The sequence below is a fragment of the Medicago truncatula genome, chromosome 3 (assembly GCF_003473485.1).
Source record: "Medicago truncatula cultivar Jemalong A17 chromosome 3, MtrunA17r5.0-ANR, whole genome shotgun sequence".
NCBI classification, from domain to species: domain Eukaryota; kingdom Viridiplantae; phylum Streptophyta; class Magnoliopsida; order Fabales; family Fabaceae; genus Medicago; species Medicago truncatula.
Window position 1 is genome coordinate 20,698,490 of NC_053044.1, and position 144,179 is coordinate 20,842,668.

At 34.4% G+C, this 144,179-nt stretch overlaps 6 protein-coding genes and 1 long non-coding RNA gene across 10 annotated transcripts; 5 read left to right on the forward strand and 2 right to left on the reverse strand.

Moving 5' to 3' along the window:
- Positions 1 to 19,142: 19,142 nt before the first annotated feature.
- On the reverse strand, positions 19,143 to 22,086 carry LOC25490506 (putative F-box protein At3g29830). Its single transcript, XM_024778763.1, has 2 exons — positions 21,181 to 22,086; positions 19,143 to 19,448 (listed from the first exon to the last, which is right to left on the reverse strand). The coding sequence occupies exons 1-2, from the start codon at positions 22,084 to 22,086 to the stop codon at positions 19,143 to 19,145; spliced, it is 1,212 nt and encodes a 403-aa protein (XP_024634531.1).
- A 7,711-nt stretch (positions 22,087 to 29,797) lies between these two features.
- Positions 29,798 to 31,433, forward strand: LOC25490507 (GDSL esterase/lipase At5g45910). The gene is made up of 5 exons (XM_013604092.1): positions 29,798 to 30,032; positions 30,220 to 30,444; positions 30,541 to 30,683; positions 30,816 to 31,089; positions 31,195 to 31,433. The coding sequence occupies exons 1-5, from the start codon at positions 29,798 to 29,800 to the stop codon at positions 31,431 to 31,433; spliced, it is 1,116 nt and encodes a 371-aa protein (XP_013459546.1).
- Positions 31,434 to 32,170: 737 nt separating this feature from the next.
- LOC25490508 (protein MEI2-like 2) lies at positions 32,171 to 40,478 on the reverse strand. 3 transcript variants are annotated; one of them, XM_013604093.3, is made up of 13 exons: positions 40,173 to 40,478; positions 38,773 to 38,827; positions 38,554 to 38,697; positions 37,992 to 38,458; positions 36,425 to 36,583; positions 36,221 to 36,337; positions 35,961 to 36,112; positions 35,393 to 35,484; positions 34,353 to 35,295; positions 34,176 to 34,260; positions 34,011 to 34,079; positions 33,583 to 33,762; positions 32,171 to 32,893 (listed from the first exon to the last, which is right to left on the reverse strand). In XM_013604093.3, exons 2-13 carry the CDS (start codon positions 38,816 to 38,818, stop codon positions 32,777 to 32,779), a joined length of 2,571 nt encoding a protein of 856 aa, XP_013459547.1. In that variant the 5' UTR covers positions 38,819 to 38,827; positions 40,173 to 40,478; the 3' UTR covers positions 32,171 to 32,776. The 3 variants fall into 3 exon arrangements, with proteins under 3 accessions (XP_013459547.1, XP_024633478.1, XP_039688365.1); XM_024777710.2 differs by having other exon boundaries at positions 38,773 to 38,832; XM_039832431.1 differs by lacking the exon at positions 40,173 to 40,478 and adding an exon at positions 39,926 to 39,959 and having other exon boundaries at positions 38,773 to 38,832.
- A 1,168-nt stretch (positions 40,479 to 41,646) lies between these two features.
- On the forward strand, positions 41,647 to 43,240 carry LOC112420125 (uncharacterized). The gene is made up of 2 exons (XM_024778765.1): positions 41,647 to 41,801; positions 42,940 to 43,240. The coding sequence occupies exons 1-2, from the start codon at positions 41,647 to 41,649 to the stop codon at positions 43,238 to 43,240; spliced, it is 456 nt and encodes a 151-aa protein (XP_024634533.1).
- A 17,488-nt stretch (positions 43,241 to 60,728) lies between these two features.
- Positions 60,729 to 63,570, forward strand: LOC25490511 (glycerol-3-phosphate acyltransferase 1). Its single transcript, XM_013604100.3, has 2 exons — positions 60,729 to 61,534; positions 62,532 to 63,570. Exons 1-2 carry the CDS (start codon positions 60,806 to 60,808, stop codon positions 63,387 to 63,389), a joined length of 1,587 nt encoding a protein of 528 aa, XP_013459554.3. The 5' UTR covers positions 60,729 to 60,805; the 3' UTR covers positions 63,390 to 63,570.
- Positions 63,571 to 70,796: 7,226 nt separating this feature from the next.
- On the forward strand, positions 70,797 to 74,429 carry LOC25490512 (uncharacterized). Of its 2 annotated transcripts, none has more exons than XR_003009849.2 (4): positions 70,797 to 71,081; positions 72,574 to 72,785; positions 72,913 to 72,981; positions 74,105 to 74,429. It is a non-coding gene; the product is annotated as an uncharacterized lncRNA (long non-coding RNA). The 2 variants fall into 2 exon arrangements; XR_005645457.1 differs by lacking the exon at positions 70,797 to 71,081 and adding an exon at positions 71,100 to 71,800.
- Positions 74,430 to 136,379: 61,950 nt separating this feature from the next.
- LOC11433803 (mitogen-activated protein kinase 20) lies at positions 136,380 to 143,086 on the forward strand. The gene is made up of 10 exons (XM_003602063.4): positions 136,380 to 136,905; positions 138,206 to 138,614; positions 138,977 to 139,104; positions 139,232 to 139,291; positions 139,916 to 140,065; positions 140,165 to 140,320; positions 140,725 to 140,936; positions 141,051 to 141,149; positions 141,958 to 142,115; positions 142,194 to 143,086. Exons 1-10 carry the CDS (start codon positions 136,882 to 136,884, stop codon positions 142,640 to 142,642), a joined length of 1,845 nt encoding a protein of 614 aa, XP_003602111.1. The 5' UTR covers positions 136,380 to 136,881; the 3' UTR covers positions 142,643 to 143,086.
- The last annotated feature ends 1,093 nt before the right edge of the window (positions 143,087 to 144,179 follow it).

Here is a 144,179-nt window from a genome sequence, read left to right on the forward strand (position 1 = left end):
TTTCCAGGTTCAATCTCATTCTCCAATCTTTCCTAATCATTATTAGACATGTTCAAGCACTCAAAAACATCTAAGGATCAACTCAAAAGTCAAAATTACGAAATCTGGATAGCTCTCTAGTCATGCTCGCTATGGCGAGTTCATCTGTTCGCTATGGCGAGCTGCGAGTGCAACTCGCGAGGCGAGGGAAAAGTGCTCGCGAGGCGAGCAATGAACTTCATCACTCGCGAGGCGAGGATCATCGTTCGCGAGGGCGAGCGATGAATGTTGACTCGGGCAGAAGTGCAATTTTCACGAAAATTCATCTAAAATCATGGTTTTAAGCCTAACATTGATTCCATAATTCATCCTACACATTATCTAAGGTCTAGGAACAGTTTCTACATCAATCTAACAAGTTTCCACCATTTAAACAATAATTCTATAATTTTGACCTAGTTTTCAAATCCTCTAAAACTCATCCTACATCATGTAAAACCTAACCATTGAATCACATAGAATTGCAAAGTTAGTCTCACCTTTACCTTAAGATTAACGATTGGCAGCCTTTCCTCTTGGTTCTTCTCTTCTCTTGTTTTTCTCTGACTTCTCACTTTCTCCCTTTTTCTCCCAAAAGCAGTTTGCACGAAATCCTTATTTTCTAATTCTAACTCTCGCCTTTTATAAAAATCCTTAACCTACTTATTTTTCTCTTATATCTAAATCTCCCCAAAATCTCAATATTCTATTCTAATATATATATATATATATATATATAATATTTCTATAACGAATAACAAATATATCTCTATAACAAATATATTTCTATAACATATATATATTTCTACACCAGATAACATATATTTTCACACCAAATAACATATATTTTTACAACAAATAACATGTATTTCTACAACAAATCATATATATTTCTACAACAAATAACATATATTTCTACAACAAATCATATATATTTCTACAACAAACAACATATATATTTCACTAATAAATATCAACATATAACTTAACAAAATATCACTCATCTAATTTCCAAAACAGCCCCCACAACTTTAATCTTATTTTATTTTCAAATCCTATTCCATTAAATAATAAAATAAGCCACTTAATAAATCACATAATCATATAAATATATTCTAAACTTATTAAAACAATCAAATAAATCAAATAATTTAAAGAGGGCGTTACAACATTCAATGTTCTTGTCAAATTTTTTACATGCATGTTATTTATTTAAAAAGACGACCTTGCTTTATATTTTTTATTATACATATGCTATTTTGGCATTATGAATTTAAGTAGAAAATGTAATCAGTTGTATTTTTTTTTACTACAGATATATGCTTTCTCATTATATGCATTTCTTATTTTAATGTTTTATTTTTAATAAAATATCATTGATATACTCTACAAGAATAAAATATGCTAATAATCTTTTACAATTAAAAAAAAAAATCAAAAGAGCATTTTGAATGTGAATGAGGTTGTGGTGGGGATAACTTGACTTGTATCACACGTGTACTTTACAAAATATTTATTTATGTCAATAGGCGAAGTGATAAATACTATATAAATACACACACTCATTTTGAATTCGACTCGAGTAATCATAAAAATATTTAGTCTAACAATCTAATGTACAATAATTTTGTTTTTAATTGTATAATATAACTTTTTTAACAGTGAACCTTAGGTTTTCCTATTAAAAAAATTGTAAGTAATTTATCCAACAATCATAAAGAATCAATCATTTGAGTAAAATTGTAAGTGGAAGTATAAACTACTTGTTACTTCACTTTCAAATTTACTTACGTGGTTAATTTATGTTGATTGTTAGATAGATTATGATCGTACCTGACGGGAACGTGGTTGTCGGCGCTGGGTTGAATGCGGTGGTTCACGGTGGTAGTTTGTACTTTCGGTGAGCGTTGGACCGAATGGGGGGGGGGGGGGGGGTGTACCTGCAAACACTCTGACGCTCAAGTTAGTAGAGTTTCAAAATGGGGGTTTGAGAGTGTGAGAGATTCTACCTTGGAGGCTTCGAGGAGCCTCCTATTTATAGAGGTGGATGAATGCAGAGCCGTTGTAAGGCACACGTGTGGCCGGCGATTACAAAATCAGCAGAAGTGTAACCACCGGTGAGATATTCGCGAGAATGTAGGTAAAGAGACTTTACTATTCATTTGAACAAGTCTCAGTTGCTCCGAGCACCCCCTCGCGGAGAAGGGGTGTGTTGCGAGTAATTTGCCAAATGCAGCATTTGGGCTTGGTTTGTTATTGAACCTAAGTGATTAAGCCCAGGTCTTTGACCGGTCCAGAACAATAGCCTCCAAGTCGTTGCTCTGAAGAGTGATGACTTAAGTCGCGGCGGGGGAGCTGACCGCGGAGGTCATGAATGTGTTTTGAGATGTACTCATGATGGAACTAGGAAGTTCCCTTAGAGAAATGTTAATTGAAATTTGTTATGGGCGATCTTCTTACTCGGTGTAGGCGATCATATCATGGGACTTGGCACTTGTGGTTACTTTGTCATTAGGGTCAAGGGCGAAATGTATGTGGACATATGCACTGGATTATGTTCGCTTGGTTTTTGAAAGGTTGCGAAGGAAGTATAAATATGCTTCAAACGTATGTTTGGAACACTTTGCGTTTTTCCATTTTTCCGTAGTTTTTATGTGTAAAAACCGTGACCTTGCATGCTAGTAGTGTTACTCTGTTGCGGTGGTTTCCACCGTTGTTTGGTGGTTTCCACTGCGTTTTGAGGAGTGTTAGGATTTTGAATCTGTTTTGAGTTTTCTAGAGGGAGAAACCATTGGTGACTAGTCGTATCCTTTCTAAGGTTTGGACTTGTCACCGTTGAGTGGTGGTTGGTCACAACCTATCTCTTTTTCCCATTTTAGCTTTTAGGGTTTACTGTTGTCGAGGTGAAGCTGATATGTAAAGGAACAGTGGGCTTGATCGCTTTGGATTCACCCTTTATGTGCTTTCCTTTCATGTTTGATCCATGGTAGGTAACCCTAATAGGAACGAGGCTGTTTTGCATGACGTCTCCTGGGTTGGAAAGATCCTTTGGATGCGATATCCGTTTTTTCCTATAATGGCGCGACGGAAATCCCGCACCTTCCCGTGGGAAGGAAAGAAGACTGGGAAGTCAATCTTCCGAGCACCTCGGATCAGATATGCTCCAAATATACCGCTATTTGTATCCCCATGTATGGGACGATTTTTAAAGAGATGGGGTTCACACTACCGTTCTCGCCGTTGTTCGTTAATTTGCTCCAGTGGATGGAGTTATTCCCCTCGCAGTTGCACCCACACTCCTATCCTTATGTTAAAGCATTTGATCTAGTATGTCAAAATCTGCAAGTTTCGCCCTCTAAAGACCTATTTTTTAGTATCTTTTCTGTTCGAATGGAGACAGATAGGAAGGGCAGGAGAAAGTGGGTAACCCTTTGCCAAAGTAGGAGGCTGTTTGCAGACTTTGAGGGAGGATTTACCAATTTTAAGGAGAGATTTCTTCTGGTGCGACCGCGAACCAAAGTTGCACTGAGTAACGTATTGAAAACGATAGAGAGGCCCCATGCGAGGGGAGGCGTGGCTTCCACTCGGGTCCCTCACTTTAACTTCTTCTGGTATCTAGACCATTTTGACTATAAGCCCAAATTTTACGAGTGCAAGTATTCCTAGTTGTCGAGCCACGACAAACTAGGGTATGATGAGATCCGTCATTTGTAGAGTCTTTTCACCCTGATGGAGTGATTGACGAAGACGGTAATCGCAAGTTGGATTCGCTGGGGATTCCGATTAGTGTTCCCCGAGCGATTGACACCCGAAGTTTAGTGTTTTCTCTTAGCCCGATGGAATTACTCTATAGTTAACTCGTTTATTTGTTCTTCTGTCTCTACTTTGTTATCCTTTCTTTCTGCTGACGTGTTGTTTTGCTTTTTTGCAGGAAAGATGTCGAACATGTGCCCTGAAATGCACTCACTACTTCTTAAGGAAAACAAGAAAGTGGTTGGCCAGGGCAGCATTGACCATAATCGAGAGGCCCGACGAGAGCGGACTACTGAAGCTTGGTTCCCGATGAGGGTGACAGACGAACCTGCCGAGGAGGAGGAGGTTCCCTTGAAGAGGAAAAGGTCGGCTCCTTTGGACAAGGGCAAGCAAGTCCAAGCATCCTCGAGTGGTAAACCTACCGGTGAGGGGTAGCTAATTGAGCTTCCAAATATCTAGTCGAAACCTAACAAATTTGGGCCTCAATAGACACTCGATCTTGGAGACCGTGAGCTGAAGGTGATCAACGATTTGGGGGTTGCTGGTAGGAGCTAGGCGATGACTGAGGGGATCATCGGTGCGATGAAAGCTCTGGAGATCGCTGTGGTCCTGAACAATTCCTCGACCAAAGGGATGGTCCGTGCTGATGCGGTGGCGAAGGAGAGAGACGAGGTAGTGGCTAAGAAGTAGAAGCTTGATAAGGAGCTTGTTGATGTGAAAGCCAAACTTTCCACCATCGAGAAGAGGTCATCCGAAGATCGTAGGATTTTGGCTCAATTGAAAGAGGCTCGGAGGAAGCTGGCTGAGGAGAAGCTTCAACTTGAGGCCATGCTCCGTGATGCTACTGGTCCTGGAGCCAACGAGCCTGAAGATCTTCATGGTTTAAGTCGCTACGGCCTTGCAGACAAAATTGCGGAATTGGAGAAGGGTTTGGTAGGCTCAGCCCGTTAGAGAATTGAGAACGCCATTGATCAAATGAAGGTTGCGAATTCAAGAGTTGAGCTGAGCACTAAAGGAGTGCATTTCCTCAATTTCGTTCAAGGAGGGGGTGTGTTTGCTTGTTATTTTGGCAAACGGGGGCTAGTTCTGATTATTACAAGCTAGATCGAACTAGAAATCTCAAGATCATTGTGCAAATGCAAATGCATTGAAATAAAAGGGGTGGTCTACAAATTAGTTTACATACATTATATATAACTCGTTTCCCCGGACGCTAGTAGTTTGAGTGTTGTAGAATTCTGTATATGATTTGCGACCCACTTTTCGGCTTGGAAACTACTATTTATACTAATAAACTAGATGGTGAACCACTAACTCCATAATCAACACTTCTTCTATCTTGGACAACCACTTGCCCCACGTTTTCCACTAAGAGGTAATCGTTTCCTTTCTTGAAATCGTGCTTCCCGCCCTTTTGCTTATCTTCGACGTGCAACTGCCTTGTTTTGTCGAAACTCCAATGCGCATTAGGCTAAAAGCTTCGTCCATATCCTCCAATTGAAATGAGAAAGCTCTTCGAATCCTTCAAAGTTAATGGTCAAACAAATGTCGACCATATTACATGAGCTTGTGAAATTCATAGGCTAACAAATGCCCCCTCAAAATGCCATTTTCTACTTAATTACTCCACAGAGGAGAACATTCCCATTTTTGAGAATATTTTCCCTTTTGTTTAAAATGCCATTATAATCATCATGACTCTTGAATACCACCTTTCATATCCCCTTTAGGTTCCACTAGTTTACGACTCTAGCTGTAACGCCCACTTTCGTTTAATTGTTTAATTAATTGAGTTTAGGCGATTATATTATATTTATATAATATATGCATGATTTTGGTATGTTTTGATGATTTGCGATGATTTAGATGATTTGATTGAGAATGTGATAAGTTATGAGTTGAAGGTTTTGATAAGGATAAGAGACTTATTTTATTGTTAAATAAAATAAAGATTTGAAAATAATATAAAATATTTAGTTAAGGGTTGTTTTGAGATTTTAGATAGTTTTGGGGGAGAAAGTGAGATAAGATAAGTAATTAAGAGGAGATATAAAAGAGATAGACCTAGTTTTAGAAAAACATTGTTGTACGTACGTTTTGGAGAAAAAGGGAGAAAACCAAGAGAAGAGCAAGAGAGACCTTGGAGGGCTGCGATTTCTACACATTAAGGTAAGGGTGAGACTAATAATTCAATAATGTTAGTTGTTGTAATTCTGATGATTAATTGACAAAGTTAGGATTGATTTAGAAAAGTTTTGGAATTAGGTCAAAACCTAGAAATTGATGATCAAACGGTATAATGATGTTAGATTGAGGTAGAAACCGTCCTATAACCTTAGAATATGTTTAGGATGAATTCTGGATGTGAAATTAGGCTTAGAACCTTGTTAGATGATGAATTTCGTGTAGAAACTGCATTCTGCCCGTAGCGACATTCATCGCTCGCCTCCCGAGCAATGATCCTCGCCACGCGAGCCCTTCCCTTTCGCCTCGCGAGTCCTTTGGTACAGCTCGCCACGGCGAACAACCTTACTCGCCATAGCGAGCTAAGGCAGAGAGCATGTAAGATTTTGCAATTTCGACTCTTTAGTTGGACCTTGAGTGCCATTGAGTGCCTGAACATACCTAGTAATGATTAGGAATGAATGTAGGACGAGATTGAACCCATAACAACATTAGTTGGGGAGTTGGCTTGAACTCGCCATGGCGAGTAGATACTCTCGCCTCGCGAGCACTACCAGATTGGAGTGCATTGAGTGTTTGTGCGATCTGTGTCGCACGTTTTGATCAAGAGTGAATCCCTTTATGGTAATGAGACCTAATGATGACGTTTAATGCAGTCTGTAAAGCCGTTTAAGATATGTTGATATTAATTGAGCATGAATTGATGTATTATACATTATGTAAGATATGAATGAAATATTATGATGCTATTGAATTGCAATTGATATAATGATATCATCCTGTTGTTGTGTGACTTGACTATGCTGCTGCTGTTATTTAACTAAGTGCATAATGTCTATATATGATGAATAAGATGACGTTTAGCTCCAAATTATTGGATGCATATTGATATGATGATTACGGTGAATTGTTGATAAGAGTCCATGCATTAGCATTCATTGAGCTTAGTCCTCACCACGATTATTAGGAGCTTTGTCCTCCGCACGATTTATTAGGAGCTTTGTCCTCCGCACGTTTAAAGTATATTAATACTTATGATGACGATTGGTACCACATGCATATAAGAAGTCTAAGAGCATTGTTGCATTGTTGTGTCTAAGATGCTATGTTGTTGATGTGATTACGTGATAATTGTTTATCAACTATGCAAAGTTGTTTAAGATTGAATATGATGTTAATGTTAATTTATGATTCGAATTACATTGATTAATATTATTTTGTTATGAAATCTCACCCCTTCTGGTTGAAAATGTTGCCCTTCGTATGGGTAACTTGCAGGTGATCGTGCTTAGTGTGCAGTTTGCTGTTGTGAGTGGACTTGCCTCACTGTGTCGTCTAGGTCGCTCTGATACGTAACGGGATGGGGTTTTATGTTTTGCATGCTTCATTCTCTTACGTGACTAATATGTTATTTTTATAATATTATGGATTATGATTTGAAATATTTTGATGGGGCCTGCGTGCCAAAACGTTTTATGGATTATGATATAATTTCCGCTGCAATGTTTAAGTTATTTGGTTAAATTATTATTTAACTGTTTTGGATTATGTTATATGTGATATCCCGTTGTTTATGATGCTTACTCTGATAAATTTTTTAAGAAATTTTTATATTGGGAAAACGGGGTGTTACACTAGCTGCCACGTGTTCTCAATTTGCTCACGGATACCCACTTCTACCATTATGACGCCTCTTATCCATTAAAGCATACCTCTCATGACTCTTCACTTCCATTATCCCATGAACTTGACAGTTTAAACATTTCTCTAGAGAAATGGACGTTTCCCGTTAGCCCTCCTTGTTTATAAAGCCTTATTTAGTGTAGTTGCTGCCATCCGTCGTCCTTTTACATCTTCAACCAAGCTTTATTTTCACGAAACTTTTTTCTTGATGATGGACACTCTGCCAAAAGATATATTGTTCACAATCATCAAGAAAATAGCGGCGCTTCGGGCTGAAGAACTTATCAAATTTGAAACTTCTTTTCCTTTCTATCAAGAGTTTACCCGTAATCACGCAGTTCTTAAAGCCTTACCTCGTAAATGCTTGTGGTATCTAACTGATCATTCCCCTAGTGAAAGAAAACTCAAGCTCATGCGTGAAATATCTCACGGTGGATTTGGAATGTATAGGGTAGCCTCCGTAGCTCAGATACTCCGACGAGATAATCCTGACTTGGGAGAGATAAAACTCATCCTCAAAGAAGCAGTTATTCATAGGTCTGATTGTGCTAAATATTTCGACCTTATACTTAAGGTGTTAGCTGAAGACGATTTTTCTTTCGATGAAGTCTTCCCAGCCTTCATAGATCTCTTCAAACGGAAACAACACGCTGAATGCAGGCGGGCCTTGGTGAATGTTGGTGGTATCCCTTTTTACTGGGAGCCCTACTGGACAAGGCCTCTGCCTCTAGGTTTGAAGCATAGATTTGTCTGTACTTCCAAAGGGACCTGTAAGGGTTATGGTAGGAAGCCTAACATTTTTTGGCCTTTTCCCGGAGATGATGAACAATACTTGACGATGGAATTTTGTTCCTCCTGTCGTCTTGAGGTCGAAGTCGCTTGGTTCCTCGTTCATTTCCGTTTTCTTAAAGATGTAAGATTCTAGTTCTCAGAAACCCTCAAGATTTATTGGCATGCTGCACCATTAAAGGTTGTGAAGCCATTTATTACCTTGGATTTTGCTATGTATAGTCATTGTCCAAGGTATAAAAAGCCATTTTTCTATGCGTTGGGCGAGCGTGACTACGTTCGACCACATTTCGGTCTTTTCGACTCATTGTAATCTGACCCAATAGTTGGTATTATGTTGGAACAAAATGTGTTTAACATTACCCTTTGAGTTTTGATGATAACAAAGTATTAAAAATTGTCAATTGGATATGCTAATATTTGTTCAAGTGTGCAAGACCATAGACAAAATTTAGTGTCTTTAATTCAAGCATAGTTTCTGAAGAACAAATGAGAGCAGTGGAATCTACAAGAAGGAAGCTTTCTGAAGACAAGAGGTTGTAAAGACAAGAGGTTTTGAAGATCAGAAGCTGACATCATAAGAAGCACCCTCTTCAGAAGCTGGATATTAGAAGCTGACGTCATCAGAGGTTCTAAAGGTCTTTCAGAAGCTAAAGATTGGAAGCTTCAAAAGTGGTTAATTGTTGTTATTATCATGCCTATCATTGCACAAGAATAGAATCCTGGAGCAACGACTAATTTAGAGGAATTTTGAAGGCATTGGATACTTATTCTTTGGAGAACGTTGGAAAATGACAATAATACAAGTGTACAACCACTATCTCCACTACTCTGTTTTGTGTCTACAATAGTACAAGAGCAACAGTTGTGACTACGTTGGTGTTCCTCTATACTTGGAATTGATTTGAAATTGTTCCTTCATAGGACAATAACCAAATCAAGCAACAAATCATTGGCGATTTGATCAAGCTTCAAACGACTCTATTTTGATGTGCTGGCAATCAACAACGTCTCTTTCACACCTCTATATAAAGGAGTGAAGACCTGAAGAATAGGAAGATTCCCACAACAATTTTACAAGTGCCAAAACTCTGCTGGAATTGTTCCACATCAAAGTTCACATAGAATTTCTAAACAACTTTCATATCTTAGAAATTATAGAGTCTTAAAGAGTTTGTATCTGATTTATAATTGTGAACAACACTGATTGTATATCAAGTATTCAACCTCAAACAATTTTCTTTGTAATTCTGTTTGAATAGAAGTCTCTTGCAGTTGTACTTGAGCATATGAAGTCTCTTGATTTTGTTCTTGAGCATAGGAAATATCTTGCAGTTGTGCTTGAGTAGTTTGAAGGCTCTTGCTAGTTTTAGCAGTGAGCAGTTGTAATCAGATATTTGATTGTAGTGAACTCTCCTTGGAAGTTCAAGAGGGGACATGACTACTTCCGGTTTGTGGAAGGAACCTGTATAATTGCTTTGTGTCTTTCTTCTCTCTCTCTCTCTCTCTCTCTCTCTCTCTCTCTCTCTCTCTGTTTTATCCGCTGCATTTACATTCTGAACCTCACTTCAGAAGCTGAACTCTATCTGCTTCTGAATAGTGACTTCAGTAGGAGAAAACGAAAAAAAAGCTAACACAATTCAACCCCCCCAAAGTCGAAGAATCTTTTCTTTTGTCTAATTTCTACTTTGTGCTATTTTTATTTCACACAATTAGGCTCATATTTTCAATACATACCTTTTGTTCGACATACTTATCAAAGAAATTGACCCCTTTGACAGTTTGTAACATGGTAAATAACTTCAATTGTTTAAGATAAGAAATATTTACAACCCGAGTAAACATTTTCAAACAAACCGAAGTTGTAAGTAAAACTACAACAAACATAATTGCTTGCCCCCAAACTTTGATATTGACTAATTCGACACAAAGGTTTCAAACAAGAATTACATGTATTTTGGTTTCATCCACCACTTATGGTTTTCTTACTTAAACTTTTGAATCTTTAAGGAAATTAAATGCCAAATATACCATTTTATTTTCAATTCAGGAATCACATAAATTCCTTACTCAAAGATACAATCAAGTTGTATAGCCGATTGACTAAAATTTACTTAAGCCTAAACTTAAGCGTCTCGACAGTATCTTCATCAATGGTTTCATAACCATCTTTTAAGAAGTACTAGCCGTTAAGCCCTGTTTAATTTCATACTCCGGCTGCACAACCGTGATTTGATTCTAAGCATCTTGCTTAGATGTGATGATCAACTTCATCATTCCCTAAGGTTAGGTAATTCATATCCTCCATGTCTGATTATGTGTCGAACGTCTCCCTTTCCCACATGAAGCCATGAGTCGGATGGATTTTCACAGAACTTGCATTCTCTTGGTTATCAACATCAATTTTTGCAGATGAACATGGATCAATATTTGCTAAATTCTTTTCGAAGGTCTTCCTTGTGATTTGATTCACTTCAGCAAGAAAATTGCTTTGGTCAGCCTCGATGTTCTCAACTATACCATCATCTCTCCAAATCGAGATTCTTTGGAGCATGGATGAGGGAACATCACCTATCCCATGAATCTATTCTCTCCCTAACAACAAGTTGAATTAGCTTTCGATGGGACCACCATGAATAAAGTTGGTCTTATCACAGTTCCTACCCTTAGAATTACTTGGAGAGCACCAAGGGAATGTCCAACCTTTACTTCGTAATTCGACAGAATCACATTATGAGGCTTCAAATCTTTGTCGGTCTTTCCAATCCTTTTGAGTAAGGATTGAGGCATTATATTAACAGCAACACCACCGTCGACCAACACTTTGTTAATACCAATCTCATCCACTTTGGCTTGGATGAACAAAGGTTTGAGATGATTCCTCATCGAATCATCAGGCTGCTCAAATATGGCTTTCTGATTGTCTTCAGAGCCATCATTCACAAAATAACACATGTGTTTGTATTCCCCCATGTCTTTGAGATCGAACTCTTCCTCCGAATCATCAACTTCGGATATCATATCATATTCAGCTAGTAAAATGGAAACCAAATTACATATGACATCGAAGTCTGGTTCTGAGTCTGTAAATCTCGATCCTAACTCATTATCCTTATTAGGATTCTCTTCGACTATAGGAAGAGATAACCTCTCTTTTGCTGGTCTCCTTTTGGATTCGACCATTCTCTGATCATCCTTTGGGTCAACAGTTTCATCTTCAAGGCTTGTAGAAATGCCTTTCTTAGACCTCTGGTACCTTCTCCACTGAGTTCTTGTCATGGGATCGTTCCCCTTGTAGTTGTTACGATAAGCAAAAAAATTCGACACAAAGGTTGTACCATTTTTGTTGTTATTCACAACACTGGTGTTTCTTTTCATCACATTGTTCTTCCCATGTTGCACATTTTTGTGGGTCGACTGAACCCATATTTGGTTTGGTGCATAAGGGACCAAAGTTTTTCCTTGACCACTCTGATTGACATAATTGGTCGTCGAAGAGTTATTGGTGAAAGGAATATAACTCTTGGTGATGGAAAACCTAGGTCTATGATCACCATACCATTTCCCCCTTTTCTTAAGTTTTGGGATAGAACCTTCGAGGCCCTTAGTTGCCTCTTTGTCAAACAGATCACTATATATAGAGCAGAGCATTACCTCACAATTGTTCAGCTTGCATCGATTGAGGAAGTCAATCAATTCTTCTTCAGTTGTAGGATAGGTTGTCTTCAACTTTTTGTCGAACTGAGGCTCTGGAGCAGACTCCTCGGCGTGTTCTGCATCTTTCGTGATGTCCACCATTTGACATTCTGCAACTTCAGTTTCTGTTTCTACTTCTGCTTCGACAACAGGTTCTCGACATCATCAATGATTGCTTCGACCATATTGCAGCCTGCTATGTCAATGTACATCATGCTTGCTTCTTTCAAGGGATCAGAGTCTACTTGCATTTAAGGCTTTGGATTGTTTCCAAACTTCAATCTGCCTTCATTAAGACCCTTATGAACCAAATCCCTGAAAAGGGAACATTCAGAGGTGTTATATCCCAATAAGTTATGATATTTACAAAAACCTCTTTTCTGACGTTGTTCTAGTGGTGGGATTTTTACATCCTTAGGTGCTACCACTTAACCATCAAGAACTAAGAGATCATAAATCTCGTCACATTTGGTTACGTCGAATGTATATGTCTTGGGGACATATCTTTTATTGCTTGTTTCAACAGGGTTATTTCCATTCGAGGGCCTTAACAATTTACACATATAAGGGGGCCTTGGTTTTAATTAAGCAATATTAACCTCATTTGTTTCGACATCTCCAAAAGCTATGTCGAATTCTTGGTTGCTTTCTTCTGATGAGACAAAAGCAACCTTTTATTTCCTGAAATGTTTATGAGTTTTGGCCTTTTCAGCCTTTAGTCTTTCGACATGTCAAACTCTATCACCCAACTGAGCCATATCTCTCAAGTGTTAAGTGTAGAGTTTCTTCCTGATGGAATAATCTAGGCCACCAGCGGCCATTTCGACTAACTCATGTTCAGGAAGTTGAGTGAAACATATTTCCTTTAACAATCTGAATCTATTAAGATAATCATCAATAGACTCAATGGAACTTCTCTTAACACTCGTCAATTGCTATAGACTGATCTTTGATTGGCCCGTGTCGAATTATTCATGGAATAACCTTTCGAATTCAGTCCAATGTTGGATCGAATGCGGTGCAAGAGTAATGAACCATGTGAAGGCATTATTTGTTAGAGAATTGGGGAAGAACTTCAACCTCAAATTCTCACATCTGCTAGGTCTCCTGCCTCCGTCAAATATCTTGTGATATGTTCGGCAATGGACTCAATGGTATCCCCTACAAATTTAGTGAAATTAGGAATTTCGTAACCCTAGGAAGTTCATATTGTAATACCAATTCCGACAAAGGAGAATCAAAGTTTGTCCTATGAAGGTCAATGTTTAAATCATTTTGAGTCATTATGTTTTCGACCAAATTGGCTATATTGTTTTGTGCTCCTATGTTTTGTTGTCAGACATTCCGAACAACTTCATCGGCATTATCATTTTAATCTACCAAGATCACTTCAGGTTGACCCTGTATTACTGGTTCGACGGGTTAGGGTTTAGGCACAAGTTGTTGCCTCTGAACCATTTGCTCCACTAACCTCAACGGTAGTCGATTTTGTATTTGTGTAACCGGTTGATAAACCGGTTGTGGGGGTGCAAAGAAATCTGCTATTCTCCCCATTTGTGTGGTTAAGGCTTGGTAACTCCGATTTGTGTCCCTTATCAAAGGATTAAACACGGTACCAATTTGTTGTGTTAACAATTAACCATTTAATGATTACTCTCGTCCATTTGTTGTCTCAACAAATTCATCGAATATGTTGTTAATGGTAGAGTATTTCAACCAAAAATGCTAGAACTTGAGGGACTATGTACGTTGTGCATTTTGAACGGATTTTCTTGGTCGGCAATAACGGAAGCACTATTATGTACATTTGCCATCATTGAAGTTGGCATACCATACGGCTGTTCCCTCGAAACGTGTATATTTACATTTCGATCGTCAAGCCTAGGCCTATTTGAAGGAGGACTAGTACTTGGCATGCTGGTAGTCGAAGGAACACCAACGATGAATGGGGGTATAACGGTTCCCATTTTTGATCGTGTCATTTGAATGGATGTAGAAACGTTCGAAGGAGCGGTTACTCCCATGTCCGTCGAACCTGGCATGGCCATTGTTGCCCCCACAGGGGTCGACACGTTTAAATATCCTAAAGGAGAGGTCCCTTGTAAAGGTTGTGCTTGTGAAGATGATTGTGAAGAGGATGAACTATCACGAGGCATGGATTTAACACTTCTCAATCCATACACAAACAACTTGGTGTTTTTAGCAATAAAGTTACCCTAAAAACAGATCTCTTCAAAGAGATGGGTTTTGAAAAAGTTTTTGAAAATGGTTTTTGATTTTGATAAAAGGTTTTGAAAATCAATTACACAAACTGGGTCCCACTGGGCGTGCCAATTTGTTTGCCTGTGATTTTACCAAACGGGGGCTAGTTCTGATTATTACAAACGAGATCGAACTAGAAATCTCAAGACCGTTGTGCAAAGGTTTTCATCGAAAAAGAGTTTGAACAAAGGCCACGAAATGCACTCAGGTTGCTTAGAAAGCAGGAAAATTTGATATAAAAAAGGCATTGTCTCTCGACAGGTTTGAGAATGCGATAAAAAAGGCTTAAAATAAAGCAAGATAAAAGATAAAAGTAAGTTTACGCACGTAAACTCAAGGAAAAGGTAAAATGCAAATGCATTAAAATAAAAGGGGTGGTCTATAAATCAGTTTACATACATTCTGTAGAACTCGTTTCCCTAGACGCCGGTAGTTTGAGTGTTGTAGAATTCTCTATATGATTTGCGACCCACTTTCCGGCTTGGAAACTACTATTTATACTAATAAACTACATGGCGAACCACTAACTCCATGATCAGCACTTCTTCCATCTTGGACAACCACTTGCCCCACGTTTTCCACTAAGAGGAAATCGCTTCCTTGCTTGAAATCGTGATTCCCGCGCTTTTTCTTGTCTTCGACGTGCAACTTTCTTGTTTTGTCGAAACTCCAATGCGCCTTAGGCTTAAAGCTTCGTCGATATCCTCCAATTGAAATGAGAAAGCTCTTCGATTCCTGCAAAGTTAATGGTCAAACAAATGTCGACCATATTACATGAGCTTGTGAAATTCATAGGCTAACACGGTGATCATGGGTTCCCGTGATGACGATGACTATCATTCAGATGCACTTTGTGGTGCATGCCATAAGGGAAAGATTGTTAAATCATCTTTCAAAACAAAAGACATTGTTTCAACCTCCAGACCCTTAGAACTACATCATATTGATTTATTTGGACCAGTTAGCACTACATCTATTTATGGAAGTAGATATGGATTAGTCATTGTTGATGATTATAGTAGATGAACTTGGGTTAAATTCCTTAGAACTAAAGATGATGCATATGATGTGTTTAGTAACTTCTGCACTCAAATACAGTCTGAAAAAGAAATGAAAATTTTAAAAGTTAGAAGTGATCATGTTGGAGAATTTGAAAATGAGCCATTTGAAACTTTTTGTGAAAAATATGGCATTGTCCATGAATTCTCTTCTCATAGAACTCAACAGAAAAATGGGGTTGTAGAGAGAAAGAAATGATCTTTACAAGAAGAGGCTAGAACCATGATTTATGAAAACAATTTGGCTAAACATTTTTGGGCAGAAGTAGTAAACATAGCATGTTATGTTCAAAATAGAATCTATATCAGACCTATATATTGAATAAAACATATATGAACTCTTTAAAGGAAGAAGAGCTAATATCTCTTACTTTCATCAATTTGGATGTACATGTTACTTTCTAAATAATAAGGTCTACCTAAAGAAATTTGATGTCAAGGCCCAAAATGGAATCTTTTTAGTTTACTCTGAAAGGTTAAAGGCATACAAAATGTATAATTCAGAAACACAATGTGTTAAAGAATCAATGCACATAAAATTTGATGACAAGGATCCTGGAGGTGAAATTCCAGAGCTAGTTGAAAGTTTTGCAGATATACAGGCTTCTGAAGAGACTTCAGAACCTGATCAGATTCCTGATTCTGATGAGTGTCTAGAAGCTGAACCCACTCCCGAAGCTCAAAATGAAGAAGCTTCTAATGAAGCTCAAGATGGTTCTCAGCAAGATGTTCGTTGGTTGGAATTTACCACTTGGCGTACAATGAAAGGTAAAAGATAAAATGCCAGTTGTTCGTTGGTTGGAACTTGCCACTTGGCGTACAATGAAAGGTAAAAGATAAATGTCAGTTGTTTGTTGGTTAGAACTTGTCACTTGGCATATGATAAAAAGGATAAATGGATAATTGCAAGTTGTTCATTGGTTAGAACTTGCCACTTGACATATGATAGATTGGTGACATCTCTTGACCAGACACAATGGGGATGACACTTTTGATGAAAATAAGGATTACAAGTTCTTCGTTTATTGGAACTTGCACTTGAAATGATTGAGTAGTGACATCTCTTGACCAGACACACTGGGGATGACACTTTTGATGATAATAAGATAAGTGCAAGTTGTTCGTTTGTAGAACTTGCCGCTTGACATAATGATGAGTGAGGACCGAACTGAAAGGATACAGCCAAACAAGACTCTGGGTGACAGATGCAACCATGTATGAATTGATGTTGTGTATATGATGTGTATGCATGAATGTATGAATACGTTAAAGTAAGAATGGATGAATGCAAGACTGTATGGATGTATAAATGTATGAATGTAACTTGTATGACTTAATAATTATGTAACTGTATATGACACATGAACTCGATTTAACGAGACAAGACAGGTAAAATGGGAAGTGGACCGACATCGCAGTACAAACACTCCGCAAACTTCCTTGTGTAACATCCCGTTTTCCCAACATTATTTTATTTTCAAATCTTATTCTATTAAATAATATTATAAACCACTTAATAAAGCACATAATCATATAAATATATTCTAAACCTATTAAAAATAACCAAATAAAACAAATAATCAAAGAGGGTGTTACAACTCTACCCCCCTTAAAAGAATTTCGTCCTCGAAATTCAAAGCATGCAAGAAAAGAAATTCAATTATTACCTAACCATCTTAAACCATGTATAGCCAAATAGAAACTTCAACAAAACATGTAAACCAAATCAAAGTTAATCAATCAAACACGATCACATAATAAACATATCTATTAATCAGAAATACAACAACAACCAATCAAACATCATAAAGATAGTAATACAACTGTTACTCGACACAATTCGACTCAACTACTTTGTCGGACGGACCGACCTGCTCTGATACGAATTGTAACACCCCGCTTTCCCAACATTATTTTATTTTCAAATCTTATTCTATTAAATAATATTATAAACCACTTAATTAATAAAGCACATAATCATATAAATATATTTTAAACCTATTAAAAATAACCAAATAAAACAAATAATCAAAGAGGGTGTTACAACTTGGAGATGATACTATTGTGAACAAGGTGGAAACTGATGCCTCCTAGGGAGAAAACCCATTGTTTAAACAAAAGTCAAGAAGAAGTCGCCATTTTTAAAACGGCGCATAGTGCTCTTCCCCTGGCATGCTTCAACAATCATGTTTTTTTTTTTTATATATATATATTTGAAAATCCCTAAGCCATCTTTTCAGGTTTTCAGCTTAACGAGCTTTTTATTTTGTATATATTTTGTATTTCTGGATTATGACTGCATCTTGCTCAAAGCAGAGGTCCTCTCCATAATGCTTAGTCAAGTTTCTCTTCCAGAATGTAACCGTTCTCGAGGCGGATGCTGATGTATGCTTCACCTACTCACGAGTTCAAAGAGAGTGTGTTTGTTGTTCACACTTTTCAAAAGATGTAAAAAAAAGTTTTGAATTTTGAAATTTTTTGCTTCAAGTATTGCGGTAAGAAATAGAAGAAATTTTGTAAATTGAATAAATGAGGATTCAAATAAATGGGCATAGACTCAAATTTGATTAATTGAGTGGTGGCCTGCCAATGGCGTGGCTCCACGGATCTTTGTAAAGTTTGGAATATGGTAAATATAAGGGAAGGTACATTGAACACAATGACCGCTATTTTCCCTAACAACTTTGAATGCCCTCCGATTTCAATTTTGATGGTCTAGTTTGACTTCTTCAAAACAAAAATAATATTTCAAAAAAAAAATTAAACTAATTGAACTAAATTATTTTATAGATCAAATTTAAATTTAATTATGATGCTAAAAGATAAGTAGTGATAACTAATGAACATTATTTAAAAATTTGGATCCAAAGATAATTTGATGATATTTTTATACTAAATAGAAAATAGAAAATATGGTAAAATAAAATTAACAAGGGAGTTTTTTTTTTTTTTTTTTAAGCAAGGAGAAAGGACAGGTATCAAGATGCACAAGTTCTGATTCAAATTTACTGTTTTAAAATTCTTAATATAGGTAAAAAAAAAAATTATATAACAAAAGCCGAGTTCTATGATTTTAGAAATTTAGGTGTTTTATTATAAAAAAATAAAAAATAAAAAAATTTAGGTGTTTCAAAATATTATTTTTTTGACAAAAAAGTGTTTTAAATTCATTAATTGCACTTGTAAAAAAAAAAAATCATTAATTGCATAACGTTTAGACCAATATTTTATTTTTTTATTCTTATCAAAGAAAATAATTTTTAGACTAATATATTCATATCTCGGGAAAAAATAATGTCCAATCATCATGTCAAAAAACTAACGTTTAAACTAGTATTGATATATTAACACATGAGAATATACATTCTTTTTTTAGTACAAGAGAATACATAATCTAACTGTTTTTTTCGAAACACATAATCTAACTGTTGTAAAAGAAAATAACATTTATAATATTTTTTTAGATCTTTCTAGGGTAGAAAAATAATGGGTTTTGTGAATTTGTGAGAGAAGAACTAAGATTGAAAAAAAAATACTAAAACATAGTATAAAAAAATTTAAAGAAAAAAGAAGAGATGACACAAAAAACAGTAAAGAATAAAATATGCATAAACAATTGAATGAGGTAAATAAGTCAAACAATGTCTTAATATTCAAAAAGAAAATACAAAGTAAAATAACATAATAATAATTCCTTGTTCAATAACTGAACAAAATTTCTAAATCATTTGAAGCCCTTGGTTTTGTCATCATAAGTTCTTCTACTTTACGACATTTTTCCACCACCTCAGTCTCTTCATTTTGTACATTGATATTAACCCTTCTTAAAACAGTCCCATTGCAAATAAGAAAGTGAAGCATTAAAATCTCATTCACAAATCCAGTAAAGTTATTCATCTCTACCACCTTCAAGGTTGATGTCAAGCATTCACAACTATTTCCATTGTCTAACCAAGTTCTCTTATGATCATCATCATCTTCTTTGTAGTAGTATTCACCAGGAACCTTTTGTAATGAATACAACCATATAAGTACACATTATATCAATAAGACCAAATAGTCATTGCTAGAAAAAAAAACTGAATTTAAAACCAAAAAAACTCTAATATAATTGTCCGACATGACACATACACGACACATATTCTCAAAATATTATTGGTGTCGACATATCAGTGTCGTGTCCGGTGTTGCATTTCATATATAAAACTACAAAACAAACTAAAACAACTTCACCAAAAAATAATACACTTAAATATGCCAAGCTTTCAGTAGTAAGGTGTGAAATCCCATATTCCAAAAACATAGGTTATGAATAATGTATCACCAAAAAATAATACACTTATTCAGGGGCGTAGCCCTTCATATGGGAGGGGTAGCCTTGGCTACCCCAAAAAAAGTATTATTCTTGAATTAATCGGTATATATTTATATCCGGCTACCCCAAATAATAAACATTGAGCTACCCCAAATAAGTTTAGTTGCAAAAATTAGCATAAATAATAAAGTAAAAAACTACTACAAGATTGATAGATTTATTTGTATTGGTTTGATATTTTCGGTCTCAATAACAACAATAAAGAAACCTTTTTCAACAACAAAAATTATCAAGACAATAGTCGTAGACAAATTAAACAGACAATGAATTTCTTGCAAATAACATATTTATTTACATTTAAAAAGTCATTATTAATCTATTATTAAACAGACAATTATTGATGAAATTGGGTTTTTCAAATGCATTTTGCCCAATGTTTTAAAATAGCGAATTTTATGTTAAGTTTTTAAGATTTGTTAATTTTAGTCCTTAATTTTTTGTTAGAGATTAAATTCAAGACTAAAAACACTTTTTTTTTTGTAAAATTTTAAAAAACTAAGACAAAAATTGAATAATTTTTTTAAGACTAAACCTAAAAGTTTATAATTTATGGGACTAAAAATATATTTTATCCTTAAATTTAATATGTTTGTTTTCAAAAAAAAATTCTTCTTTATAGTTGGCCCCCTGCATAAAATTTTTGCGAGCTTCGCCGTTGCATTTATTGGTGTCGACATGTCAGTGTCGTGTCCGATGTTGCATTTCATATTTTATTAATAATGTATCTACTTACATGAATTAATCTTCCTGATCCTAAGTCAAAGGTGAGGAGCTCCAACATAGTACAGCTATTGAGGAAGAATCTGACTCCAAGACATTCATCACTTTGCAAGTTTGTCATCATTTTCAAATGTCTCGTATTCATTTTCAAATGCCTCAATTCAAAAAGAGTTGAGATCCTCTCCATTTCCTACAATAAATCGCATCCTACAATAAATCGCAATGTCCATTGCATACGAAATAATAAATGTTTAATGCAATTAATTTAGATTGTTTGCTTCATTTAATTTATATTTTTTTAGAGAATCAAGTAAGGATATAACAACAGTTATAGATAAATCAAATTTTGGAAGAAATATCGGATTATCCAATCCAACAAAGTGAGAATATACATGATTAATAAACGCATATGTTGAATAAATTTACTCAATTGTTTAGAAAATAATAACTCCTCAAGGTAAGTGTTATTAATTCTAATGTTTTGTCATATTTTGGTACAAAAATTGCATTTAGCCAAGCTCATCAATGCATACAATGTAGTAACAAAAAAAAATTGTTTTCACTTGCACTTCTAGTATATATATCTAAAACTCTATAACAAAATTCATACAGAAAAAAAAAAAAAACAGAAATTTGTATTACCTTGAGAATGAAACCGCAGATGGTGAGAACCTTAACATATTTGAAATTTCTAATGGTGCTGTAAATAAAGACATCTTCTTTAGGGTTTTCGTATTCAAGGCCAAAGTATAGATCAACCTCTTCCAAGTGTGAGGAATAATCTATATCAAAATACATAATATTCCCATGAAACTTGAAATAAGTTAAATTCGGCGCATCGATTAAAAAACCACCCTCCATAAAAAAGCAACTATCAACAATGAGCTTTTTCAAACGTAATTCATCAACTCCAACACAATCAATTCTATTCCATGTCCAACATTTTTTTATGTTTAAAATCTCAATCATCTTGCAATTGGATAAAAGAGTTTCGATTGCGTTGTTTTTCAATTCCATCCAACCTAAAGAAACTTCTTTGAGTGCATGGAACTTCATCAACTCATTTTCCGGAAAATTGCAAGAAAACAACTTGAGAGATTTTAGGGTTTTATTTTCATATACCTTTGTTCTCAATTCAAACAAGGCTTCAGGTTCTTCAATATCCTCTTCCGTCCAATACGGACTAGAAAAATCTAGATCCAAATCTATAACCCCTTGTTGAATAGCGAAATCAACACATCTTTCGACAATCTCAGAACTAGTTACATGACCAGGATCTGCTAATGTCAAAGATAATTTTTCAACAATGGAATTTTCTTGGTAATTTTCAATACATAATGTAATGAAGTGAAGAAAATCCCATCTTTGGAATTCAGATCCAACAAAAAAGTGTTCATTGAACTCAATATTGGTTGTGTTTTTCCACAAGTGCAACCAACGTTTCGAAAGGATGGATGTCCTTACAGCTTCCTTGAATGGAATGAGTGAGATGATGATGAAAAGCAATGTGTCTGGTAACAAACTGATCATGTCAAAGTTTTGTGCCATAACTTGCTATATGGAATGGAATAATAGTGGTGATAGAAAGGGTTTGATAGAGAAAAGAAAGCAATGATACAAATGATTAAAGGTGTTATACTCTTATGTAAAGTTTATGAGGATTTTATGAAAATGATATGTCTAATGCAGCATTTATATAACTAACAAGATAGCTAGCACAATATTCTTGATTCTCTTAATTTTAAGTTTTTGTCCATATAGAGGTTGTTCTCAATTTTAGATAGTCAATATAATAAATGCTCTTTTTTTGAGTAAAAGATTAATTATATAATAACACTCAAGAAGGTAAAATATATTTAATTCTCCTAAATATATGTAAAAAAGACAGGATTTTAATTTTTTTATTTTTTTTCCTTTTGGAATATGTTTTCATATTCATATAGTCAATAAAATAAATGCTTTTTTTGATTCAATAAAAAATAAATGCTCTTTTTATAAAGTTCCAACTTAGTCTTAATGATTATTATTGAATTCACATTATCCTATATGAAGTTGGTCCATTATTTTATTGCGTTAATGCGTAAAAATAATAAATAGTAGTTTTTATGAAATTTTTATTGTGATTAAAATTATTTAGATTTAGATTAAAACTACAAGTTTATATATTTAGTATTTTCATATTGTAACAAAATATACTTATCTTTTTCAATGACACTGATAAAAAAATATTTTTGCTTTCCTCAACAAAATGGTAAGTACGTCGGTTTTATCAAAAAAATAAAATATCGAATACACAAAGACCACACTTAGCTCGACTTATGTTTGTAACACATAATAAATAAACTTTGCACCCATGGTGTAAAACCCTTAATTCCGAATTTACGTTTTTAGGTACCAAAATCGTGTTAACTCTGAGGTAAACTCGGTTTTTGATAAAATTGGAAGGTTTGACGAGTTTGACCGAGTTAACACTCAGTAAACTCGTGTAAACTCGACCGAGTTTTACGAGTTTACATCTAAAAAAATAATAAAAAATTGGCCCTTTTATTTTGGCTCATTTGTTTCAAAACTCAATTCCTGAATAGTTACCTTTACACTAACACGTTGTTCCTGAAATGAAATGTTTCTTTTTCTTTCTTCTCTGAGTTCTCAAACCATCAACAGGGGAGCACATACCAGTTAGGGTTGCAATTCCGACAGTGGAAATTTAGATTTCGACACCGGTGATTACGACGCCGGTGGAGAACTAAGAAATAAATTATTGTTCCTAGATCTTCATCTAAAGCCGAATACAGGGCTTTGGCATCAACAACGTGTGAACTACAATGACTTCTTTACCATCTTCAGGATCTTCAAATTACATGCTCCAAACTTCTTGTGCTTTACTATGACAATCAGAGCGCCCTTCACATAGCTTCTAACCCAGTATTTCATGAGAGGACCAAACACTTAGAGATTGGTTGTCATATAGTCAGAGAAAAATTGCAAGCTCCGAGTTTCTTCCCAAGACCAAATAACTGACTTTTTCACTGATGCTGGTTCTGCAGCTATCTATCAAATTGAATAATACTAAAAGGAAGAAGAAAACGGCGGAAGAAAAGAATAACATAAAAGTTGTCTCAAATTCATCATTCCCACTTGTTGGGAGATACAATGTTTAAATACCTAGGGTTACCCTACAATTGGGCTTACTGAAATTCAGCATAAGGACCTTAGCCACTCTTTTTGCTATACAAACCAAAAGACAAACATAAAGTAATACTAGCTTAATCAAAAATGGAAGTCCTTCAACCAAAATGGTTTATGGGTCTGTCTCTTTGGGCCGGGTTGCTCCAACTTGCTATCATTACTCATTGGGTCAGAAGGGACCTTGTCCTCAAGGTCAGAGGCTGGTGTGGTTGTAGGTGGAATAACAGATGTGGATTGTTGAGGTTCAGCAAACGGTGAATGAGGAGAGCCTTGAGGTTCAGCCAATGGTGAATGGATCACTTGGGGGTCTGAGTTCTCAAGAGAATGTGGAGAGTTTTCTGATTCTTCACCCAGCAACCCTGTAGTTGGTAACGACCTTGGAAGTGGAACAAAATGGCCAGCTGGATCGCGTCCGTTGTAAGCGCGGAGCTGAGAAACATGAAAGACTGGGTGTATTTTTGAATCTGGTGGAAGCCTTAGTTCGTAAGCCATGGAACCAATTCGGCGGTGCACTATGAAAGGTCCGAAGAAACGCTTAGTGAGCTTTTGGGACACACGATGTTGGACGGTTGTCTGATGGTATGGTTGAAGTTTAAGGAGAACCAAGTCTCCCTCTTGAAAGGCACAATCAATTCTATGTTTGTTAGCTTGAAAAGCCATCCTCTGTTTGCTGATATGAAGATTGTGTTTGAGATTGGTGATGATTGCTTGTCTGTGTGTCAGGATTTGATCAACAGAAAGGAGAGAAGAGCGTCCTGATATGTAATCCGTCATTCTTGGGGGAGGCCTACCGTAAAGGGCTTCAAAAGGTGTCATACGGATGGCTGAATGGAACGACGAGTTATACCAGAATTCCGCTAGATGCAAGTATTTGTACCACTGTTTGGGATGCTCGCTAGTGAAGCAGCGCAAATAAGTCTCTAAGCTCCGGTTAACAACTTCAGTTTGGCCATCGGTCTCCGGATGGTAAGTTGTGCTGAATCTCAAAGTAGTGCCTTGTATCTTAAACAGTTTCTTCCAAAAAGCACTAACAAATAATGTGTCCCTGTCAGATACAATTGACTTTGGTATGCCGTGTAACCTGCAGATTTCCACCGAGAAGCGAGAGGCCAAGTCAGGGGCAGTGAATTTGGCCGGAAGAGCAATGAAATGGGCAACTTTGTCAAGCGATCGCAAACGACCCAAATGGTGGTGTGACCAAAAGAGTTTGGTAAGTGTGTGACAAAATCCATAGATAGATCTTCCCAAACTTTTTCTGGTATGTCAAGAGGGTGGAGTAATCCTTGTTTCTTTGTAGTCATGTATTTGTTTTGTTGACAAACTTGGCAGGTACGGACAAAGGATTTGACATCTGCATATATGCCAGGCCAACTAAAGGAAGCAGTTTTACGAGCTAGGGTGGGCTATACGCCGGAATGGCCAGATGAAGGAGTGGAGTGATACTCGGTGAGCATAGCGTCCCTCAAAGAAGTCTGTGCTGGTAAAAAAAATTTATCTTTGTAGAACAACAAGCCTTCCTGTACTCTGAAATTCTGATTTTCATTCTGGCTTTCCTTGTGTTGTTGTAGCAGCTGTTGTCCCGTTGGATCTGTAGTGTAGAAGTCACGAAGCTGTTGGAGAAGTACAGGAATAGGGGAGGAGACTGCCAAGAGGAGTGTTGATTCTTCTGATGTGCGGCGACTGAGGGCGTCTACAACCTGATTTGCCTTCCCAGGTTTGTAAAAAATTTCGAAATTAAACCCTTGAAATTTTGAAACCCATTTTTGTTGTTCTGGATTTGGATAGTTTGGACCAACAAATTCTTCAGACTTTTTTGATCTGTATAGATATGAAAATGTCTTCCTATAAGGTACTGAAGCCATTTCTTTACAGCTTCTGTTATGGCGTACATCTCACGGACATAGATTGAGGAGGACTGCATACGGTTGCACATCTTCTTGTTAAAGAATGCTAAAGGGTGGCCCTCTTGAGATAGGACTGCCCCAATAGCGACTGCAGAAGCATCTGTTTCCACAACAAAAAGTTTAGAAAAGTTAGGAAGTATTAAAACTGGTGTTGTAGTCATTTGTTCCTTTAATTTTGAAAAAGCAACTTCGGTTGTAGCATTCCATGTAAACTTAGTAGACCACAGGAGATCCGTAAGAGGTGCTGCCAATGTTGCGTAGTGACGCACAAAACACCGGTAAAAGCCGGTCAAGCCCAAGAATCCTCGCAAGGTAGTGAGTGAGCGCGGTGTGGGCCATGAGAGGATAGCTTGAATCTTGTCGTCATCTGGTTGCACGCCTTTGTGAGAGATAATATGGCCCAAGTAGTCAATAGTATCCACTGCAAAAACACACTTAGACATTTTTGCTACAAAGTGATGCGAAGCTAATAAATCTAAGATCAAGCGTAAGTGAATCAAATGATCATCAAGGTTACGGCTGTAAATCAATAGATCATCAAAAAATACTAAAACAAACCGTCGTAAATAAGGCCGTAAGAAATCATTCATCGTCGATTGAAAGGTACTAGGAGCGTTGGATAAGCCGAATGGCATAACCAAAAACTCATAATGACCGTCAAAAGTGCGGAATGCCGTTTTGTGAGTATCTTCTGGTACCACTCGAATTTGATGATAGCCCGACCGAAGGTCGATCTTTGAAAACAAAGATATAGAACCGAGTTCATCGAATAACTCATCAATGGTAGGTATAGGGAAGCGATCACGGATGGTTACAGCATTAAGGGCATGGTAGTCTACGCAAAAACGCCAAGAGCCATCTTTTTTGCGGACAAGTAACACGGGGGAAGAGTAGGGGCTGGTGCTCGGAACAATGATACCATCGTGTAACATGTCATGTATGATGGTGGTCATGGCCTCCTTTTGTGAATGAGGGTACCGGTAGGGTTTAACGTTAACGGGAGGTGTGTTGGGGAGGAGAGGGATGTGGTGATCATGAGGACGTTTTGGTGGTAAGCCATGTGGTTCAGTAAAGACAGTTGGGTAAGAATTTAAAAGGTGTTGGATTTCAGGAGAGGTGTTGGTGGAATTGTTGATTGTTGTGTTTTGTAGTTCAGTTGGTTTTTGATTGTGGGGATTGGGGTGCTGTTGATAGGTCAAGATATGGAGGGATGCTACTGAGTGTGATGTCAGGAGGTGGCATAATTGAGTAAAGGTGGATTGGGAGGGTGAATGTCTAGGATTTCCTATAAGGGTTATTTCAGTGTTATTGTGGTGGAAGGATATCTTAGGGATGGAGAAATCTGCTTATAAGGGTCCCAATGTTTGCAACCATTTCATTCCGAGCACGACATCAGCTCCTTCAATTGGAAAAAGGTAGAATGGAATGTGGAAAAGATGATTTTGTATTGTTATTGGGACATCCGGACAGAGGCCCGTGCAATGAAGGTGAGAACCATTTCCAACCATTACGGAGAAGTTTGGGGCAGGTTTTGAGGGTATGCGTAAGTGAGTAGCAATGCGCCTTTGCAGGATGTTGTGATCACTACCGGTGTCCACCAAAACGGACACGGCAAGTCCATCTAGTAGGCCTTTGAACCTGAGGGTTTGAGGGGAGAACTGCCCCGTGAGGGCTTGGGGGCTCAACTGGAAAAAAACTTCATCATTGTCGGATGGGAGCTCGGTCTCAAATGGTTCCTCCACAGATTCGGTGTCACCTTCTTCGTGCATTAGGAGAAGAAAGCGTCCCGTGGAACATTTATGGCCGGGAACAAATTTTTCATCGCAGTTGTAACATAAGCCTTGAGCACGACGTTCATCTCTTTGTGTTGGTGTGATACGACGGATGGGTATGCGATTTGGTGTGGGAGATGTTGTGGGGTTGGTTGATGATGTAGGTCGAGTGGAATTGAGAGTGGGATTAGGAGTGGGAGTAGTAGCGGGCTGTTTGTAAGTAGATGGTGAAGGTGTAAAGGGCCTAGAGTATTTGGGCTTAGTATCTTTGACCTTGGCCTCAATGAGTTTAGCTAGGCCAATTGCTTGGGTTATGGTAAAGGGGCGTTGAATAGCAATTTCATTGCGTATTTCAGGAGATAAACCAGATATGAAACAATTTAGCAAAGCATCAGAGGGAAGTCCCAAAACACGGTTACCAAACTTCTCAAATTATGCTTGATATTCAGAAACGGTGCCGGTTTGTTTGAGTTTAAACAGTTGTGCTTGGTGGTTCTCGTACGTTGAGGGTCCAAAACGCAGCTCCAAAGCGCGACAGAATGTTGGCCAATCTGTCAGCTGATTGTTGTGATACATCCATTTATACCAAGCTAAGGCTTCTCCTTTCATATAAAACGATACAAAAGCGAGGCGGTTGTCATTTGGTATGTTGTATAATTGAAAAAATTGCTCTGCCTGGAAGATCCATTCAAGTGGGTCAGTACCATCAAATCCACTGAGTTTAATTTTCGGAGTCCGGTAGGTTTGTTGTGGTGTTGTGAATGGCGGATTTTGGAAGGGGTGGCATTGAACAAACGGTGAAAACATTTGGGGTTGTGGTTGATATGGTGGAATCTGTGAATAACCATGAGGTGGTGTTTGATAGTATTGGTCGGCGTTTGAGTATGGCGGTGTGGGTGGGTAACCAGTGGGGCTGATTGTTGGTTGGCTGTGTCGTGAGTGGGAGAGGTTAATTGGAAGAGACACCGGTATGGATGTGAGGTTGGGGTTGTTGGTGGTGGTGGAATCTTGAGTTGGAGTGGGTAGTGGTGTTGTGGTTGTGTTGGAGGATGATTGATTGTTGTTGGTGGTGAGAGCGGCGAAACGTTCGTTCAACATGTTGGTGAGGGCGGTGAATCTGGAATCCATAATGACGTCTTGGTTGTCCAGGCGAGAGTGTTGAAGGTGTGGGTAGTGACGCCGATAGCAGCTTGAATGTTCTGCTGGTTTGTTTGGATAAGCTCATCGAGCCTTTGGTTTGTAACTTGGATGGCGTCGTCCAAGTCTTTAGGGGTAGGTATGGCTGGTTTGGGAGGCATTGGGAAGTGTAATGAAAGCACCAATGATGCTGGTTCTGCAGCTATCTATCAAATTGAATAATACTAAAAGGAAGAAGAAAACGGCGGAAGAAAAGAATAAAATAAAAGTTGTCTCAAATTCATCATTCCCACTTGTTGGGAGATACAATGTTTAAATACCTAGGGTTACCCTACAATTGGGCTTACTGAAATTCAGCATAAGGGCCTTAGCCACTCTTTTTGCTATACAAACCAAAAGACAAACATAAAGTAATACTAGCTTAATCAAAAATGGAAGTCCTTCAACCAAAATGGTTTATGGCTCTGTCTCTTTGGGCCGGCTTGCTCCAACTTGCTATCATTCACCAAGTCACTTCTTCCTAAGTCCGTTTCTCTTCTTTTATCCAAGTTGGGATTGAAAGACATTTATCAATGAGGTCTTGTCCATGAGTCCAACCTCCACTGACTATGGGTCGGCCCTGATCGTAAGATGTTCATGAGTTGAGATTACTGCTTTAGTTGTCTACTAATTTGTTTTTCTATTGCATTCTGTCATTGATTTCCTAAATCAAAATAATTGTTAGAAACACCTTATAGTGTGAATATAATAGAATAACTAAAACTGGAGATTTTTTTTAAAGATCTAAAGATTTGTTATGATATCTATTTTTAGTATATGAATATTGTTATGATCTCTAATTTTTATTTTTATTTTTGGGAAGATCCCTCATTTTTTTATGATCTAATTTTAGTGTACGTGTATTGTTTTTAGAAAATTTAGATGAGAAAATAGTGGAGACAGCAAAAATAGAAAGAAAAGTGATAACAAACAAGCATAACAATTACATGTTCAATTGTTCATTAATGTGTATGCGTTGGATATTTTAATTTAGGTCTAACATTGTTTCAAAATAGTTAGATTTACATCCCATACACTAAAAAAAAGATTTACATCCCATATTTACAAAAATAAAAATAGTTGAAGAAGTTCCAGCTAACAAATTAGAGAAATCGTTACATAATAGGAGTAAGCTTGGAAGTATATAAAGATTACAATTCGCATTTTATAGAAAACATCAATATCAATATCAGTTCTTTGTTATCTATCATTTCCACCATGAAGATTTTCATTCTCTTTAGTATTACCTTTGCATGTGGATTTTTAAAAATTGTTTCTAATGCTAATCCTCTACCATATGAAGCCATCTTTAACTTTGGTGACTCTACAAGTGACACCGGAAACGCTGCTTTTGGCAGAGAACCTATGGATAAAAAAAGTCCTTATGGTTCAACGTATTTCAAACATCCAGCGGGACGCATGTCAGATGGACGACTCATCATAGATTTCATAGGTAATTTTACAACTCTTTTTTTTATTGTTTCTTAAATTAAAAACCACAACAACAAGAAAAAAACATTGCTACCAAGACCTTTAACATAGTCTATTTTAAATAGTTGTTATAATTAAAATCAATAATTTTAAATGTTGATACATGTCTAATTGAAAATTTTATTTGCTCGTTGTTATTTTAAATATAGCTGAGGCATACGGGTTGCCATTTTTGCCGGCCTCTTTAAATGTCACCAAAAGCCAAGGTGATACAAAGAGGGGAGTTAATTTTGCTTATGGAGGTTCTACTGCTCTTGATAGCAAATATTATTTTGATCGTAGTGGATTGGATAAACCCACGACAAATAACTCGTTGAGTGTGCAATTTGACTGGTTTAAAAATCAAAAACCCTTATTGTGTAAAAGCAAAGAAGGTTTGTCTCCTACCTTCTTGCATATTATTTGTGTCAAATTCATGGACTTTTCTCTATATGACTAACAAAACTTTTTTTTTTTTTTTGAAATAACAGAGTGTGATAGCTTCTTCAAACGATCATTATTTATAGTGGGAGAAATTGGTGGAAATGATGTTTTTTTACATATTTCTAAAACTATTACAGAACTGCGAGAAATTGTTCCCTTGATTGTTGAATCAATTACGAAGACCACCAATGTAGGTTATATCAAATTTAAGTAATTAAATGTTTACTTCAACTCTAGAATAATCATGTTTAAGTTATAGATTATATTGAAAAATAATAATATGAAAAAATGTAATAGTGATTTATTTAATTTTTCTTATCAGGCATTAATTGAAGAAGGAGCGGTTGAGCTAGTGGTTCCAGGTAACTTTCCAATGGGATGTAATGTTGACATATTGACAAAAAAGATTAGCCAAAAGAAAGAGGATTATGATGAATTTGGATGTTTAATAGCTTACAACTCTTTCATCGAATACTTTAATGAGCAACTAAAAAAATCCATAGAGACATTACGGCAGAAACATCCTCAAGCTAAGATAATATATTTTGACTACTACAACGATGCCAAACGTTTATATGAAGCACCACAACAATATGGTCTGTGGAGCAATTATTTTACTTCCTTGTTAAGTTTACATTTATTTATTCTTGACAAATTTATTTGATCCCATCCTCACTAGTTTATGTGCATTAATGATGTAGGCTTTACTTCTGATAAGGTCGAGGTTTTGAAAGCATGTTGTGGAGGAATTGGACCATACCACCGTGACGCTAATTGGTGTGGAATGCCTGGTACAACAGTTTGCTCTGATCCTTCAAAACTAATAAATTTTGATGGACCTCACTTAACCGAAGCAGCATATAAGCAAATAGCCAAAGGTTTAATTGAAGGTTCTTTTGCAAATCCATCCCTAAAACCTGCTGCTTTCAAGATAGTCTAGAATTGATGATGCACATCAAGAAAGACTTTGTTCGATGAATTCTAAGCATGATTGGACTTTATATCTCTACATAGGAGAAGTTTGAATGTATTCTATAAAGTGAATAAACGGTCCGTACTTGTCAAATTGGAGATCCTGATATAACATTAAAACTGAGCCTCTAATTAAAAAAAAACACAAATTTTTAAAAAGAGCACTAATCTATTTAATTTGTAAACAGCATAAATAAGAACAATGTTCTGATCAAGTGACAATAAACTTGATTAAGAGAGGCTTTTGTCTTGAAACAATGTATAAATAGATTGAAGCAATTAAATTGAATGGATGAGAAAGTAGTTAAGAGTATCAATGTTTTGAGATATTTTAAAAATAAGTATAACATTTAAAACAAGGTAAAACAATATACTTTTATAAAACACGTTTGTTAATTGTTAGCCTATTTTTCATATTTTAATCTAAAGATAAATATTAATATAAAATATATTTTTGAATAAGAGGTGTGTATATTGTTAAAAAAAAATAACAGGCGTAAAAAATATTTGAATTTGTAATCTATACTACATATAAAGAAAATAAAATATTTTGGGTTAACTTTTTCTCTTTTCAATTACAAATTTGTATACATGCAAAGAGAAATGCCATCTTAATTTTGTTTGCTCAATCGTTTATTATTTTACATTACTCAAGCTAACTAAATTTCACATGCTTATCTTAATAAAAAGGATGACACATTCAAATAAGTTAAATAAAATAATGCTTAAAAGTACCTCCAATTTTACAATGTATTGAGACTTTCACTAACATTCTGATGAAACTGATTCATATCTTTACAGACATGTACATTCACATTTTGACCAACAATTTCAAACAGCATAGTTCATTTTTTTCCCTTATATACAAACATTTACCATAAAATGGAAATTTGTTGGATACATGTACATAGTAAAATTCCTCAAAAGACCAGAAAAAAAATAACAAATTACAGATAGAGTCATCATCCTGCACAATCTGCCATGCATGCTGCTGTAGAAATTTACCATCCCGCAATACACCTCGAATTCCAAGTTATTCTTTTCCTCTGATGTTATAACACAATTGTTTCTCTACACATCTTGGTTTCTGCATTTTTCTGAAGATTATTATTATGAACTATTAACAACTATTAACACATTCAGAGTCTCCCTTCTGTTGATAAATGGATTCAGCACTTAATCTTTATACACCGTTTTTTTTTATTTTTTTTATGAATCAACTTTGTACACCTTTAGGATCAGCTATGCAGTAGTTAGCACTCCTAGAACATATGTAAGGTGCCTAGGAACAATAATATATTTAACAAAAGGTTATTCTCTCTCGAGGTTATCGTCCGAATTGCCTTTGGGGCTCTCCAACATATCACCTGAGTAAGATCCATCTGGTTGACGAATACATATATTCAAGTTGCTGGATAGAAAATGTTCCTGTGTGGTAAGGTATCAGAGAGAAACAGTCAGACAAGAAGTTGAATGTTGCATGAATAGCAGCTTTATGTTGCAATTTAAAGTAATATTATTTAACTCAAACATTACATAACAAAACCAAGCTATATCCTCAAAACCATCTAAGAACAATCACGGCATAACCAGTTAGTTCACAAACTCAAGTTTTTCGAATTGGGATTGGGTCTAACTCAACCCTTACACAAAATCGACTTGTAAGGTGAGGGATGGCTCCCATTTATAAAAAAAAAAAAAAGTCATTTTTAGGCCATATCTTATTCGATTTGGACTGTTAACAACAATCACGTCACGTGAACTCCTACATGCGGTGCTATGGGCAGTTTTCACCTCAAATTTATAGAATAATTGCAGAGTCTGAAAATGACATAAAAAATCGGTATGATGCACATCCTCAAAATTTCAAAACAATAAAGAATTATCAACTCATTCTTTTTAAATCTAACTTACTAATCCAAACCTAAAAAACCCCTTTCTACAAGAGGGTCGTAATTCTGTTTTATCCTGATTATTGTAACTAGAAGAAGTAGAAGCTGTCTAGAATCCATATTTCTTTACGACACTTGTAAGACATCAAAAGTCAGGACTCAAGACTCAAGACCAAGGTATCAAGCCAAAAATCTTGTAATTCAAGCAAAAGAAGAAAAAATTACCTGGTCACTAGTATCTTGGCCTTCTGAATGAAAGAGGATTGGCCGACACCTCTTATCCTCATTCATTAAGCTGGAATTCTGAAAATGCATCACAAGTGCAGCCTTTCCTTGAATTCGTGCATATGCCAGTGAAGCAACTTTTTCGCTGTTAAACTTCTCCCATTTCTTCCCATTAAAAGCCTGCATAAATTTCCATAATAGAGTTATTAAAGTTTAACCATACAGATTACATACTTCTCCGTAAAAGACCAAGTTTAATGATACAATTTAACAGAAACTGCCATTGAAAATACTTTTGAACTTCTACTCATATTTAGTTTTGGAACAATCTCACATTTAGGAAATCCTTACATTACAAACTATGTACATGAAAATTTAATTATAGATAAAACAATATCATCAGGCATGCAAAGGTATATAATTTAAACCTTAAAGAAGGCGACGATGTGTGAAGGAGAGACCATATTGATGAAAGCATAACCCACATTACACTTATTCTGCAAGCAAAAACAGACATTAATAAATAATTCATCCTGGAAACAAAATCAAAACCATAAACCCCTAATCGAAAATGATATATAGGATGTGCTTACTTTAAAGTCGATTGGCAAGTAGAGGAAATCATAAGTCCCTTGGTGATTCTCATCAATTGCAGCAAGCAGCATCTTCGAGGTGTACCTTAAAAGTAATTACAACAAACAAAAGTTGTCAACAAATTGATCACTACGATTTTGTTGGCATCACTAACATATTTTAGTTGTTTTTCTTACTTGTTAGGAATGTTTTTAATCATTAAAGTAGTCCTTGTATCTTCACCATTGACGATTTTGTCAAGATCAAGCTGGTAGAGCTTCTTACTCTCGACTTGGTTCACAATATTGTCAGGTCGCCTACTTCGTCCACGTTCACCAAATCCCTCAATGCTAGATACTCCTGGTCCAGCATATAAACTATTTCCAAGGAACAAGGAACCATGACCAGGTAGGGACATCATTCCGAAATTAGGCGAACCAATTTCACTGGTAGTTGCTGAAAGGCCAATACCATGCCCGGCAGATGAACGAGAACCCATGTTCATCATAAAATTTCCATCACCGCGATTTGAATTGCCAAATCCAATGGGACTCATGAGTGAAGCATCAGGTGACTCTGGAAAGTATCTGAAATTCCGTTCAAGAGGAAGGCCAGATGGAGCAGATCCTACATGATGATGGTGCTGGGAGCCAAGAAAAGGATTGCGATGACCCGTGTATGGGAAACCCTGCCTTTGGGCACTAGATGTAAATGGATGCCCAAGGGAAGATGAAGACCAAGCAGATGTGTTTGAATTCTCTGAATAAGGAGTTGGGCTTCCCCAAAGAAATTGCGGACCAGACAGTGTACCAACACTCGATGAACTTGAATTCGATTCACCAAAAGCAGATATAGGCCTAGGACTTACGTTTACGTTTTTCTCAGGAAAAGAGATAGAATGCTGAAAAGCTACTCCTTGTGTTGATCCAGAGTTGGCAGAGTTAGTAAACATCTGATTTGAAACTCTTCCAGGGTCCTTGCCAATCGGCGCAATTTTGGGAGAGGTTGATGTATGCGGGGAAAGAATTGCAGCCAATCCAGACAAATGATTGGTAGGACTGGCATGACCCAAACCAGGAGACTTGCTGTAAGAACCTAATGGATTAGGGTCAACAGGACTACCAAAATGCGCCCAGCTACCTGTGAAAAAATTGCCTGTCAACTTTATCTCATAATTGAAGTTACCTTTCTTCGATGATATAACATGAGAAAACAAATTGGATTAGGAGATATTTACCTGGGGGAGAATTGGCTATAGGCGAACCTACTTGACTCCTAAAAGTCCGTGCTTCATCTTGTTCCAGTTCTTGACTCAGTTGTTGCATCAAGCTAACAAGACAGTATGCATCATAAGTTTTATACTGGTTTAATTATATGTATAACATTGCCATTCACATAAGATATCTATTGTTGTACTAGACTAAATCAAAGAAAAACAATTGTAAAATGACAACAAAAATGGCTACAAGTGGTCGAAAGACCAAAGACGCAAATGTCTATATGAATGAAAAACAGAAGTGATTGATCAAAAATTTCATACATACTCTTTATGTTAAATGCAAGGACTTAATAAAAATAGGTAAGGACTAAAATCAAATTTTGTTAATTTTACTGGGATCAAAAAATATATTTAACCCATATAATAGACATTCACGAGTGTGCCCCTATTGTCAAAACCTTCAAGCTTTGTCACTACTTTACTACCATGCATAAAAGAATTAAGAAACTGGGACAAAGAGGAAAACTTATTGTTACTGGAAGATTTTATAGCAAAAAAAAAAAAACAAAGATAAAACTGAACTCACTTTCTGCGAGCTCCACCAGGGCGGCTAGGTTCAAGTTTTATGCGTTTGCCAGCAATGTCACTTCGATTTAATGCTTTAAGAGCTGCATCTGCTGCTCTAACATCATAAAATTCAATAAATTTATGGTGTCTCTTATGTGGTGTTTCCCTGATCTGCAATTGTAATAGAAAATCAACACTACTCCGAGTACTAGATAAAAATTAAGTGAGACTAAAGAAAATACATTTTAGATTAATAGTTATTAGATACTCATATCTTACCTCCTTGACCTCACCATAAGCCCCAAAAATTTGGCGAAGGTCGTCATTTGATACCGATGGATCTAAGTTGAATACTACGAGGGTTCCTTGGTTTATATCTTTTTCCGAGGGGTTATCCTTTCAAAACAGAATGACAGAGATGAATAACAAAAAGGCAGTGTCAATTATAATAATCAAACATTAAGTAATTCTATAAAATCAAACCTTAGGAATTGAAAAATGGATATCAAGTTTTCTTCGTCTCAAAGGTTTGTTTTGTAAAGCACGCATTGCAGTACGAGCAGCTCGAATGTCATAGTAAGATATCATCACGAATCCCCTGTGCTTGCATGCTGTGTACAAAGTTCTGATATCCCCATATTGCTATCAAATAAGAAAGCAAAGAATCAACAATAGGAATAAAATAATAATTGGAGAAAAACAAGAGCTTTTCAAGTTATACGCAGAAAAACAAACAACATTTACATCCAACTAGAGTTCCTGCACAACTGAGTGAGGTTTTCACTTTTCAGTCACTATTTGGCCAAAGCTGGATGGCAACTTATGGTTTTTTGCTTTTGATATTCTCTACATGATATATCTAGCTGTTCTAGTTTCGTTCTACACTTAACATCAATGCAGTCAATCGCAGATCACAGAATATTGTAGCTTTTCGAAATTCTGTTATGCTGGACACTATAGAGCAAACATGACCACTATTTGACAAAACTTTGTAGTTGTACTCAATAGCATATCGCAGAACAATAGCGATTAGTTCAAATACTGCTACTCTATAGTGCTATAGCGCTGCTATTGAGTAAAACTACAACTACAAAGCGTTCTGCGATATACTGTAACACTAGTGGTTAAGCTGTAACACTGGACAACTTTGAAATTGAACTAATCGCTATAGTTCATTTCCAAATGGATTAGTTCAATTCGAAATTCCGATATGCTGTAACACTACAAAGTGTTCGCAGAACAATTGTGATATGCTGTAACACTTAACATCAAGGTTATCAATCGCAGATCACAGAATATAGATCTACAATAGCCACTATTTGACAAATTTTCTTTTCATCTATTTATTAGTTCCATTCCATCTTTATCAGGCATTGTAAATGTGCCAGAAGATTATCTTACCTATTTTTTTTTTCTTTTTGAATTTAGGCATGTAAATAGTAGAAATTTCAACTAATCATGTATCTTGCCAGAGATATTCAAACTAACGATCGGTTGAGATATATGATATTCAAAACAATATTCCAGCAAAAAATGAAATCCAACACATCATCCATAATTTCCACATTTTAAAAATAATCAAGACATGTAATACAAAATTAAAGTAAATCCTAGCATCTGACAAGACAGGACAAAATTCTGTACATATATTTGATTAAAATTAAAAAACAGTCAAGGATAACATATCTTCCAACAGAACAACAGTCAAGGCAATTTTTCATAGTTTCCTAACCCACAAAGTTAATCGCTTTAAAGAATATATAAGCATCCATGAAATTCACTTTTCCAAGTTTGCGCACAAACTTGGTAATCTCCCAACCCCCGTGATTACCAAAAACAGTTGTGTTCAGAGATACATATATCTCAATTGAAGGATTAGTCGCTTGTACAAAACCTCAATTAATGACCTTAATTCACAAACTTGATTTCAAACCAAAAGAAACAGAAGCATAATCACCAAAAACATTAAATATTGTGTATATATATATATATATATATATATATATATATATATATATATATATCCAAGCATTAGGTAAGTGTATAATACCTCAAATAGTGTTCTTAATTCAGAGTCCTCAACATTACTGTTGATGTTTCGAACAAACAATGTCCTTGATGGATGCTCACCATAGGGATGCTCCCCAGCCACTGTACCCACGCCATTTGGGATTGCGTAAGGTCCAATGCCATTGGAAGCAATTCCATCAGATATACTCATCTTTGAAATACCAAAACTAAGACCCTCTTGTGGTTCAAAATCCATTTCAAATCCTCCTCCATTAACAAACAGATCATTTTCATCCAAATCCTCCAGTTGATTTGGTAACCTACGAAGGTCAAAATCATCCATTATCCCAGCTAAAAGCTCGTCTTCATCATCAGGAAGCATGGTTTCAAAATCATCAAAAAGATCATTTCCTTCATCCTCTTTATGAACTTTGCCTAATGTTAGCAAGTTATCATCCACCGGTTGACCAGATTGTTCGGAATCTTGTTCAGAATCAGTTAAATTTACTGCATACCAGCACCAACAAAAAAAGGAAAAAATTTGCAATAATCAATTTTGCTATTCCAAACTGTTCCATAAGAAAACGATATCTCAAACTTACGCTTTTCATGTGGAAGAACAGGCAGGGAAGTCGAAAAAAGGCTAACATCATTTGATTCGTGAAATATATCAGTCGTGTGCGGTATCCTCCATGCACTGCTTCCCCCTTTATTTGGAATATTAAGTGAGGAAATCCCAGACAGCCCTACAAAACAACATCAATTAAAAAACAAATCTCTATACAAATATTTAGCTTTATGTATGAAGTAAAAAGAAGAACCTGCAGCACCATGAGCTGGCAAAGAATCCCCCGAAAGTTTGTCCATTTTCAGTGGCTTTTCTAGTAACGTTGAAAAAAGAGGAAAAAAAACGAGTCAGATTCCTTAGTATCGATTAATACAAGAGAGAAGAGACCATAAAACTATACAAAAACCAATGTACCATAAACACAAAATTGTTACAATCAAGTAAACATACAAAACATTTCAGCATCCCGAAAGAGAGAGCGATTTTCGCATAATTTTATCTCTTTCTTTACTTCGTCTCATAAATTTAGGTAAAGAGAGTAAAATGCAATCACTTGTATAACCTACAGAACAAATGCTACGTCCATTGACCAACAACTATGTATCCAAGACATTATAGAATATTCTGCAGAACATGTGAATAGAGAAATTAAAGTTTGCGCTTAACTACAATCCAATCAGATTAACTAAGTGATTGGTCTCAAGTGAGTTCCACCAAAGGACAAATCTTTGGGAGAATCCGATGTCGATTCCTGGGTGGAAGAATTTTTGGCCAAGTGTTACTTACCCCTCCCGATCAAACCCTGGATTACTAGAGTCCCCTTCCCCGAGGAACCTGAGGGTTGACGCTTAACTATAATCCAATCATATAAACCAAGTAATTGGGCTCAAGTGGGTAATGAGCCCCACCAAAGGAAGAATCCGGGTGGTTTACTTACCTCCCGGACGAACTCTGGATTTATAGGGGGCCTTCCCTAAGAACTAGAATGTTAACACCAAAAAGAATCCAACCAAATTGCCAAGGTATTTGACACAATCATATCATATACAACATGAAAGCAAAAAAAATTACATAAGGTCAATAAAACAGGCAAAAAAAACATTCAGCAGACAAAGCATTCCCCAAAAAAACACAACAACATATATAGTCAACTATGTTACAAACCTAAACTAGGCATCAAACATTCTCATAAAATCATCATCGCAGTAGGCATAACAAATTGGACAGATCTATCAATTTTAAGAAAAATCATGCACAATTCCACATCATTATTTATTATTTTTAAATTAAATAAATATATAAAAAAAAATAGTTAGTAGGTGATTAATTTCAACAAAAAAAAAAAAAAATACCCAGAAAGCTTAATCAACTTCAAAAAAATTCCAAAAAATAAATACAGGTATTACCTAGAAAATTTATCAACATGGTCCCACACAAACCAAGAACATGTTTTTTGGTTATTCATCAAAGCTTAAGATTATACAATCAAAGAATGGACCCACTTGCATATTTAACCGATCAAACACAAAAAAAAAACAAATTTTTATGTAAAAAAACAAACTTCAGTCAACCCCAACACTTCAAAAATAAAAAAATAAAAACATAAAATTCAAAACAAAAAAATTAAAATATACGAGATAATTAAATGGGTACCTTGTTAAACTGAAGAAGAGGAAGATGAAGAAGATGTTAGAGGAAAATCATGGGTGATGATGGATATTGAAGTAGTTGTTGAAGAAGAGTTTGAGATGATCACGGAAAGTAAGAAGGTAAAGGGAAGAGAAAGAGATTTCGTAGAAGCAGAGAAATTAATTCCTTATACTCTTCAACTTCCTCTTGTGTCGCCGGGAAAACTGAGAGAAAGAGTTTAGAGTGAAGAAATTTTCCCGGAAAATATTGAGAAGAAAAGAGAAAATGGAAAAGAAAACAGAGTAAAATGATTGGAGGGAAGGAAGACAAGACAAGCACATGGAAAATTTATGTATTATATTATGTTTGGAAAATAATATAACAAATTAATAAATGTTTTTTTCTTTCAAAATAAATTAATAAAGAATTGTAAAGGAGAAATTTTATTAACTTAAATTAAATGACGTTATGTCAAGTGGATTTCGTGGTAATCTGTATGTACATTTGTATATATATTTTTTTTAATTATTGTATATGTTCTTTGAATCTTGAAACTTGTGTTGAATCAAATGAATTTGTAAAAATTTAACTTATTTAACATTTTTTATCAACAAAAAGTCGAGTTTTTGTATGTCTTTGAAAAACATTAATTTATATTTTAATTGGATAAATTAAAAATTCAAAAGTAAAAATTAAATCTTTGAATTGGATTGATTTAGTGGTATTGATTTGAAATTTAAGAGTTTGTTTCTCTCCTCTCATGTTCGATTCTTTACGATGTCAATTTAGATTGATTAATTTATCTTCTTCAAAAAAAAAATTATGCTTTCATATTTAATTCTATTTTTAGTTTCTTACTTTCAAATTAAATAAAAGTGGACTATCTTTTAATATTACAAGTCATATTCTTACTACCTAGTTTAGACACAATTTTCTTTCAAAAAAAAAGAGTTTATAGACAATTTTAAATAATTTAATTTATATATATTGTTAAAGATTTTGTAGATTGCTATGTAAAAGATTCTTTAGATTGGGTTTTATTACACCGGAAACCAAAAGCGTTGACGAAGGATGTTAAGGAGTTAGGCAATGTGATTGAGGTGAAATTCAAAAGAGATTCCAATAATAGTTTTAATTTTTGTCGAGGACGGGGAGAAGAGAGTCGCGGGCAGCGGGAGGGGGAATGTGAAGAGTGGGGAAGTAGGAGGTTGTGTGGGTGACGGTGAAGGGTGTTGAGGGTGTAGGAGTTGGAGGAAGGTGGGGGTGGGGGTGGAGTGTGGGTATAATGAAGGTAATTTCTTATAATGCGAGGGGGTTAGCGGTGGTGAGAAAAAGGTGGAGGTTCGACATTAATCCAAGAAAAAAATTCTTTTGCGGTGTGTATTCGGGAATCAAAGTTGAGTTCATCGATAATTTTTTAATCAAATCAATTTGGGGAGATGCTCCTTGTGACTATTCTTACCAACCGTCAGTTGGAGCGTCTGGTGGATTGATTACGATGTGGGATAAATCTCTTATTGATGTCTGTTCCTCTATGAGTTTTGCTCACGTCATTGTTGTCAGTGGTAGAGTCATTCTCACAGGGGAAGATGTTGTTGTTGTTAATGTGTATGCGCCTTGCGAGCAGATAGCTAAAAGGGACTTGTGGGACCGGTTGGTTCCTTTGGTGATGAGCAAGAACGATTCTTGTTTGTGTTTGTGTGGGCACTTTAATTCAGTTCGAAGTATAGATGAAAGAAAAGGAAGGAAAACGGTTTTTAGACAGATGGAAGCGAATTTGTTTAATAAATTCATTAATGATAGTTTGCTGCTGGATTTACCAATTTGTGGTCGGCTTTTCACATGGTATCCTGGAGATGGGGTCTCAATGAGTAGATTGGACCGGTTTTTGTTGTATGAAAAGTGGTGTGAGGTATGGCCAAATTGTATCCAGGATGCTTGTTAACGGGGGCTGTCAGATCATGTCCCTTTGGTTTTACATGTCGACGAAGCTAATTGGGGACCTCTGCCTTTGCGGATGCTTAAATGTTGGTCTGAATATCCTGGGTACTCTAATTTTGTTTGTGAGCAATGGAGGTCTTTTGACTTACAAGGGTGGGGCGGTTATATTTTGCGCCAAAAGCTTAAATTGATAAAAAAAAATAAAAATAAAAATTGAAAGAGTGGCACCAACAACATTCTAAGAACATGGAGGGCAAGATTACGGAGGTAAAAAATCGCATCTCTTATTTTGATTCTAATGGAGAGGCATATGCGCTCCTAGATGAGGACGTGAGCGAGCTTCATGAATTATCGGTTAACTTACATTCAACGGCTCGGGTTCAAAATAGCATTAATTGGCAGAAGGCTCGGTTACATTGGTTATAGGAAGGCGACGTCAACTCCAAAAAAATTCATGGTGTGATGTCCTCCTGTAGACGTCGCAATGCAATTAATTTGGTGCATGTTGATGGTGTTAGTGTTCAGGGGGTCCAAAATGTCAAAACGTCGGTCTTTAATCATTTTTCAAACCACTTTAAATTTATTGTAGTAGTTCGGCCAGGTGTATAAGGTCTCCCTTTTCGAAAACTATCTTTTGGCGAACGGGGCCATCTGATTAAACCTTTTTCGTTGGAAGAAGTAAAACAAGCGGTGTGGGATTGTGATAGTTATAAAAGTCCGAGACCGGATGGCATTAATTTTGGATTTTTAAAATAATCTTAGGACTTGATTAAAGATGACTTCATGAGAATTATGGGGGAATTTCATCGGAATGGTAAACTGTCGAAAGGTGTCAATTATACTTTTATAGCTTTTTGATTCCGAAAGTGAATAGTTTGCAAAGGTTTAATGACTTTCATCCTATATCTACGGTGGGGTATATGTACAAGGTGTTAGCGAAGGTTTTAGTCAATAGGCTTCGTGCAGTCATGGGTAGTGTGGTCTCAGATTCACAGTCAGCATTTGTTAAGGGGAAGCAAATTTTAGATGGTATCTTGATTGCAAATGAAACAGTTGATGAAGCAAGACACTTGAAAAAGGAGCTTATTTTGTTTAAAGTTGATTTTGAAAAGGCTTATGATTCAGTGGACTTAATTATCTTGATTATGTGATGGTTCAAATGAACTTCTCAACCCTGTGTCGGAAATGGATATCTGAATGAGTGGGAACAGCGATGGCTTCGGTCCTTGTTAATGGTAGCCCGACGGATTTCATATTGAGAGGGGCCTTCGGCAGGGGGATCATTTGTCTCCACTGTAGAAGGGTTTAATGTTATGATGAATTCTCTGGTAGGAGCGCAGTTGTTAAAGGGGTATGGGATAGGGTGCGGTGGTGAGGTTCAGTTGACTCATCTTCAGTTTCAGACGACACTCTTATTATTGGTGAGAAGAGTTGGCAGAATGTTCACTCTATGCGGGCGGTGTTGCTTCTTTTTGAGGAGATATCGGGGTTAAAGGTGAATTTTAATAAGAGTATGATGACATGCGTTAACATATCTGATTCTTGGTTGGTGGAGGCGGCACGGTGATGAAGAGTAGAATGGGGACCATTCCTTTTGTTTATTTGAGTCTCCCTATTGAAGGGGATTCTACAAAGTTGAGTTTTTGGAAACCGATTATTTAGAGTATTACTTCTCGCCTATCCTTGTGGAATAACAAGTTCTTGTCTTTTGGAGGTCGCCTGATATTACTGAAATATGTCATGTCTTTGCTTCCGGGTATAATTTCTTATATCGAATGTATATTTAAAAAAAAATTTGGGGGGGGGGTGAGGAAAATAGTAAAATAGCTTGGATAAAATGGGACTCTATCTGTGTTCCAAAGGAGGATGGAGGGTTGGGCTGCGGAGGTTAGGAGCTTTTAATTTATCTCTGTTGAGAAAGTAGTGTTGGAGGATGTTGGTAGATAAGGAGGATAGTTTGAGGGAGTGCACTTTTTTGTTACATAACGTTGTTTTGCAGGTTAATGTCTCCGATAAATGGAGGTGGCTCTTAGATCCTGTTCATGGCTATATAGTTCGGGAGGCCTATCGATTTATAACCTCAGGTGGATAAGAGCCTTGTTGATGATGTCTGACATAGGTACATTCCTGTAAAAGTGTCTCTGTTTGTGCGGCGTCTTCTTCGTAATAGACTCCCTACAAGGGGTAATTTGTTGCGGCGAAAAATTATTCAAGGCAATGACACTAGATGCGTTTATGGGTGTGGAGGATTGGAATCAGCAACTCATTTATTTTTAGAGTGCGGTTTTCCCAACAATGTTTGGCTACTGGTTCGAAATTGGGTAGGCTTATTTACGGTGTCATCTTGTCATTTGCGACAACATTTCATGCAATTCTCTTTTATGGCCGGCATGCCGCGAAGTACTCGCTTTGTTTTCAAAGTAATTTGGTTTGCTTGTGTGTGGGAGTTATGGAAGGATCGTAACAACTGTGTCTTCAAAAATACAGGTTCAAATCCTTTAGTTCTCATTGAGAAAATCAAACTGAATTCTTTTTTATTGGTGAGAGCTAAATGGCCATCTTTTACCATTAGTTATCACGACTGGTGGCAACACCCCCTCCCCTGTTTGGGTGTATGCTTGTAATTTATTTTGTTTGGGTGGTGCTTTTGTCTAATAGCACCTTGTTTGTGTAAACTTTGAGCGGTGCTTCTCTGTAGCACACCTTGTGCGGAGATTTGCATCGTTGTTGTTAATATATCATTTTAGTTTGTGCAAAAAAAAATTAATCGTAATGGTAAGATCATTAAAAAATTTGACATAATTGTTTTTAGTTCAAAGTTGATCCAGTATATTCGTTGTATTTGTTTAGTAGATTAATTCATTGTATTTTATTTATTGAATATATAAATTAAACTTATCTCTTAAACTTTTAATTTGTTTATTTAATTCTTTAAAAATGATATTTAAAAAATTAAAATATTGAAATAAGAGTTGACTTGGCATATATGCATCATTATTTATATGTATTCAATCACATTTTATTAAATATATATTTAAAATATTTTAAGAATGTGTATATCAAGATAACATAATGATACGAATTAATTTAAAGCAAAACTTAATTGACCAAAAAAAAAAATTAAAGCAAAACTTTTATACTTTTTATGTACAGATTTTTTTTTTATACTAATTGAATATATACAAATTAAATTATTTAAATAGTATTATTATTTTACGAGTTTTCTTCTGCTTATCCCAATTATGCTATATTTGAATTGTGTTTGGAGTCCGTTGACACGAGAGCTCCTTATTCAACACTCGTCGAGTTCTCAAGCTTATAATATTTTATTATCTCCACATTAATATAGATACAAAAATAACATTATTATTTGCTATTGAAGCTACCGTCATGTTGGCATCGAATTTTGAAACGTGTTCATTTTAACTAAGGTCTTGGTCTTGTAAGTGCAAGATGGGATTGAAGCCTTTAAATTTATCAATCCTTGAATGCGATACCAATTTTTTAAAATAGCTTGTGTTTGAGTACAGTAGAAAAAAATTGTTTCTATAACTTGACGGAATTAATATTTGAATTCAACTAAAAAATATGATCATATTTAATATCTAGACGATGTCTCGAATATGATTACACTATGTAGAGATAATAAATAGCACTTTCATTGCTTTTATTCCTAAGGTTGAGAGTCTGCAACGGCTAAATGATTTTAGTTCGATCTCTTTGGTGGGAAGTATCTATAAAATTCCTGCAAAGGTCCTGGCTAATCGAATTCGTTCTATTATTGAGTCGGTTATCTCGAATTCTCAATCTGCTTTTGTTAAAGGTCTTCAAATTTTAGATGGTATCCTAGTGGCAAATGAGGTTGTCGACAACGCTCGCAGATGTAAAAAGGAATTGCTTCTTTTCAAAGTAGATTTCGAGAAAGCTTATGAATCTATAGACTTGAGTTATTTAGATGAGGTGATGTGCAAGATGGGGTTCCCAGTTATGTGGCGGAAATGGATAAAAGAATGCATAAGCACAGCTACGACATCAGTTTTGGTTAATGGGTCCCCAACGGTCCTATGAAGAGGGGGTTAAGGCAAGGCGATCCTCTTTCCCCTTTCCTTTTTCTCTTGGCCGCAGCACAAGGTGTGACGAAACAATCACGGGAAGAATACAGTCAAGTCAATCATACACAACAGTCAGTCGATGCCTATACATAAGAGCGGGTTAGACCACCAACTATGAATACCGAAGCTAAAAACAACATTACTAGCTTTCAACCACCACAATGAATAGAATTTAACTTTATATAACATTAGTGGTTGAGAGCTTTGTTTGTTCCTAAATAACCTGTCATTCCGATCATTCCAAATAATCCAAACACATAGGAGCCAAATAAAGTGAAAAAATGATATCCACGATTTCAAACCACCAGTATAATGGATAAATTGCGAGAAATGGTCTGAGATAACTTGAGATTCAACCCCTTCAACTTTGAGCCATGCCCGCACTAGCGACCGAAGCGCACCATAATACGGACAAGTCAGAAATAGATGCTTCAAGTCCTTAGCATGCTCACACGTGACACAACACAGCCGCGAGTCCACTGAAATGATCCCGCGATTTGCCAAATTCTCTTTAGTAGGTAGACGATCCTTCATCAGGCGCCACGCAAAAATAGATACTTTAAGAGGTACCTGTTTATGCCAAATTAACTCTAAATTTTGACGTAAATGGGGCTGTTCTTGCGCTGTCAATAAGTCATACACACCACAGACCGAGAACCCACCAATCTGGTCCGGTAACCAAAGCCACCTGTCAGAAGAAGAGTCCTGCAAAGTAACCGTAAGTAAAAGCTCCCTACACTCCTCTACCAATTCTCCCTCCCACGCCCACAAACGACGACGCAACCGCCATGCCTCCCCACGAACCTTCATACCTAAGTCGAACATGTTCCTCACCGTGACTGGTTGTTGACAGCCAAGTCATATAGACGTCTAAAACGCAAACACAAAGGAACAATTCCATACCAACTATCGCGCCAAAAATCAGTATTGGATCCATCCCCCACCCTCCTACTAACACACGACACAAACCATCTCTCCCCACCCTCGCCTATCCCATCTCTAATCCTCACAATCTCCCGCCACCAAGAAGAACAACTCCGGCCCCCATCCTCCAAACCTCCACCGTCTACACCATACCTCGCCACTAACACCTTACGCCACAACCCTTCACTCTCTACTAACAACCTCCAACACCATTTCCCCAACAAAGCGACATTAAACTCCCTCAACCTCCTAACTCCCAACCCTTCATACTCCTTCCTCAGACATAGAGAATTCCAACTAATCCAAGTAATTTTTCTTTTATCCTCACCCCCCAAAATTTATTTAACAAAGATTCAATGGAAGAGATTATACCTGACAGAGCTTTGAAAAAGGAAAGTGCATAGACAGGAAGTGCAATCAGGACAGATTTGAGAAGGGTCAACCTACCACCAAAGGAAAGGAACTGACTATGCCAACTAGACAATCTAGATTTAATTCGATTAACAACAGGCTCCCAAATTAATAACCGTCGCGGATCGCCTCCAATCGGAAGACCCAAATAGAGAAACGACACTTTACCCACTTTGCAACCCAACACAGAAGCCGCTTCAGACAACCAAGAGGCATTAATATTGACACCAACTAGAGAACTTTTATGGAAATTTACTTTCAAGCCTGACATAGCCTCAAACAAAACCAAACCACATGCATGATTAAGTTGTTGTAGTTGCATTGTCGAGATGATGTCGTTGTTTTTGCATTGTCGAGTGAATGTCGTTGTTGTTGCATTGTCGTTGTTGTTAAGTTGTCATTTATCAATGAGATGTTAATGAAGAACTATGTGAAATATTAATATTATTAATCGTTGTTGTTTATGTTGTTATATGATGTTGTTTATGATTGATGAATATGATGTTGTTCATTATTGATGAATTATTATATGAATGTTTATGATTGATGAATATGATGTTATATGATGTTGTTCATTATTGATGAATTATTATATGAATGTTTATGATTGATGAATATGATGTTATATGAATGTATATGTTGATGAATATGATGTTATATGAAGTTGAATTCTTATATGAATGTACCTGTTGATAACTATGATGTTATGTGATGTTATTAATGATTAATTTATTACTATATGAATATATATGTTGATAAAAATGATATTACGATGCAAAGTCGCTGTTGTTGTCGTTGTCGGTGTTGTCACCGTGTTGTCAAGTTGTCGAAATAATTAATGAGATGTTATTGAGAAATTATGTGAACCATTGTTAATGATGATTTGAAGTTAATTGATGATGTATAGTTGGAATTATGTGAAGCATTAACATTGTTTAATTGATTGTTGTTTATGTTGATAAGTTCTCTTACTTAAATTACTGTTTATTAGTATTGCTAATGATGAATAGATATTGTCATGTATTGTTAAATTCTTTGAAAGAATTATATGCTTATTATTATTGAATGTTGCCTCTACATGAGTAACTTGCAGATAACCAGGATTAGTTGTTGAAGTGAGTTGACTCTCTCACGCGTCGTCTTAGGGTCGCTTTGATACGTAACGAGATGAAGATATTTGTGTTCTTTTCCATTTGTTACGTATTATTATGAATTATGTTGATGAACCACGTAGAATGAAATTTTAATAAGTTGTTTGTGTTGAGGCCGTAGTGCCATTACGTTGAATAATTAATGTTTTCCGCTGCAATGTATTTTGAATTGTTGACATGAGATGTTTTGAATAAATAATAATTCTACTCTATTTATCTTTTAAAGTAGTGTGACATCCTATTTTAGTTGTTTACTCTGATGTTTATGCAAAAAAATTCAAGTTGGGAAAACAGGGTGTTACAGCCCGCATTGTGTAACAACCCGATTTTTAGCTAGATTTATTTTAATTACTTTTATTATGTGTTTATATGTGTTTGTGTGTGATTATTCATCATTGGGTGCATTTTCATGGGTTTCCGTGTTAGAAGGGTATTTTAGTCATTTTGGACTTAGGGGTATTTTGGTCATTTTGTGAGGACGGGTAAAATTATAATTGTTGGTGAGAATTGTTTTTAGTGATTAGTGAGAACCGTTGTCTTACTAAGTTACTAGAGTAAAATTAAGATTTTACCGTTTAGTGACCGTTAGTGACATTTTACCGTTACTTGACCGTTATTAGTGAATTATCGGTTATAGTGTAGAAACATTTTTGATTTTAATAGAAATGGGTTAAGTCCATTAAGTAGAGGGTTAGGCCCAATAAGGGGACTTGGTATAAAAATCTACTCTTATGAGAATTTCCTCACACTTTCCTTCATAAGATATTTTTGAGAGTGAATAGAGAGAGAAAGTGGGAGCAAGAGGAGAAAAGGGTTAGAGAGAAGAGGACTTGAAGAATCAAGGGTGATAGAGAGCTAGGAGCAAAATTGAAGCCTAAGCTAGGGAGATTAATCTACTAAGGTAAGGGGGTTAGAATTCATCATAATCACTTTTGTAATTTTCAATTATTTGTATGATAAGTGCTTAATTGGATGAATTGATTAATTGTTCATAAGTGATGAAATTCGTGCTCTAATTATGATGACATGTTTAGATGTATGAAGTTATGAATAATTGAATTGTGTTAGTTGAATTACATGTTCAAAGTGTATGAAAATGGGTATGTGTGAAAATATGCCAAATTGGTGAATTATGCATTGTCGTTGATGAATTGTGATAAGTTTAATGATCAATTGTTGTTGTTGTTTTTTAGTCATGTTGTTGATGATAATTCATGGCTTGGGTTTGCATAATTCTTGGATTGTTGTTGAGAAATGAGATGTTGGTGGTGTTTTGGTGAATTGGTCCAATTGTCAAGTGTTTTCAAGTTTGATTGAGTCTTTGTGGGTCTTTCTAGTCATATTGATCTATAAACATGTTCTGGAAACACATTTGGACGATGAGGGATCAAAATTGGGGATTTCGGGTGAAAGGGGGTCCAAACCCGTAACATTTTCTGCAAAACTGTGAATGTTCGCTTAAGCGACCTGTAAGCGAATAATCATACTGATTTTTCTAGGTTGGGTCGCTTAAGCGACCAGGTAGCGTGCTGGTAAGCGAAGATTTCTGGTTGCTACTGGAACTCGTTCGCTTAAGCGAACATGTGGTCGCTTAAGCGAACTGGTGAGCGACCAGTCAGCGAACCAGAAAGCGTGCAAGTAGGTTTGCTACTGTAACTCGTTCGCTTAAGCGAACCAGGTGGTCTTTATTTTTCAGCCACTTTATTTTTGTTCCGGGTCTTTGGGGGCCAATCCGAGCTTTGTAAAATGATTCTTTAAACATATTTAACTACTGTTAATCCCCTAAAATCTACTGGAACAATGATTAGCTTGCCTAACTTGAAATTCTTTATTTGAGTCTTAACTTGGGAATTTTTGGGAAGTCCAAACTTTTGCAAACAGTGGAACTTATAAGTTGAACCTACAACTCATATAGACTTAGGTAAAACTTGTAAGAGTGGTCAAACATCTTAATCATGTAGAAATTGATATTTCCGGTGGGAATGTGAAAGGTTGTGAAATGGGGTTTTTCATACGAACTTAAGTTGTGCTTGGGTTAAGGTTTAATGATCCGGAGGCGACTTAACTTCATGAATACATTGTCGATTAAGATTGTTTGAAGGTTTTCAACTTGTCTATGTTGTTTTGTCTTGGAGTTTGTCAATGTTGTCCGGTGGCCACTTGATATGGTTTTTGGTCGGAAATGTTTCTTGAACCAATTGTCTTAAGAATTGTGGTGACTATGTTTATATAACTAAGTGAAGTTGTATGAATGAATGATTGTTTTGGATATGATGTGTATCATGAGATGTGTATGCTATCTTACTTAGAATGTAAAGAATGCTTGAATGATGAAACTATATGTGATAGTTGATGTTGAATGACATTGTTGATTATTGATAATCATGTTAATGTGGTGATGATGAATGCTATGATTTAATTGTGTATGAGCATGTTTTCTTGACAATGCAAATGATGTGGAGATAATCAATATAATTGGGTGTTGTCCTATATATTGATTGAGGTGTAAATTGTGGATTGTTGTCGCATTATCGAGTCCTTGTACATGTCCATGCATCATAGTCGGGTTGAGATTTTATATGATGTTTTATTCATAATTGTGCTCCGGCCTAGCAGAGATCATTTGTGATCTAGTTGTAGACTTCGGTCTTGCAGAGATCCTTAGTGATCTAGATTTTGGGCTTCAGGCCTTGCAGAGATCCTTGGTGGTCTGGATATGGGTGACGACTTTGAGGTGATTTGGTACCACATGCATATATGTGTCGATAGGTGCATATCATGACATGAGTCTTATTGATATATGTGTTTGGTGATTGTCTGTGAATGATTGGAAATTGATATTTGTTCATGACACATGTGATTGGTGATTATTGATGTAAGATATTGGGGTTTTGATATATATATATATATATATATATATATGAGAATATCATTATTGATCAAATGCATGATGTTTATATTGAATTATTCATGTTAATTGTTATTTTGATTATGATGATGTAATACTTACCCCCTTCTCAACAAGATTACCACACTGAACATCAAACTTCTCAAATAAAACTTGATTTGACATCAAGAAATCATTTAAAATATTTTGAAGTTGAGTATTGTAATCGATGTTGATCACCTCTTTCTTCTCTTTACAATTACTACCTGGTTGATCCTCCTCATAACGACCACATCTCTCATTTAATCTTGAGAGTTTATTGTCCAAATATCCTATCTTCAAAGATAGCATATATTTTTCATACTTCAACATACCAATCTCTTCTGTGTCATGGAGGTATAACCTGTCTATCATAGCTGCAAAACTTGGATAAACTTTTTAGTAGCACAGTACAATGAGAAGAAAAAGAAGAGCATAAATCATTTTTTTTATTTTTAAAAAAAAAATATATACACAAAAATATAAATGACAGAAATCCTAAATAAAAACAAAATTTCCAAATTGAAATGACTCAACAGTCCCCGGATGCGGCGCCAAAAACTTGATAGATTTTTTTAGCAAGTGTACTAAATACTATCGAAGTAGTAAAAATATCGTTTCCACGAGGACTGTGTTAATCTCAATTTAGAAATAAAGTAAATATTTAGGATGTATAAAATATTTTGATGCCTGAGGCAGTTGATTTGATTTGATTGCAATAAAAGTAAATAAAAAAAAATAAAGATAGTTTTGGAAAAGAATAGGAGAGAGATGAGATCAGGTCTTTCGAATCATCGATGTTCCCCTAATTGGTATACTGCACCTATTCTTATGAATGATTTTCTAGTTCCACGATAGTTAACAAAATAGTCCTAATCAATCCCTTGAGTTAGGACCTTTTTCTTAAACTACAGCCCCTAATTCCTTAGGTGGTCTAATAATCTTTGAAGGTTTTAAGAACGTTAACCTAATATCACTAATAAAAGATTATCCATTCCTAGACTAACCATGTTTATTAGAACAATTCAATTAGGTCTAAGTCGAAAGCTATGGTCAGTAGTCATTCGTTCTCACTAAATCATGTTTATATTTGATCAGGATATAAAAAACATTAACAACAATTGAATTGAATAAAAATTAGATTGTCATTCACAATAAATAGAGTTTCACAGCAACATGTTTCAATTAGGGACGTAGTAAAGAAAATAAATCGATAGAGTTCTGTCGTTGCCGGTGTTGCTCTTCAATCTAATTCAATCGGTACTCTTGCTCTCTATTTCCATGTGCTTCTCCCTTCTCTCGTGATGCGTGCGGCCCTTTTCTTTCTTTTCCAAATCGTGATTCCTGTATCGAGAATGTGTATTCTTTTTTATGTGCCTTGCTTCCTTTTATATAGGTTTGTAACCTAGTTTCTTTCTTTCTCCCCAAGCATGTCACGTTTTTCTTTCTTTTCTTGGATTAAACATAAGCCCATTTAAATCCATTGCTTCTTGACACCTTCTCTTTTGCTCTTTTTGACCATATTTTCTCTTGCGTTTATTTCTTTCCTTGTGCCACATGTCCCTAAAATCGTGTCACGAAATAGCCATCGTGACACGTTTTAGCCAATGTCGAGTGAACCTCATCCTGTGCTCTAAAACGTGACATGTTTTCAACAATCGTGACACGATTTTGCTTTCTTCAAAATCTTATATTTTTCTTGCTTTTCTTGCTGCTTAAGCTTGTTTGTGAACTCAAAAATATCATAAAAAGACTCTAAAAATGTGGAATGACAGACTGTCATCACCTGATGTACGCCCCGTTCCAGGTTAAACTCATCAGTAGGACTGACATTCACTAAAACTGAAGCAGTAGCAGTACTGACACACTCTCTTATCCATTATCTCCATAAAGTCGGAAAAGACATACTTCCCATAACCTCATCAAGGTACCCCCACTCAACAGAGTCATACGCCTTTTCAAAGTCCGCTTTAAACATCAATAGCTCTTTATTCGATTTACGAGCCTCATTAACCACCTCATTAGCTATCATAATTGCATCAAGAATTTGTCTATTTTTTACAAAGGCAGATTGCACCTCAGACACAACACTGGCAATCACCTGTCTCAACCTGTTTGCTAAAATTTTTGCCAAAATTTTATAAAGACTACCCACCAACGAAATGGGTCGAAAATCATTCAAAGACTGGGTACTCTCAACTTTAGCAATCAGTGCAATGAACGTAGAATTTATACCTTTCGACAATTTCCCATTCCTATGAAATTCTAAAGTAAACCGCAAAATATCGTCTTTCATCTCATGCCAGAAATTCTTAATGAACCCAAAGTTGATTCCATCCGGGCCCAGACTCTTAAAACTATCACAGTCCCACACTGCCGCCTTAACTTCATCTGCAAAAAAAGGTTTTGTCAACGAACCCATTTCCAAGAATGAAAGCTGTCGAAATTACAAATTACCCAGTGTAGGCCGCACAACACGATCTGACAGGAAGTGATTCTTAAAAGCCTAAAAATTGCTTGGCGGACATGGTTGACACCCTCCACCACCACCCTATTCACCAAAATCGAAGATAGGGAAATATGACGACGTCTACCTGCCAGATCCGAATGAATTTTTTTGGAATTTGCGTCACCATCACGGAGCCAATTTAATCTCGACTGTTGCCAACAGATGCTAGTATTAAGACGCGACAAAGAGTGAATATCCGTTGAAGTACTATGTAATTCATCAAGCTCTTCTTCCGACAAATCCGTCTCCTCCCCTTTACCATCAAGGGCCGCCTGCCTCATTTTCAACCCATCAATCCTCGCCAGTAAATTAAGCGTATGAGAACCATGCCACGTTTTCAGAGCCACTTTGATCATTTTCAATTTTTCTTTGAGGACATAGCCTCCCCACCCATGAACTTAAAATGAACTCCATTTTTCATGAACAAAATTATTGTAACCAGGCATGTTCTGCCAACAACCGCATCGGTCTTGGTCCCCAATTTTGATCATCGACTGACAATAAAATTGGACAATGATCAAAAAGACCTCTTAAATGAGCCACCTGTAAACAATTAGGCCAAAACACACACCACTCTTCAAAGAGGAGAAACCTGTTCAACCTACTTATCAAACAGACATCTCCCTTGAACCATGTAAACTTTCGACATTCAAAGGTAAATCAATTACAACACAGTCGTCGATAAACTCATTAAAAGAAGCAAAATCATTGACAGTTTGAGAACCCCGCACAAAGGGCATTTCTTCCGAGGACCGAACAAAATTAAAGACCCCACACAGACAAACATTACAGTTGCCTAATGAATGCACACGCGCTGCTAGAGAGACCTACAAAGACTGCTTAGCTCTCTAATCACAAGGAGCATACACGTTGAACAGATAGAACTCCTCATTTGATTTAACAAACCTGCCATGAATAATCAAAAGGTGGTCCCCGCGAACCGAGACCCACACCTCGACCTCTGAAGTATCCCAAACAGTAAGCATACCTCTTGACGCCCCCCACAGATGGGCTATAAGAATAATCATGATTCGATTGCCCCCAAACTGACGTACATAAAAAATCATCTATCAACTGCATTTTAGTTTCTTGAAGACACAACACAAAAGGTATCTTTTCCTTCACCAATTCCTTAACTTCCTTACGCTTCTCCAACCCACCTAACCCTCACACATTCCATGACAACAACCTCATCGCACATACCCTCCCCCCGACGGCCACACCCCCTCCACCTAACACCCTCCAACATCCGAACTGCCTCTCTCACTCGCCTCACACTTTTTTAACTCCCTCTTCCCATTCCCTGCTCTAGAAAGAACAATAAACATATTATGATTGTCCCCTTCTAACTGTAACCCAATGGCCTTCCCAATTCACGACACACCCTCAACCGCCTCCTTCTCTTTACCATGTAAAACCACCCAATGATTCCACTCTTTATTAACAGACTCATAAGATGACGCTTCGTCAGAAGTACCTTGATATATTTCTTCACCAACTGATTGAGGTCTAACAGACTGCTTCCTTGTCCTAGCTCTTTTTTTTTAAAGTACTCAACACATCACATCTATCTTTGCTAGACAAACACGCCACCTTTTTCAGAGTATGAATCGAATGACGTAATTCACCGCCAATTTTTCTTCGTTTAGTACCAACACCTTCTTCCAGGCTGTTCTTTACTTTCCGCTTTCCCGCCTTGAAAACCCTTCTTTTAGCCGCAAAAATAATACCGGCCTCACCATGATGGTCCTTCAACCACTCTGCGCTCCATGGGCCAGACACTACTGACTTCTGGCAAAAGGGGGGTCAGAAAAAACCGGTCCATGCCCATTAACCTCTTTCTGAACCACAACAAGCGGTCCTTTCTCAACTCCCACATCGCAAACAACTACAGATTTGTTCACCTCTTCTGACATGCTTTCATCATGTATCATATTCACATCATCCACAAACACCTTAACGTCAGTAACCACATGACTCATCACCGCTACCACTAGTACGCTCTACGATGTCACGTCGTCAATAACTTTTTCTGGTTGAGTTTGCGGTCCCAAAACTGACACGGCCGCAAGAATGTCTGAATGTATATCTTCAACTGTTTTATCAACTTCCTTGCCATATTATCTGTAAATATTTCCTCTTCCGCCAACTCCTTTACAATTTTGTCCACAAAAGTATCCACATTTTTACAAGCTTGTGGATCACCTTGTGCCTCCTCAATGTGTGACTGAGACTTCTGATCTTCATTATCATCAAAAAGGCACGCGTCCTCTCCAATATTAAGTCCCCAGTCCTCAATAATCTTTATTTCCACCAAAATTCCATCTATCACCATTTTCTCAACACAAGAAACAATATCCAAAGATGGTGTCGAGATCAAGACTCGAGCATAATCAAATCTTCCTCTGTCCAAAGTCATATCATCCGTTCGAAGATAATCCCCACACTCCAACACACATAATTTAAATAAATTATCATGCCAAGCATGAATCAGAATACCATACAGTCTCAGCCATGCTCCTTTTCGGAAAGGAACCACTTCTTTATCCCAACGAACAATATTTGAGAATATAAGGCCTAAAAAATCTTTGGTGTCCTCTAACAAGGATAAAGTTTCCTTTTCTGACGTACTACATATGAAAACTCTATCCGCGCCCAAAGGAATAATATCTAAGTCCAGAAAGCCAGCATCCTCGACTCGATTTTGAACCACCTTTATTGCCTCTCCGTTAATCACTTTTGCCAACACCCCTGAACGAGCCCATTGCACGTCGTTCCCATTTGATCGATACATCCGGACCAACTTCCTTACAACCGGTTAATCCCTTTCACCCACATGCACCTCGGCATCCCCCGTCACCCTCTCCATGTCCACCTTCTTATTAACAACATCAGCCACCTTAACTTTCTTCCCCCGGCCTCCCTTCACCACACCCTCCCTCACCGGGACACCCACCTGTCCTACCGTCATAAATTTTCCTACCTCGTGTAATTGCTTCTTCTCGTCACCCCCACTCCAGCATTCACAATAATATCTCCCTCACCAGCTTTCTTCTTAAGCACGACACCACCCCTAGCTCCACTCGACTTCCCCATATGTTACTCTTTCCTTCGTTCTCCCTTGCAACCTTACCATCCTCTACAAAACTACGATCAAAACGAGAAACTCTCGCCCTAACACGGAAATTACCAAAGCAAACATCATTCATAGCCTTTAACAATTTACCAACATCCCTAACCTTAGAAAATCGGACAAAGCCATAATATTCCCCATTAAAATTCCTTCTACTCGGAACTACCATCTCCTCCACCAAATCACAAACCTCAAAACCTTTACGCAGATAAAAATTTGACAATTGCGGTGGAAAGTTGGTAAAATAGAAGGTAACAATTCGTTTATACTAAGAAAAGGCTTACTGGTCTATTTCCCCATCAGAGAAGTCGCGCACCTGCTTCCCCTTTCCATCATCACCATCACGCGACCTGATCAGGTCTCCACCAATAGCCTCTCGCCGCAGAACCTGCTGTCCATGTGGTGGTCGCAATTTATGCACCACCGCTCCTTTAGATGTTCCGTGCCGGTCATCACTGTTACATTCAGTTAAAACCCTAAACCTAGATTGTCTGTTACCATAGTCATCCCATTCTCCCTGCTGCCAGTTCCTTTGCTGTCCGTCCCAACCACTGCAATCCTCTCCCTGTGCTTTCCTTCGTCGCCGTCTCATGTCATGCCAATCGTCCCCATCTCACGTCATGCCAATCGTCCCCATCTGAATCCCGTTACCCCCAATTTGTCCTTTCCTCCGGCGACAAGGAGCGCCGGTGTGGTTGGTCATGGCAGTGCCACGACGGGCCACCTCTCTTGAACACTCTGTCGCTCTCCCTCATCTCTCTGTTGCTCCGTTGGTTGTTCTTTCCAACATTTTTCTTAATTATGCTCACATAATCTTTTTTAACACAAGTTTACTCGAGTATTTCGCCATATTATAATAGTAATCATTTCATAGTTTTTTTTTTTCTTTTCAATTTTGCCTAATCAATATTAATATATCATTGATTCCTAATACAAATTTTGTCTACGAAAGTATTTTTTATTTTTCTCGACAAGGCTTTTATATGAAGGTCAAATTAATATTACCCTCCTCTCAATTTTTTTTTTCTTCGTAGGGAGGCCATATGCCTTTTTACCTGAATTCTTTTCATTTCCTTAATCTATCTATCTATCTATCTATCTATCTATCTCCCTCTCTCTCTCTCTCTCCCTCTCTCTCTCTCTCTCCCCCTCCCTCCCCGTCCCTCCCTCCCTCCCTCCCTCTCACACATTAATCCTATGAAAAGATTTTATTTTTGGACTAGCTATTCATTATTATCTTTTTTTTTTTCCTTCTTCTGGTAGTTAGTTTTATGTTTTAACTAAGGGGATTTGGGACAAAAAGAATTAGATTTTGATGATTTGATTGCATGAGTAATTATTTATATAATATGTACGACGTAAAGTCATTTCAATAATTAGATTTTGATTACTTTATTATTGATTTATTGCTAGAGCACACACAACTCACGCCACTTATCCGTGTAGGGTGCATGACATTCTATAAAGCATTTTCCATTGGAACCATAATTTTTTTTGAAGACATTGGAACCATAATTTTTATTGGGACTTGTTAAAATGATTTGCACATTTGAGGGTGGAGTTCATCGTGACATGACTGAGCTTGGCATGACCCGGACAACCAAGCCGTGCTAGGCATACTAAATGATGGAGTTGAGCTTAGCATGACCTAAAAGGTCAAGCTTAGCTAGACATGTTGTATATTGGAGCTAAGCTTGTCATGACTTGAATGATCAAGCCGAGTTTGGTATGCTAGATGGTGGCGTTGAGTTTGGCATGACATGGATCATCAAGTTGAGATAGGCACGAGTTGAGTTGTCAAAGTGTTATATAGTTTATGTGGTATGGTCCTTCATACGAGCCCATAGTCCACAGAGCTTCAAGCTTGTTAAGATGTAGGCTTTTGTCCTTGATGAGGTTAACTTGTACTAGTTTACAGTCCACCAAATGTCAAGACGTCAAGTCTATTAAGGCGTAGACGTTTGTTCTTCATAGGATCGACTTGTACCAGTCCAGAGATAGTAGTGTTGTATCATGACTACAAATGATTTAAGTAAAATCTAAGGCTTTGTTTAGGAGTTAGTAGAGGAATGGAGGGACATGGAGTAGAATGACTATGGAGGGAGGAGACAAAAGGGAAAAGGGATACAAAAATCCCTCTCCTTGTTTGACAGAAAGTTTTTAAAAGAGAGAGGGAGAATATCTAATTTTATGTTTTGTTTTAAGCGTATTATAAATATAGAAAAATGATTTGAAGACTTTGACAACCATTCAATTCACCAAAGTCAATCTTCAATATCTTTTTTGAGTTGCTCCATAAAGGAAAAGTTGTAAGTACATTTCTTTTCACTCGTAATTACTCTCAAATCAAAAAGAAAAGTTGTGAGTACAGTCGAGTTAACATTTGTTCCCAAAGATTAAGTACAATCTGGGAGAATTTAAAGTTGCTACCTAAATTGGCATTGATTTTTAAGATTGAGTTGTATAATGGAGAAAATCTCCATGACTATGTTCATGTATTTTTAACTAGAATGCCAACTATTAAATACTAATGAGAATTTATTAAAGATAAGCATTGCTATTGCTATTGCCTATTAGCATTAACACTACATTGTGGCTATGGTGGTGCCAACATTACTTATGAGAGAACGATGATAAATGAGAATATTAACTAGACAAGTGTAAGTTAGGTGTTCATAAATGAAGGCTTTTAAATAATCTTTTTCTTTTATTTGTATGCACATTAATGTAGAGTATTTCTTTCTCTTCATCATTTTTTAATTTTATGCATGAAAATGGAAATTTTAACAAGAACTATATACAAAATGTGATGGTGGAGTTAATTAATGCGACTACTGTGTTTAGCCAAATGCTACTTCATATGTCTATAGTCTACCTTCCCTTGCAGTTTAACTAGATGCCATTTTAATGACTCTAAATATTCTCTACTATCTCAAGCATCATAAACAATCAATATCATTAGTATTCCAAAGGGTCACAGAATGGTTATGGTAACATGTGATTGTTAAATTATGTTATGAAACCAGAAGGAAATTGAAAAAACATGGATTTAGTTTGTTTGACTTGTCATCTAAGCCACTTTAGAAACCTTCAACTCTCACTGGTCTTTCAACAATGATATAATTATCTCTCTTAAAGTCAAATCAGACAACTAAGCACAAACACTCCTCATATTAGGTATGTCCCGGTGTCAGACACGTGTCGTGTCTGACACTGTGTCGTGTCTGACACCGACACGACATCAACACATATAATTACACTGAATTATGTTATTTTCTCAAATTATTAACGGTGTCGGTGTGTCGGCATCTGAGTCATGTCCGATGTCCTTGTCCGTATCCGTGTTTATTTTAGAGATAATATTATCAAAGTAGGGTGGTACCAAATGCTACTATCTATTTCTATAGTCTACCTTCCCCGGCCGTTCGGCAAGATACAATTTTAATGACTTTAAATATTCTCTACTATCTTCCATTTCAACACAAAAATGTCAGAAACAGTGATATCTTAACTATCACAAACAATTAATAAGGAGAAAAACTGAAAAAGAATGATGTTTCTTTTAGTACTCATAAGCCTTACAAAATGGTTTTGGTACCATATGATTATCAAAACTTGTTATCAAACTGCAAGGATATTGATACATAATGGCTTTAATTTTGTTGATCTTTCATCTAAGCCACTTCAACAACCTTCAAATATTCCTAGCATTTTGAATTGTGATTTGGAAGGTAGAGAGTCACAAACACTTGTTTGTGATATTCATAGTGTCCTCTTAAAGACTCATTATTTCTTTCCTTATTTCATGTTAGTTGCCTTTGAAGGTGGTAGCATTTTAAGAGCTTTTCTATTACTTTGTTCATGTCCTATATTATGCTTTTTGAGCTATGAACATAAACTTAAAGTCATGATCTTCATCACTTTTTGTGGACTTAAAATTAAGGACATGGAAATGATTGCAAGGGTAGTTTTACCAAAGTTTTACATGGAGAACCTTAACCTTAAAGCTTATCAGGTTTTGGTCTCAGTAGGGTGTAGAGTTTTCTTCACTTGTGTGCCTAGAGTTATGGTGGAAGGGTTTCTTAAGGAATATTTGAATGGTGATGATATTGTTGCCACAGAGTTACACACTGTTGGATGCTACTTCACTGGTTTGATTTCTAGGCATGGTTTGGTTGATAAGGATAGTGCTCTCATTGATTATTTTGGATATAGAAGACCTGATTTAGGAATTGGAAGCACATGTGTCAATGATCATCATTTTATCTCTTATTGTAAGGTATATTATATTGTTAGTATATAAATTAGTTTCATGTAACTACCATATTCATTCATGATATAGAATAACATTTGATGATGTGACACTGCTAAATTTGATGAGAAACCTTCTTGAACCCTTTTTTTCCTCAGTTTCATAGATCAAATATAAAAATCATCTTCTTAAATGAACTTTTGCTAGTCCAAATCAGCGAAGTCACATCATCAAAAGCAATTCTACATCAATAATGCATACCACTAAGTTACATGATTATGACAAGTTAGTTTTTTAAGTTTTTTTTGTTAGAAATTGGTCCTTTAAATCATAAAATATTTGCATCATTATCCTAATTTCATCAAATTCAATCAAAAAATGTTTTTGTGGATGTTTAATATTAAGTTGGTTTGTCCAAATTCATAGCTCTTAAAACTAGAGCTCATAGGTGTGTTATTTAGTCTTGATTCAAAACAAAATTGATCGATTACTTGATTTATAATATTGTTGATCAAATATTTATATGTAAAATTAGGCTTGAAATTCAAAAACAAAAAGAAGAAAATGTGTATGAGTAATCACGTTTGATGTCATAAGCACTTTTGGACCTACCATCTTAATGTTAAATGGTCTATAAACACTTTTTAACGAAGTTGGCTGAAAAGATGGATGACGGTGTAAATATTTTATGACTTAAAGGATCAATTTGTAACAAAAAATATCTTAAAGGACCAATTGATAACGAAAAAACTTAAAGAACTAATCTGTTATAAACATATAATTTAAAGGACCACGAGAGATATTTGTCCTAAAAATAAACCCCAAATTGAGTGTGGGAAAAATTGCCAAAACTTGTAAGACATGTGGACTAAAATTCCAGATTTAGAAATGGGGGGAATAAAAAAGCATTTAAGTTCATCTTCCTACTACATTATTATAATGAATTGGAGACCTTTAATTTCATCTTCCTACTAATTATTCCATCTTCAAATATATCTAAGTCTAAGAAATATGATATTCACAGGAAGCTTATGTGGTGAGCAATGAAATATGTCCAAGCTCAATTATGCCAAGGGAAAAGTATCCAAAGCCATTAATATTTCATGATGGCAGGCTAGCATTCTTCCCTACACCTTCATCAACTCTCTACATGTTCATGTGGCTTCCAATGGGAATTCTGTTATCTACATATAGAATTTTTCTTGTGTTGAACTTTCATTACAAATGGACACTATCATTAATAACATTTAATGGTATAGTTCTTAATGTCAAAGGCTTTAGTAACCCTCAAAGATATTTAGAACCAAGTAAAGGGGAACTCTATGTTTGTACACATAGGACTTTGTTAGATCCTGTTTTTCTTAGCATGAGTCTGAGAAAACCTTTGAGTTGTGTGACTTACAGCATAAGCAAAGTGTCGGAATTCTTCGCTCCTATTCGGACAATGAGTTTGACAAGAGACAGAGAACAAGATAGGGAAACAATGCAAAGGTTGCTTAGGGAAGGTGATTTAGTTGTGTGCCCTGAAGGAACAACTTGTAGGGAACCTTATTTATTAAGGTTTAGTTCACTTTTTGCTGAAATTGCTGATGAGATTGTTCCTGTGGCTATGAATGCTAATGTGAGTTTGTTTTATGGTACAACAGCTAGTGGATTAAAATGTTTGGACCCTTTTCTATTTTTGATGAATCCATGGCCAAGTTATAACATTGAAATGCTTGATAAAGTTCCAAAAGAACTCACTTGTGCTGGTGGAAAGTCTCCTTTTGAAGTGGCTGATTATATACAGAAAGAATTGAGTGATGCTTTGGGATTTGAGTGCACCAATATTACAAGGAGGGATAAATATATGATGTTAGCTGGGAATGATGGTTATGTCTAGTGTAACCTACATCACAAGCAATACATAGATGTCTAGTGTATGCTCACTAATATATATAATTCAACTTAGATTTTAAGAAGGAAAAGTAATATAACATCAATCTGTAAGTGTTTGTGTGTGATGTAATGTAAGTGACTCATTTCTCAATAAGTAAAAACTAGCTTCGGTCCTCACTAACAAATCGGACGGGACGCATGACCCGAGAGTCAATCCCAACTCGTTCCTTCATTCTACTGTGTCAGCGTCACGTCTTGGAACATCTTTCGGCCCTAGTTTTTTTCCAGATTCGGGTCATACCTGACCAATATCATTCGGACCAAGACGAGTTTGCCCGTCATATCAGGTTTTGTACACCCTTAATCAATACAATATAGTTTTTATCATTTCTCTTTTCGTTTCTATGGATGTCATGTTTACTAGGACCCCAAAGAACCTGAGGGTTAGAACAAAGATAAAACCTTACGGGACGAAATGACACTTTTCAAATGAAAAAATTATTTAAAGCAGATTCATCATGACAAGGGTAGATGGATTAAATAAGAAAAAGGTTCTTGTAAGATCAAGGGTTTTTGGTTTTAGTTTCTGTAATTTTTTTTCTTACGAAACAGCCCTTGTAATTACATAACGTTTTCACATTCGTCCTTGCCGTTACAAAAATGTTGTGCTGTCTAACAGAGGCTTACGTGGCAGTTGGTGATGCGGCTTTAGTTGATGACTGGGTTAATAGAGGGAATAAAACCAAAAATGCATTTTTACAGCCCTTCTTCTTCATCTGTTTTTTCTTTCCTCTATGCGACATAAAACTCAAAAACCAATTCCTTCAACAATGTCTTCTTATTCCACCTCTCAATCATCATCATATGACTTGCCTATATGTGGTTGCTACAAAAGTACGAGGATGTTCATGTCCAATTCACTTGAAAACCATAAAAAGAAGATATTGAAAATGCCCAACCTTTATTGTTTGGAAAAAATTAGATATAGAATTATTATAAAGTAATAAATCAAAGATAAATACTAGCATAAATAAATTGACTCATAATAGATAAAAATATATAATAGGAAAACTTATCGGATTTGATTGAGGCGTGCGATGGATCATCCGATGCGGTTGGTTTCATAGCTAGTACTTTCCATGATACAACAATCACTTCTTGCTAGCACCGCATGTGAATTAACAAGGTCTCATGAACCATTTTAGATGCTCTATGCAAACTTATAATTAGTTTGTGATCGGTGACTTTGTTATTAGAAAAAACAAGTAGCCAAAACTACGTTGCTGAGTTCTATTACACTTGCGTATCTCTCCGAGACAATTTACTATGCATATATATAACCCAATTTCCAAGTTTTTCTCAAAGCAAAACCATAAAAGCTATAAAATAGTATTGACTTGGTAATGTAACGTTAATATAGGCATAAAACTTTAAAATAACATGACCAAGTCAAAACCTTAATTAAATATAGTAATTACATTTTAAATAAATAATAATTAACTTTAAAATAAATTATAAACTAAGATTCAAACAATCTCCCACAATTTATTTTAAAGTTTTAAGTGTTTTACGCTGTTCCCAAAAGTGTGAGAAATCAATGTAAGCACTAGTGTCTTTTGGACTATGAAATTTGATCCACTAAAATGTCGGTGAGAGTACTAACCTATATGAACCTCATTCCATACACAAACAAGTAATTAAAGATACATAAACACATATAATATTTAAATAAAATAATTCTAGCAAAAAATGGGTCGTTACAAAGGCAAAGAAAGGGATGAAGCACAAGACGACACCGATTCAAACTTTACCGAATGTTGCTAAAGAAGCAGAAGAGGAAGAGGATATTTCATACTGCACTACAAGATTCAATAAGACCTGAAGCAACAAACTTCTTGAGTGTAAAAGAAACTACTGAAGAAGAAGAAACATCAACATGACCAAAGGTAGTTGAAGTTGTGCTATTGAGAGAATAAGCAACTCAACTTGCTATGAACTTCAGCTTGACAGTGTCTGAATGTTGAAAGTGACAACATTTATTCTCCAGGCATTGTCTATCCAACATCTGTCTCCTCTACCATCCCTGTGACTCTCATTTTCAATACTCTTCTGACCTTCCTCAACACAAGATCTCATCTTGAGCCACAAATGACCACTCAAGAGACTAATCAACATCAACCTACATCTAACCAGTCTCCACCTCCCAGAAGCACTTGAAAAGGAAAATGCTGAATTGAGAAAAGCGATGAGAAGTCTGTCTCAAAATATATCTATTTTCAAGCAACTCTATCTGCTTCTGATCAGTGATTTCAGTAGCAAAATCAGCTAAATCATCGCGCTTTTCAATGTGAACTGAGCACAAATTTAGAGTTTCTGAAGGATGAGCTCTCTAAAATGCCTTAGGACAACCCTTTATTTGCTGTTTTGCACACAAATCCTTTATTTTGTATCTTTTGTAAACTCTTATGTTCTGTATAAAATTTTCTTTCAATATTTAATGTTTCTCGTTATTTTTGTTGATGACGAAAGGGGAAGAAAATATAAGATAAGAGGAAGTAAGATATAGTAATATAGAGACTCAAACAATGTACGCTTAATCTTAAAGGAGCAAGACGTAAGTAAAGGTAAATCCTAATGTTGCACGGAGGAGTTAATCAGTGTTCAAGTTAATCTAAGCTTACTTGCAAATTTATTAGAATTTGGAGAAATTGTCAGACTTGTAAAGTTCTGATACGAGCAAAAAATCTGATAAGTTTCATCTTTATATTAAATTGTGAGAAATCAGAATCTAAGCAAGTGTTATCATATTTAGGTAAACAACACAGACCTTAAGAGCTCTGATATGTTTAAAGTTCTGATGTGTTCAATTACATGTGCTCTGATGTGTTTTAGATATAATTGCCAATGAATTTAATTAACCAGAATAATACTTGGGGGAGCTTACAAAACTCACCTTAGGAATTATCAGATGAGACGTAAAGGGAGCTTGCAAACCTGAAGGGTCTTGTACAATTCATCTAAGGTTTTGTTGATAACAAAGTATTGAAGAATAATTGGATATACTAATATTTGTTCAAGTGTGCAGGAACATAGATTATATCCATCAAGTATTAAACAAGTACGAAAGCATCATAAGCACATGAGAAGCTCAAAGACTTTGGTAGAAGATATGAAGAAAGGTCAACCAGAAGTCAACATATTGGATCAGGAAAAAAAAAAGGGACACCTCCTCAGAAGTTGAAGAGAGCACCATACTCACATGTGCTAAGCAGGACACATGAGATGCAACAGACTCGAAAGACCTTCAGACTGCAGAAGCACCTAAGGGACCCATACTCCACGTCATCCTTGTTGTATTGTATAGTTGTCCACATTAACGGATCTGAGCATATTTGTCTTCTTTTGATCACGTGTAGAAACATACAAAGGACTTCATAAGCAAGAAGAATGAACAGAAACTTCCTGTTTCAGCATAGGGTTTTCGAATGACTATCCAACGAAATTATCCATATCCCGTAATGGTTCAACATCCTTAAACTGGAGCTTCTCGAGGAATCTATGCACTGCCAATCTTCTCCAACGTCTCTTAAATCCCTGCCTATATAAGAAGCTGAAGACCATGAAGAAGATCAACAATAATCTGCTATTTTAATTGTTTCATTACTCTGTCAAATCAAATAGCGTATAAACACTTAGGATTTCATTTTGCTTCTTGTATCTTAGAAATCCTAGGTGTTTAAAAGAGTTTGTTCACTTTGTTCGGTCTACACCATAAATTGTTAAATCTTGTGTAGAAACAAGTTTGTTTATATTTGTAGTATGTTGGAACAAAGTGTGTTTAACATTACCCTATAGAGTTTTGATGATAACAAGGTATTAAAAATTGTCAATTGGATATGCTAATATTTGTTCAAGTGCGCAGGACCATAGACAAAAAATTAGTGTCTTTTTAAAGTATAGGTTCTGGAGGAACAAATGAGAGCAATGGAATCAACAAGAAAGAAGCTTGAAGCATCTGAAGAAAAGTGCTCCTGAAGTCAAGTGCTCCTGAACTGATGACGTCATCAGAAGCAAGTTCATAAGAAGCACCTCATCAGAAGCAACATCACAACGTCTCTTTTACACCTCTATATAAAGGAGTGAACACTTGGAGAATTGTAAGACTCACACAACAATTTACAAGCGCCAAAACTCAGCTGAAATTGTTCTGCATCAAAAGTTCACTTAGAATTTCTTATCAAAGTTCATATCTTAGAAATTCTAGATTCTTAAGAGTCTGTATCTGATGAGTGATTTCAGTAGGAGAAAACGAAGAAAAAGCCAACACAATTCAACCCCCCCCCCCCCCCCCCTTCTTGTGTTTTTCGCAGCTTCAAAGTAAACGAACATAAGTCTCTTGCTTGTTAAGCTTGATGATATAAGTTGTTGGAGTAAGCCCTAATAGCCAATCTTTATCATATAAGTCTCTTGCTTGTGATATAATAATAAGGCATTTCTTCGTTGTTTTATTTTGTTTCAAAATAATAAAGTCCTTAGAATAGTTAGTTCGTTTAATGGAACATTATGTATAACTTAATTGTGAGACCCCATTAAACATAAGGACATTATTCTTAAAGTATTCGTAGTCAAGATTTATTGTGAAGTGGGATATCATTAAAGCATGGAGACTATTTGTGGAGAGACTGATGATCATATCTTACAGATCATGGATAAAGAGTTATCTTATATTTATTGAGTTTGGCTCTATACCATGATATTGATATAAATATATATACTCTGAATATATAATAATAAGGCATTTCTTCGTTGTTTTATTTTGTTTCAAAATAATAAAGTCCTTAGAATAGTTAGTCCGTTTAATGGAACATTATGTATAACTTAATTGTGAGACTCCAATAAACATAAGGACATTATTCTTAAAGTATTCGTAGTCAAGATTTATTGTGAAGTGGGATGTCATTAAAGCATGAAGACTATTTGTGGAGAGACTGATGATCATATCTTACAGATCATGGATAAAGAATTATCAAGTATTCATATAGATACAAATATTAGGTGTAATATTCATATTGGATTGACCCACCATGAGAATACTACATAGTCAAAATTATGTAAAGTATCATAAGATATTCTCATAGTGATAGTGGTGTATTCAACCCTTTGACCTGAAACCACTATGTACCCTAGATGTTGTAGTCGAGTGCTTTGTCACCATTCAAATGTTGTCTGTAACAAGATGACTATAAAGTTGGTTGATGGATACTCCACGAATCATGCTGAGAGACATGAGTGACGTAGACAAAATTTGCCCCTCCTACATAACAGGAGAAAAAGGACAAATAGATGAGAGAAATAAATAAGTAAGACTTATTTATAAAATAATAAGTGAAACTTATTAGTAATTAAATAATTATGTATGACTTATTATTTAATTTGTGAAAATAAAGAAACGCGGTCCTCCGTAAGGTACGACATGTTTAAGTGAAATATGTTGCACCGTATGGTACGGTGTACTTTAAGTGCTTGACTTACTGACCACACAAGTGATTCTATAAATTGAACCCTTGTGCTGAAGTATTATAGACTTTTGTTGAAGTGCTTAACCTAATTCACAAAAGTTGTGAAACCCTAGCCGCCGCTCTCTAAAGCTAGTCGCTCTAAATTTCTGTTGGAATTGGCTTGCACTGGTCATCGGATAAGTTCTGTTCGTGTGGACTGAGTAGAGGCATCACTGCTTTGCTTTTCTCGTGATCAGAAACATTTATGCTACAAAGGTTCTACTCTTTAGGAGGTAAACACATTACTCTTAAAATGTTTAAGTTTTTGTTTGATTTGTGAGTAATGATTTAATCAAGATTCGTTTTCATGGGATTTCTTTCGCTAAGAGGATTAAAATTTTGAAAAACCTTTCTTAAATTCCCTTCATAAGCCTCTTGGTGAAACCTTGAGCATCAAAGTCTCAATCAGTTTTGATTGGGCAACAGAAGTTTTAATCAGTTGTGATTATGCATTAAAGTCTCTTAGGGAAGCCCTTTGAGCAAAAGAAGTATCTTGCCTGCGTTCTTGAGAAAAGGAAGTCTCTTGAAGTTGTCATTGAGAATAGGAAGTCTCTTGGTGGTGACATTGAGCAAAGAAGTCTCTTGCAAGTGTGTTGAGAATTGAGAAGTCTCTTGGAAGAGTCCTTGAACATCTGTAATTTATGAATTTATAGTGAAATCCCTTGGAAGTGCAAGGGGACTGGATTACTCCTGTGTTGTAGGATGAACCAGTATAAAATTGCTTATGTCTTCTCTCCTCTCTCTCTCCCCACAAAAAAACTAAAGAAAAACATGGTTTTTCCTATTTCATTATTGTGTCAATAATGACGAATTTGTAGAGGGCCTTGCATCTCTCTCTCTCCCTCCCTCCCTCCCTCTCCTCCTCCCTCCCTCTCCCTCCCTCTCCTTCTCCCTCTCCCTCCCTCTTCCTCTTTCTCTCTCTCCCTCCCTCCCTCTTCCCCCAGAAAATAAGAATTCTTATAGTGGCTATATTTTGTCTTTATTATCCAACGATAGTATTCTCTTGATTATAAAAAAAGAAGCTACTCAAGTTGTTGTGGTTGCAATCACCCAAATCCTTCCTTGTAAAGTTTAACAATCACTATAGGTGTTCAAAACACTGCACTTAAAAGAAGAAAAATCTACTTTCTTATTAATTTGAATAGATAAATCAAATTAAAGCTAAGAACGTTATTTTTTAATAGGGTTAAATATGTTTTTTGTCCCTATAAAAATACCAACTTTTCGTTTTAGTCCCTCTAAAATTTTCTTTCAACTTTTAGTTCCTATAAAATTTTCAATCACTACTTTTGGTCCCTATTTTAAAGTTAATTTTTAGTATTTTATAATGAAATTTAGCAGAAATGTGTAGAATATTATAAAAATCATTCATAAAAAAAATTAGAATTTTTTAACAAAACATAAATTTAATATGAATTTTTAACCATAAAAAATATAAAAATTCATATTAATTTCATGTTTTGTTAAAAAATTCTAAATTTTTTTGGGAGAGATTTTTATGCAAAATTTTACTAAAAAGTATGAATTCTACATATGACACAACAACATTTTAGCTCTACAACAACGCCTAATTTTTTGAAGGTAAAAAAACTGTTCTAATAGAGTCTTATAGGGACAATTTTTTTATCACGTTGCGTTATGTAATGGACCTTAAAAAATTCGTATCCAATAGCTTATACCGTTCTCGAATAGTACAAAGAAAACAGTTACTATTTATTCTTTTCTTCCACGTGAAAAAACGTTTTGGTATAATAATATATATTTATATTTATCTATTAAATAAAATAAATATCTAGACAAGACAAAATATTAATAAAAAAACAAAACAAAATACAATTAGAAAACCCTTCCTCTTCTGCGATTCTCCAAATCACCAAAGCTTAATCCCTTTCATTTTTTTTATTTTTTATTGACAAAATATCCCTTCTCCGTTGGAATCCAGATCCAAACATCCCTACCCCCAAACGCTGTGAAATCCTTTCTCTGTTAGATTATCTTTAAATCCCTTTGAGAATCAGGAACCCTAAATCCCTTTATCTGATAGATGTCGCTGTTGTTTCTTTATTCGAGCCCCACGATGGCGATGACGTTTGCGGCGATTGACTGATGAAGATAACCATTTTTTGTGATTCACGAAGGTACTCTGTTTTCTGCTATATCATATCTTGTTGTTCTCTGTTCATGTTCTCGTTCACACAACTTCACTATAACGATTCTCTTTAATCAGTTTTTTAGCTGATTGCATAGTTGTTCGAATAAATTCTCCCTTTACAGGTTACGGTTTTGTTGTCTATTATTTTGTCCACAAATGCTCTTTCTTATTTGATTGGATTGGATTTAAATTGTAAAGATGGATTTATAGAGTTGATTTAGATATATATGCTTGATGCTTCTCTTGAATTTGTGAATGCATAGTTGTTGTTAGTTATGAACTTGAATATGATTCTAATTTGTATTTTTCTAAAGGAACAGTCTATGTAACCCTTTTTTCCCGTTTCTCTTATCTCTCTTATGCTATGATATAATTCCTTATTAGAATTTAATCATTGCAGTAGTGATTATGTTGAATTTGGACAAGGAAGGACAACTCAGTTAACTAAACAAATTTATTCATTGAATTTTTACCCCAGTTTTTACAAATTTATAGATTTGAAGCAGGGGGTTGGTTTAGAGAATTTAAGAAAGTTATTATGTTAGAATTGCTCATGTTTACCCGCTCATGTATGGAAGCCTGAACATCTCATCTGCCCTCTGTCGTCCAGAACCATGTTTGCCTTTGATAAAGTGATTTCAAGTTGTTGTATCCGCAATTTGTCGACCTACCTAAAAGGAACTCCCACCGTTTTGCTTTTGCAAAGTAAGCTTTGGACCTTAGCTGATTTTGTGAATAAACATCTACTTTTTCCATAGCAATAAAAATATTATACTCATTTCTAGGTGATTACATTTCTTTGCGTCTAATTTTCTTTGATGGCAAGTAAATTATAAGGACTCTAAGCCTTCGAAACATTTTCTCAATGATCAAATTTGGATTCTTTGGATTTTAGTAGGTATAATTTTTTTGTAAATGAACAATCCTTTTAAGCCTCTCTCACCTACTGCCACTTTTATCTTGAACACAAGATGTTGGAAAAATTAGGGGGACATCGGAACATAATTTAAGCTGGGAGAAAGGGATGAAAAATTGCCGCAGGTTGTCGATTGTTAAATGTCATAGAAAATGTTTCTCAAGCTCAATGATTTTTTATCGCGTAACAACAAAAATTGTAAGGGTGTGTGTGCGCGTGGAGTTTTGGTCCCTAAAAACAAACAAGAGCATAAGGTCAATGTTAATTAAATGAGGATGCAGCTATTTTTTTTTTAATTACTAGCATATAAAATCATATGGCTGGAGTCCATTGCCTATTATTATAAGTAGTATAATGAATTTGAAAATTTGATTATTGGTGTGATTGTAATGCAGAAAATTCCATTCACATCTATGTTAGTATTTAGAATTATCCAAGGATTAGATTGTAGGCTTGTGTAGCTGCAGCTATATGTTTTAGTTTTTCTACTCAATTTTAATTTTCTGTTTAGGAGACTTGGTGTTTAATGGTTGTATTAATTGGTTTTTGTTTGATTCTCTAGCACATGAATTTTGGGTAAGTGTTATGCAACAACCCTTCATAGAAGGTGGGTACTTCATTTCAATTAAGTTGTTGAGTCCGGAATTTTTAAGTCGTAAGGGCTGGAGTACCCCTTTGATGAGATGATGGTTTGAGGATGACATGGAATGTGGAGAAGGAGAGAGGGGGAACAAGTCCACTCGTGATTAAAGTGTTCAAAGGAGACATCAGAAGGTATGAACATCATGCTTATGTATATTTCCAATGATTCTCCATGTATACTTGTAATTTTTAAGTTAGTTCTTCATACTTTTCATACACTGATTTTTCATTCTTGTGTTTATAATACTCTGATATATAGGATGATCGTCATGTATTAAATGGATAGATGACATAAATCTACCAATAACACAAGTGGCACTTCGAATGGGTATCCCTCTGAACTTTTTCTCTCTTATTGCTTTCTTACATATATTAATTAACATGTTCTCTAAAGGGTTGAATTATGATTTTACAATATATTGTTATTCATTTATACTTATTTATGATTCAAAGTAATATATACTAGTACCACATAATGATGAAACATATAGTTCCATAAAGATAATGGAATCCCAATTCGTTGTGCCTTGTTATTTCGGATGAAAAAATTTGTCTTGTTAATCTCTATTGTGAATCACGTTATGAATTAATACATGGGTTTTATCTTTATGTAAATTTCTTAACTCTAATTAATTTGCAGTGATTTGTGTTTTTTTTTATGCCCAGTTGCCTTTTATATTGTTTGTCTTGTAAAAGGCTTAATTGGTAGTATCTAAGAGTCATTTGCACATAATATTAGTTTCCTCACCCCCCTTGTCTGATTTGTGATCTCACACCCTCTCGTTTGCCCCTTTTAACTTGGGTGACATTGGGGTGCCAATGTCATGTGACATTGATCAACCACAATGTCACAAGTGGCTTTCTTCTTACTCTCACAAGGTTTTTTTTTTTGTTTTTTTATACACTTGTCACATGACATTAACACCCCAATATCACCCAAGTGCTACCCACCCCTTTTCTTTGTTATCCCATATTTTGATTTTATATTTGAGATGAAAATTGTGGTTTCACATTGTTTATTCCATGATTTCTCATCCAATTGACTTTTGTACTTTGGACTAGAATTTTATTAATTTTTATCTCTTTAAATTGCCATTGATTTCCTATTTTCCTTGACTATATTGTTGCCCAGTTAATCATCAAATTTGTAGCTATCAATGAAATTCTACAAGTTGATAATTAGAAAGCAAAAAAATAAATAAGGTTTTCATAACTTTCTTTGTTTATGCTAAAGTTTCTTATGATATTGAAAAGTAATAAATTTACGTGGTCATATAAAGCATTATAGTGTACCTCCTTTATTGACTAATTATTTGTTTGCTATTAGCTTGATTGTTATTTCTTGTGTATGGTTCTTTGCCTATGATTGCTATTTCCATGTTTGGAATTTGTATTGTGCAAGAGAATTTTTGTACACATTACTTATTGAACATATTAATTTTATTTCGTAGATGAATAATGATGATATTGAGGAAGATTTTCAAGATTTGGAAGCACAAGATTTCCATATAGATGTCCATGGTCATTTAATTATGATGATATTGACGAAGAATTTCAAGACTTGGAAGGACAAGATTTCCATATAGATGTTCATGGTCATTTTGATTGTGATCAATTATAGTTGACATTATTTAGGGCATACATTAAAGATCCAAATTATTTATCATGTAATTTTGAAAATGTTATTTCGATTGAGTTTAATGATGATTGACAAGTATTTGATTTTATGTAATTTAGATTCATATTACAATTTTATATCAATAAAATTTTACTATAGCTATTGTTCTTTTTAGTCAAATATTAATGATTTAATATGGATATTTTTTTTTTATAAATTTACAAAAAATAAGTTTTTTGCAACGTTTTTTCACCATTGGGGTAGTCATGAAAAGGCCTTTAGAAACAGGTCTTTCAAAACGGTTCTCATAATAGCAACGGTCAAAGGTGTTGCGATAACTCCTGGAAAAGCGTTCTCCAAAGTATTTCAATTGCTACGCTTTTGTTTCTGGCGACGCCGAAATACCGTTGGTATTTTGATTTTTGAAATCCGTTCTCATATGATTCCCATCACTACGGTTTTCCTTACGGCGTTGCTATTTTTGAAGTAAACCATTGTGCAATGATAAGACAACGCCTCGGTTTGCCACGGGTGGAAAAGCGTTCTGGTAGAAAACAGCAACAGTTTTTTCATATTTTGCAACACATTTTTGGTGTTGTCGTAGGATGAAAATGTTGTAGTGTGAGTTTACTTTAAAGTAGGGACCAAAAGTGAAGATGGAAAAATTTTTAGGGACTAAAAGTTGAAGGAAAATTTTAGAGGGATTAAAACGAAAAGTTGGTATATTGATAGGGACCGAAAACATATTTAACCCTTTTTAATATATAGGAATATCCTTACAAGTGAGAGTTATATAGGTCATTTGTAAATCAATCAAGATGTCAAAAGTACTCTTGAGTTGATATAGGATGAAATTGCATTATGTTCTTATAGAGAGTTATCATCCTATCCATGACCTGGTATCCCTCAGATACAAGCTCAAAATATATATGTACCCTGTCTAGTAGTGACGACTTTGTAAGAGTCTACAGAGACATTCTAAACATTTGAGATAGTCTGCACAAACTTTAAACATTGGGTTCTCACATGTGTGAAATGATGGAGCATAGTGGTATAAGTTTAATTAATTATTTGATTAATTTCAAGATTTAATAATTATCGATTCTTATTCATTGCGTAATACATAACTTTGGCATCATATATCCGATCGAAGTGCTATAAAGCAAGGGAAGAGAAATACAACTTTCATTTTCCTTTTGAAGCACAGTTCAAGCATCTTTATGGTAAAAAAATTACATCTCTAAAGCATTGAAGTCGATTACGATTTTGGGCCACTATTTTTTATTTATTTTTAAGAATATTGGGCCACTTAATATTGTCTAATTGGGCTTACTTAAGTCCAAATCATGTTCAAAATGTCCATACCATAATGGGATTAGGTTTTAGTATTTTAGGAGTATATATAAGATTTTGTTTTGTTGGAGACAACCATCAATTCATTCAGCCGTTTTCACATTTTGATTTTGGCAAATCAAACTCCATATGAGTTCAATTCTGCAGATCTATTCGCCAATTAAGGATCCTATTTTATATTTGAGGTTTGAATTTCTAATCTCAATTTCATTTCTATGATTTAAAATATTTTCCTTTAGATTTTCAATCTCTTGATTACAATTTCATTTCTTTGATTTATGTTGAACGCTTGTTTCGACTATATAGATTTATAATGTTCAATTCGGCTTAGGTTAATCGAATTTATTTATTTAGACACATGATATAAATAAATATTCGAATAGGGGTTTGTAATTTTTTTAGCGGGATTTCAGTAATTTTTTGTAACATGATTGATTGGATTTGACATTTAGACTAACTATGGTTTTGTGATGCTTCTTCCAAAATCAAAGTAAATCAAATTCAAGATTTTTGTGAAGCTTGTTCCTGAAATCAGTAGAGATCCTAAAGAAATTAATTGGTACTTAATCAATTAGTTTCATAATCAAATAAGATAATTGAAACATAGAATGAATAACACTAATACCAATTATAGACCCAAACAAAATTTGACAAGCCAACAAATTGGTTGTTTTGCCAACTCGTTAATTTCATGTAAAGTAGACTATTCCTTGAAACAAACAAAATCCCCAATCTATATTTTTATTATTGTTCTTATTCATGGTTATTTATAATTGATAGGTCTTTGTGAGAACACCAAGGTTTAACAATCTTATACTACATTTTTGAAAATCTAATTTTTGATTTTATCACCCACGACAACAATTAGATCATCGTGTGAGTGATGAGAGTAATGAGATTATGAAACATTGATTCTATGAAATATTGGGGTGGAAACCCTAACTACTTTAATCATGGATTATAGTGGGTGAAGTCCCTCTAAGTTTAAGGGCAAAATAACATTGGAATGAACTAGTCAATCAAGTTGATGATAAATCATATCAATATTTTTTATGGTTTAACTTAATCATGTTTTAACTCGTATTGAAATGAATTTTTTTTTACTAAATCTGAAAATGAAGTTAAACGTAACATTTTCTTAAGATTAATACTTGTATATACACCCTCTCGTCGTTATTATAAATAATATCATTTTTTTTAGATTCATTGAATGACTGATGTATTTGACCAATACAATAGATAAAATATATCAGTATTCAATGAATTTGAAAATTCAACGTATATGCGTGTGTGTATATTAAGACATCAATATATAGATATATTATAATATTTATATATACTTTGACTGATATTTATAAACATTATATTTTAATATTTATCTACATACATTGAATGATATATATACACTTTGACTGATAATAATATATAGACATTATTTGTACCAAAAAAAAATATATATATATATATATATATATATATAGACATTATATTTTAATATTTATCTATATACATTGACTAGTATATATGGATATACATAGACTATTTAATATATTTATTTATATTTGACTGATACTCTCTCTCTCTCAATGTTAAACTCTTTTGAAAGGGGTATCATTTTATATTCTAGATGTTAAATAATTTTAAACCTAACAAATAAAGTTCTCTTTGTTTTGCAATAAGCAGAGCTCATATCCATGGCAGCCAATCAAAATTCAAACATCGAGACTTCGGTAGAAAAGGTAAATGCTAAACCTTAATTGTTAGATTTTTACAACTATCTATGCTTATATATATATATATATATATATATATCTTAGGTCTTTTGTTTTCTGTTTTCATGTTATCTTTTTCGCCCTCAAATAAATCATATTTTAATATATGATTTTTTTCTCTATAGAAGTTGTACATGTGTCGTGCCTATCCTTCTAGTTCAATCATAATATACAGATCTATTAAACTTGTTGTTTATATATTTTTCGAGTTTATTAAATCAAACTTTAAAATACATTGTATATTTTAAAAGGAATTTTAATACAATATTTATCAAATATTTAACGGTAGGATCTCTAATATAATATTAAAGTCTAACATAGGATGTCCAAAATATGACATGAGGAAGTGATCTAATTGGGGTTAATACACATGCAGTAATGTATATTATGTCTATGAAATACATATAAACTACTGAAAATGATGTAATTATCACATAAAATTACATATTGAAAGAATGCAGTATTTATAATAATCCCTTTGTGTTTCTAGACCTTTATTTTTGAATATCTTTATTTTTTATTTCTCTAATTGTTTCTTTCGTATCTAAATGATAGATGTATATTTTATTAGTGTGCTTTGATTTTGAAAGAGTTAATGTTCCTTGATATGAATGATATAAAAAGAAAATCTAGTTTGATTATCTTGCACCTTAATTACTATTTGTTTTCTTTTATGTATAGAGTTCACTTCTTCATTTCATCTTTAACCAACCTCTCTTTATTACCATCATCATTTTGAAAATAATGAATGGATATCAATATAAATTAAATCTACTCTTGCATATTAGATTTTCTAATTTTATAGAATATATTATTCATATTTTGTACATGCATTGTATTAATTTTTGAGATATATGTATAGTTCATTTAAATATACTAGTATTATGTATTTCAATTTTCAATTGATCAGGAAGATGACATGATCCATGATGTGGAACAAATATCATGTGTATTTCCATATGATAACAATGATGATGATAACACTAATTTTGATGTTGGTGATGATAAAAATGATATACCTAAACATAATAATGATAAAGCCATCATCATTGCTCCAATAAATGAGGTAATTTATACATTTATTTGAAACTTTAGTATACATTTGTTAGAATATTTTCTGTCTTCATTTTTTAAATTTTATAAATAACTTTTTAGCTTATGGTTTTAGATTTTAAGTCCACCTACAACATCAACAAGAAAACCAAAAATCCCTAAAGGGCTTTCAAAAGAATGGATTAAAAATTGGGAAGTTAAAGAGACATCGAGAAGGGACGGAATCAAGGTTGATAAGGTATGTTGTCAATTTTGAAATGAATACTTTTGCTGTAAAAAAATCATGTGATCAGGGGTACATGGGAATTGGCTAATCATAAGTTTGTTTTTCCTCAAATGAATATTATTTTCCGGTTTGCTATTCCAGTAATAAAAATAATTATATTTATATGATTGAATTATTCGTAAGAAAATTCATTATAAAATATTAATTTTAAGTTAAAGGCCAATATATATATATATATATATATATATATATATATATATATTTGTGTACGTTTGCGCGCGCACGTGTGCGCGTATGTATGAAAGCTTCTATATAATACATTTTGAACATACAATATTTTAAAGTTATTCTGGTTAAGTGAAAATATGTTTATTAGATGCGGATTGTGAACAATTTTCCTTGAGATAATTAAAAAATATGAAAGTTGATAGTTATATACTAAATAAGATTTTATCAACGAAATTAGTTTTCTAGAATGTTGAAGTTCAAAATATTTCAAATGTAATGCCCCATAATCTTTTAAGGATTTATAATTAATCATCTCATAATTTCTTGAAGTCCTTCCCGCTTATTAAAGACGTTCTTACGTTCTATGTACAAAAGGATGTTGTATCTTGTTTGTATACTCAATTATTGTAATAATTCGTTTAAAATATAGTATCATACATGTAAATAATCTCTTTTACTCCAATGTACTTTTTTGAATTTCCTTTACCTATAAGTCTCTTAGAGCTACTCATTGAACACACCTCATACACTAACTACATACAATACACCGTATTAGGAGAAGTATGCTCTGATTTCACTTAAATGTCATAGGTTACTTTAAGAATTGTCAATGTCCACACCCACCACCACTTATGTGTCTTTCAATGTGTCTGTAATATCTCATTATAGGGAAACTTTCTATAATGTCACACATCTCATTAGTGCTCTAAGTCAATCATGATTAACTACAAACTAGTCATATTATGGACTATTGAAAAAAAGATGCATATGATCACTATAGGTAGTACAGAAAAATCCCTATATTTGTAAATCTTCCTCACCCCTCCCATTTCAGTATAACTATATAGTAAATTCATATATTCTTATTACTAATAAGAAAATGTTAGGAGCTTCTCGTCGAATATGTCTATTGTAGAGTCTATCACTCACTGAATTCATTAATTTTTGATTTCACATGCCCACATGATTTTGCATGGTCCTTTATCGAACAACTTTACATCGATTAGAGTATTTTTTTATATCCTAATTTGAGGTTTTGAGTATAAAATTTAGTTTTATCAGAGGATATCTCTACCAATTCAATGCAGTTAGGGATGGATGAAGAAAAATGTGTTCAACATGTGATGATTAAGGCTTATGGGGGTGAAAAATAATGAGTAGTTCACAAGTCATGTTAATTAATGAGAGGTTCCTATCATACTTGTAGTAAAGTCAGACATATGAGTAAAATAAACTAACATTCAAATTTTAGGGATGCAACTTTGTTTTGGGTAGAGTATACCATAACAAATCTATAGTTATGCATTCTTAGCTTGGCGCACTTGTAGTATTGGCGACCTTCTTAGTACATAGTTTTACATAAAGTGCATAAGCGATGATTAAAAATGCTAAAAATATTTGTGTTGGTTTTACGGGACAATCATGCATCGTCTTTTTTTATTTTTTTCAAATGACAATCGAACATCCTAAAAGTAGCTTATTAATCAAATAAAAAAAAAATCTTTACACACTTAAGAATCTTCTTGATATAAACTATATTCAAGTACAAATGCAGAAATTAAAAATTGAGAGAAAGAAAGTACACAAATAAATTTTATTTTATATCACCTATAAATTGGAGAACATCTAGTCCCCATATCTTGTGAGATTTTCCCTATTCTAAAAAATAGAACAATAATATTTTTTTCATACAACCTATGCAAACGTATGAGTTGTTTCAATTTTTTTTTTTTTAAGAAGCTAAATTAGTCCATTCAAATTGATTTTTTTTAAGAAGCTAAATTAGTCCATCCAAATTGATACCGGAGTGAATTGAACTTGAGACCTTAAGGAGGAGCACACTCCCAAGTCTCAAGGCAACATCATTAGACCAACCCAAGTGGGTTGAGTTGTTTCAGTTTTGAAACCTAATAATTAGGTTCTGAAACCAATATTCTTCTATAAGAATTAAATGATTTTCACCAAAGTTCTAAGTCTTTAGAGGTGATAACATTAGAGGTCCCATAACCATTTTGACATATCCTAAACTATTGTTATATCAACATCTTGAAAATGTTTTTTTACTAACAAGATCAATATTTAATTAATTAATGTTATGTTACAGACATATTATCATAAGAAGGAAAAGTTTACTTTGCGGTCCTTGAAAGCTGTTGAGGAATATGAGATTTCTGGAACACTTCCACAACATAAAAGGAAAGCAGAAGAAATGGAAATTATCATTGTTGACAAAAAAATTAAAGTGAGTACACTCTTTTTGAATATATACAATTTTCAGCACGTATATTGATATGCAATGTTTAACATTTTAAGTTTTTTTTACCAAATGTTTAATTTTTTTAGATATTGTAAAAATAATATGATACCAAAAATATTTCAAGGAATAATCTAAGTATTCTCAATAATATTAAGACATCTTTAAAGATTAAATATTAAAAAGTTTACTTTGACTTGACTTTCAACCATTATTTTATTTATAAAAACAAAAATATATATAGAAATGATTTTATATAGTTTCTTTTTTCTTTGTCTTTAAATGCAATACATGATTTCTTATAGCAATAAAAATTCTTATTTTGAATGGATTTTTTTATTATGTTTTTTTTTTTTTTTTTAGAAAACATTTTAATTTTTTTAACAAAATTTGTTTTCTAAAACAGCATGCACTATTTTTTTAAAATAATAAAATAAGTAATTATATCTTAAAAGAATTTAACAAACAAATTAACAAAAAAAATATTTTAAAATTATTAAAAAGTGGCACTATAAACTTTAACGTATTATTTTTTAATTTTTTATATTTGGGGAACAATGAAAGTATTATTAATTAAAATTACACAAGTGATTGTCTCCAAATTGTCAATGATGAGATTGAACTTTGATTCTTAAGGTTATAAGGTCAAAATTTGACTATTGAAATGACACCTCTTGAACGATATTTTTATATATTATTAAATTACTTTATAGAAAATTGGAAAATTTCTCTGAAGTTTTGATAATGCAGATTGAAGTTTTGATATTAAAATTTTGAGTATTTGATTTTACAATATACTACTAATTACTATTTTATTTTTTTACAACATGTAAGTGTTTCTTTAGTAAACATGGTTTCTTATAGTTGAATATTTTTAGTACTTTCTAGTATCTTGGCTTGATGTTTTCAGTAGTATCTTGGCTTGATAGGTTCAAAAATTTTAATTATATTATGCAATATGTTGCTATCCAATTTATTAGTAAAAACTTGTGGAGAAGAGAAAATAAGCTAACTGATGTGAGTAAGATTATTTTGAAAATTTAAGATTCTCATGTTTTGAGTACTAAAATTTAAGAAAATGCTTAATTAGTTATGAGTGACATATACATTTTATTACTAGTCATACAAATGTCATAAGTTTTGTTGCTAAAACTTCTGCGCTCTATACTTGTTCTTTAAGGAAATGATTTTAAAGAATGAAATATGTACTATCAATATAAAATTAATAAGATAACCTCTTAATTTCATTTTTAAGTATTTTTATTTTTATGCTTTAAATTCTTTTCAGGAGAGCTTTGCAAAGAAACAAAAAGAAGAAGATGAAAGTATGCCAATCTGTGTTGAAGAGTTCTTGGCGGATGCCCACTACAACTTACTTCACTGGTTTGAACATTAAGTTTTTGGTAATATAATGTCATGATTTCAATAAATCTCCTTTGTTTAAGGTGACACAAAACTCAATAATATTTTGCTTGAGAACAACCAGATTTTAATTTATTTGTTTTTTATATTTTGTATTGGATCTTGTTATTTTTGGTGGATATGAGTGTATGTCATTACTCCCTTAAAATCTCTTAGCTCATAAGCATTTAGTATGTTCGCCTCCTTTGACTGAGTTTGGGTTGAATTAGAGGGTACTTGAAACAACCCTCTATCAATCACCCAAATATGTGTTTGATGGGTGGATACTTGAATCATGAAAGGTTTGTTATTTGTAGGCGATATGTTGTTTGAAGGCTTCTGAGATGGCTCCTAGTACCTATCGTACATAGTATGGATATTCACAGTGCAGTTTGGATCAATTTTGAAGTAAAATGTCATTCAAACTAAAATAAAAATTGTATGTTGTTCGGTTTAGATGACTATTCTAAAAAAGTCAATATGATCCGATCGAAATATATGCGGTTAAATTGGGATTAGTCTTTAGATATCATGAAGTGACATGTGATTTTTTTTTTATTAATATTAATATTACACATACAAGGTAGAATAATATGTTTGATGCAAAATATAACATAAATATATTTAAAAAATTAACATTACATAATGAAAATGATCGATTATATTCGAAACATATGAAGTAGTAATAATATAGATTAAGTTAATGTAATGTACAAGATTAAAAATAAACAAAAATATACCAATATCCAATATATAATACTACTAAAACATTAAATAATATGTATTAAAATTTACTTGTAGTTCGGTTCGGTTTTGAAAAATTAATTTAAAATCCAATTCAATCCTTATGGTTTTTACAAAACAACATCCAAAGGCATAAATATATTCATTTTTTTTGTTGCGGTTTTGGTTTTTTAAAACGACTTGTGGTTTTAGTTTAGATCGGTTTGGTTTTGAATACCCCTAGTACGTAAAGTTTGATATACAACATTAATTGTGGAGTTTTGATGTTGGATACAATGATTACATTTAGTAATTAATTACCTTCAACATCATTCTCTTGGAAGGGAAAACTATTTGTTTTCCTTTCTAACAACAAACAAATACTTTTATAAGTATAAGCATAAGTGCTATACATAGCAAAAAAAGTCTTCCCAAAAAATTCACGATCATGTCATGTCTCTTTAATAAAAATAGAGAATGCTTAAAGTCCTATTTTAGTGGAAATCATGGTAGGTTAATGTATTGATCGGGCAATAGGAAACATTTTTCGGACAATCGTGAAATAGATTTTCGCCCTATTAGAATTAAATCACCATTAACCTTTAAACAAATTTCTCACCAATTCAATTCTCAATCACAACCTACGCACACCAACACCCGTCACCAAAACACCAATTTTACACCATTTATCCATTAACATCAATTTCATATGATTAATTATCATTAACACACCAACACCTTAAAACCTCATTCTATACCTCTAATTCCATGGTTTTTACTCATTTCTTCTTATGTATTGCAAAGCACAACATAATCATATTTCAATGACGAATTTAACATGAAAACATCACAATTCTGAAACGAAAATCAAACATATAATTACAGTAACATGAAAGAACATGAATTTAACGAAGATTCATCATAAGAATAAATAAAAACACCGGAGGTTATGGACTCCTTGCTACCCATATGAATATCCTACCCTTAGATTAAATAAATCTCTCCCTTACCGAGTTTAGCAGCAAAGGTGAATTCTACAGTTGAATCTCTCCCCAGCTTTCTCTCCATTACTCATTGGCCTCCTTTCCTCCAAAGTCCTTGTTTTCTTTGGTTCTCTCAATTATTTTTTATTTTTTTAACTCTAATTCTCTAATGCCCTTCTCTATTTATAACCACTATTTGGGTTTAATTTTCTCGCATAATCTTTAGATATACATGAAGATTACCTTAATATCGATTAAATAAGATTCTACAGAATCTGATTGGGATCTTGCACACAAACACACACTGAATAAAATACCAAGTCTTGAAGTTGTTACTTAAAGCAAAGAACTTATCATACCTTTGTACTGCTTCTGATCTACATTATTGCTTCTATAATATTTGTTGAGATTGCAGGTAGGATGCATTGATGTTGCCAATAGTTCACAATCCTCCAACTTGAACTTCTATAAATGATCATCTGTGTATTTGGATTAATGAAAATAGACACCATATTTTCATTTATTCACTTGAAAGCCAAGAAAGAATTTCAATTCTCCCATCATCTCATTTCAAATTTTGCGTGCATCGACTTAGAGAATTCTTTGCAAATAGTAGAATTAATAAAACAAAATATGAATCAACAACATATATATGAACAATTAAGATATCTAGTGTCTCCCAAAATACTAGAAGTATTTTAAGATTGAAAAATTAAGCGCAAGTATACATCATCCAAGTTATAGTATAAACAGATATCAATCCCACATGGACTGTGGAGCTATATCTTCAAATAGCTTTTCAACGAAAAACTTATTTGTAGGAAAATAAAATAAAATATTTTTCACAACAGTAAAAGTGAAAAGTTAAATTTGGGAAAGCAGTTAAAGTCTTTAGAAAATCTCAAGATGGAAGGTGCGGTTTAGAACAAGGTTCAATCATCATAAAACATTACAGCGGTTTACAGAGCTATAACTTAGGTATAGTTGCATGTGTCTCTCAATGTTATAGTTGGTTCAAAGCATCTTTAGTCTCTGAGATACACATCGACATATCATGATACAACTACTATGTCTCACAGGGATGCAACCGTTTATTAGCTTCTCGCAACTCTCTAATCCATCGAGTTGTATCTCTCAAAACCGACTTTATGGTGAACCAAATGGTCTATAGGAACAATCATGTTAAGATACGGGAATTCACATCATTCAAAGGCGTACCATCACCCTATCACCAAATTAAGGAATTGTCACCAATAGGTACTTAGTCGCAGTACTTAACACGCGCAGTTGGGTTGGTTCAGGATCCTTCCATTTCACTAAAGTGCGGCTACACAAATCATTTTGCCATACAAAAAGAATCCTACAGTCAATGTAATACTAAGATATAGCATGATATAGCTATGGAGACTCTCAACGCTATGGTCGTTTATTAACCTCCTAAGCTAACCGATGATTCACAGAGATATAGCTTCCTATAGTGTTAGTTTTAAATTCAGGATTCCAGTCCTTTTCACTCAATGGTGCTTAAGGGAAAAATCATATCGAATAAACATTTTCCACTCCTTACCTGTCACGATAAGCGAGTTATATCATTAGAAGTAAAAAATTTCAAGAATTACTTCTGATGGTTTTGAATTAAAAAAGTTTATCTGAGTAAAGCATGACGTTGCAGCTTTATATATCGTAAGTAATTAATAAATCATAACCTCATCATGTCCAAATCACTCAAAGGGGTTTAGCTCATGGTGTAACAACCCGTTTTTCGCTAGAAATATTTTAATTATTTATTATGTGTGTTGATATGCGTTTGTGTGTGATTATTCAGGATTAGTGGATTTTGGCTTAAGAAGGGTATTTTAGTCATGTTTAGACTCAGGGTATTTTGGTCATTTGGTAAGCAAGGGTAAATTAGTCATTTTATTAGAGGGTTATTTTTGGTGTTTTAGTGAGAATAATTATTTTTACTAAGTTACTTGTGAGTTGGGGTAATTATTTAGAGACGGTAATTATTCGATATTTTAACGGTTTAAGTGAGTAGTAACTTTGGTAAATTAGTTGGTAAGAATATTGAGCCCATTAAGACAATTAGAAGGTGGTATATAAGCATAACTCTTGTGAAAATTAGGTTATGCCTTCATTATTCATTTCACAAAAACATAAAAGGTAGATAGCTTGGGGTTTGAAGAGCTAGGAGATAAAGTGAACCGAAAGTTAGGATTCTTGAAGACTAGAGGTAAGGGGGATGGTTTCCTTTTCATAATTAAGCTATAATCTCTTATTTTCAATTACGAGTTTAAGTGCTTTTGTGTTAATTGAGACTTTTATGATTTTTGATTGATGAAATTCATGCTCCTAATTCAAGTGAATTTGTGGGTATGATAAACTTCATGAAATTGTTGTGTTAAGAGCTTAAACTTCATAGTAGCTGTTGTTGATAAGTTGTTTTGATGATTTTTGATTAATTGAGTGTAAATCATAGATTAGTAAGAGATTGTTGTTGAGACGTGTTTGAATTCACTTCTTAAATGTTTGTATGTTGATGGGGTTTGAATTGGTGTGGTTGTTCATGAAGTTTGACTGAAAATTGAGAAAATTGAGGGTTTTGGTGAAAAATGAATATAATGATGATTTTGGTGAAAATTGATGTTATCATTTCATGTTTGTTGTTGTTTTGATAGTCTTTTGATGTATATAAACTAATGTTCAAGTTTAGGGGACGAATTTGAGTCAAGGGGATAAAAAAAATGGGGTTTTGGTGTGAAAATTGGAGGGTTTGCCGAGAGGAAAACCCAAGAACAGGGTGACCTATTCTGGTTTACCTCGTTAGCGCGAGTTGGAGCTCGTTGTGGCAAGTTGCACAGGACAGACACCCATGTTTTGGGTGTTCCAGGCACTCAGGGATCGATCTAGAATGTTCCAAACTGATTCATTAGTTGTATTTAACTATTGTAAAGTCTTCTAAACCTTTGGAAACATCAAATGAATTTGATTGAACTTGGATTTGTGAATCGAATCAAACTTTTTGGAAAATGCTCAAGAACGCATAACTTTCTAAAACTCGTTTTTCTCAAGGGAAAAGGGTGAGGTTAGGGTTGTTTACTATAACCTTGATTTATAAAAATGTTTTGGATGGCATTCATGGGCTTTAACTTGGTTTTGCTTTGAAAATTGGAATTCTATTGGAAAATGGTAAAATGATACGAACTTTGTGAAAATTTAGAATTTTTCGGAATTTTCCTATGATACGTATATGTATGTGCTACTGCACTCATTTGTTAATTGTGTATGTACTTGGTTGATGTATTTGAACTTGGTTATTTTGATTTTGGTGGAATAATGGGAAAATGCTAGTTTTCATAAAAATAGACGAACTTTGTCAAATTACTATTTTATAATCGGATAACTTGTAGGAGGCTTTGAAATCATGTTAGTATGATATAATGTGGATGAATAAATGATGATTGATTGTATAATATGATGAATATCATAATGTGGATAGATGTTCGTCTTTTAGTTGAAATGTGAATTTGAAACTTTAATGTTGATGATGATTATGATGATGATTATTTTGGTGATTATAAATTGATGAATTAATGATGACTTATTGATTGTATGAATGTAAGTATTTTATAATTCAAATGTTGGTGAAAATATAATTGGTTATGATTATTATGTTCATGTATATATGTCGGTGAATATCCATTGTCGAGTCCTTACTTGAGGGCCTTGTATTCATATATAGTCATTTAAGGTGAATTGAAGAATGTAATTGGTGATGTTTACTATGTTGGTGGATTCATTAACAGTAAAATTATCTCCATAATCCCATGGTACCACATGCATCTAGATAAGTCTAAAACATTGCATGCATTTAATAATTGGTGAGTCGAGTAATACTTGGATATGTGAATCAGTGTATAAGTGCATTGGTGAACTTCTGGTGATTGTTGTGAATACTCAAAACAGGTAAATTGTATGTCTTGCTTGATTGTGAAATGTGAACTAACCCCTAGTGGTTGTTTGCATGATTGTATGCCTTACTCAAAAAAGGTAAATTTTATGCCTTGCTTTGCTTGGTGAGTTGCTGGAGGTTAGCTTTGGAGCTACCTCGTCTTTCATTTTCAGAGTCTTAGTGTGTCGGCTCTGATTTAGAGTTGTATGTCTGTTTATTTACCTTTATGACTTGTGGAGATTTTATTCACTCGGTATGTTGAGTTAAGATTTTATATTGGGTGATGTAGTATGATTATGTGACATGGATACTTGGAGATGTTTTATTTAGATGTTGATTTGATGATATTATTATTCCGCTGCGATGTTGAAAAAATTATTTTTGCATGTTGAACTTATAGGAAAATTAGCATCTAAATCCTTCGCACGATTTGTATTATTTGTGTAATTTATCGTTTTATGGGTTTAGGGTGTTACACATGGTGAGCTGAACCATGGAATTGGAATTGAAGATGGAAATAAAAAAAAAACCATAGAAATCTAAAGTAATAGTATATATAGAGTTTGTCACATGATTACATTCCTTAAAGGAATATGGTGAGCCAAAGCATGACCAAGTAATCTACTCTAAGAACTCTAAAATCTAGCCACCATGCTCATTTATGGTAGAAGATGAGATGAAATGTGGTCTCTAAAGCTGCTAACCCTAGTCGTAATCTGACCTCTCCAATTCTCAGGTGAATTTTCAGACCCTTGGCACTAAAACATGGGTGTCCTTTTATAGTACAAGGCCACCCACTAAAAGTTGTACCCTTTGGTCATTTTACATGGGTTGTCCTTATCCCCCCCCCCCCCCATTCAATCATACCTACCCACTGACACATTATTTTATTCTTCCTAGGATTCCAATCGTAGGGGGACAGCTCATATTCTTACTCATTAAGAAATGGACAGACTAGACTCATGTAACATCCCGAATTTCTTTTTATTAAATTAATGAGGGTAAATAGATGAAGTTTTATTTATTATTGTGATTGATAGGTGATGAGGATTAATATGATGAGAAAAAAAAAGTGAGGATTAATATGAAATAATGACTTAGTGGATGTCCATCCTTAAGTCTTCCACTTTCCTATAACTTCCATTTTCCACCTTCCTATAACTCCCATTAGTAAGTGAATATTTGGTCGTGGGATGTTTCTACCCTAATCAGTCATCAAGTTGCACATGTTGATCGCACAGTGATCATTAGTGCGGAGTCTTACTCTCCCATTTGATTAAAGGCTACCCCTCTAATGGCTAACTGCACTTGCTGGTCACACATTGATCTTTATGTATGGGGTCTTGTTAATTCAAAGATAATTAAAGCATGAACTTCAATTGGTCTTCCAGTTTTCCCTAAGGCTATGAAGTACCAAAGTTCCATTAGGTTAACCCATCCATGAATCTAAGGTATCTCAACTCACACTTTCCATCTCGGTAGTTCTACAAACGAGCAGCCCTATCAGTGTCTACTTTACCAACGGTCAAGAAGAATGGATCTATTAGGTTTTAGTTTATTTCCTTCAAGAAACCTCTTGAATCCCTAATCTCTAACTTGTTACCTCCTAGGTTCAGCAGATTTTACTTAGTCTTAGTAATGTCACCTCCTAAGTAATTACTACTAGTGTAAACTCGCTTTCTCTATCTTTCACTAGTTATTAACTACTTACTTCCTAGACAGATATTTATTAGTATAGGGATATAAATATGAAGATATAAGCATCCAGAGAGTAATAACAATGTTAGGCCTTGTCACAACCTAAGTATCTAATCTAGAGTTGCGCCTACTACAGAGATAAACGTAGACTAACAAAATTAAATAGCGAACAGAAAGTAACTAAATAAATGACATATTATAAAATAAATATCCAAAGAAATAAATTGGAGTTCATCTTAGAACTCTAACCTATAACCACTTAGATACTCATGGTAACAAAAGACAAGATACAAAAAGATAAGGCTTAAATATGCCTTTAGTCCCTGCACTTTCATCAAATTTTGGCATTGGTCCCTACACTTTTTTTGTTTGGAATTGGTCCCTGCACTTTGTAAAAATATTGGTATTGGTCCCTCTGTTAACTTTCTGTTAAAAAAAAAATACACAAAACTATTGATATTAGTCCCTGCACTTTGTAAAAATATTGGTATTGGTCCCTGCACTTTGTAAAAATATTGATATTGGAGCCACGTGGTGTGAAATGATTGGGCCACGTGGCACTCCGTTAGTTTTGTGTTTTTTTTTTAACAGAAAGTTAACAGAGGGACCAATACCAATATTTTTTCAAAGTACATGGACCAGTGCCAAACAGAAAAAAGTGCAGGGACCAATGCCAAAATCTGATGAAAGTGTAGGGACCAATGACACATTTAAACCAAAAGATAAAAACATACCCTAGAAAAGATAGGAGAAGATAGAACTCCTCCTTGGCTCCTAGAATTGCCTTCCTCTTGAACTGCTCCAGTTCTTAACGAGAAATTATGAATGAGGCAGGTGGTATTTATAGGGAAAGTTTCCATTTGACTTTGGGTAAAAGTATGGGCTTTCTCGGGGCGAAAAAGTCACAAAGCGCTATGCGATTTTTCCATGCACCTGAGCTCATTAGGCTAAGTGTGCCATGCGCCAGGCGCTTTTCTAGCAGCCTTTTTGGGCCTAGCCGCTTTTTAAAAGAGCATATGCATTTCAAGGTACATTCATTGCTGAAATGCCTTCTTTCTTCGCCCGTTTTGGTATTTTCTTCAATGTAAGATGTCTTGGAACTTGGGAACAAAATTTCTCTCTCTATAACGCCTTCTAAGGCCTCTTTAATCTTTAATCTTCGTCTTCCCTAGGACAACATAAATCTTTGGATGTCATGCTTTGTCAATTTCCATGATTTCTTCGTGAATTACATCAAGAACACCCTAAAATTTCTATGTTTCGGGAAAACTCTAATTACATACTCAAATATAGAAAACATTATAAATGTCCTAAAATCATAGGAAATTTCTCTAATACTCCTATGTTTTGATGGTAAAACCTACTGAAATATGTGCTAAGAAAAACGTAAGATGAGATGTCATCACAACCCCAAACTTAAATTGTTGCTTGTCCTCAAGTAACGAAAGAAAAACATAAGTTATTCTTTGCATTTTTTTTCTTCAAGAAAAACATACCTTTTCAGGAATTGTGTTCAAGACGTCTTTCACCACATCTACAACAGAGTAGAAACTAACTCATTGTTATCCTGTAATTGTGAAAGGCTCATTTAATATGGTCAAAAATTGGTTGACCTTTAATTTTGTAGGAATCGAAGGCTTTCCCATTTCAATTTGAGGATTTCGACAAGATGACAAGCCTAGCGCGCATAGTCAGAATTTCGACAGAACAAGGCTGAGAGTGCAGTCGTGTCGAACTCAAGCGTTCAAGGCGGGAAAACACGATTTCAAACTCAAGAGCGGTTCCCTTATGGAAACGTGGGGGCAAGCGGTTGTCCAAGATGGAGAAAGTTTTGATCATGAGATTAGTGTTTTACCAGTTAGTTTCTTTAAGTATAAATAAGAGTTTCCAAGCCAGAAAGTGGGTCGAAATTCTACAACACTCAAACTACCGGCGTCTAGGGAAACGAGTTATACAGAATGTATGTAAACTGATTTGTAGCCCACTTTACTTTTTAATACAATGCATTTTACATTTCCTTTAAGTTTATGCGTTTAAACTTTTACTCTTTCCTTTAATTTTGTCTTGCTTTTACTTACAATCTCAAACCTATCGAGAGACAGTGCCCTTTTTATTTCAAAACTCGTCCTGGTCTCTAAGTAACATGAGTGCCTCTCGTGGCCTTTTTCAAACCGTTTTCGATCAAAACCTTTGCACAACATGTCTTGAAATTTCTAGTTCGGTATCGCTTGTAATAATCAAAACTAGCACGTAGTTTGCCGAAATACCGGTAAACACTCACCACGTCACATTCAAGCAGATCCGGCTAGGAGAAAGTACTATATTCTCAGCCACACTCTTTTCAATGATACACGTATGTATCACCTAAAGCCAATAGGGCTGGTCACGACATTTGCCCACTCCAGTCGTCATATGAATGTACTTTGATGTAAATTTTAAACAATTGTAAACATTTTTTTTTTACTGAATCAAGAGTCAGGAAGACATCAAGGAGCCGCTGGACATCTCGACTAGGTCGGCACCCCCAGAGAACTCCAATCCTATGCCGCTCACTCATATATTATATATAGAAAAAAGGGAAAAACTGTACAAGAGAAAAAAAAATTACGAAAAGAGAAAATTAGGTAACCCATCACGGTCCCTAAAGAAATCCCCCCGAACAAACTCGGGCCTAATATCCCACCAAACAAAACCAGTAACAACATGTCCGTGACTAGCAAGCTTGTCTGAAATTTTACCATCAGGGAAAACAGCTTCTTAATCAGATTAAAGGCATGAGAGCCAACATTATCACTCAAATAAACTGGACCACCACAGATAGCTCTTGAACCTGCATGAAATTTGGCACAAATATGGTCTTATTGGAACATGTCCCAATCAGGTTGAATTTGTCCTATCCATAAGCTATTGCAATAAGAAGTAGACTTTGATGGATCAAAAATTTCATCTTGCTGTGTGTAACAAGAACGAGCACTATAGTTCACCCTTTCTTTATCAAGTTTAAGAACATCACTATGTGTTGGAAGAATATTTGCTTTTCCATTGTTATTCTTATTCAGTTGGGAACATGGCCCATGCTTGTGTACCACATCTAATGATGCTTTTCTTTTTAGACCTCTAATGTTCCAATGAAGAATTTTCATTGAGAAGACTTTGGTAACGGACCCCGAGAGCGGGTTTGATATCCTTTCTTCTTCCGAATTCTTTTAGATACAACCTCGGTAAAACCATCCTCATCTGCCACATTCGAACCAACTAGGGCATTTTGAATTGTTTCCAAATCTTTAGTAATAATAGGGCAGCGATGCGGAATAACCGTAGCGAAGGGATGCGACTTTGACATAGGTGAGTCAGAGAGTATTTCCTTGGCATCACTTTCACCATCAGACTCCTCCTCCTCATTGAGCTGAAGTGCGACTGATGTGGGAACAATTTCATGTTGTAACCGCTGTTTCGGAGCAATCTCTTTGGGTGTGTCGCTATTGCTGACAACTTCAACATTATTTTTGTCAATCAAGTCAACATTATCACAATCATTTCCTTCCTGCACATTGGACTGAGATGCACCTGTTTTTGATGTTAATTCATGTGGAAAATTCAGCACCGATTCAGCCACAGTGGGTATATCATTATTATGTACAATCTCATCAGTGACGTTGTCAAGTGCCAAGCGATACGAGAATGCAGATTTTTCACGACGGACTTTAATGTGTTGTCAACCTCTCCTTCCTTGAATCTATGGGTAAAACACTTGAACTATTTGTCTTTATTTATAACAGAAACATAAACTTTTTTTTTTAAGAGACCATTTTTTTATTTCTTTATTTTGTGTAGACCCATGGCAATCTACTTATTTTTTCATATTTTCTTTTCCGACAAAATATGTTCTACTGTTACCCCACCCCAAACTTAAAATGTTGTTAATTCCAAAGAGCAACCACAAACTTATTTTTAAACCATACTCAGTCAAAATTATTCCTATCTAACTCCAAGAGAAGTCAAACAGGGTACATATAAGGTTCAGGATTGTGGCATGATTCGTCACTAAGTAACAGAAAAGAAACTTTCATCTGGAGGCTCAAATTGGTTTCACAAAGGATAATAGGAATATAAAAAAGGTGGCTATAAAGGCTCAAGGTACTTTTAGCCTGTAATTTCGACAAGCTCATTTAATGTGGTTAACATTTAGTTAACTTTTAACTTTGCAGGAATCAAAGACTTTCTCATTTTAATTTAAGGATTTCGACAAGATAGCAAGCCTAGCGCGCATGGTTAAGAGTTTGATAGAGCAAGATTAAAAGCGTAATTGCGTTGAAGTCAAGCAGACAAGGAGGGAAAGATACGATTTCAAGCTCAAAGGCAGTTTCCTTAGTGGGAACATGGGGACAAGCGGTTGTCCAAGATGGAGGAAGTGCTGATCATGGGATTAGTCTTTTGCCAGTTATTTTCTTTATGTATATATAAATAAGAGTTTCCTAGTCGGAAAATGGGTCACAAATCATTTATAGAAATTCTACAACACTCAAACTACCAGCGCATAGGGAAACGAGTTATACAGAATGTATATAAACTGATTTGTAGACCATTTTATTTTTAATGCAATGCATTTTACATTCCTTTAAGTTTATGCGTTTAAACTTTTACCCTTTCCTTTAATTTTATCTTCCTTTTACCTACAATCTCAAACCTATCAAGAGATATTGCCCTTTTTACTCTAAAACATGTCCTGCTCTCTAAGTAACCTGAGTGCATTTCGTGGCCTTTTTCAAACCGTTTTTTATCAAAACATTTGCACAACATGTCCTGAGATTTCTAGTTCGGTCTCGTTTGTAATAATCAGAACTAGCCCGTAGTTTTCCGAAAACACCGGTAAACAGTGACCAAAGAAAAATGACTAGTGTGTATTAAAATATAATCGATCGTTCGTAAAGAACAACCTCAAATTCGAGCATAAATAACATTCTTATGGAACTCTCATATATTTGAATGGATATGAAAATATTTGACTCTAAATCTCACTGGTTATGCTATTCAGAAAAGAGATGGTGGTCCTATAAGTACCTTCACAAGCAAGCTTCAAAAAGTATCATGCTCTTGAATGTAAGGGTAAACTAGCCTTCACCGTAAATGCTTGAAATGACTTCCTAAGACTAAAATAAATGTTAAAACATAAAAGGAAAGGTTGTATATCTAAATGCAAAAGAATTTTTTTATAAGATAATACTGAGGATTAGCAACAGATTTAAGAATGAAATTGATTAGTCAGGAAATCTCAGCTTAGTAGAAAATAAAAATGCAGAAAAACAAACTAATGGGTTGACAAAAATAGGTTTCCTCTCATTCAGCGCATGTTTAAAGTGTGAGTCTCGACGGTCAATAGGTTGCCTCCTATCCACTGCGTCTTTTTAGTCATTGGCTTGACGAAATAGGTTTTCTCCTATTCAGCGCGTGTTTAGCGTCCCAAACTTGACAAATATGTCTAACTTGTACTTGGGAGCCCCTAACCTTTAGGCTCTTTGATTTCTTCGTCCTCGAAGTCATAGTCTTCATCTGAAGGGTATCCTTTAGCTTCCTCTTCTTCGAGTTTTCTGCGGGCATAATCATCTAGCACTCCTTTAATAAATTACCATACGGGTGTTTGACTTGCATCATATTTTGGGTAAGTCGCAGGGAACACATTGTATAGCCTTCAAGTTCTGATGCTAGTTTCCCCTTTTTTTCCATCTAAAAGCAGACCTCCTTGAGTAAAAATAATCATGCCTAGGATTAACGGGAAATCATATCTCCATCTGGTGCCTGCATTCACGATGTCTAAACAGTAATCGAGGCCCCTTATGTTAATTGTAAAATTTATTAGGATGCTAATTGTCTCTTCCTCGTGGCCATTAGCATACCCTATCGTATAAGGATATGGAGATATCTTCAAATTTCCTAACTCCCTTGCCTTGGTCAAGCTCATTCGGTTGGCATTCGCTCCTTAATCACACAATCCTTGCCCGATATATTCTCCCTTTATGCGGATGGGTAGAGTAAAGCATCTTTCACCATCGAATCTGACTTCAGCCGGTAACCCGTACATGTTATGACATTCTCTAGTTAGTGATATGAGTTCTTCTTCAGATAGATCAGCATTGGTCTTCAATTGTTCTTGAAGAAACTTGATTCATCATTGATGACAGGTCATCTTACGTTATTCTTAGCATGCTTTTCAGTTTATTTTAGTAGGAAATAGCAACAAAAAGGAGGAGTATTAGAACTATTGCCTATGATTTTGGGACTTTTGTCATGTTTTCTATATTTGAGTTTGTGATTCTAATTTTCCCGAAACATAGAAATTTTAGGGGTTTTTTGAAGTAATTCAAGAAGAAATCATGCAAATCGGAAAATCAAGAACAATCGAAGAATTGTGAAGATTCAAAAAACAAGAATAAAGATTGAAGAGGCCTCAGAAGACTTACAAATTGGATGAATTATGTTCCCAAAGTATCGAGGCAAGTTATTTGAAGATGAGATTGAGCTCGGAAGGAAGGTAGAATGCGCCTAGGGCATGAAAACACATTTCATTCGCCTAGGGTATGCATCGGGGAATGCGTTATACTCCCCATACATCTGTCATGCTCCTCGTGCATGCAAAAAGTTGGGGCGCAGTTGTCTTTTTCCTGCTTCCGTTTTGGGTAAAGCCCGCACTTTTAGCCTAAACCCGGGTAGAAACTCTCACTATAAATACCAACCTTCCGCATTCATAATTTTTTGTTCAGAACTAGAGTAGTTCAAGAGGAAGACAACTTTGCAGCTTCGGGAGAGTTTCTATCTTCTCCTTGATTTTCTATGGTATGTTTTTATCTTTAGTAATTTGCTTTTAGTTACCATGTGTAATTAAATCTTTTTAGGTTAGAGTTCTAAGATGATCCTCTATATATTTTTGTTGGATATTTATTTAATTTAATTTGTTGTTTATTTATTTTATTTATGCTTTTGTCCACCATAGTTTTATTAGATTATAGTCTTTATTTCTATGAGAGGTGCAACCCTAGATTAGGTACTTAGGTTATGACAGGACCTAATATTGCTATCACTAATTGGATGCTTATATATTGATATTTATATCTCTTTACTAATAACTATCTGACTAAGAAGTAAGTGATTATTAATTAGCCAAAGATATTATAGCTAGGAATTGTGACCCGAGACGTATGTACCTAGTGGCTAGAACTCATTGGGTCGTGTATTGCATTACCGAAGCTAGGAATTAACTAGTTAGTAACTAGGGAAACAAACACCTAGCTGTCCGACTTAAAGTTATAACCTAGTAAGACCATTCTCTTGAAACCCTTAGTAAGGTAGACGTAGATTAGGGCTGCCCATTTGTAGAACTACTAAGTAAGCTTAGAGAGAGTGTCCTAAGATTCATAGATGGGCAGACATAAGGGAACCTTGGCCTTCATTTCCTTGGGAAACACTGGAAAGCCAATTTAAATTTATGTTTCAATTACCTTTGAATTAGCAAGACCCCACATGTAAGGAGGTACCCAGTGGCTAAAACTCATTGGGTCAAGTGGTGCGTTACCTATTTACGAAACTCCCAGCGGTCTTATGACTTTTATAGTCACCAAAAGATAAATAGCCGCGACAGTTAGATTACGTATATACAGAGCTGATTCGAAGAATCCTAACCGCTGCTTACTTTTTTGCAACCAAAAACAGGTAAATTCGCTCTGTTGCAAACAGATAAAAATTGCAACTTACTTTTATACCATCAAACTTACAAAAATAAGTAACTAGAATTGTAAGGACAAAAGGACAATCCCTGTGGATACGATACTCTACTTACTACTTTATTACTTGATGAAAACGACTAGTACACTTGCCATTTTGAAATTACGCAAATCGAAAGAAAGTTACTTTCTCACGCCATCAAGTTTTTGGTGCCGTTGTCAGGGATTACTTATGTTTTCGAATGAAAAATTTGAATTACTTATTTTTATTTTCCGCATTTTATTTTTCAAAAAATTTAAAAATACCAAAAATATTTAGTCATAGTTGAGTCATTTTATTTATTTAATTTTTAGAGTCTAGTTTGCATTTAGTTTATTTATTTCCATCATACTAACATAGTTTAATTTTTTCGTTTTCCATTTAGTACTAACATTTATTTTTAGGAACTAACCCTATTTTTTTTTTTTTTTTAGAGTCTTAGATTAGGTTTTTATTTTATTTTTCGCATTGAATTTTAGGGAGTGGTAGTAAAAATAACAAGTTGTTATAATATCTACATTAAATCGAGTATAGTTTAATAAGGTTTATTTCTTTAAGTAGAGTCAGTTCATTTAATTTTGCACTTAAGATTAGGATTAGGATTAGGATTTTGATAATTAATAGAGTCTTAGTAATAGTTAATAGAGTCATCAGGTATTAACTAGTAGTAGTTAATTGAGATCGAGTCTGCATTTAGGTTATAAATAGAGTCAGGTCAGCGCATAAGAATTAACCACAAACCTTATTTAAATCTAAAATCAAGCGCAAATTATTCTTGTCAGAAATTTTTCTCGAACTTGCAATTATTGTGTGAAATAGGTAACCATGGACTCAACCAAAAGCACAAAGACAATGGCAACAAATGAAGAGATCGAAAAACAAAATTGGGAGCAATTGGTAAAGTTACTAAAGAAGGTGAAGGTTACTAGTTCTTTTGTAGAAAAGCTGGAGAAAGAGCCATGATACATTGAATTCCGCAAGAAGTTGAGCTGAAGCGACAAGAGTTGATGTTGTTAAAACAAGTCGGAAAAGAAGAGCAGATCGTTTAAAGCACTTTTATGAAATAAGTCATTTTGGAGTGAGTTGAATCAAGTTGTTTTGAGTTATAAAACCATGTTTATGGGTGTGTATAATTGGTCTAAGTGTTTGGGACAAGTTTGGTGAAAACGAGATTGAAAAAAATTTTGAAAACAGAATTTTACGCGCGAAGGAAAAATCAGAATTTCCCACCTATCAGAGTGGCACGACCGTGGGCCCTTGTGGCATGGTCGTGCGTGTAAGTTCAACATTGAGTGGCACGGCCGTGCGACCCTGTGGCACGCACGTGCCAGCCTCCCTGTGCGCGGAATTGTCGAATTTTCACTTCCTTTAGAGATTTTAAGCATACTAATGGATCCCAAGCACGTAAACCTCATTATATGTTGTGTAATTATACTTCGAGGAGTGATTTAACTTAGCTTTTCTTTATGAATAATCATTAGAAATTAACACACAACTAAAGGAGTCGGAGTTCGAACCCCGATCACAACATTCGATTGAATAACTTTAACACTTTTGCACTATGAATTATGACTTATGAACAAAGCCATTTTTTTATTTATAACATGAGTCCTATGGTATTTTTTTGTCAATCATTTTTCTATTACTTTTAAAATAAATATATATTAACCTTCCAATAAAACACAAAATAACTTTACTTTAACCCTCAATTTATTCCTAACTTATCTGGTAAAAGATATCAAAACTATTAAGTTGGATATTGTTATCGGAGTTGAAACCTCATCTCTTCTATTCGAGTAAGTGAATTTAGAATGATTATTGTCATTTCTTCTATTTATCAGGGAAAAAAAAACTAGTTTGAAAAAAATGTATCGAGGATACGACTTTTCAACTTAAAATATTTTTTTAGTCAAGTAGTCTAGTGGCTGGAGCTCGCACATTTTAAATATGGAGAAGTGGGGTATCTAGGGTTCGAACCCCGACCCTACATATATTATCAATTTGTCTCTACCAACTGAGTTAAACTCACGCGGACAAATACTCACGCAGCATTTGGAAAGTATGACTTCCCATTTTTATTGTAGTGTACATACAAACTAAGCTCATTAGGTTGCACTAGCCGTAAAAATAGAGTACAAATTTCTTCTACTTCGTCCAACTTTGTTCTAGAAAATAGAGTACAAATTGAGTGCAAAGAAAAAAGTATCCAACAACGTGATTTTACTCAAAATGGAAAACAAGAGATATGAACGGTGGCTTATAAGACACATCACAGTTTCATTCACAAGTCCACCTCAAAAAAGTGAGAGAGCAACTGCAACATACGACTCTTCCCATTTGTCCGGTAGGTGTAACCGACAGTACAAGGTGGTCCCTTTTGTGGACCCCACATATGCCCTAGATCACCTCAGGAAGGAAAACTACTTCACGTGGTTGCTTGTGGTTTGTGGGGACAACACCACCCCCATTTATTCCGGGGTGCCACCACTACCTTGTGATGGTGGCTAAAGTATATTTACCACCACAAATGCATACTTTTTCACTTATTGCTTTTTTCTTTCAAGTTTTTAGCTTTTGGATGTAGTGCTTTGTTGTTTTTTGCTAGGTTAATTTTGCTTATTAATTATGGGTTTAACTCTTTTAGACTTAAGTATATATTCCCTCAGTCACATTATAAACAAACCTATTTTTTAATTTCATTGAACACCTGATATATTTGGAAGTATTTGGTACATATTATAAACTAAATACATTAAGTATGCAATAAACTTAAAAATATTTTTTTGTTTATAAATGTAATTGAAGGGAGAATTTGGTCTCGCGGTGGAAGCATGATAGACATGCATTGATTCGAAGCTACCCTTCGTAGCTTTTAAATTTCTATGTTGAAATCACATTCAACGGTGAAGTGGCGGTGGGAAAACTCATCAAACATACATTAGTCAAACTCATTTAAAAATTTAATTTGTACATTTAAAGGAAAAGACGAGAAATTGGGATATATGAATATTAGGTGTTTCGAATACTTTCCCTAAAAAAAAAAGGTTTTACGAATAGAATTATCTTTAATAGAGATAACCAATGAAAAAAAATAGAGAGATTATCAAAGATATTTCATAAAAGAACCAAAAAATATCCAAACCAAAATCATGAGTCCGATCTCAACATAACCCTTATAGATACAAATTATAGGGTTAGTATATCATTGTAATACATAAAATAACTTGATTCTCATATCTAATACAAGATCACATACTACAGGGATCTTTCATGCAAAAGTATAATCATTTTCATCTCTCCCTATTGCTGACTTTAAAACGTGCCAATTCAGGAGCATCATTTTCTCCCCTCTTGTCTGACCATATTCTTATCGATTTAATAATTTATATATATTTTTGGAAATAATATTACAACATGTCTAAATAGTTAAATTTGATTAGACGTTTTGAATAAAACCTTAAGGTATATGTTGCGGATGTCGGTATCCAACTGTATTTCTGTGTTGACAAAATACTAAAGTATGTTGGACAATTATAAAATACTCACGTATACTTTATATTATTACATCTTTCATCTTCTTATACTTAAATTTAAATATTTTTGTTTTAAAAGTGCAACTCATAAACTCATATTGAGTCCCTCAAATTTCCTAGAAAGGGCTTTATGTAACACAAGTTTGGTTCTCCTCTTTAAACTTGTGCTGAATTTTTACAAGACCATGAGTTCAAGACTAGTTTTATGAGATTTGATACTTCCTTCTATCGATTGTTTGTTATTAGTTTGTGTACTTGCACTGAGTACAATATAAGAAACTACGGTTTAGTCTGTTTATGTGATGCATTGAGAATGATTCTAAGAGGGGGTATTTATAGCCCTTTGTGAGCTTGTTTTTGCGTGACTTAAGCCTCAAGTAAGTTGGACCTTAAGTCTTTTCACAAACTTCTAGAAGCTTCCAGGAGCCTGTTGAGGCGACGCCCTGAGAGGGGCACGCTTACGCTTCAGGGGCCCTTTAGAAGAGCGTCTAAACCTTTCTGGAGGGCATTGTGCCCTTAGGAGTAGGTTGACGGTCCCCAGATTTTGTGTTTGATTTTGATTAGGAAAGTAGTACTTATTGTTTTCTAGCAAGTTTTAGTTTTCTGGATTTTTGTTTCTTCGGGTTAAGTGTAAACTCAGTTCACTTAAACTTCAACAAACTCAGTTTGTGTAAGCTTCTACAAACTCAATTCGTGTAAGTTTCTAAACATACGTAAACTTTAATAAATGTGTATTTTTTGATAAATGTGTATTTTTTGTTACTTTTGATAAATGTATATGAACAAGATCTATTTCAATATTATTATTATTAAATATTAATTAAATTTAGGTGTAACCATATATTTTTGGGGTGTCCCCTAAACAAAATTTGGGTGTGACTAAGAAATATGAAAGAAGTTTAAAAATAAAATAAAATTGAACATTAAGTTCAATTACTGATTAATATTTGCTGCACGAACACATCATTATTTATTTAACTAATAATATACAACTACCAATTGTACCAAAGAAAAAATATACAACTACCAATTTTTATTCAATTACTGGAAATAAAAAATGATTTAAAAATTCTTGTGTCGCTCGTTCATGTTGCTCTCTTGGATTTAAGCTTTCTCGAGTTTTTCATGGTTAAAGATCTCGAAATATAGTGTTTTCTTTCCGTTTGAACGTGTTTTTCTATTGGTTGCTCACATATTTTGCTTGTTTTTTTTTTTTGACTAATTGTTTCCTCTCATTGTGTCATCTCCTTCCCGCACACAATATGAAGTCAACGGCCGTTCACCAATGATTATGGTGTCATCTCATCGTGACAAATTGTTTTCTCTCATAATCGTCCTCCGACTTATTTATTGTGTATGATTCTCGTCCAATGAAGATGCTATAAGATTTTAGAATCTCTTATTATAAACCTAAATAGAATATTATAAACTTGTCATATATATGTTTTCCTCTAATGAATTTTTAATAATTCATACTCTTTTGCATATCGAAACAAAATTATAATCCTCTAAATTAAAAAAAAAAAATCATAATATTATTTACTCTTACACCTCTCCAAAGAGTCAATTCCTAAAAACAACTTTTCAATAACGTGGTCCACTTTTAAAGAAGAATAAACATTTATGGTCAAATGTTATTAATATATATTAATAAGTAAGAAAAAAAAACTTTTAAAAACGTGGTTCATTTTTAAAGAAATGGCTTCATTCTAACTATTAAAGTGGCTTGGGACCTAATTTTTTAGTGAGAGATACTATGTCTTCTTTTAAGTTTTCTTCCTCTTTCACTCATTGAGGATGAGTGATTTTAGGTCAATTTTTGACCTAGAATCACTCATCTGCATCTTTTTTCCTTTTTTTTCAATCTAAATAAGTGATTTTTCACATACATCAAGTTTTTCTTTCGTGTTTTTTCGTGATTTCATCGTCTTAGTGCGACGTTGTGTTGTTCGCCGTCTTGTGCGGCGTTGTTTGATTTCGCATTTTTTGTTGTGTGGTGCTCGTTTGGTTCGTATTGAAAGATTAGTTTTAGACAATCACAAATTCAATCAATGATTTGGGCGTCAACGTTGCAGATCAAGAAGCATGGGTATTCTGGTGATTTAGATTTCATCATATTACTTGTAGGCATTTTGTCGTTGTATGCTATTAACTTGGATGGTGTGAGTTTGTTCGCAGATTTACCCTATACGTTTTTAGCGATATTGATCATATTATTGTCTCTGATGTATTCTATCAATTTGAATGAATAAATATCATTTGTTTTTGTAAAAAAAAGAAGAAAAAAAACTATTAAAGTGCCTTTAGAAAAAGCCCTTCCAAGAAAACCATATATTAAAAAAAAAAAATTGGTGTGGTTGGTTAGCAATAGTTTATCTCCACGTTGAAACCCAACATACGTATCCTAGAACACTACCACGCAATTATTTATATACGATACGATATGATTACCATATTATGTATGTATATTGGAAGTGCATGTACTTGGACAGGGTCAAAAACGTCATTACAAAGTGGTGTCAGAATTGACTTGAAGACAATGAAATTGAATTGAAGAGCTTACGGATCCGTGCAGGTGAACACATGAGGAAATGGTAGGCAGTAGGCAATCAGCATATAAAGGTGTTAGGTTTTGGCAGCTTATATGTGATTGCTTTCATTTTACATCTTTTGGGTATCAACCTTCCACGGTTCATGACAAAATTACAGGTCTCATTTGGCTCCCTATGAATAAAAAAATCTAGTAAATTAATGAAAACTACTCTTCTCCCAACATAAACCGCTCACTCCTAATCAAACTATCCAAAATACATCCGTGTGAGTTAACTCACGCAGGTATATAACCCAGCGTGATTTAAGTCAGGCTTGCTACCTGAACATGAGTTAAGTTACTAGGAATTTCAAAACTCCATTTGAAGTTTTGATCAAGAAAGTTGTGATTTTCTCCAAGCTTAAGTCATTCAATGCCAATTACAAACACAAAATCAAGTAAGGGATTATTATCCTATTGCATTGGCTTTTTTTATTGAATTGTTAGATTTTTGAATAAATTGTCACATATTTAGGTTTTGTTGATTTTTATTTTATGATGTTAGATTTTAATGATTTGCGGGAATTGTTAGATGTTGATTAGAGTAGAATTGATTGAATTGTGGTAGAAATTGTTAAGAACTGTTTGAAATTGCTAGGAATTTGTGGTAGAATTTTTAGGATTAGAGTAGGTTTTGATCCAATGTTTGCATTGCATAGATATGTCCCAGGAACAAGATGATGCTCAATTAAAAAAAAAAAAAAGAGGATGAGAAGAAGAAAACAAAAACCACGGTGACATGGCAAAAAATCACAGCATTTTGGTGGTGATAATACCAAAATCAAAGCATTTTGGTATTATCACTACCAAAATAAAAAAGAATTTTGGTATTAATCAAAATCACAATGAACCACTTTGATTTTGCAAACACTACACACCATTATTACAAAAGATGAACTATTAGTTATTGTTAATTAAATAGTACTCCCTCCGTTCCTTTTTAAGTGTCTTTTTAGAAAATTAACACAAAAATAGCGATGTGTATTTTTTCACATTTTCTTCCTATTATACCCTCATTTTAATCCATAAATAAATTCCTATTTTCTTGCACACACTTTATCTCTCCAATAAATTTAAAATGTTATTTTTCTCTCGTAACAAACAACTGTCAGTTATTATCTTTTTCTTCAACCAATTCATATTTTTTTTGCACGTTCTCTCTCTCATAACAAATAATTGTCAATTTTTTAAATATTGTACGCATCTTTTTAATTATTTTAAGTCAATATAAAAATTATGTTGATGAAACTTCTTCTTCTTCATTGTTTGTTCTTGTTCTTGTATCTTGTCAAATGAGTCTTCAACTATTGCTCCCTCTTCATCTCTCATTAGCAATTCCAACGAGTCTTCCACTTTTTTTTTTCTTTTGAACATTCATGGAATCTTTTATTTTTCTTCTCTCTAACTTGTTCTTTTACTTTGCACTTGATTTTTTTTATCTTATTTATAGAATTTAAGTCTTCTTGGAACCATTGTTTGTAACAGTAACAAAGTTTTATTTAAATTTGAAGATTACAAAAAAAAAACTTTGTTTAAAAAAAAAAAATTAATTTTCCAAATAGATAGCATTAATTAGCTTTATTGAAAAATATAATAGTAATTGACAAATCGTACTATGAAAATACCAAAAAGACAGTTAAATAGGAACGAAAAATTATTCCTAAAAAGACACTTAAAAAGGAACGGAGGGAGTAGTTTTAAAAAGTAAAATTTTTTGAAAGATAGTTTTAAAAGTTGAAATATTGATGTATGGTGTATGTATTATTACCATAAAAACAATTATTAAGTCTCTTATGTGTGGTTTAAGGCGAAAATTTTAAATCTCTCTTTCAACTACTATGTTTGGTGGCTTAGTCCGTTCAATATGTTAGGCATTGGTTAATGCTTTTTCTTTCTCTGTAAATTTATTTTTGTTTGTCTGTTTCTTTTCCTTTCTTCATATGATTGTGACTTTGTTCTTTTTCTAGCACACCTTGTGCTAGGAAGAACACTTTGATTTGGGTAATTTATTCTATTTTCGCCTCTTAAAAAAAATAAAAACATAATTATAATATATATATATATATATATATATATATATATATATATATTTACGAGTGATATACCTAGAATTAATTAAATATTATAACCAACAAAGTATTATATTAAAAATTGAAAACGATTTCGCTTCTTTTAAGGGAAAAATGACTTGGTTTTGAAACCATTTTGTTCTTTTATCAAAAGAGCTTAAAAAATATATAGGACGAAGAAATTATTAAAAATAATTTTCAATTAATTTCTTGGCTTCTTAATAGCCACGTGCGGCTTTGAATTATTACTAAGTATACTTAATAAGAATAGTATTAGCAAGAGAGACATTCCACCAGAAATGAATCTCCTTAGAAAGAAAAGCAGGACAGAAGAATCACGACCTAGAGGTCCAAATTGTGGGGTCTAATGATAAAATAAAAATGGCCAAAATTAGTACACAGAAACATGCATACGCAACCATAAAGTTGAAAAGGTCATGACAATTTATGTTTAAAAGTCGAAAATGGTTGAAATACTTTATTTTGTGGTTAGATGAGGTTCCATTCCAAGTTATTTTTCGTCGTTTGTTTGATTTATCTGAAAACAAATTAATGACGTGGCGCAAATGCATGAGTTGGGGTGGGATTTTGGTGGGGAGGTCTGGAGGTGGAGGTGGAGGTTACGAGCTTGGGAGGAGGAATTGTTAGAGGAATGTAGGTTGTTATTACTGACCGTTATGTTGCAGATTAATGTTGATGATGTCTGGTCTTGGATTCCTGATCCTTCAGTTGGGTACACTGTTAAACGGGCTTATCGCACGCTTACATGTGGGATGGAACCTGTTTCTACTTCTTCAGGGGTTCTTGCGCCTCTCATTTGGAGGAAAAATGTTCCTCTAAAGGTATCCCTTTTTGGTTGGCGCCTCTTTCGGAATAGATTGCCTATGAAGGCTAATTTATTTAGACGGGGGATCATTCAGTATGAAGATCAGCAGTGTGCTACTGGTTGTGGGGAGATCGAGACGGACACACATCTTTTCTTGTCTTGTAGTATTTTCGGGCAGATTTGTAGCTTGTTCGGCGTTGGTTGGGTGTTCATCCTGCAGACCCTTTAACCATCGTTGACCACTTTATTCAGTTTGGTACTTCTTCAGGTCTTGCAAAATCGCGGTGTTCTTTTATGTATCTCATTTGGTTTGCAAGTTCTTGAGTCATTTGGAAGGAAAGAAATGTTATAATTTTCCGATCAAAAGAGAGCACATCATGTCAGCTCTTGGAAAATATAAAGCTTCTTTCTTTTAGGTGGTACAAAGCGTAATTTGTTATGCTTGGGTGCTAGCTAATGTTTCTCTTATTTTTCAGACATTGATGTAATTATTTGCTAATTCCTTTGGCGCACCTTATGCTGGAGGGATAACATGTTGCTTTAATATAATATATCTCATTTTGATTTGTTCAACAAAAAAAATTAATTTCACTTAAACGCAGTTTAGTGTTAAGAGTCTCACATCGGATAGGACATGGCCTGACAATGTGTTTATAAGTGGGGGCAAACCTCACCTCACAAGCCGGTTTTGTGGGATTGTGTTAGGCCCAACCACGATTTCTAAGATGGTATCAGAGCCTCCTCCAAGATCCGTTTGGCCACCTGCTATCAGGTTTCCGTTATCGAGCCACCCACCATTTATGTCCACGAACCAAGCTCAATAGTGATGGTCGTGAGGGGGTGTGTTAAGAGTCACACGACGGATAGGACATGGCCTGACAATATGTTTATAAGTGGGGGCAAATCTCACCTCACAAGTCGGTTTTGTGGGGTTGTGTTAGGTCCAAGCACAATTTCTAAGAAGTGGGATATGTTTGTTGAATTTATATTCTCGAAAAAATCCCAATGGAAACCTTCGTAAAAAGACAACTCTTGGATGTGAAGATTTTGGGTTTGACTTCCGCTAATATTTTTCAAGTGAGATAAATATAAGTTTGTTTGTAAATATAAAAAATTTTATAAATGTTTTTTTTAATGTTAAGATATTCTTCTCAAACCGGAGCATCATCCTCTCATTAGTTTTTTCTATGCAAAAGAAAATGAAGAGATTATACTTTTTTTTTTAAGGAGAAAAGAGGTTATATCTGTATTAGTTATATTTTTTTGATGTATAAAATATTACTCCTCTGTATAATAATAAAAAGTATATTTTAAAATGACATCAAGATCGTCGGTATGAAAAATGGCATCTCCACTTTTTTGTTTGGATAACAAGAGGGCATAAGCCCAACAAAGAAAGAAACTATCGCCTAACAATACGCGGAGTACAAACACCAGTTAAATCGGTTAAAAACAATAAATTAATCTGAGCTGGACAATGCTTATATAACATCAAAGTGAACTCTTCGTCAGGAGCTATATTTGCAAGTGTGTCAGCACAAACATTAGCTTTTATGTACGAATGACAAATCCAGACTTCCAAATCAAACCCAACAACTGTCGAATATGCTGCAATAAACTCCAACATATTCTCGTTCCTATTTTCGTGGAAAAGAGAGTAGTGGTCACTCTACATTTTCAATACAACTTTAATTTTTTTTCTCCCAACTTTTCTCTCGCACAATTTTCAATGCAACTTTAAGTTTGTCTTTTTCTTGGGCTGTTTAGTAAAAATGTTATGTCTAATGATTATTTCATTTCATTCCCTAATTTGTGTGCAATAGGCTAAAACGACACTCATTTTGAAACGGATGGAGTATAAAGTTCGTTAATAGGAAGTTGACAAATCATGTTGACGGACATGAGTGACCTAGATGATATTTGTCTCTACTACATAATAGGAGAAATATCTTTAGGCCTCTTGATGGAATATGCGTGTAAAAAGGCTTAGCAATGTCGAACTAAGTCAATATGAGATATTAAACTTATGGAAAATATATTTTATTACTCAATATATTTTGGTGTCAAGAAATATAAATATTGGACTACACAAGGATGACACTATATATGTCTTATGTTCAATATAGATATAAGAGAAAAGGGTTAGTTATATACATGATCGTTATCAGATAAAAGTTTTGTCAGATCACATGATATTCTCATCACTTAGCTGGCAACGACGTATTGCTAGATGCTTATCATTCTTTATAATATTAATATAAGATATAATTATTACCAATGTGATGAGAACTCATATGACTACACATAGGAGATATAGATGAGAGAAGATAAAGAAATAAATAAGAATTATTTATAAATTAATAAGTGAGACTTATTTATAATTAAATTATTAAATAGGGTTTGTTAATTAAATTATAAAATATAGTACACCGTAACATACAATGCGTTTTAAGAGGAATGTGTTGATCAATATAACGATAGTAATATGAATTTAGACGGGGTGAATAAATTCCCTAAAAAAAGTATACGCATAAAGGATTTTTTATAAAAAATTTGCAACAAACAAGTTGACTATTTGAATGACAGTATGGGTACTAGGATAATCAAACTAAAAAAATCTTTACAGTTAACCAATTTTAAACAAGAAGTTCACAATTGATATAATGATCCACAATAAAATTTTAAGCACTTAATTACAAGACCTTAACATTCTCACATGAAACCCCAACACTTACACAAGATATTAACACAAGTTAAAACTAGCACAACCCAATTGATGAATTGATTGATACAAGAATTTCTAATATATCAAGTGATTAATAAACTTATAGAAAATCAAGGTTTATCAAATGTAAAAATGCCATTGAAGAAATTAACCACTTAACACATGTTCAATCTTATCATATCACAATTCATCAAATTGCAAGAAAATTAAATGCGGAAGCAAAAGATAAGGGAAGAGAACTCGTCCACTCTATGGGGTACGTCCTCTCTTCGTAGAAAAATCTATGACCTTCCACTATGATTGAATGTTTGCACACAAGTGTCACATGGTTTGATTATAAGTAATTAGAAATCTTGTTACTCTTTAACTAAAAAAAACCCTGCCGTATAGAGGAGAAAAGAAAGCTTCTTATGTCCTTTAGAACTTTGAGAACCTCAAATTCCTTAAAAGATTCAAACCATTGAACAACCAACAATTGTCCATATAGATGTAGAATCCAAATTCTCACCAAGAACTATTGATGACAGGTCATCTTACGTTATTCTTAGCATATTTTTCACTCATTTTTAGTAGTTTTAGCAGAAAAAAGAAGGAGTATTAGAACGATTGCCTATGATTTTGAGACTTTTGTAAAGTTTTCTATTTGAGTCTGTAATTCTAGTTTTGCCGAAACATAGCAATTTTAGGGGGGTTTTGAATTAATTCACGAAGAAATCATGCAAATTGGCAAGTCAAGAACATCCGAAGATTTGTGAAGACTTTGGGAAGACCAAGAATTAAGATTCAAGAGGCCTCATGAGACTTTACAGTGGGAGGAATTCTGTTCCCAAATTCTGAGGTAAGTAATTTGAAGAAGAACACCTAAAACGAAGGAAAATCTGAGAAACTGGACCCAAGAAGTTCTGCCATGTGCCTAGACCATGTACCTATTAGCTGGTATTTTCATCAACCTCATTTAATGTGGTCAACATTAGTTAGACTGTTACTTTTGCAGGAAGCGAAGTCTTTTCCTCAATCAAAGGAGATTCGTCGAAGTGTTGGACTTGGCATAAAGTCTCAAAGCACTGAAGTTTGACAAGATACGGAGCAAGAGGCGAAGCCGTAGAATTCAAGCAACTACCTTTGAAGCGGGAAGATCCGGATTTCAAAAGAGAAGCGGTTTCCTCAAGGGAGAACGTGAGAGACAAGCGGTTGTTTACATGGAAGAAGTGTTGATCGTGGAGTTAGGCTTTTTCCAGTTATTTTGCTACGAATAAATAGTAGTTTTCCATAGGGAAAACGAGTCGTAAATTTCCTCTACAGGATTCTAAAACACTCGAAGTACCAACGCGAGAGAAAAGAGTCATAAAGAATGTATGTAAAGCATTTGTCGAACCACTTTTATTTTTAATGCACTTGCATTTGTGCTATCTTTATCTTTATATTTCTACAATTTAAACTTAAACCTGTCGAAAGACGCCACACGGTCTCGTCCCGTTCGTTAAGCAACCTGATGACAATCAGTCATTCGCTATTTTTAGAGTCTTTTTATGATATTTTTGAGTTCACAAGCAAGATTAAGCAGCAAGAAAAGCAAGAAAAACTAAAGAAACTGAAGAAAAAAAAAGGGGATCGTGTCACGATTACTGAAAAACGTGTCACGATTTGGAGCTTTAGAGAAAAATGCATTCGACATTGGTGAAAACGTCTCACGATGGCAAAAACATGACACGATTATGGAACCCCTAATTTGGGTGGTTTGTTACACAAGAAGAAACGTGTCACGATTTACTTAAATCGTGCCACGATTTTAGGAGAAGTTGTTGCCTATTTATGCTGAAGATTATTCTGTAAACAAGGGTTACGAATTGGAGAGAGCAAAGTGCGACTTTGAGACCTAAAGATGGCTACGAGGGCGATTTCTTCAACCTTCTATCAGTTCATGTATGTTTTGATTCCCAATTGATTATGCTATTTGTAAACTCAATTATGAGTACCTAAATCTCTTAGAAATTAGGTCTGAGATGATTTTTTTTAACCCTAATTGAACCATGTTGTTGTGAAACTCTATTTATTGTGAATGACAATCTAGTTTTTATTCAATTCAATTGTTCTTAATGATTTTTATATCCTGATCAACCGTAAACATGATTTAGTGAGAATGAATGACTACTGACCATAGCTTTCTACTTAGACAGAATTGAATTGTTCTAATAAATAGGGTTAGTCTAGGAATAGATAATCGTTTGTTAGTGATATTAGGTTAACATGCTTAAACCTTCAAAGATTATTAGAACACCTAAGGAATTAGGGGCTGTAGTTTGAGAAGAGGGTCTTAAGTCAAGGGATTGATTAGGACTATTTTGTTAACTATCGTGGAACTAGAAAATCATTCATAAGAATAGGTGCAGTATACCAATTAGGGGAACATAGATGATTCGAAAGACCTGATCTCATCTCTCTTCATATTTTCTAACCAAATCTATATTTTCTAACCGAATCTTTATTTTATGTTATTTAATTTTATGCTATCAAATCAAATCTAAACAAAATAATTTATACATCCTAAATATTTACTTTATTACTAAATTGAGATTAACACGGTCCTCGTGTATACAAACTTATTTTATTACTTCGATGTATTTTTAGTACACTTGCTAAAAGTCTATCACAACCTACGAACTCGATGAACGCACACCAACAAAATGCACAACATATCCTAGGATCCCTGGTTTGGTCCTGCTTGGTATAATCAAAACCAATCAACATTTGTTTGCCAAAAACACCGGCAAACAGTACAATGCGCCTAGGGAATGGCCTGAAGGGCTCTCACATGCGCCCAGATCATCCAAAATGTGCGAGGGTAAAGCTCGCGTTTCAGAATTTGTGAGTAAAGCCCACGTTTTTAGCCCAAATCCAGTTAGAAACTCTCACTATAAATACTAGCCTTGCTCATTCAGAATTTTTCGTTCAAAACTGTGGCAGTTCAAGAGGAAGGCAATTCTAGAGTTTCAGAAGAGTTTTTATCTTCTCCTTGATTTTCTAGGGTATGTTTTTATCTTTAGGAATTTGTTTTTAGTTATCATGTGTAACTAATTCTTTTTAGGTTAGAGTTCTAAGATGAACCTCTATTTATTTTTGTTGGATATTTATTTAATTTAATGTCATTTATATTTTATGTATCTTTTGTTCGCTATTAAGTTTTATTAGGAATTTAGTTTATTTATGTAGCATCGCAACCCTAGATTTGATACTTAGGTTGTTACAAAGCCTAATATTGATATTACTATCCTGATGCTTATATCTTAATATTTATATCTTGATACTGATATCTATCTGTCTAGGAATTAATTAGTTATAACTAGCGAAAGATATTGAAAGAGAGTTGAGTAGTAAGTACTTAGGAGGTGACATTACTAATATTGAGTAAAATATGCTGAACCTAGGAGGTAACTAGTTAATAATTAAGGAAATAAGTGTTTACTTGAAGGAAATAAGTTGTATCCTAGTATAACCATTCTCTTAAACCCTTGCTAAGGTAGACGCTGATAGGGCTTCCCATTTGTAGAACTACTGAGTGCAAGAGAGAGTGTGCTATGAGTGTCCTAAGATTCATAGATGGGTAGACCTAAAGGAACCTTGGCCTTCATTGTCTTGGGAAATTTTGAAAAGCCAATGTAAAGTTTATGTTTTCAATTACCTTTGAAGTGGTAAAATCCCACGTGTAAGGATCACTGTGTGACCAACAGATGCAACCAAATATTGGAGGGATATACGTAGTCAACTAAGATAGTATAGACCCCACATGGAAGGATCATTGTGTGATCAGCAGATGCAGTTTGACGACCGATTAGATTAGTAAAGTCCCAACGACCTCATCACTTGTATAGTCCACCTAAGATAAATGAATGAGAAATTACTGTTATTTAATATTCAACAATATAAATAGGGGGATTCGGAGAATTCTAACCGCTGCTTACTTTTCTGCAACCAAAAACAGGTAACTTGCTCTGTTGCAAATAGATAAAAATTGCAAATCTCTAACCCTTAACTCTTTTATTTTATTGTCAAACTAAAATAAGTAACGAGAATTGTTTGGACGAAATGATAATCCATGTGGATATGATACTCTACTTATCACTTTATTACTTGGTAAACGAGTTGGTACACTTGTCTAATCCGCACATCAACTATGAAGAAAGTGTTTTCTTATGTTTTTGTAGAGATGGAGAGTAGAGACAAAAGTAATGATTGAATTGAATAATTGGTGAAGATGAGATTAAGTTATATTTATAGGTGTGAATGCATAGTGTAAAAATTTGTTGAATTTTTTTCAAAAATACACTATATGAATCTATTTACACATAAGCTGAATTTCTTCATAATTGGATCAATTTACTGTGTGTTTGGTTTGGCGGTAGCGAGAATTGATATTAATAGAATTGAGTTTGAGAATTGATTTTAGTTAAAAGTGAGTTAGATGTAAATTGATTTATGTTTGGAAACACTTTAATAGAAGTGATTCTTAGGAGTTGATGTTGTTTGGATAGTTTGAATCAAAATTGATTTTGAATGTGTAATGATCAAACTATCCTTTTAATTGTATGTAAAAGTAAATACCACATTCTCATTAGATAATTATTTCAACTTAACATACATGGATTTTATTGGTTCCAAAATTTATTTTAAAATAATATTAATTTATAAGAGTTATTATAATAATATTTTTTTATCAATTGGGTGATTTTTAATATAATACTATAAGCATAAAAAGATGTAAAAAAAATTATAAATTACACGATTGTAAACGAAAATATATATAAATTCTTAATACATAATCATAATTTTCAAATTCTCAATTGCAGTATAATGTTGAAATATTATTACAAGCTAATTATTTAGCCTATGCTCTATAATTTAGTCACCAATTGTGTTTCGAGAATGATCCATCTTTGAAGAAGAAGCTACATTGAAACTTTGTGATTGTTCCAAGTTAGTTGATCTATGATAATTATCATGGTGAATGATTGTAATTTCATCTTAATAAAGATTGAAATCAACATCCATTTCAGCATTCCATCTAATAAAATTGTGTATTGTCATGCCATTGTTGCGACAACTATTTGAACTTGCCTCTCATATTGAACTTAGGCATGCGACGTAGAATTGCAAATCTATTCTTCCATGCCTTAAAAGTTCTTTCAATTGTGCATCTTAAACTTGATTCGTAGAAATTGAATACTTCATTATGATTTTCGAACCGACTTGAACGCCTAAAATTAGTAAGATAACGTTCACATCTATTGGATAACCAAAATCCACCAAATAATACTTACCTAAAAATAAAGTAATTATTAAAATATGACAACCATTTAATTGTTAATATAACAAATCATATCCAGTAAGACAATATAACATGCCTTAAGGAGGATGCGGAAAGTTAACGTTAGTAGTAGTAAGAGCATTTTCCAAAACACGAGCGTTATGGGCAGTACTTTTCCAACCAGCTAATACAAAAGTGAAACACATATTCCAATCACATACATCCATAATATTTTGTGTAGGATATCATTTTCTTCCAATAAACTTTGGTTGCTCACTAGCACTAATTACACATGACACATGTGTATAAATTGCTTCTATAGCATTAAAAATAAGGCCAATAACGTCGATCATTTTTTATTTTGGCATGACAATCACAAAACATAGGATCTTCAGGTTTAATATATTTGAAGGACAACTTAAGGCATGCATGAAGTACCGATGAAAATGTCTACTTATAGTCTAACCCGAATGTTGAAATATTTCTTGAATTATTCTATTACCTACATCGTGGCTTACAACGACTAAAAACATTGCAACAATTTCTTCAACCCCCATATATTTAAAAGACTTTAAATCATGTTCCACCAATTCATTGCAAAGTTTATGAAATATATGTTTTTTCATTTGAAACATCTTATAACAACGAGTGGGATTCCCTTGCAATACTTCTTGAACTGATGCATGACATGTGGGTTCACTAGTTCTACATGGCTCTTTGCATTTTTTTTTTTTGCATACTCACCAAGTAGTGCAGCAAAAAAAAAAAAAAAGGATTCTTCAAATATATCATTCTCATCTTCTTCTTCTTCTTGTGTATTGTGTTCTAAATATTCTTTTCAACCATTCATTTTAATAGAGAGGAACTTGTGTGTAAATCGCAATCTCTAATTCAATTAGTATAACAAAAAGCATCTATCATTTAGCAACTACGTTACACACATGAGAAATTTCTGCCAAGTAGTATAATAACTTTATGCAAATCATACATTCATTAATTAAACATAGGTATATAAACACATCATCCAATTTGAAGCAAATCAAGTAATTGTTTGATGGTAACACAAATATACACGAAGTGAGAAATAAAAAGTAGCAGTGAACAACTTAAAGAACTAATCAATAGTTTAAGATAAATGAAAGAAGGTAAAAATTGATCATGAAAATAATACATTGTAAAACCAAAATTGTATCCCATCCAAGTTTAACTTAAATCAACTGCCCGATGAATAAGTCCATAAAATATAATTTGTATATCAGAAAATAGAAAATCATATTGGTATATCAGGTGAATGAGTCCAGAAAATATAATTGACAACATACTTTTGAAACAGAAAACAGAAAATCAAATTGGTATATCAAGTGAATGAGTTCAAAAAATATAATTTTTCAACGTTTACAAGTTCTATTCAGTTATTCATCTTAAATGATATCTAGCGAGAGTAGGTACTTGCTAGATCTTGTGATAGTATTTTTTGTGATAGTTATCCACACTCTTAAGGCATATAGCAAACCTATAATCAGTAAGTCATAATATCAATAAGGCATAAGACATATAAAATAAACAAAGGCAACCATGTAACAAATTCACTTCATTCAAATTCCAAAGGCATAATAAATAGGTTTATATCACCATAATAGCAATTTCAAAGACTTAATGCATACTGCTTGAGTTCTTAATAGCTATTTCAAAAGGAAGGTCTTAACAGATAGGGCAACATAATGAACATCTAAAACATAAACTAAGCAATCAAATACATAAATTAAGTCCAAAAGCATAAGCTAAGTCCAAGAGACATCACTAAGCCAATTCTTGATCCAATTTGAGCTAAAATACATTTTCATGAATAAGGTTGGGTTGAAAGCTGCAAATTTGAGCCAAATTAATCTTCTTTCCTCAAAACCCCGCAGTGATACAAACATCTCCCTAGTTGGCTTAAACATCATTAGGTTACAACACATGGTATGAAGTTCTAAATCAGAAGTAACTGCATCCATGGTCTAAATCTCAACCATCACTTCACCAATATATGCATTACTTATGACCTCATTTCGCGACTGACAAGTCTCTGCAATCACATTAACAACATCATCTATTATGGATGAAAGAGTTGTTTTTTCTTTCCTTTCTGCTCCGCCCCAAAAACTCTCGTTCTCTTTTGTCCACTACTTTGACTAACAGCTCTTTGTTATGTATTCAAGTTAATATTTCCAAAACTAGTTTTTGATCCAATGCTTGCATCTTCACTATCACTCAAGTCTTCTTCAACATCCAAGCCAACATCATTATCATAATTATCCAAATTCTAATTAGGTAATACACCACTTGATGGTGCCCAAGCTTGCTCTCCATTAGCCATTACATCCTTAAAATGTGTGGTTAGTTGGTGAGCAAATCGAAGTCTCTTGTCTCTAAACTTTGCATATTGAGGATTTTCCTGCATATTCATAGCCTAACATATAAAACTACAATAAATATAAACATGAAATTATTACTAAACAAGATATTGGTGATTCACATACCATTCTTTCTTCTCCCATCACTCATCAGATGCATCAACTATATTCTTTTCAAAATTCCACCCTAATCTGATAACTTTTCCAAACAAGTTATACCATACTTTCCATTCCTTTCTCAAGCTATCATACATATTCTTCACTTTTCCCTTGTCATAATTCATTCAACTTAATTCATTAAATTGAGAAACAATACCTTGCCATCCTTTCTTAGTAAAACAAGTACCAACATGTTCACCATTGGTAACTTGATCCAAACATGCCTTGACAAAGTAATAAGTGACTTTAAGATCCCTAATACTAGCGTTGGAAGTTTGACCCTCATCATTAGTTGAAGGGTGATTAGCAGAAACTTTCCTATTAAGTGTGTCCATAATACTGTATATACAAATAAGGATAAACAATGAAACAAACTATACATAAACAAACTCCAATATCCTTGTTTTGTGCAGATGAAAATGATAATGGAAACAAAAATAATACTAGAAGAAGTTATGTTTCATTCTTTGATGTTGAGAAGCCTGAAACTGTTGTATCAAGTTGGGCTAGAGGAAGAACAAGAGAAGCTAATGTATTTAAATTTCTAAATAATTGAATTGATATAACATTATAACTTTAGGTGTTGTCTTATTCATGTTACAATATTTTATATGGAACAAGGTTTGTTACTTTGTGCTAAATGTAACTCTTTTTTGTAAATGCTGAAAAAGGTTTATCTAAGAATGAAAAGGCATAAAAATTAGCATTACAACAATGGTTTGAACACACACCATGTACCTTAAACAAAAACAATACACTCCCTTCTAAAAACACAAACAAAAAAAATAGAAACTCGAAACACATGCCCTGCAACAAAACATTCATACTACTTTGAACAAAGCACTCATAATAATCCATGGTTTTTGAAATTATGACAAAATAATAATAACAAAACAATCACTTCTATAGGCCAAGAAGATTCATCAACATAAATATATCAATGTAACGGAATTGTTTTCTTCTTTAAGACTATTTGTCAAACACATACAATGCATTAATGTAGGATGAAAAAAATAAGGTAAAATTTGTAACAATTAGAGCAAATGGAAAACTAAATTAACAATATTGAAGCAAGTAATCAAAGCTAATAAAAACATGTATGAATATGTATTCACCTTCAGAACTTGGCAGAACAATTAATTGATTCTTACAAGTAGTTCATAAGAATCATATATAGGGGAAAGTTGAAAGAATAAATTCACCGAGCCAATACATCTACCATGAGTAATGAGATTACCACTAAATATGCAAAAATTGGGGAAAATTCGAAGGAAATTGAAAGCTTGAATATGCAAAATCACCACAATAACAGAAAATTTAAGGTTGAAGTGATGTGAAGTAATTAAAGGAAAAAAAGTTGTGAGAAAGAGAAATTGAAGGCTTGAATTTATAGGTAATTAGGTAAAGTACCTGCCAATTGACAAATTAAAGGTTGGACTGCGTTTTCTCTACCGTATAAGCTAGGAATATCAGCTTCAGCAAAACTGGTGTTTTGAGCTCAAAACCACCTTTCCTGGATTCACTTTTCATTCACCCAAACAAGACAAAAAAATGGGAAAACAGCATTTGATAAAGTAAACACATGTTTGGCTTGTGAAAACGTGTTGCCAAACACATACTTAGATGAAAATTGGATTGATTTAGATGAACTTCATCTTGATTGAATCGATTGAATCATCCTTTAGTGTTTGCCAAACGTGTTGCCAAACACATACTTAGATGAAAATTCAGTTGTGACTTCTTGAATCGTTTCAAACTTACAAGAATATTTTTATAGAGTTTGAAAAGACATAAAACTCCTAAAAATCAACCAATGAGTGTTTCAAAAATATTTTATGCATGAAAAATATACCAAACAAAAAGAAAGACGTAGGCAAGCAAAATATACCAAACAAAGATCATAGCATATAAACAAAACCAAGTAAACAATATGTAAGCACAATGGAAGAAGTAAACAAAGCATAAGAAATATGCCAACCAACTGTTGTGAGAAGTACAATCAAATCAAATCAACAAACATCATACAATCATAATTGGATACAAACCAAAACATACAACATAAGGCATTATGGGTAAAGATAAACATGCAAAAATAATAATCATACAAACATTATACAAGCAACAAACCTAAAATATAGACATGTAATTTAATAATGTATACCACATAACATTCAACCATAAACAACCTATAAAGATGAAAAATTATCCAGACAAAATAATGGTTACATAACCAATATTCATACATAGTTAAACAAAACATAAGGTCATGCTACAGAAATAGAATGCAAGTTGTCCATCATTTTTGGCGTGATTAGGGTTGAGGATAGAGCTTCCTACATTGTCTTGGTTAGGCGTGGCTATAAGAAAGGAAGAATAAAAGGAATTAAGAGATACATTGAAGGCGTTGTTAGTATTTATCCTCATCATGATAATCTCCATCTTCTCAAGTTTCTCCCTGTATGCAACATGTCTTTTGTTCGACTCATCCAAAAGTCGTCATGAGAAGGAATCATTAGGCCCAACATGTAGGTTGCCTTATGGTTATCTAATATTTGACTAGGATTGGCCGAGTGAGTATTTTAATACTATCTCTCACGCGACTTATTAAAGTCAAGTTTCCTTGAAATGTAGGTTAAAGTTTAGTGGTTCATTCAATACTTTGGGAAACCTATGACCCTCAACTATTGAGTCACCATTGGACTATAGTCTATAGAGTCATAATTCTTTAGAAAGTGTCCCTCATTAAATAGTATTTCGGAATTTGATCCAGTAGGACTAGATTTTTTTTTTTTTTTTTGTAGAATTCTGCTCTTCTCCAAACAAAAATTGCTCACATCCAACCAAATTTCTCAAAATACCCTTGCGTGAGTTAACTCACACTAGTGTTAATTCTGCGTGACTTAACACACACTGTGTGAGCTAACTCACGCTAGTGTTAACCTCTGTGTGACTTAACTCACGTTGGATACAGGGACAATCACTAATTCCCTGATTTCATTCGTTACTTCATTCATGCATACACTCATTCCTCTCAAAAATACATGTTTTCATCATTCATTAAATCATTCATTCATTCCTTAATAATTTTGATATGGAAAATAAACGAAAATTAACCAAAATGTCATAAATAAAACGCAAATGCGCAAATGTAAATATATTACAACCATATCCGACAAAATGTCATAAAAAACTACAAAGGTAACAAGTCATAAAAGAGAGACCTGTGGACTCCTACTCATCCTTCGCGGAGCCGACACCTCCTCCAACACGCGATACAGTTGCCAGATGGTCTGCATAACGTGGCTCTGATATTTTGGATGACCTTGAATGGGTATGGAGGATGTCTGGCCCACTGTTGCTCAACAATAATCTCCTCGTAGGCAGGTCTGCAAACTATGTACTCAGGAATGGGCGCATGGGCGATCATAAGAGGATGAAATACACTGTAGAAACATTTCATGTACCCCTTTGGATGTTGCCACTCCTCGTCCTTCGGGACCGGCTCACCCCTCTGCTGCTGGCTAAGGACATGGACAACAAACTCCAAGAAAGTCGTAACCAGCTGCGCTGGCTCAAGAGGCCCAATCGTCGTAGAAGGTCTGGGAACGGTATGAACATAGTTGTACTGCCTCAGAGCCCGCTCTGGCAAGTGACGCACCTTCCTGACTTTGCCGGCCATAATGCTTCTGGAGTGTCGATATACATCTTGAAAAGGTGTCACGTCTCGTCGAGTCTCATATGGCCTCCAGATGATATGAGAATGGTCCATCAAATCAATCCCGGTTCTAAAGTGACAATCATAAAATCCCCTTGAAGGTTTCCATCTACCCACAAGCGGGTCCTCACGATCGTAATCTTCATTAAGCTTCCTCGGAATGAGCTGCATGAAGTGAGCCAAAATCCATCCCTACAAACACAATGAGACAAATTTATATCAATAAAAGTATCATACAAACAACCATATATTTACGATTGACCAAATATATATATATATATATATATATATATATATATATGAAGCATATCACATGAGAATGATATTTATATATGAGAATGGTAAGAATAAATTGTGGCCATCAGATTAAAAAGGAAGGGATGAGATTAAATGATGGTTTAAATGGTTTGCTGCACCCAATCTCAAAACTAAATTCACGCATTCTCTTCTCCCCCTCAAATTCTTCTCTAGAACAACTCTTCTTCTTCCTCTAATTACAACAGAAATCCATTCATGCCTCTATTCAACCCATCCCAAAACTCGAATTTACAATACAAATTTGTTTTATCAATTATTATGTTTTTTTTTTTTTGGAAAAGAACAAATTAATAAATCTGGAAATTTATTGTTGAATTTTGTATTCTGGGCTCATCTTGCGCCATCCCCGCTTACAGTCATGGTAATGGATCTGTTCTTTTTTATTCAATTTCAATGAATTTCAACCGAACACAGAGAAAATTGACACAATGACGAGAGAAGAAGAAGAAATATTAAGAACAAAGAGTAGCAACGACGGCGGAGGAAAAGAACCGACGGCAGGACTGATGGGGGAGGGGAAAGTAGCGACCGTGGAACTGGTGGGGGGATGGGAAAGCGGTGACGAAATTGGTGGTGGATGGTGAGGGGAAAAAGAGTCACTAGAAGAGAGGATAACAAGCAGGAAGAGAATGCGTGAATGAATTTGGAGATTGGGTACAACAAGCCATTTAAACCATCATTTAATCTCGTCCCATCCTTTTTAATCTGATGGCCACAATTTATTCTTATCATTCTCACATAAATATCATTCTCATGTGATATGCCCCCTATATATATATGAGAATGAATATAAACTGTATCAATATGTGAACCTTTCATCTTCTCTATTCCATCCTCATCAACGCCATTTTCTCTATCAAGCAAATTAATAAGCATTCCATGGTCTTCCCATAATGGAATTCAAGCCTTTGTAACTCTCGTAATTTTCAATTAACCAAGCAAAATTGATTACACTATATTATTTCCTTTGTCATCTATATTTTAATTTCATGGCAACGTTGTAGGAAATTTCAAGGGTTAAAGAAGAATATATTAGATTGAAATTGAGAAAAAAAAATTAAACTCTTAGATTGAAATTGAAAAAAAAAAATCCAGGGTAATTAAACTCTTTCAAATATTATACAAGAAATTTCACAACTTAATTAGATTGAAATTGAAAAAAAAATCCAACACAATCCTTAAATCCCAAAAAGAAGTCAAGGGTGAAGAAAATATAGAATTGAAAACAAAGAAGTGGAGAGGAACAAAGAGGAAGAACTCAAGGGCAAAAGAAGAAATGGAGGAGAACGCAGATCTGGAAAGGAAATAGTAGGGAAGAACAAATGTTACGTAAGTTTGGGATTTTTTTGGCACATGATAAATCACTTTTAATCTGGACCCTTCCTTTTGAATCTGATGGTTTATATTCATTCTCATCATTCTCATATAGAAATGGCATTCTCATAGTATATGTTCTCTCTCTCTCTCTCTCTCTCTCTATATATATATATATATATATATATATATATATAGATAGATAGAAATGGCATACTCATGAGATAACTCCTTCTCATGAATGAGCCTCCCAGTGATGGGGATAACTAGAAGACACGCCACATCATCTATTGTGATGGTCATCTCCCCAACAGGCAGATGGAAGCTGCTGGTGTCCTCATGTTATCTCTCAGACAAGGCACAAACGAGCCCATTGAGAGATGTTGTTGTACCTAGTCCTAAGGAGGGGGTAAGACCAGAATCATTCACCGGGTCCCAAAACCACCTAATTTCTTCTAAAGGCAACAGAAATGTCAAGTTATTAAGCTGAAGCTTCTTCCCATTCAAGACACCGGTCCTCTTATGGTCCTTTTGAAACTGAAATACAAAAACAAAAAACAATTAAATAAGTAAATTTACTAAGTAAAATAAACAACATATCATTAAAAAAAATGTCACGTATTCTAACAAACTCCGTTAAAAAAGCAATAAGTAAAATAAACATGAAATATTCTAACATAAACATGAAATAAGTAAAATAATCATTAAAATAAGTAAATTTTAATATTGTAACATAAACATTAAATAAGGAAAATAATAAGTAACATACCATCAAAGAAAATAAAGCAAGTATACTTACTTGTTTATCGACCTAAAGCCTGCATGCCACGTGTTTAACAAGTTCGGTAAAAGCGAAAACTCATAAGCCCCCCCGGGAAAGCCCTGCGGTCCGGGCTCATACTCCATAGCCGGCTCCACCTGATCCTCAGCCTCCATCTGAAGAGGCTACTCACATTGAGGCTGCTCGTACTGAGGCTGATACGCCTCCTGCTGATACTCCTCATGATGATGCTGATACTGCGTTGGGTCCACTATCTAGGGCGCATCCGCCTGTGAAGATGAACCCTCCGCATCATTAGGCCTAGTGTTGTTGTTGAATTGTTAGAAATGACACCATGTCCGTATGAAAAAAAAAATCATTGATTTTTTCATTTTTGAAATATTGTATAGATATGTCTCAGGGGCCTGACAAAATGAGGGGAGATAAGGAGTCGGCTACCTGTAGTGCACGGAGGGAAAAGGAAGCACTAGAACCTCCTATAGCTGGTCGAAGGAGAGGTGGGGGCACGAGATTTGATTTCGGCAGTGTCATTTCAATCTATAAACTGCCACATTGCAGTCAAACTAACTATAATCAACACTAACAAACCAATTTCTAACTAATTTCATCATTAACAATCCAAAAAACAAACAAATTTTCATTGAGAAATTTTATCAAACACCTAGAGTTCATCTTTCAATCAACTTAAAATCAAACAATTTCAAAACCCTAAAATTACCACATTGCACTTCAAAGACCCATACAAATACCTCAACACCCACTTCAAAGCTTGCCAATGCACAATACCCGGATTTGCCATAAACCGACTCACAATGCTAACCGCATAAGCTAAGTCCAGTCTACTACAAACCATTCCATACATGATGCTTCCAACCCCACTTGCATAGGGAGTACCTTCCATCAATTCCTTCTCATCCTCGGATTGAGGACATTGTTTTATGGACAACTTTGTGTGGTGTCCCAAGGGAGTGCTCACGGTTTTAGAGTTAGACATTCTAAAGCACTCCACCACCTTCTTCAAATAACTAAATTGAGATAAGAAAAGTTCGCCTTTGTCACGATTCCTCAAGATATCAATTCCAAGAACTCTCTTTGCCGGACCAAGATCTTTCATCTCAAATTCACCACTTAACTTTTCTTTGAGCTTCACAGTCCCATCCTTGCCAGAGCTTGCCATCAAGATATCATCAACATATAAAACAAGGTAGAGAATGACTTTCTCACTCCTCTTCAACATGTACACACAAGAATCATATCCGCTTCTCACAAAACCGGTCTTTAAAAGAAATTCATCAAATCGACGATACCATTGCCTAGGGCTTTGCTTCAACCCATACAAAGATTTCTTCAAAAGACATACCTTAGACTTGTCCTCCACAAAACCTTCTGGTTGCTCCATGTAGATTGTCTCTTCAAGGTCACCATGTAAGAAAGCGGTCTTCACATCCATTTGTTCCAACTCAAGATTGAATTGATTCACAATAGTCATAAGTATCCTTATGGTACAATGTTTCACCACCGGTGAAAATATCTTATTGTAGTCGATCCCCTCCACTTGAGTGAAACCCTTAGCCACAAGTCTTGCTTTGTACCTTGGACCATTAACACCCGGAATACGTTCCTTTTTCTTGAAGATCCACTTGCATCCAACTACCCTTTGGTGTTTAGGTAGCTTTACAAGTTTCCAAGTTTGGTTCTTTTCCAATGAATCCATCTCTTCATTCACCGCCTTTAACCAATACTTGCTCTCTTTGCTCTCAAATGCCACTTTTAAGTTTCTAGGCTCCGAGTCTTGCACATCTTCAGCCGCATTTAGAGCAAAACACACCAAGTTCGCATAACCATAACCACATCTTCAAATGCCACTTACTAGTCTTAGGCAACGCTCCAACAAAATCCATAGAAATGTTATCCCACTTCCACTCTGGCACAAACAACGGTTGCATCAAACCCGACGGTCTCTGATGATCAATCTTCGATTTCTGACAAACCAAACAAGCATAAACAAACTCAGCGGTCTCCTTCTTCATTCCAGGCCACCAAAACAACCTTTTCAAATCTTGATACATCTTAGTTGCTCCTGGATGAATACTCAAACTACTTATATGACCTTCGTCCAAAATCTGCCTCTTAAGCTCAAGAACATCTGGTACACAAACTCGATCACGAAACATCAAGACACTAATCTCATCCAATCTAAAGTCTCCACCTTTACCTTGATTAACCAACGTCACTCGGTCCACGAGTTCCAAATCTTCCTTCTGACCATTCTTGATCTCTTCCAAAATATTGCTTGTCAACTTCATCATACCCAACCTCACACCATCCGGTGTCAACTCACTAACCAAACTCAAGTCTCGAAATTGCTCAATCAATTCCAACTCTTTAACCATCAAAGCAGACATATGCAAAGTCTTTCTACTCAAAGCATCCGCAACAACATTAGCCTTTCTGGGATGATAACTCAACTGAAAATCAAAATCCTTAAGATATTTCAACCATCTCCTCTGCCTCATATTCAACTCTTTCTGATCAAACAGATACTTCAAACTCTTGTGGTCACTGAACACCTCAAACTTAGAACCATACAGATAATGTCTCCAGATCTTCAATGTATACACAACGGCTACCAATTCCAAATCATGAGTCGGATAATTGTTCTCATGCACTTTCAACTGCCTTGAAGCATACGCCACAACCTGACGATTTTGCATAAGCACACCACCAAGACCCATCAAAGAAGCATAACAATACACAACAAACGATTCCTTCAGATTCGGTAAAATCAACACTGGAGCTGAAGTCAACCTCTTCTTCAACTCTTGGAAACTCTTCTCCACTTGTCATCCCAAACATAAGCTTGCCCTTTCCGAGTCAACTGCGTCAATGGCAACGCCAACTTAGAGAATCCCTCAATGAACCTCCGATAGTAACCTGCCAAACCAAGAAAGCTTCTAACCTCAAAAACAGACTTAGGAGATTCCCACTGTAACACTGCATCAACCTTAGAAGGATCCACGTAAATACCACCCTTAGAAATCACATGACCAAGGAAACTCACTTCCTTCAACCAAAACTCGCACTTAGACAACTTTGCACACAACTGATTCTCTTGAAAGAAGCAAACATCATGAACACACAAGCTTCGCCATCTAAAGATCTCTTCACTTGCTCCGCGGTCAAGAACTTCCTATCCAACTCTTCTACCGGCTTCGAAAAAGTCACACTCTTAGTCAAACAATTAATGCTAACCCCAAAAGCTAACAACCAATCCATACCAAAAATAACATCCATATTCTTCAACGGAAGACACACAAGATCCAACTCAAAATCAACATGAACCTTAACACAAAACACAACCAAAAGAGCCTCTGCAACCAAAGATACGTTCCCTTGCCAGACTAACACAAACCACTAACCGATAAGAAAACAGCACAACAAAGCAAATGCCGAAGGTACTATGCTACCATTCGCACACGACAGGGAAATACAACAAGCATTAGTCCAGACAAGACTGACCACGGCTCTGATACCAACTTGTAACACCCTACTTCTATTAAAGCAATTAAACATGCGAATAATACATTTATTCAAGAAATAGAGGCTACGCCACATTCAAAATTCAAAAACCAATAAACATGTATATAAACCTCAACAGTCGCAGCGGAATATAAACCAGAGTAAATCCAAGTATACATGTTATGAATCAATAAATTACATCAACATAGATACATCTCAAAAATCCCAATACATCATGAACAATTACCAATCATATACATCATGAACAATCACCAATCATAAGCCATGCACAATCATTAAGCATATTTCATGAACAATTATCAATTGACAAATATTCATTCACAATCTCTAATCACATTTCCAAATAAGACCCATGTCATGATATGCACTTATTGACACATAAATGCATGTGGTACCAAATCTCCAAAAGGTCGTCACCTCCGATGGACAAGTCAACATCGCATGTAAGGGGTCACTCCTTACATAATCTCCGAAGTAAAAGAGCCGGACTCTTTTACAACAACTCGACTATGATGCATGGACATGTAACAAGACTCGATAATGCGACAACAATCACAATTTTCTCCACAATATATAGGACAACACCCAATTATATTGTTCATCTCCACATCATTTGCATTATCAAGAAAACATGCCCACACACAATTAAATCATAGTATTCACCATCACACTCCAACATGATAATCAATAATCAACAACATCATTCAACATTAACTATATCATATAGCTTCACCATTCCAAACAATTCTCATATTCCAAGTAAGAGAACATACAACATCTCATGACAATTATCATATCCAACATATAACCATTCATCATACATCAACATGATTATCAATAATCAACAATGTTGTTCCACATCAACTATCACATATAGTTTCACCAATTCAAGCATTATCATATTCCAAGTAATAGGGAAAACAATATCTCATGATAAATATCATATATAATCACTCATTCATACAACTTCACTTAGTCATACAAGAATAGTCACCACAATTCGTAAGACAATTAGTTCAAGAAACATTTTCGACCAAAGACCGTGTCAATTGGCAAACGGCCAACATTGACAATTCCCAAGACAAAACAACACAGACAGGTTGAGAGTTCTCAAACAACCTTAACCAATCATGTATTAATGAATTTAAGTTGCCTCCAAACCATTAAACATTAATCCAAGAACAACTTAAGTTCATATGAAAAACCCCATTCCACCACTTTTCACATTCCCACCCGAAATATCACCTTTTACATGATTAGAACAAATGAACTAAAACCAAATAAATAAACTCTAGGACCTCAACCATGTATATACACAAGTCACATATGAGTGCAGTAGTGTATACATCAACGTTTCATAGGCCAACTCACTTAAATTCAAGTTTTGCAAAGATTCGTATCATAAATGTTTCATTAAGGTCAAGAAAACAAAAGGACTCACTAAGCCCTTAATACGAAGCTATTTCTTCCATAAAAACATCCCTAGATGATTAGGATAAAGTCCCTACACTTAGGAAGAAGTTTGGAACCAATTGGAGCGAAGAAAATTGCATTTTTGAGGTTTTTGGTCAAACAGCATCGTGGCACGTTGGTTTCTCATCGTGGCACGATTTTTCCAGAATCAGACAGGCTGAAAACCTGGTCAAAATCGTGGCACGTTGGCCCCGAATCGTGGCACGATTGTGGTTTGACAGACAACATCAGATTTTCAACTTCTACGTTTTCGCGCATAAAAATCAAATCGTTAATCCGTTTTCGATGCCATTTTCACCTACATGCTCCTAACAATTAGCACTATCATAATGCACAGAAAAATCCCAGTTTCAACAACCTCAAATTCATTTTACAAACCTCACACAAACACTCATTTTCCAAAACGGTTAACAAATGAATTTTCAAACGAAACTCCCGTTTTCTCCCAAAACGACTCCACTAACGCAACCACAACATAAAAACAGAAATTCCATCAAGTTTAACTCATCCAACCACATAGACAACTCAGTCAACAACTTTGTATATCAAATTTCACTTTGGGTTCTTCACTTGAACATCTAGCACAACTTCACCAATACAAACAACTTATTTCATAAAATGGAATACTTATGATATCATTCAAGAACAACAACATATCTACTTCAACAACACTTCATTTAGACATGAATTCAACCATAATTCAACAACACAATATCCCAATCCAACAATTGAGCAAAACACATAAGTATCCATTTTCACCAAACTAACAACAACAACTTTAACAAAATTATGAATCATGCATACCCAAGCCATGAATTAGCATCCATAACATCACTTAACAACAACAACATCTATTGATCATGAAACATATCACAATTCATCAACAACCATGCATAATTCACCAATTGAGCATAATTTACAAACTACCCATTTTCGTACATCATGAACTTGCAATTTCATCATCAACCATTCATTTAACATCAAATTAACATATCCAAACATATCTCTACAACATAAGCACGAATTTCAAAGATTGGGTTCATGATAATCACTTATTCTCATAATCAATTACGCATAGAATCAAGAGAAAAAGAATTAACCAAATGATTATGATAAAGACTAACCCCCTTACCTTAGATAAAGATTAATTCCAACTTAGGCTTCACTTTAGCTCCTAAGCTCACCCAATCTTGATTCCTCAAGCTCTTCTCTCCAAAACCCTTTTTTCTTCTCTTCACCCCTTTCTCTCTCTACCTCTCTCTAGAAATATCTTGTGAAAGTGAATGAATGAATTTCTCTAAGACAATCCTAGTGTTATCTCCACTAATGGGCTCAATTTAGTTTCGAGTGGACTTAACCCATTTCTATCCAAACCAAATATATTACTACACTCCAAACGATATTTTAATTAATAATGGTAAAATGTCACTAACAGTAAAATCTCGACTTTCTCTAGTAACTTAATGAAATAACCAATCTCACTAATTACTAAAAGCAATTCTCACCCAAAACTATAATTTTACCCGTTCTCACAAAATTACCAAAATACCCTTCTAATACGAAAACCCATGAAAATGCACCCATGATGATTAATCACACACACAAACACATAAACACATAATAAAATAAATAAAATAAATCTAGCTAAAAATCGGGCTGTTACAATACACCTCACACGCTCCAAGAGGGTCATATTCATGCATTCAACAAGACCATTTTGTTACAGTGTTCTCGGTACGGTCCTATGCCTCTTGATTCCTTTTAACCTGCAAAACTCATTAAATTACTCTGAAACAAACTCCATGCCATTGTCAGTTCTTAACCCTTTTAGTTTAGTTCCCATTTGATTTTCTATGAGAGTGTGCCATTCCTCAAACTTCTCAAATGTGTTACTTTTGTTTTTCAAAACAAAGACCCACACTCTCCTAGAAGAATCATCAATGATGGAAAGAAAATAGGAACCTCCCCCATGAGTAAGAGTCTTGGAAGGACTCCAAAGGTCTGAATGTACATACTCAAAAGGCCTACTAGAATGATGCATACCACTACCAAACTTTACTCTATGTTGCCTGCCTAGTATGCAATGCTCACAAAATTCTAGCTTGTCCAATTTATTTTTTCCTAGAAAACCTTGTTTGGCTAGTTCAACTAAACCTCTTTCACTAACATGCCCCAATCTCAAATGCCACAATTCAGAACTATTATGAGGTACAACACTAGCTACTGATGCATTACCAATTACTATGGAACCATCTAAAATGTATAAACCATTCATTTTAGACCCTTTAATCGTTATCAATGCACCATTCGAAATTTTACAAACCCCATGCCAAATTTTAGTGCAATAACCTAGACTATCAAACATGCTTAGGGAAATTAAATTTCGCTTAAGTTCGGGAACAAACCTCACATCCCTTAAAAGGAATTCACGGCCATCAAACATCTTTAGACGAACGTTGCCCATGCCTTGGACTTTGCACGCTTTGTTATTTCTGAGTCGAACAACTCCTCCTTATTTTAGAGCCAAAGTCTCAAAATATTTCTTCCTAGGACACATGTGATAAGAGCATCCCGAGTCCAAAACCCAACTCTTCTCCGATTCCCAACTTGTAACCACTAGTGCACCCGCACTCTCAAAACCATCTTCATTTGAAGCCTCCGCAACTTGAACGGAAGGACTACCATTGCCCCCTTTATCCTGGCAATCCTTCTTGAAAATGACCTTGCTTATGACAAAGAAAGCATTTATACTTTGATTTGTCAAAGCCCTGGGACCTAGACTTGGACCTCGACTTCCCCTTGCCTTTTCCTCTATGCTCACTCCTCCCTCTTGCAACATTCAAGCCTTCACCACCTTCATCAACCTTCAAGTCCTTGAACTTGGTCAATTCCTTGGTTCTCAAAGCCGCTTGGACCTCCTCCAAAGTAGTAGTGCTCTCCTTACCATAAAGGATGGTATCCTTGAAATGCTCAAAAGACTTTGATAATGAACAAAGTAACAACAAAGCCTTATCCTCATCTTCCATATTAACTTCAATGTTGGCCAAATCATCAAGAATTTTATTAAATTCCGCCAATTGCTCCGAGATTGATTTAGACTCCACCATCTTGAATGAATAGAGTTGTTGTTTCAAGAGCTGCCTATGACCAAAGATTTCGTCATGTACAATGACTCCAACTTAGCCCACATTGACGCCGCAGTAGCTTCTCTCGCGACATCCCTTAAGACCTTATCTCCGAGACATAAAACAATGGCACTCTTTTCCTTGTCTATCATCTCACGCTTCTCCGCTTGTGTCAAACTCGCCGGCATCGCCACTTCACCCTTCAATGCTTCTACACACTTTTGTTGTGTCAAAAATCGCTTGCATCTTAACCTTCCACAACTTGAAATCATTACTTCCGGTGAACTTATCGATGTCTCACTTTGAACCCATGATACAAACTTTACCAATAACGCCTATGCCCCACAGTGGGCGCCAATTGTTGTGAGTTCTTGAACAAAATCACACCAATGAATAACAAAGACGTGTGGAGCAACAGAAGTGGTAATCAATGTGTAAAGTGTCTCCAAGAAACAACAACAAAAACAATCCTAGATCTAAGTGTAGAGCAACACCACAAACATAATCAAAGCACAAAGATAAACAATGAAAGAAAGGAACAAACACACAAAAAGATTGTTGACCTAGTTCGGTCCAATATGACCTAATCTGGGGGAGAGAGCAGCTCTCCAATCCACTATGATGAAAGTGTTACAAAGAGTTACAAGAAAATAGCTTGCAAGCTTCCACAAGAACAAGACCTAATTTCTACACATTTGTGTTACCCACTCTCTCAATGATGAACCCTAAGAGAAGACACAAAAGGAAGCTTTTGATCCTTCCAATGGTGAAATCTCACTACCCAAGGTGTTTACAATGTTTCCCAACCCAAGAGATCCTCATTACAAAGACACTCAACCCTAAAGTTACCTCCTTTGTAATCCAAGTTTCTCTTACTTCAAGCTCTCCTTCAAAAACTGCACAAGAACACTTATATAGCAGTCTTCAGCTGTCAAAATCGTGTCACGCTTTCCAAATCGTGGCACGATTGGTGCGTACCACCCAAGGTACGACCAACCTTATCCTGAAAACGTACCCAGCTAGTTTGAAAATCGTGTCACGTTTTCCCAAAATCGTGACACGATTGAGCACCCTGCAAACCATGCTCACCATCTGGGAAATCGTGTCACGATTTCGCTGTTCTTCCAAACCACAAATTTGAAGCCAATATACAACAGATATAAATTTCATATTAATTTCAATGTGCAATTACACTCTAAATTCTTGTATTTTAGAATTATTCTCAATTGGAGTTTGGGGTGCCATTTGTGAACTTCAATGACTCACTTTTCTTCTTTCTGACTTACACTATACTAGAAACCTATACATTCCTTCACTCTTTAGTATAACCAAAATGCGCTCCAAGCTCCTTGATATCACTTGTTACATTGTTCACAAGAGGGTCTCACGAGGCTTCTTCTTGTTGCATCACATGGCCAACTCGTAGATTTATTCACCAAGAGTTCTTTTCCTGATTAGCCACATGACCATCTTTTGAAGTTGGGTTAGATCAAGTATTTATTAAGAAGAAAAGGAGGCCGACTCATAAGCTAAGATTATTATTCTGTTGTTTATACATTTTTTTTTTAATTTGTTTGAAATGATTAAATATGTCATTCACTATATATAAGAAAGAACGGAAATCTTCAATCCAAACAAAACTTAGTAAGGTCTAAGAAAACATGCTTCCAAAGTATATTTTTGAAAATATTTATAGGTATGATTCTTTTCGAAAATTAAAATATAGATACCGAAAATTTAAATGATTTTTCAATGAAATAAATTAGAACTTTGAAGGAATCTAGAAGACAAAAGAAGTCACCGTCAAAAAGTTTTCTTCATTGAATCAAATAAAAGTTGTCTTCATGAACACTTTTTCATTCGATTTTTAGAATGTGTTTGGTGACTTGTAATCCTCTATTTTAAAGACAACCAAATTTTTAATAAGTGAACAATTCTTTAAAGTTTAGTGTCGTGCTTTTCCTCTATTTAATTTTTTTTTAAATATAATGGCTTTTATATTTGCAAACAAGCAACATGCATACAAAGTTTTCTTCAACATAATGTACATAAAATACAAAAGTTGATTGTATCCAAAAGAAAATATATACAAAAGTTAATTGATTTAAAGGCCTACAAATTGACTCAAAAGCTAGGCACTCAATCCCACAAACGTATGAAACAATGAGTGAAAGATTGAAACTTAAATATTATAAGGGAAATGTTTTAGGGGTGATGTTTATTTTGGTGGATGTTGTCCTCATGGGTGTTGAAGGTAGGGTTTGGTTAGGTGTTATGGATATGGTTGTTTTTTAATGATGTTATTTTCAGGTGTTTCGCCTATATACTGTGGCTTGTGTTTGTATTCTCTGAATCACCAGCCTGTGTTTGTTTTGAGCAGGATCTGATTTTTAATAAAATTTGATGTTTAAGAAAAAAAAAAAAGGGAAATGCTATCTTGTTTAGAGTACATTTTAAAGAATTTATAATTTTTTTTTGCATTAAAACAATAATTTTCATATTTTTAAGAATCTGAATATAGGACTTTTGAAATATAATTATTATATGTAAATCTTGAACATGTGTCCTTAGAACATATGATAAAATTTTCTTATAATAAAATACACTTCTTTTATGTAATCATGGTCACAAGTTTTTTTTTTAAATGTCTACTTTAACCAAATATTAATTTTTGGTGCAATTGTATTTGTGTTACCTAATTAATATTATACACACTATTTTCTTTAAATAAAATTATACGCACTATGTAAAAGTTAGAATTTCGTTCCCTTAAAAATATAGAATTTTGTCAACAAGTGTCCCAAATGCACATGCTAAAGATATAAAGATAGAAATTTTATCTTGAAAATTGTATGATAAGTTATTTGAAGCGTGGTAATTATTATGGAACACAAATGATTATTTTCTTCTTTAATGTATAATAGTAAAAGTGTAATCACCATTTCTTATTTATTTTTTGACTCAATTTCTTTTTTATGATGAACTACAATAATTAGCATTGATGGGTGTTTAAGGTTCGAACCTGACGCTACATATATAATGCAATATCTCTACTAACTGAACAAAATTCACATAGATTTTTTTTATTTTTTTGGTACAATCACATAGAATGTTTTATTCCTAACATGAGATGGATGATACTAAATATACAATATATTTTTTGAAGAGGTCAAAAACGAAATATATTGAACAATATTTCAAAACATAAGAAGTGCAAATATTGAAAGGATAGAAAAGTAAACAAACAAAAACATCAAAACATCCTAAAAAAAAAAAAAAAAATCTAAACATAGCGGCATTACCAACAAAAATCATATTTTAAGAGTAGTCACACATTGTTTAAAAAATAAAAGAGCAGTCACACCTAATCAATCAAAACGGTTGAATATTCTTTAAATTGAAATCATAAGAGAAACCTTTAGAATTAGATTTAATCCAAGACCATGCCACAAATTTCATCATGTTAAAAGAGGACCTTTAAGTCATAAACATATACAATAATTCACATACATTAGTGGAGATTTCGAAATTTAAATCTCTATCATATATCCGACCTAACAATTTCAGTATTTTACTCGTTGAATTAAGACATATAGACAATTTATAAATTATTAAATAACAATTTTTATTTGATTGTAACTTTATTAATTTTTTTCGACATAATTCAAAAAGACTTCTCTACTTGCAAACTTTTTGCAAAAAAGGAGAACATTATGAAATATCTAGTGGCACCACAAACTTATCCATCCCTATCTCAATCTTAATGCATTATACACTATAATCAAATAATAACACGATGATAGTTCCATTACACCAAAACAATTACTCCAAACTTTGCACATTGCCACGTGGGTCCCACTAACTACCTCTCCAACCTCTAGCAACTCGCCATGTGTCTACAATGACCTGTCCCACATGACACCTGGAACTCATGGAGGGGATATCGGGACATTTAATAATTCTAGAAGTGTATTGAGCATAAGTTCACTTTTTATAGAACAATAATATTTGAACAATCATTTGGTACAACATTTTTGACAACCTTTTTTTTATTGATCAAAAATAATGGAGAGAAAAAAAGGAAGAGAGAGGGTAAGAATATAATATGAGTATGAGAGAGAAAGTTGTTCAAAAATTATTAGAAAATGATTATACAAATATCATTTCTCTTTTTTATATTCGTCTAATAATAGTGTATTGATCTAAATACATTAGTTATTGAATAATCAAAGTATTTAATCCAAATACACAAATAATTCTAGAAAACCAAAAAAAATTGTTTGTAAAACTAAATTCAACTGATTATATCTATTTGCTCTCATCTCAATTATAAGAAGTGATTATATCCATTTGCTCTGATCTTAATTAAAATGAGAAGTTCACTTTTTAGATTTGTTTCGTAATCAATGTATTTGATCAAAATACACATATTCAAACACGAGATCTTATAGTTGTATATATGTTTTAATTGTGATTGCCACTTTTTTGTGCAAATCAAATATTCTCTGATGCTACTTTAGAGACTGATCCATAAATATTGAGGACATAATTCTATCTTAACAAATTAAACATACTAATGCATTTTTAGATTTGAATTTGAACTCAAGACGTCTAATTCAATTGAAAGATATCTCTTTCTATCTCATTTAAGCATTCTTCGGTAGGTGCTCGCCAATTTGTTTACGGACAAAATAAAAACCTTATTCCAAAAATACCCTCCTTATGAAAAATAAAGCTTATTACCAAAATACCCTCATAAAAATACGGTATCAATATATAACGTATATCGTATGTGTATCTAAAATAATACGTTACGGATAAGATACATAAAGCTACCAAACTAGATTTAAGCCTCAAACCTCTCTAAAATTTTCATTCTCTCTCTCTCTTTCTCTCTCTAGCTGTGCCTGTGTCGGTGTACACACAGATCTTGTCCACACCACACTCTTCACCATTTCTTTATTTCTTTATCAAGTTTTGATTTTTGAGCTGAAACAAATCGAGGGTATCTCTTATTTTTTCATTTTCTGTTAAAGGTAGCTAAAGGGTAGTTTTTCTGAGGTTATATCTTTGGTGGGTTGGAGTAGTGTCACTATATCATATAGTTTGGTAGGTGTGTATGTATGTGGGATCTTATTTGGATTCTTTGTTTTGTGAAGAGAAGAATAAGATGGGATTCTTGTGCTTTTGTGATAATGTGTAGAGGTAGATGGGGAAAATGTGGATGAGTTAAGGTGGAAATTTTGTGTTTTTAAGGTTTTGTTTTGGAGATTTTGTTTGGTTTTTGTGTTTTTGAGATTTTACCTCATAGGGATTTTTTGGAAAATTTGTGGGTGGCAGCAGAAAATGCAGCAAGATCATAGAAAAAAGGTGGATTTCTATTGTTGTTGTTGTTAATCATGTTTGTAATTGTTTAATTGTGATTGAAAAATTGTTTTTTTTTTTTTTTTTTTTTATGGTTTAAAAGTTTGTATGAATTATGATCATGTGCTTATCTTTGTGAATTTTGGATGCTGAGAATTTTCAATTTTGTGATATTTTAAGATGAAACTGTACAATTTTCAATTGTTTCATTTTATGTTACAAGTAATTTTTTGAGGTGTTGATGAAATTTAATGGCTTATTTGAAACTTATTAGATGGCTTTGTTGGGGTTGTTCTGTTGATCTTATCTTTAAGATTTTTCTGTTTTCCAAACATGTTTGAGTTGTGCTTTGTGCTATTTGTCTTGTCTTAATACTAGATGACATTCTTGTTTCAGATCAGATCTTGTCAACTAGTATTTGTTTTGTTTTGTTTTTAAAAATTTATGTATTTTTGTTCCATTTTTTGTCTTTGTTTACCTTTTACGACTTTCATTTGATTGTAATTCCTTTTTTTCTTTTTGAAGGATTTGATTGTAATTCCTTGTTTTTCAGATTTATGACCAAATTTTATATACTCCCTCAATTCTCATATATATGCAAAGAATCTTTTTTCAGGTTCATTGAATAACTTACGTATCTGGTGTATGATGTATCTGATTTATAATATAGACCAAATACATAAGTAATTCAATGAACCTATTAAAAGAATCTTTGCTTATATATGAGACCGGAGGATGGATTTTTCAATAGTCAATTGTGTATGATCACACTTGTATGTTGCTTTGGATTTGTAATAGGTAATAAAAGGTGCAATTTATTTCTTCCAAAATTATTTTGTAAATTTCTGTAAGAGTCCAAAATTATACATACATTAGACTGAGTGGAATGGGAAGAAAACATATCTTTATTTTTTTAATTTATCGTTTATTAGTTTGCTTGTAATGTTCCAATGGATGTAAAAATAATCTTATTCGTGTAATTATAATGTAACTCCTCTTATGTTTTTATTTGTTTTGAGCAAGGAAAACACAGATTTGTATTGTCTTTTTTTTGGCCAATTATTATGTTTTTTTTTAATAATATCATTTTTTTAATTGACGAGTTCCTGTAATTATAATGTTTGAAATATGTTTAACATAAAAGAATTTCTCTGCAAGACAACAAAAACTTTACTTTCATTTAAATGTCTATCCATTGAAAATTTGCTGTTACATTATTCTCTAGTTGATTTATGAATGTTTTCAGTCTTCAAAATTTGAACTTAAGTGTTTTGCTTTGTGGAATAACTTTATATCTCTCCTACAGGGTTCAACGGAGATGGACTTTTTCTCTGAATATGGCGATGCCAACCGGTACAAAATTCAAGAAGTCATTGGGAAAGGAAGTTACGGTGTTGTCTGTTCGGCCATTGACACTCATACCGGTGAAAAAGTAGCCATTAAAAAAATTCATGACATCTTCGAGCATATATCCGATGCTGCACGTATTCTGCGCGAGATAAAACTTCTTAGACTTCTAAGACATCCTGATATTGTTGAAATAAAACACATTATGCTGCCGCCTTCTAGGAAGGACTTCAAAGATATTTACGTTGTTTTTGAGCTCATGGAGTCAGATCTTCATCAAGTCATTAAAGCTAATGACGACTTAACGAAAGAGCACTATCAGTTTTTTCTTTATCAGTTGCTTCGAGCATTGAAGTATATTCACACTGGTAATTATCAATATGTTTTTTTTTTTTGAGGGAATTATCAATATGTTGTCGTTACTTTTTTATATAAATTAAGTGCACATTGTGTTGCTAATGGCTAAAATGTGTGCTTTTTACTTTTATGAGTCGAATGTCAAAATGAACAATTTCTTAGCATTTCTCTCAATTAGATGACAAGATTGTGCACATTATCTGCTATTGTTTCCACATTAACATCACTCTTAGGTCATCTTATAATTGCATACTTTTTGCCAAAATATTTTACCCTTACTATGCTCTTTTGTACTTTGACTTGTCTATTTCATATTGAGTTTGCAGGCATTGATGTCAATGTTTCATATCTAATTATTATCTATACAATGCAGCGAATGTCTATCATCGGGATTTGAAGCCAAAAAATATACTGGCAAATGCAAACTGTAAACTTAAAATTTGCGATTTTGGACTAGCTAGAGTTGCCTTCAGTGACACACCTACAACTGTATTTTGGACGGTATTTCTTCTAATCATTTTCATTTGCTTATTGTTAAATTTGTTATGATTATCATTTGAAAAAAACTTATATCAATTTGAAAACTAGGGAGGGATGCTTATAGCTTTTTTAATGCATTTGCGTGTAGGATTATGTTGCTACAAGGTGGTATAGAGCTCCAGAACTATGTGGATCATTTTACTCAAAGGTATGTCTTTATCATTTTTTTAGGATAATGTAAAAGTGAGAAAGAGACTACATAAATATGCATAATTTTGGCTTATAATTTTCCCCCTCAAATTTTATATCAGCCGACTACTTTTTTGTTGTCTTTTTTTCATCGGTCATCTAACCAAAAGACCTAGACTGAAGATAAAGCCCCTAATTTTGTTGTCTTCTTTGCATCTTTTTCTGAATCAACACTTTGAAATTGGTTGCATGGCAACAAAAATTGTGAAATTGATTACTAGTGTTCAATAGTTTTCTGCATCCTTGGTCTTTGACTTTGTCAAAATTCTTGATGGTTGGTAGCAACAAGAGGTTTTATCTTGTAGAGTGGAAACAAGTTACTTACGGTTTTAAGTAGAGACGTTTATGCAGTTCTCCATCAGATTATACTATGTGTCACTAGCCCATTAATATATCGTGCCATTTTTGAGATTGAAATCAGTTAATTGAGCATTGTAAACATGGTACTGTATTTTCTTGAAATTCTAGAGAAAATGTAGTAACATTGCTATGTTAAATTGTTTATGCTGCACATCACCGTGGTAATTGTTTTCTGATTTGCTTTTAGTAGTTGTAATATTTTTTTCCATTAATGTTGATGCAGTATACACCGGCGATTGATATATGGAGTATAGGTTGCATCTTCGCTGAAGTACTAACAGGAAAACCACTTTTTCCTGGAAAAAATGTAGTCCATCAATTGGATCTGATGACAGATCTGCTCGGTACTCCCTCACTGGATACCATATCACGGGTAAGCATATTCTTGTATTGAAGAAAAATCACTTCTGTTGCTTAGCTTAATTCCGAACCAAAAATTACAAACTTGTAACGATTTTTGTGTTGGATGCAGGTGCGCAATGAGAAGGCAAGGAGATACCTAACTAGCATGCGAAAGAAGCAGCCTGTGCCATTTGCACAGAAATTTTCCAATGCAGACCCTTTAGCATTACGACTATTGGAAAGATTACTTGCTTTTGACCCAAAAGACCGGCCTACTGCTGAAGAGGTTTGTTACAGCGAGCTCTACTGCTTTCTAATGCATATTGAAATTATTTAGGCCCTGTTTGGATAAATAACTTAAGTGCTTGTCTAAGCGCTTTATCATATAAGTGCTTATGTATATATAAGCTATTTTATAACAAAAAATAAAATAAAGTTAAGCTATTGTCATTGAACTATAAACTGTTTTCATAAGCTCTGCTGGAGAATAAGTACTTATGCTAGTAGAAAAACACGAAAAAGCAAATCCAAACAGGCCTTTAGTTTTATCTATAACTGCTTCATGAGCTTGTCATTTTAATTTGGACAATAAAAGATATAATCATTAATTACAATGTATACCATTCTATCTATAATATGGTGTCTTGGACTTTCATGCTTGAAATTTTCTAAATGTGTTGTTGCTTTCAGGCTCTGGCTGATCCTTACTTCAAGGGACTGGCTAAAGTCGAGAGGGAACCGTCCTGCCAGCCTATCACCAAAATGGAGTTTGAATTTGAAAGACGAAGAGTTACAAAGGAAGAAATTCGAGAGCTAATTTTCCGCGAGATTCTAGAGTATCATCCTCAACTTTTAAAAGACTACATAAATGGAACAGAGAGAACTAATTTTCTCTATCCAAGGTTTTTATTTCTTATTCGCATTTCAACTGTTTATTCTACATTGTCCATTTTGTCCCTTCAACGATTTTCAACTCAATTTTATCCTTAATCTTTTTCTGCTCCATTTCTTTATAGTGCTGTGGATCAATTCAGAAAGCAGTTTGCACATCTAGAGGAAAATGGTAAAAACGGTCCTGTTGCGCCACTTGATCGAAAGCATGTTTCTCTTCCAAGGTAATTTCTAATTCATAAGTGTCGTTTATCATTGGATTTCATGTGGCTTTTTGTTGCATTTCATAAGTGTAGTTTTACATACAAAATAAAATTGGTAAAGAGCATAAAATGCTGATCTCTGGTTCAGCAAACACATTCGATGCAAGCTAGTGCTAGTTATTGAGTTTTGTTTTAGTGAAGAAAAGTGTCTTAGATACTAAGAAATTGTCTTTATATGTACATAGATGTGACATTGCATCTTTCTTAGATTAAATTACATAAAAGGTCAATTGTTTTGTGGATGAGTTAGGTAGAGTTTGCCTATCCTTTTTTTCAGGTCTGTTTAACGTTTACTATCTGTGTTTAAATATAAGCCCTCTTTGAAAAAAAAAATTGTCCCTTAATATAAACCCTATTTTTCTAATTATCAGATGCATTTATTATTTTTTAAATATACCCCTCACTAATACTACTAATATATATTGGAAGATGAAAAGTCATAATTGGACACATCTACACAAAAGCCAAACTAGTAATATATATGTACATACAAAATATACACATCAATGACTCTATCAATTTTTCTTAATATATGTAAAAAGTGTCAAAGGAGCTTATAAAAAGGGGATGAAGGTAGTATGTCAAGCTAGGATTAATATTTCGGTAATCTATTTAGATGCCCTTTCATTGTAGCATAGTGTACAAAGGAATCACATTTCACAAGTTGGTAGACTAAAATCACCCCACCTACTCCTTACTGCATTTGCTTCCATGCTACTTAAAGGATTATTCCATTCATAACAACCATGTGATTTTGAATAATTGACAGGTCAACAATTGTACATTCAAATACGGTACCTCAAAAAGAGCAAACAAGTATTGCTTCAAGCAAAAACCGGCAAACATCCGAGGAATATAATAAGCTCTCGAGAGATAATGAAATTCCAGTGCCAAGGCCAATTCAGGGTCCACAAAGGATTCCGCTAGGTATGTGTTTGTTATCATTGTAGTCTTTAGAATTTATGTTGGGCGATTAAATATTAAAAATCTCATTTTTCTTATCAGCAAAACCTGGTAAAGTCGTTGGGCCGGTTGTTCCCTTCGAGTATGGAAATGTCGTTAAGGATTCTTACGATCCAAGGGCATTTATCAGAGGTCCTGTGCTTCCTCCTCAACCTGTTCCACCGGCATATTACTATCAAAGGCCTGGTAGCACTGCAAATCAAGAAAGGCCAACAGCAGGAGCTGATAAGGGGGTGCCTTTGCAAGCGAAACATGGACAACAATGTGGAATTAATGCGAAAATTGGACATGAAATAGCCATTAATATTGATACAAATCCCTTTTTCATGACAAGGGTAGGAGTGAACAAGGTAGAAAAAGACGATCAAATTGCAATAGAAACAAACTTGTTGCAATCAAAGGCTCAGTATGGTGGAGTTGGTGCTGCAGCTGGGACCAATTCTCACAGGAAAGTTGGACCTATTCAATATGGTATGACAAGAATGTTCTAGGAAGAAAACAGATTACCTGCAGCATGTGCGTCACTTCTCGACCATTTGGTCGTTTAGAATTGATTTAATGAATGTGTAATCAGACCTGTCTGATCTCAAATCAATGTCTGAGATCTATCACTCCATGGAATCCAGTTCCTTCTGGGAGAGGGTTTTCTTGTGAATATTTTGTCGAGGGGGAGCATAGCAATCCATGCAGTGAAAAACGGTTCGCTTGAGGGAAGTATTTCCATGGTCAATGTACAAAATGTGAGGGAGTGTGAGGACCATTGTGACAATACTTCCCTAAAAAAGGCAAGCTTTCTTTTGTCAAAATGCTATGAACTTTGGTTAACAAATAACAACTATCCAAGAAACTGTAACATTTAAATTGAGTTCTATGTTGTATGTCAATACATAACTTTCTTCTAGGTGTTTGCAGTGAAATCACTACCTTAAAACCAATCTTTTGGATGTTTTCTAAATTGGATTAATGGGATTCTTCAAACCTAGGATCACATGTATAATGGGATTCACAAGAATCATTTTAATAGTACTAAAATATAGTATGATTTTCCTTAAGTTAGTGAGGCCAGGCTGGTTCAAATCTGATGACCATAATTGACGTCTTGATTGAGAGCATGGACACCAAATCTGGAGTGTTTTTTTATTTAAAAATAGTCTCAAACTACTTATCACTTTAGATACCAAGACAGATATTTATTTATTAGTCCTTTTAATTAATTATTGTAGTTCTCTTAAAAAAATAATTAATTATTATAGTTTATTTAACAATTCCAATGCTGTCTCTTGACCTTAACGGTGTGTTTGGATGGATGGTTTATAAGGGAAAGGGAGGGGAGAGTTCACTATTCATTTTTAAATTTCGGACATTATGAAATGTTTTATAAAAAGTTAACTTATTAACATGATAAACAACCATATAATACTTCAATCACACTTGATTTATTTTAGAAAAACATGTTATATTTAAAATAGAAAAGTAAACTTGTTCCTCCCCTCCCCTTCCAAACCCTCAATCCAAACACACCCTAAATGTATTAAGAAAGTACGGTCTTGAACTAATTGGACCAACTATATGTTTTTGGTCATGGAGGTGTCGATTCAACGATAGGAGTTTGAACAAGATCAAATCTCGTTTGAGATAGTTGCAAAAATGACCGTTAATGTTTGTGTTTGGTTGTATGTAAAGCACGAAAGAGTATATGCTACAAGTTGTAAGACGCATAAGGTTTGTTTCGGTGGTGGTTTTGGAGGGGAGAACTTTGGAGGGTTAAGTCTAAATTTTAATTGATTTAGAAGAATTAGAAGATCAATATGATAAATGATCATATAAAATTTTAAATACATTTAACTGATTTTAATTTCTTTTGGGGCTTGTATCCCTCATTGCATTAGAAGTGCATTCACCCGCCTTCCATCTTCTTTTCTTCCAAAATCCTCGATCTAAATACATCCTTAACTGAGCCATTTGTAAAATAATATTATCCCAAAATAATTGACATATTTCACTTTTTAATGTAATATTAATTACTTT

Bases quoted from the DNA above. Each gene is read 5' to 3' on its own strand.
- LOC25490506 (XM_024778763.1), bottom strand. From the start codon at position 22,086: ATGGCACAAAACTTTGACATGATCAGTTTGTTACCAGACACATTGCTT. The intron at 19,449-21,180 runs GTAATACAAATT...TCATTACAAAAG, and splicing joins TCTGCGGTTTCATTCTCAAG to GTTCCTGGTGAATACTACTA.
- LOC25490507 (XM_013604092.1), top strand. From the start codon at position 29,798: ATGAAGATTTTCATTCTCTTTAGTATTACCTTTGCATGTGGATTTTTA. The intron at 30,033-30,219 runs GTAATTTTACAA...TTTTAAATATAG, and splicing joins ACTCATCATAGATTTCATAG to CTGAGGCATACGGGTTGCCA. The intron at 30,445-30,540 runs GTTTGTCTCCTA...TTGAAATAACAG, and splicing joins ATTGTGTAAAAGCAAAGAAG to AGTGTGATAGCTTCTTCAAA.
- LOC25490508 (XM_039832431.1), bottom strand. The intron at 36,338-36,424 runs GTTTGATTTTAT...CTGTTTTGAAAG, and splicing joins TCCATTTTTCAATTCCTAAG to GATAACCCCTCGGAAAAAGA. The intron at 34,080-34,175 runs GTAAGCACATCC...TTTTGCTTGCAG, and splicing joins ACTTGCCAATCGACTTTAAA to AATAAGTGTAATGTGGGTTA.
- LOC112420125 (XM_024778765.1), top strand. From the start codon at position 41,647: ATGTGGGATAAATCTCTTATTGATGTCTGTTCCTCTATGAGTTTTGCT. The intron at 41,802-42,939 runs GTTGGTTCCTTT...ATACTTTTATAG, and splicing joins AAAAGGGACTTGTGGGACCG to CTTTTTGATTCCGAAAGTGA.
- LOC25490511 (XM_013604100.3), top strand. From the start codon at position 60,806: ATGATGTTTCTTTTAGTACTCATAAGCCTTACAAAATGGTTTTGGTAC. The intron at 61,535-62,531 runs GTATATTATATT...TGATATTCACAG, and splicing joins ATTTTATCTCTTATTGTAAG to GAAGCTTATGTGGTGAGCAA.
- LOC11433803 (XM_003602063.4), top strand. From the start codon at position 136,882: ATGCAGCAAGATCATAGAAAAAAG. The intron at 139,105-139,231 runs GTATTTCTTCTA...ATTTGCGTGTAG, and splicing joins CTACAACTGTATTTTGGACG to GATTATGTTGCTACAAGGTG. The intron at 140,066-140,164 runs GTAAGCATATTC...TGTTGGATGCAG, and splicing joins CACTGGATACCATATCACGG to GTGCGCAATGAGAAGGCAAG.